This window comes from Hakea prostrata, chromosome 8, assembly GCF_041222555.1.
Source record: "Hakea prostrata isolate BN-2017 chromosome 8, UWA_Hpros_2, whole genome shotgun sequence".
Classification (NCBI taxonomy): Eukaryota; Viridiplantae; Streptophyta; class Magnoliopsida; order Proteales; family Proteaceae; genus Hakea; species Hakea prostrata.
This window is the reverse complement of record NC_142607.1, coordinates 3,962,244-4,101,904: the sequence shown is the minus strand read 5'-3', so window position 1 is coordinate 4,101,904 and position 139,661 is coordinate 3,962,244. Positions and strand designations below refer to the sequence as shown.

Sequence of the window (139,661 nt, the reverse complement as noted above, 5' to 3'; positions counted from 1 at the left end):
GGACTTCCAAATCTTGCTTTATTAATTTGATTTGGAATGCCATCTTTTTCGATGTCTCTTTTAGACTGTCAGCTATCCCCCACCCCTTTGTTGATGATACCCCAAGGAACAGGCTTATTGTTGTCTCCTGGGGTCTCAATTCTTCTTTTCGGTCTTCTGATTAAAAACCTTGGTTGTTTTCCTCTTTCTCTTTAATATAATTATTTATTCATCCAAAAAAATCTTACTGGACATCGTATTCATAAGGTAAGAGACTGTGGGTACAACCTTCATGCACCATTCATGTGCAGGACGCAGTAAAGCCTGCTTACTTTAAGGAATTTGGAATGGCGAAAACTCACACTTTTCCAGCACCTTCCTCCAACAATTTATCACTTTAGTATTGGTCAGGGACATTCATAGCAATAATAATAGAACGGACTATCTCTAATAGATGCCGGTTTTTCCTTTCGTCAATCCCATTTTGCGTAGTTGTATCAATGTAATTGGTTTGATGTATTATGCCAGAGTTAGAGAGATATCTCTAAAATTTCCCATCAATATACTTTGTGCTATTGTCATTGCGAAGGATCTTCACAGTGGCATTGAACTGAGCTTTAATCATATCATGAAAATTATGAAAACATCGAAAAACCTTTTTTTTTTTTTTTTGTTTTAAAAGATAAATCCACGTAAAATGAGAGTGACAATGAATAAAAGTAACAAAGTATCCATGGGTAGTAATAGACAAACGTTGGTAGGGGCCCTATACATTAGTATGAATTAACACAAAAAGAATAGATTTTCTACTATGAAGAGAAGCTAAATAAGTAGAATGAGTCTACTTCGCAAAAATGCAGGCTTCACAAAAAAAATTGTCCTTATAACAACAAGAAAATAAATCAGAAAATATTTTCTTAAGAGTTCTTAGAGGGGTTGACCAAGCCTACAATGCCACTGATGAAGGTTTAACATTACCGAATAGACCAAATGAGAAGATACAACCAAAACATAAGTAGATCCTCCAATGGGCTCTAGCAGATAAAGTTCATTGTCTAGTCTACCACATCCAATCTCCTTCCCCGTTACTAGATCTTGAAAGACGCAATAGGATGGAAAAAATGTCACTTTACAATTCAAGTTATGTGTAAAACTACTGATTGAAAGCAAATTAGTAAATAAGGAAGGAACATGCAAAACTTCAGACAAAGAAAGTGATGGAGAAAGCTGAATGATCCTTAGAAAGAACAAGAGCCATAAGCAATTCGAACTTTATCTTTCCCAAAATTTGGAGAATAATGTAAGAAAAAAGAGGATGAACCTGTCATATGATCTGTGACTTTTGTATCAATGATCCAAGGAGTAGAAATCGAAGAAACATGGAAGCCTATAAAAATTTTACCTGAAGTAGCAAGGTAGGAGTTGGTAGTGGAGGAGGTAGTAGTAGAGGCTGCACCAGCAGTAGAAGATTGGAGAATACGTCGCAAAGTAGCTAATTCTTCCTTTGAAACACCAATGTTTGCAGAGGGTATTGTGAGAACAGTTTCAGAAAGATTGGCCTTTGGTTTTCCCCTTCTTTGTTCCCTTTTCGGCTCAAAATCAGCAGGCTTCCCATGAAGCTTCCAACAGTTTGCCTTGGTATGATATGGTTTGTGATAGTGCTCAACTTGACAATCTCCTTGGTTGAATCAGATTTGGTACGAACAGACTGTAAGGCTGATTTCTCCAAATAGAAGCATGAAGCATGGCTAATCGACAGCTTTCCTTGCACTAAACAAGGGCATATGACTGTTCTAGTGTAGGAAAGGGAGAACGACTCAATACTTATACCTTGATATAATCATACTCCACATTCAAACCAACCAAGAAGTCATATACCCGAATCTTATCAATGTGCTTTCTATAAGTAGCCACATCATCCGGATTAGTGGGTTGATAATCCCTATAATGACCCAACTTCTGCCAAAGACATCGCAACTTAGCATAATATTAGGCCACAATCAGTTCTTTTAGGTAGTCTTATGAAGTTTCTTCCGTAGCTCATAAACTTGTGCATCATTTCCTAATTGTTCATATGTTTCTGTAGTAGCCTTTTAGATCTAGGCTGCAGTATCAAGTAATAGGTATCTACGGGCAATATTTGGATTCATGGAATTCAAAAGGAACAACATAATAAGAGAGTTATTCGAGATCCATTTATCCTGAGAAACACTTGTGGTAGTAGGCTTGATGGTGGTGCCTGTAATGTATCCAACAAGTCCTCTTTCAGCAATAGTTAGGTATGCAGATCTAGACCAGATAAAATAATTTGTTCCATTAAATCTCACCAAAAGTAAAGGAAAAGTGGGATAATGTTCGAAGTTAGTGGGAGCAGTAGTACCATCAATGGTTGCCATGTTTTCTAAAACCTGTCTGCTATTCTTCAATCTTCACCCTTTCGAAACAACTGAAACATCGCATAATTGGATAGCCAAACCACCCGAAATAAATCTAGGGATTTATAAGATTCACAAGGTAAGGATCATCATTTTTTTTTGGGTATTGGTTCAAAAGGAGAAATCAGAGGTCAATTGGGTGAATGGATTTAATGTGTTAGGTTTGATGGGGTTTAATAGATGATCGTTTTAAAGTATCGTTTCAAAGATTAAAAAAAAAAAGGGAATGCGGATGGAAGAGGAAGGCGGAAGTAGGGTCGATGGGGTTTCTCTTTCCTCCCCTTTTTTATCCTTTGGTGTTATAGTTCTGGTTGCTAGAATGGTTGCTAGATCGATGGTTCCTCGATTGATGGTTGTAGGAATGTTGGGATCGACGGTTGCCGATATCAGGTCTGGTTGCCAGTCTGGTCGCAGCGATGGGTAATAAGTGGATGGAAGGTTAGGTGATGGCGGAGATGGTGTAGTAGTAGAATAGGTGATGGCGGAGGAGGATGCTTGCAGAGATGGTGGAGGTGTAGTATGTGGCATTAGCAACAGCGAAAGAAAAGAGAGAGGGAGATCGAGAGAGAGAATTGATTTTTTTTCCTTCCCTAATCTACTTTTGGCTTTGATGCCATGTTTAGAAGGCCGATTGTGGTAGAATGGCTTGAATGGATCAATGTGATTTCAAGCCCTTTATTTATAATGAAGTGAAAAGAACAAACAACAACAACAACAACAACAACAACAACAACAACAACAACAATAAGCCTTGTCCCAACTGGCTACATGGATTCATGCCTTCTAATCAGTTCTGTTTGAGGCCGATGCTAGATACAAGGCCTAAGCTATGCATATCCTTTCTCACTACTTCTCTTAAGGATATCTTAGCTCTACCCCTAGCTCTTCTAGTCCCATCAATCTGGATCATATCACTTCTCCGTATAGGGGCATTTATAGGTCTCCGTTGAACGTGGCCGTGCCACCTCAAACGACTTTCTCGAAGGTTATCATTTATGGGAGCAACTCCCAAACCAACTCTAATATGGTCATTCCTTATCTTATCCTTCCTAGTTTTGCCACTCATCCATCTTAGCATACTCATTTCAGCTATATTGTGTCTATCTATATGATTCTTTTTAATAGCCCAACACTTTGCAGTTTGCACCATACATCATAGCTGGTCGAACAATGGTCCTATAAAATTTTCCTTTAAGCTTCAATGGAATACGTAGATCACACAAGACCCCGGACGCACCTCTCCACTTCATCCACCCTATTTTAATTCTTTGGGAGGCATCATCCTCTATATCACCTCTTTTATTTATGATTGAACCTAGGTACCTAAAACAATCATTGTGAGGAATCTTCTTATCGTCAAGGATCACCACCTCATCATCTGCCCGATCATGACGAAAGTTACAGACTAGATATTCTGTCTTCGTTCTACTTAGTTTAAAGCCTTTTGATTCCAAAGCTGCTCTCCATGATTCTAATTTGGTATTAATCCTCACTTGAGTCTCATCAGTCAACACAATATCATTAGCAAAAAACATACACCCGGGGACCTCGTCTTGAATGTCTTCGGTTAATTCATCCACACCAGGGAACCTCATCTTGAATGTCTTTGGTTAATTCATCCATTACAAGTGCAAATAGATATGGGCTTAAAGTTTTTTTTTTGGATGATTAAATAATTCGTTACCAAAAGAAGTAAATACAATAGCACAAGCGACAAGCAAGCGATAGAGTGAGAATAGTGCCTCAACTAACAAGCAACCTAAGAGGCAATGGGCCAAGCAACTAGCAACAATTACAACAAATAGATACACAAGCAAAGAGGCTCAAGGTTGAGACAATGAGCCAATCAACAATTTAAGGGCAATAACAATAGCAGACTTGTTACATAGCACAAGAGATCCATAGACATACTTTGCACATAGACCTACGCAGCAGTATCACATTTGCAAGGGTAGGTAGCAACACAAAAAAGAGATAAAGAGCGAAGAATAGATTAGACTCCAAAATAATTAATATCGAGAGCCCTCATGGCTTTTCCCCAAAGCTAGAGAATCCATCAATGGCAAGACCCTTGACAAATTGGAGCGAATCCCAAAAACAGGAAGGGAAGAGAAGGAGTAGCAAAGGGAAGAAAAGGGCTGGAATCAACACAAGAGAGATGATAAGAAGAGAATATATCAGGGTTGGAGAAGTTCGGAGAGTTCAGTAATGATGGCCCTTTTGGCTTCCCCCAAAGCTAGAGAGACCATCAGAGGCTGGTACCCTTGACGAACAGAATGAAACCATGATACAGGATGGAGAGAGGGCCAAGAGAAGGATAAACATAGGGAGGAGAAACATCTGGATCTGAGAATGAGCTCGATTCGGAGAAAATAGCTATAATGGCCCTTAGGGCTTCCCCCACGCCAGAAGAGCCATTAAGGACAAGAACCCTCGACGAGGAAGCTGAAACCAGAAGCAGAATGGGGAGGGAGAAGGAGAGAAGAGGAAGGAGATGAGACCATAACTGGGAACGAAATAGAACTTGGGAGATTGGCAACAGTGGCCCTCAAGGCTTTCCCCAAAACTAGAGAGACCACTGAAAATAGAAATCATCAACGACCATATACGGAACCCTAAAACGTCCAATCTCAAAATTTTTTTTCCCAGACAAAGGAGATGGTAGGGAGGAGAGGGGAGAAAATGGAAGCAATGGTAGGAAACAGGGAGGAGATGAGATAAAGAGGAGAAGAAGCAGAGGGAAAGAGAGGAGAATCAGGGTATAGAGGAGATGAGAAACAACATAAAATCAGGAAGTAGATGAGATTGAGAGAATGAGAAATATAGAGAGAAAGGAGAATCAGAAAGCGGGAAGGGAAGGGGGCGGAGAGATACAAGAAGTGACTTGTGTCTCTCCGCCTCCTGAGTCACTCAACGCAACAACAACAGAGAGAAGGAGGAGGAGAGATGTAGAGACGGAGGCTGTGGAGAGGTCGGAGGCAGAGTTCAGATGCCGAGATTTGACACTTTGTCACTGCTGCTTCACGGGTGACCGAGAAGATGAAGACGATGAAAGCTTCCTCGCTTCTATTTCAGTATGATAGAATCCAGCAGAAGGATGAAGACGATTAAGATATGGGAGTCAGAGACGCAGAACCAAACCTTGTGTTGCAGTCCGGAGAAGACGTAGTCGCTTATCTTGCTGCTTCACCAGGGAGGAGGACCAGATTTGGAATCGCTGATCTAGATTTGGAATTCTCTATGCCTTTCCATAAGTCTCCTGATTGGGTAAATAGCCTCCGTTTTAGATCTTCGCGGCATAAATCCAAATTGGAAAGAACACTGTTACATAAATACCCTTACATGGATAACATGAAATAGAAAATCACATGAACTAAAATTTCTAATAGAATTAAACTCCTAATAGAACTCAACCAATAGTCTTTTTTAGTGGCAACTATTGATGTTGCTAGAAAACCTTCAAAGCAGAGCCACCAGCACCAAAGGGTGTAGTGCTGCTATGGATTAAAGCGTCTGATCATTATCCGAGGGGGAGCGACCTTATTTACTTGAGGGACTACCAATGCTAAAAAAATTAAAATAAAATTGATGGTATGATTGAAAATAATAGGTAGAATTGATTCAGCCAACAGAACCATGAAATTGTTGGCATCAGGACAAAAAATCAACTTACCCTATGTAGATGATCTTATGATCCCATGAAAAGGACTTTACAGGAAGTATTTTTTGTATAGCCAAAGATCAGTAATTTGCCACTGATATGAACCATAAATCAAGATCTTGGAATTGGCTCATTTCTTTGTCAACTTTGAGGTAAGGATCACAAAACAGTTAGGGGGATTACACATACTTGGTTGAGACCTTGCAAACCAAGCAATAAAGTTGCGTTATCTAAATTGGTTTTGGTGCTTCCGGTGATGAGCTCCAGAACTGGTGAAATGTACTTCCATGCTCATTTTCTTCGACAAAGAACTCACGGGATTGCACAAATATTATTAATAACCATTTGTACTTGTCGGGATCTCGACTTAGTATTTGATATTATAAGTAGACTGTGAAAGCAAGAATTGACTCAAGTGATATGTTTTGGATGAAATAGGAGTTGATGAGGTCTAAGGTTGATGTATTTACATTTGTAATGCTAGCTTAAATGTTTTACATCAATGGTATTGGTTATAACTAAATTATATATAGAGTTCGGTTTTTTTGTGACATTGTAACATACAACCTATGTTCCAAAGAAACTCCAACTTGGACTTGGTTTTTACGAAATATGATAGTGCCATTGTGTTTTAAAGGACCAAAATATGCTTTGGACCAAGTTTCAGACCCAAACTAGGTTAAAAACCCAATGAAATCATCAATCAAATTCCAAAAAGGAAAATTGCACCAATGTGAGATCTGAGTCCAATTTGTTTTTTGGCCTACCAAGATGGGTTTGGACACCAAGTTTTTTGAACCATGATATGATCTAGGTCTTGAATTTCCCAATCAAATTCATCAAAACACTCCTGGTCTCCTATCACTGTAAAAACTTGCAGCAAAAGGTGGCTGCAGCCACATGAGAGAAATCTATGTATTCACTCAAAACAGTGTTGGAGAAGATTGCAAACAATGATCAAACCTGCCCTGATACAAGCCTTGTTTGAACTAAATGGGGTCGGCAACATGGACTCTTGCCTTCCAATCAGTTCTATTTGAGGCCATGCTAGATACAAGGCCTAAGCTATGCATATCCTTTCTCACCACTTCTCTTAAGGTTATCTTTGGTCTGTCCCTAGCTCTTCTAGTTCCTTCAATCTGGATTATATCACTTCTCAGTATAGAGACATTTATAGGTTTTTGTTGAACGTGGCCGTGCCACCTCAAACGACTTTCTCAAAGCTTATCACTTATGGGAGCAACTCCCAAGCAAAACCTGCCTTGATACCATAAAACAATTCCAGAACTAGGAAAATGACTAATAATGTAGAAAAAGAGAGGAGGAAAAGAAGTGAGGAACAAATCCTATACCCTAATGTGGATTATGGTTTCGTGTGGTTCCCATCCTTATAAGTTGTTTCTTTTACTGATAACTCTCTTGAAATGTTGCAGCCAATTTCACAGAACAAGCGGTACATTGTAAGAAATGGAAGACCGGAACTTGTGAGTTATTTGTTACATATATGTCCTGTGCCTTTTGCCTAGTGTATATTGATATTCAGTTAATACACTGTTTCCTAAGTTTTGTTCTTTTTTTCCATTTTGCTCCCCCATATCTGCATTTCCATCTTTGATTTTTAGTTCTGCTTGATTTTGCACATCAGATTCCTGCAGATCCTATTTCACTGATCAAGACCAAGTTCCTTTCTGCACAGTCAAAGGTTTGTCCCCTGAAACATATTGGAAGCAACTGTACTGCCCAGATCCTTTAAGATCCATTCACCAGAGTAGCTCCTAAACTGGAACTGATTTATTTCCTCATTTTTCTTCCTCAGATAATCAAGTCATATTAACTAGATTAGATAGTACTTGGTCATTTTGTGCATATTTTTAGGGGTTAATTTCAGTGTAACATGTGTTTATTAAGATATTTGATAGAGGAATATGACTTAATTATTACAAAATATTCTTTAAGAATCTAAAACATAAGGGGCAAACCCTGTGCTGAAGGCTTCTACTCAAGCAGATAAAGATTCCATGGGGGCAATTTTCCTACGCAACATTGCCCCAGCAATTTATGCTGAGGAACTGTTTCAATGCCTTGACCTCAGGCTACTACTGTGGTCCATTGTCCATTGTGCCAAGGCCCATGCCTTAAGAATCTAAAAGATAAAAAAAGAAAAGAAAAATGTCCTGAGTCCATGACACAACATGCATGCAACTTGCATGCTGTTCTATGTATATCCTGTATTTACACAGAGAACAAATAGTGGCATTACAATATCGTAATTATGTCTTTGATAATTCTGTCTTCATGTTTTCAGCTTCAGATAATTTTGGAGCCATTTTTATGGAAAGATTCCTCGAAGAAGAGTAACTTCTCCAAGGTCTCTGATGAAAATTCATGTGAAAGGTACCTACTCCAACCTGCCTACAATTTTTATCCTACTTCTTGTGATGTTTATTATTTTAAATGTTAAAACTTTTGCGTCATGTCTGTGCACTTACTGATGGTGTTACTTTAATCCAAACTAAATGTAGCAAAAAATTTTATATGCTTCTGGATCAAATTAACGTTAAATTTATCAACTGTTGGCACAATACATTGTGCATATACTTGGCAAATCCAACTGTACTTGTAAAAGGTAGATGAGACAAAAGGAAAAGGAAAAGGGCCAGTTTTGTCTTTTGTGATGATTGTAATTGAGTAATTTCCTATTCATTTTTTATTCCTTTGGTAATCATGGGGTTCTAAAAAAATCTCTCTGAGGGGTATCGAGTAGAGTAACCTCTGGCTCTAGAATTTAGAGCTTCCAATAATTCAATTTGTTTGGATAAGTCAATGCCTAGAAAGGCCAACCATGTATCGGTTAACTTTCCATTACATGTGAGCTTGTGTAAGTGTGCATCTATGATGGATCCTTTCGTTGATAGCCAGATTAGAATGGTGACTTCTTCCTCGGGAGTAAGAACCTAGACTTCAAGGATTCCATTTTCCTTTTAATCCTTGTGGTGATTTTAAATAGATTTTTCCACCGATGACCAGAAAAAGTGATGGATACCTGTCAACCCACAAAAATATATTGTTTATTTCTGTTTGTAAGATGGGGAGAGATCTTCCCAATTCGGGACCTGGAGATTTGATGTGACCATTCCTTTGTCTGCAGTGTGGGAGAGTTCTTTCAGCGCCATTTTGGCCAGGAGGTATTTAGTTCTTTATTGGTATTTCTTGTGACAATTTGTTTCTCTTAGGATACGGTTAATATTTCTTTGGTTCTTAATATTCTCTAAACACAGAATCTTTTTTTCTTATGTGCTTGCTGGCGTGATTATGCTTGCAGCTGGGTCCAATTTCTTGGATTTTGGTCCCCCAGATTTGGCAGTTTCAAATGCTTCTATTAACAGTTGTTCCTTTGTGTATAAGGTTGTTGACTATCTTATCGACCCTTTTGTTGCGGGGTCAAGTGCCGGGGATCCTGAGTCACTATCTGTGAGTAATTTCTTCATATTTTGTTGCCAATCTTTGCTCTATGAGGCTCGGCACCACCTTTAATTGTAATAAAGAATTTACAAAAAAGTCAGATGTGGAGCTTGTGATACTGTGCTGTTTCATCTTAATGTGTAGGTCAAGAATAAAACAAAAATAATGCTGTATAGACATTTTTATGATACAGTTCTTCTCATTTCTGTGACTTTCATCGTTTTTGTTATTTCTTCTCCCTGAATATACTGTGAAAATGTCGTCTTTCATTTATTCCTTTTTTAACATTGTCGCTTGATATTCTTTCATTAAGGGAATATTTCAAATATGGGGGATACAGGACCTGTACATAGGATTGGGGCCCCCAATAACATTACATGTGTCAGATGTTTGAAGGACCAGGACCTATTTATGATGAGATTCAAACATTTAAAAACTCAGTATGGTTTTTAACCATCTGATCCCAAGGTTACTCTTTGAAGCCTCTTGAGGGTTGAGGCTCTACTTAAATTTTCTTGAGCATCCAAACGGTTTTACTATTAATAGCCAAACATTTGGATGATCCATTCTGAATTTTTTTGCTTCATCTGATTTCCTAGATGGCACCCATCTAACCATATAACGTTTTACATGTTACAATTGTCTGGGTTCTTAGACTTGATATTTATGGTTTAATAAAGTAGTTATTTTCTCTTTTCTTTTAACAGATACGCCATGCATTTCCAGAGCTATGGAATTTAGAGAGGAAGTAAGTCCCTTGCAGGTTGACGACCTGTTTCTACAGTCAGAAATTTGAAAATTTTATTTTCACTGATCTCCTTTCATGTAATTATGGAATATTACACGCCCATGCCTTGCATCTTAGGTTGGTTTGGATTATTTTGCATTTGTTTTTTCAAAATCTTTTTGATTAAAGTTTTCTAGATTAAGTTGTTGTCAGACCCTGCTTTGTGGGGCTCCTTCTTGGGTTTTTGGCCGCCTCTATTAGACTGAGTTCCCCTTTTTTCCCATGTAATTCTCAAGGGCACTCTAATGATGCAAGTAGACATTAGATTCCTGAAATTCAGGCAGTGGCTAGATGTCGGCAACATGTGACCAAGTTTTGGGTGCTACAGTTCCACATGGTGGTTGTAGTGACGTGAAGATAGAAATTCAGGGTAATGGAACATTGGTCGTTGGAACCCTCATCTGTTTTTCTTTCCTCCAGCATTGGTATTGATTTCCTTATAATCATAGTTATTGCATTGTTCCTACAGTACATTTTTCCTCCTCTTATCCAGTTAAGGCCTGCTACTGTTTGAGGTTGTGATCATTTTGCAGAAACTTAAAAATAATTATTCACAAGTATCTTATGCGGCTAAATTTCGTTGTTGCAAGCTTTTTATATATTTTTATAGTAACGGATTTCTTATCAGGTATGGTTCAATAATAGTTGGAGCAATTTGGTCTAAATTTTCTGGTAGAAGGGAAGAAAATGGGGGAAGAAAAAATATGCCAGTGAAAAGGAAGGGTCAGCGTGGCTCATTTTCATTTAAGGGAGGGATGCAGGTATAGAGCATTAACATTTGATTAATAGATACATTTTGATGATTTTGCATGGGTTAGTGTATTCAAGGCTTTCTATAGTTGTGGAACTTCTTTAGTATTTCTTGTTTAGTTTCTGACCTCTTAGGCAGAAGATGTGGCCATCTTCTGTAGTGTTTATGTAACCTGGTTCTGGTGATTTAATTTGGAGTGAACCTTGATAATAGGGCAATGAATTATTATGTCTTTACCTTATCTTACCTCACACTAATCATCTAGTAAAGATGCTCAGTTAGGGTGCTTTCCCCCAGGAATTTATATGATATCTAATGATAAGCATTGTCATGTTGCTTTTCCAAGTGGTAGAACATCTGTGCTGACCCCCAAATTTATCTGTGGGTTGTCAATCACAAAAAGCTCATCATATATATATATATATATAGGGTGAAATACTAAAATTTTTCTGCACTGCTTCAAGTAAATAACAACACAAATTCCTGAATGATTTGTAGAGTCAGCTGAGAACAATTGAGGACGATGACATTACTCCTGTCAATCTCCCCCCCACCACCCTGCCCAAATCCTGCTCCTGCCCTGCCTCCGATAACCTCTCTTCTGCCATCTTCCACTCCTCCAACCACTTCACTCCCAGCCTCTGCTCCATCCACCTCACCACCACTGGCACCCTTGCCTACCTCAGCACCCTGGGCCTTCCTTTTCTCCTCCTCTCTCCAGCCCACTCAGGATGGAGTTGTTCATCGCCTGAATCCCCTCCCCCGTTTTGGTGGGCAGAAGGTGACCCTTCTGTTCACCAGGTACTCTGGACAATGAAGTCTCTGCAGGAATTGTTGTCAAGTTGGCCACTTCTTCAGCTCCAGACTCCCATTTCCGATTGTTAAGAGCTCCCTAATTAAACAATGGAAACTATCAGCACCTCTGGAATTCGTTTTGCTCAACAATTGCTTCTTCCTATTTAAATTTGCAGTCATGAATGACAAAAGAAGGACACTCGAAGGTAGCCCCTGGTTTGTGGGTAAGAGACCACCATTTCTTTGACAATGACATCTACATGTTAAACTCAACAAGGAGAATAATTCCTCCCTTTCCCTCTGGGTCACTCTCCGTGGTTTATGACTCCATTTTTGGTTCGCTGAAGGTTTAAGCATCATTGAATCCACCTTTGGGACTCCCCTATTCTCTGATGCTAGAACTCTGCACAAGGATAGGCTCACCTTCACCAGAATATGTGTGGAAGTACCGGTGGAGTCTCCCCTTCCTCAACAATTACCATTAAGGAGGAAGAATGTCATTGTTTCTCCCAACGAATCCAACTCTACTGCAAGCCATCTCGCTGCCTAGCCTGCAAGAAATTTCGCCACCATTACCGTGCAATCGTAAGTAACCAAAAGGAGAACACCCAGTGAGAGAGTGCTGCTCCACCACCCACTGCAACTAAAGAACTTGAAAATGAAATTGCTTCTCAAGGAAGATCTTTGTTGTGACACTGCCAGATAAACCTGAGGATAAATCAACAGAAGTCCCATTTTAGGAGGAGAAACACTGTGCATGGCATTGCTAAAAAATTGTCAAAGACAGCAAGACAAACGAGATATGCTCCTGTCTCCTGACAAAGACACTGCCATTGGACATGCTGCTGACGAAGCCCCCGCTCTCATTATCCTTCCTGATGCCACTTTTCCATCTGCTGAAACCTCCCCTTTTGGTGAAAGTACCTCAAATGTTTTTTTTTTGGATGAATAAATAATTATATTAAAAAACGGAGCTAACAAGAAGCAAAGAGACAACAGGGGGAGAGAGAGAATATAAAAGAGGGGGGGCAGCCGCCAGTCAAGAGGGCGACTGGAAAGAGGAGGCTAGATTCTAGGAACTAACAATCAACTTATTCCTCAGAGAGTCAATAACTGGGGGATGGGGGATAGATGTAATCCTAGAAGAAACATAAAAATATATGGCATTCTAAATCCCATCTTCTCATGTTCCATTCCCACCAAACATGATGAACGATAGCGGCAAAAATGAGCTTACCCACAATGTCGTAAATCAAGAAGCCAGAGAAGTTTCTCAATATCCAATTCCAATCTCGAGCAAAACCAAAGGAACGTCTCAATCTAGGCCAAATGGAAGCAAGGGCTAAGCTCCATATAGGGCGGGAGAAGGGGCAGGAGAAAAAAAGGTGGTCAAGGTCCTCGGTATCGTTCCAAAAAAGGATGCAGTTGGGGTTAGCAGGGATGTGGCGGGTAATGATAAATGATTGGGTTGGAAGGGCAAGGTTAAGAGCTCTCCAAAGGGTAAGAGAGTGGGGGGGGGGATATGGCTTTTGAACCAGACCAAGGGGGCCCAAGGGACTAGTGGTTTACCAATTTTCTGGTTTAGTGCCATGAATTGCGGGATCTAAGGCACAACAATCACAAACAGAATGTAGTAGTGGTTCGACCTTATGCCTTTGAACCCCTTGCTCCATTAGAGAAAACCCTTACATCTCTTTGCCACCCATTGAGTCACTCCAAGAGTATCCATACAATGAATTCAATCACCTGACAAATTAAAATAACCATTCACCGAAAAGTATTAGATTACCACCTCATTGCAAATGAGTAATGAATGAACCAATCAACATCTCCCCTTGCACTTTAAAACTTTGGAAACCCCCTACACATAATGCTAAAAACACCAAACTTCCCTTTTTACTAGATGGGGGGGGTCCCATTGACTTTCCCTATTTGAGCCCTTTGACCCATACCCTGCAGTCCACCCCTTTGACTCAACTGACCCATTCAGTTGAACCACTCGTGAGCCAAACCCCCTTCCCAAACATTTCCTTGCCTGGCTTAGCCCATTTTGGACCAAGTCTGCTCCAATATCCCACCCTTCCTCTTTTCTCCATGCTCCCAGTCCAGCCTGCTTAAGCCTTTCATTTGATCCTAGCCCAGTTGGGTCTTCCATACACACCACTCACCGGACCCCTTCACCCTCAACTAGCAGCAATGCCAGTTGTTCCAGGAAGTTCAAATCAGCCAATATCATATGAGTTTTGTCTTTTGCTCATACTCTAGGCAAGGGCACAACATCCCCTGTGAGCCTACCACTAGCTCCTATTGCTGTCAGCAACCTCATGCTGCCATGTCCAAAGGCATCCTTTGGAAAACCAGGGGTTTAAATTCCCCCTCAAAAAATGCTGCTGTCCATAACCTCATCAAGTTGCACCCGCTCTTTTCTCTATCCTTGGGACCAACATCAAAGAAAACAAAGCTTCCTATATTGCCATGGCTTTTGCTCCAGGCTGGCAACTCCAGGCCAACTATGGTCATCACCACATCAACAAATTTTGGATCCTCTGGGACCCAGCAAAAGTTAAGATCCAAGTCCTTTCAGCCACTGCTCAGCTCATGCATTTCTGTGTCTCTGACAGCAATGGAAGCTTCAGGTCCCCTTCACTGCTGTTTATGCCATGGACAAAGCCACTACAAGATGTCCTCTCTAGGACACTCTTTGACATTCAAGCACTTAGGCCGTGCACAATCTGTGGGGGATAGGAAGGGACTTCCATGTGGTGTGCTTTGGTCACAGAAAACACTAGACATAGATGCCATTGATGATTTCATTTCCTGCTTAGAGGACTTGGGAATTGCGAATATCAGATGGTCCAGCCTCAAATTTACCTGGAACAACAAGAGAACTGGCCCCAATCATGTCCAGTGCAAACTGGCAGTTCTGGGAAATGAAAATTGATTCTTTGCTTTTCCCTCCACCCATGCCACATTTGAGGAAGCTGGAATCTCAGACCACTCTCCCATATCCCCTCTTGTTGAACAGTATATTCCTGTTGGGCCTAAATCCTTCTAGTATTTTGGTATGTTGTCCAGACACCCCCACCTACCTCCAAAGAGTGAAAGAAGCTTGGGAAAGCTGGTGCAGTGCTTCTCTGCTTCCTGTATTGCCCTTGTTGAAAACATGAGGAATGTCTTTCAGATTTGGAATTCCAACTCCTTTGGCAACATCTCCCAGAGGGTGTTAGACTGCAAGGTGAAGCTCTCTCCCTCCCACTTTTCTTACGAACTGATCCCTCAAATATTAGCCTTGCAGAAGAAGAAAAGGCTTCCTCTCAGGATCTTTTGGTGGCCCTTGCCAAAAAGGAAAATTTTCTTAAGTAGGAATTCTTAATCAAATGGTTGGAATTGGGGGACTCTAGTTCAGCATATTTCCGTGGAATTTTGAAACTAGGCAAAATCACAGCTGGATCTAGCTCTTAAAAAGCCTGATAGCACCCTGGTGCAAGGAGCTCAAGCTATCAGAGACATGGCAGCTAACTTCTTTAAAGACTTCTTCAACTGAGACATAACAGGCCAAGGGAGGCTTCCTGACTTCTTGACTAATAAGTTCATCTCCTCAGAGTTCCTGTCCACCCTTCAATCTATCTCTACAAAGGAGTCTCAACCATCCGCTCCCTCAAGCTCTCAGGTGCTCCAGGCCCAGATGAATTCAGCCTTGGCTTCTTCTTAGCTTGCTGGGACATTTTGAAGAATGATCTGATTCATGCAGTAAAAAATTGTCCTTAACCCAAATCAAATCAAGAGCATTAATCACACCTTTCTTTCTCTCATCCTGAAGAATGGAGTTGACACTTTGCTTGACTTTAGACCGGTTGCTCTCTGCAACCTTGTTTACAAGTTCATTGCAAAGATCCTATCCAGAAGACTCTAGGCTGTGGTTGGCTTGTTGGTTAGCGCAAACCAATCAGCTTTCATGATTTCATCCCTGGTAGAAGCATCACTGATAACATTCTCTCCTATGTCATGAATTGGTTAGAGGTTTTGAAAGGAAGACCCATCCCCCCTCAGCCCTCCTGAAAATAGATCTTCACAAGGCTTTTGACTTGGTGAGGTGGGACTCGTCTGTATGGTCTTGTTTGAGATCGGATTCCCCCAAAACTTGTGCACTGGATCCGGGCCTGCATTACCACTGCTAACTTCTCAGTCCTTATTAGTGGCAGCCTTGCAGTTCACTTCCCACCTCAGTTAGCATTCGCCAAGGATGTCTGCTTTCCCCCTACATTTTCACTTTGGTCATGGAAGTGCTCTTTAGGTGGCTCCAGACCTAAACAGACCAGTAGCTCATCTCTCCATTTTCTGAATGTAGAGCAACCAAGCTCGCTTACTTAGCCTTTTCTGATCTCGTGGTACTTTCCAAAGCGTGCCCCTCCTCTCTTGGAAATATCTCAGGATGCCTTCACCACTTTGGAAGCTTTACTGGCCTAAGAATTAACCCAGCCAATTCTACCATCTTCCTAGCTGGAGTGCAGAGTGATCTCAAAGAAACCCTTCTCAACATCTCTTGTTTTACCTTGGGCAGTCTCCGTATCAAATACTTAGGGCTACTGCTCATTCCTGCCAAGCTCTCTGCTACCATTGCACCATTCTTCTTGACCAATTCATGAAAAGACTTCAGCTTTGGAAAGGCAAGATGCTTTCTTATGCAGGCAGATTGGTTCTCATCAAATCTGTTTTTAGAGCCACACAGCTCTTCTGGTCTGGGGCATTTGGGCTTCCTTCAGCAGTCACCAAAGCCTTGGAATCTATGGCAGCATTTCTCTGGAAAGGATCTGACAACCTCGGGTTTCTTCATCCCACCAGTTGGTCCCTTGTTTGTAGGTCAAAGTCTGAAGGAGGTCTGGGTATCAGAAGAATCAAGGATGCAAATACAGCCAGCATCCTAAAGCTTATCTGGAAGATTGCAAAGGAGGACAACGTTTGGTTAACCTGGCTACACCCTGGCCATTTAAAAAAGGCTCCATCTGGACCACACTTGGCCTTCAGATGCTTCTTGGGTCTTGCGCAAAATGTGATCCCTTAGACCCACAGCTCTACAAAGCATGATCTCTACGATTGGAAATGAAAGCGGAACTGACTTATGGCTTGATCGCTGGCATCTGAAAGGTGTTCTCCTCCACCAAATCAGCTCTAATACCTTCATTTGCAGTGGCCTCCACAGGCATGCCAAGGTTGCAGACATCTTAGATTCTAATGGTGATTGGAATCCTCCCCTACCTGACACCCAGCAGCGAACGACCTTTGGAACATGCTCCCCATCATCCCAAGAAATCCTCTCAACTATTGTGACTCTTACACTTAGCAAGCCTCCACTTCTGGGAAGTTCTCCAGCAAGTCTGCCTGGCAGCTTATCAGACAGAGAGGTCCATATGTCAACTGCAAGAATCTGGTTTGGTTAAAAAATCACATTCTGAAGCACAGCTTTGCTCTCTGGAGGGTCTTCTCTGTCTGCCTCCCTACACAAGCCTTCCTAAGCATTGTCATATATGGGTCCCTTTTATAGGGAAACTTGCTTTTGCTGCCACCATAAATCTGATTTGGAAGGAGAGAAATCTCAGGAAATGGACATCCACCTCAAAAACCTTTCTGTCAGACTTGGGACTCCATCTCCTTCAATGTAAAAGGAAAATGCTCCTCTATGGCTATCTCTTGTAATGATTTCCCCATGATTAGGCATATCTTAAATGCCTGGGGCTTCCCCCGTTCCTTTGATCCCTGATGAAATGCCTGCTTGTTCTCTCCTTTCTTGGAGATTTCTTTTTAATTAATTTATTCATTCACCCAAAAAAGAAAAAACTAGGTAAATTCCATTTATATGGATGAATAGTATCATCTCTTTGCTGAATGTTTGGAATGCCAATCTTATAACATGAAAGGATGTTGTGGTCCTTGTGGATACTTTGGCCTTTGACTTGGTCACTTTGGAAGGAAGAGAACAGAAGGTCTAGCAGAGGTATATAAAGTGCTTCAAGAGTATTTTACATAAATAAAACAACAAGTCCATTAATGCAAGGGTTTCTGCTCCTCGAATTGGTTTTCAGTGAATCTCTTTCCGTGATTCCAGGCTGGATCTATCCGATTGTAATACATTGGTCTATAGCTTTTTAGTTCCATACTTCCATTTACAGTACAGCGGGCCAAGGTTCCCTGAAAAATTAATTCCTTTTCTTGACTTATTCATATCAATGTCTGTATTTATTCATTTCTTTATTTCTGCAGACATTGACCGACACCTTATGCAATGTTCTTGGGGAAGATAATCTGAAGCTGAAGTCAAAAGTGCTGTCATTGTCTTACAACCATGATGTGAACTCTGCCTCAAACGACTGGTCAATTTCTTATGCTACAAAACATAGTCAGACTTCACTACGTCAGTCTTTTGATGCAGTCATTGTCACAGTGAGTAGTTCTGTTCTGCATTTAACTGTTTGCATGACAATGAAAATAACGCAACCAGAACGGAACTTTTCCTTGGATGATTGGAGGAGTTAATTGTGCTGCGAAACACAATTGAATCCTTGTGACTTTCTAATTCTGGTTGTTCTAGAGTTTTTCTGTTCATCCTTGCTAGAACCCTACCTGTGTCTCAATTCAGACCAGTTTATTTTAAGAGTTGTTTGTGTTGAATTTGATTCCTGTACCCTTCTAATTCAGTGTTCACCTTTTAATTGCTACAGTTTCTACATACTTCAAACTTAAGAAGAGTCAAGAACTTATTTTGTACTCTGAACTAGGAGGTTTCAAACCACTATTTCTGTCTGGGTTCTAAAATCCATTGTAGAGTTAGAATTCCTCTGATTATTATAAAATGAAGAATCTATGCATATTCTGAACCAATATCAAGTGAAGAGTCTTTCTTCTGGATTAGTTTCCAATCCTCATATTTCCAGTTGGGTCAAGAATTTAGTTTTATAGATGGAATTCATTTCTGGTCTCATCTTTCAACCTGATTTTGAGATTAGATCTCTTGTACTTTTTTCCTTGCAGAAATAATTGTTTCTGGAATTACTAATCATTGTGGGCCTATACTAACAGGTCTATATGTATACTTTGGGTCATAAATCCATGTTTTTTTATTTTCCCCCTTTTTTGTAGCGGTCCTAAATCCACGTCATTATGTGAGATATGCTTTCTACTCCATATTTTCATGCTTTGCCTTTTTTTCCTAAAAATATTTTAGATTCTCTCTTGCTGGCAATGCGAAAAGAGTTTTCATTGCGTTCTTATTAGAGATCATCATTTTTCAAGTGCAATCCAATGATCCATTGTAGATATTTCAGCCATCGAAACAGAATGAAGTATTTATTTCATTCTGGATTTGGTGCCACTCAGTCACTGTAAAATTTTAGACTAGAACTCGAGTACTGGAAAATTGGGAATCCCATATTTGAGTCTACCATTGTTCTTATTCATATATCATAAACAGTGGGGCAAGTGCTTTTTCTTGCTTTGGTGTTCCTCTATGTGGATGGGTGATGCCGTTTTATCCCTTGCTTTCCAGTGGGATTTCAAGAAAACATTTTCCTGTCCTACTTACTCATTTATTCTGTTTACTTCTCTTCTTGTTCCCTGTTCCATATTATTTGCTGGCAATACTCTTACCACTTTCAAATTCCTACCTGGAACTATATTTTCATACTAAACCTCCATAAGCCTCCTCTATAGCCTGTAGTAACCAGCCTTCAATTTCATATCTGGCAATGTGTTTATAGGTGGACCACCCATCTGCTTGCTGAGGTAAAAAATTAGCAGTCCAAGTGATTGTAATTAGTTACTTCTGTGTTTTTTTAGTATCATCTTGTTGCAATACCAACAATATTGACCAACCAATTACAAGCCATATATATAAAAAACAATCTCCTCTCCAAAAAGTGATTCCCACCATCACATTTTTATTGCATGCTTTAAAATTTCATTGAGTGATCCACCACCACCAGCTTATCGATGGTCCGATGTGACTGACCGACATTCCCTTACTAATCACTGTTCATAGAGATAGTCTGGTCAAGGTGATGAATAAATCACCTAAGATGATTAATGGTCCAAATGATCTGCCTGCACAGTCCATTAATCCTAAGAAACACTGTTTCCTAGCCTATTTATTTCACCTACCATGCAAATCTCCATTTGTTTTGTGTCAAACCAACCCTATTGTCCTATGCAATCTTCGCTTTTCTTGATTGCTTGTGCCACCATATTTTGGGCCATCAGTTGGTTATCTACTTCCAAGAAATGCACCATGTTTTTTTTGCTAAAGTGAGGACTTATCATTGGCAGTTTATTGCGAAGGCTTTTGTGGTCTTGCATTGTGACATTAGAATGAGGTAGAATTGTCAATGTAACAACTTGTAGGTCTTCATGATGGACATTTCCTTAGCTTTTATTGGATGGTCGATCCTTGCATTGTCATCATAGTAGAAGTAGCAATAGTATCAATGTTGAAGATGATTATTTTGGTTAGTTTCCTTCCATTGCTTTTATTTCTATTAAATTTCAGTGTTGACTAAGAAGCATAGCCAACAATTTGTGCTTTCAGGCTCCACTAGGTGATGTTAAAGAAATGAAGATCACAAGAATAGGAAATCCATTTTCACTTGATTTTCTCCCAGTGGTATGTGCTCTTGATTCTTAATTAGCAAAAAAATTTCTGCTTGCTTATTCACATTGTTAAGTGATCATGTTGTATCTAGGATTTTGACTCATGCAATAGAGAGTCAAGTAATACGGATTTTTCAGCCACTCGTTGTGCACATTAACATGTCGTCGTCATCATCGTCATCAACAAGAAGCTCATCTGTATCCCATCCTAAGGGTTTGGCTACATAGATCTGAACAAAAACAAAGCAGAGAAAATTAAGGTAAGAAAATGATTCGGAAAAGAGACGAGGAATGAAAAATTGGACGTGACAACTGAATTATGGAAAATAGGAAAAAAGATGAACAATGTAAGAGGAAATAAGCACAACCCAGTAAGTCAGGAGAATCTCGGATAAATGGGGTCTGCTACATGGATCCTTGCCCTCCAGTAGGCCTTATCTTAGGTGCACATGAACGCTTATGTGTAACCATTACAATAGTTCTGAGTGAGTAAGTGAGTTAATAGAATTAGTAGTTGGAAAAAATATGCAATTTAGCTCTAAATTTAATAGCTTTTCAAAATATCTACAGCCTGTACTTCTAGACAAGCATACGTTAGTTTCAACAAAATCCTTAACTTTATCTCTCCTCCATCTCACAAAGGCTGTCAACTTTGACAAATCTCACTGTTCAAGGAGAGCGTTTTATTGCAAGTACCTAAGTATCCTTCACTAAAAAAATTGAATATAAAATGGGTCATACCCAGTGCACAAGGCTTATACATTTAAGAGGGTCTTCACATTGGGCACTGTGTATTATCTAAATATCTCACTGATGCAAAATGACCCTTTTTAGCTTTACTAATTACATTAATCCTGCTTCATTGGGTCCAAAAGTGATGGATAGAAGGTATATTGCCACATGTCCAAATTCCCAACCATCTTTACATATCCATCTAAAAAGGATAAAAATAAAGAAAATAATAAATAAAAATGAAGTGCCAGATTCATGAACCCTGGCTTGAACCCTGGCCCTTCTAAGCTAATTGGTTGATATCTATCAAGAGTACAACCAAATCACATGACATGCTTCCGCTTCCTTTCAGCAAATTGGAAAAAAACAATTTCAGCCTGCTAAAATAAAGGTCCTTGTACTTTCCCTTGCTTATTGTCAATTGTTCTCTTAATGTTCAGTGGTTGACTCTGCCATTGATAAAATCAGTTCTACAGTTGGTGGCATTCAATGTCCATTGCACTCACAAAGTTGATTAATTTACATTGACAACTATGTAACATGTGCCCTCAAAATCAAATGTTTAAAAGTTATATTTCTCAACATGGGTAACTGTTTTCAAGAGGTGGGTCAACATACATGATTTGTGAGCAGTCTATGCAAGGTTGCACCAAGAAAAGCTCCTACCATAGCAAATTCTGTGACATTGCATTGTCCTTGCACTTGTCTGTACACTTTCATGCGTATGAGCTTTTATATCCTTTGCAATGCAGGTAAATTACTTGCCCCTGTCTGTTGTAGTTACAACATTTAAGAAGGAAAAAGTCCAGAGACCCCTAGAGGGGTTTGGAGTTCTTGTTCCATCCAAAGAGCAACAACATGGTCTGAAAACCCTTGGTGAGCCTCTTTGATGCCTGAATTTCAAAGAATTTGTGTCATTCAACCAGTAACGTAAATGTAACTTTTCTTTGCCAAGCAGGTACACTTTTTTCTTCTATGATGTTTCCAGATCGTGCCCCCAGTGACCTCTATCTCTACACTACCTTTGTTGGAGGAAGTCGGAATAGAGATCTAGCAAAAGCTTCTGTGTATGAGAAGCTAAATGCCGTTCCCCTTTTTGATAATTTTGTTCTTGTCAATTCTTTCCCTCTAGTTTGGTAACTGACTCTCCTGTTGCTGGGTATTGTAGGGATGAGTTGAAGCATGTGGTGACTTCAGACCTTAGAAAACTTCTTGGCGCTGAGGGAGAGCCTGCTTTTGTAAAGTATGTAACTTTGAAGTGCTTTTTGCTTCTTGTTGGTACTTAAAATTTGAGGTTGTACTTGTACCCACTAATATTTACAATATTTGCTACTAGTCTGTCATAGTCAACGAAGATTGAATACCATTGCCGCCAAATTGGTTTCAACCAATATGATGTACTGTGCCTAATATCATTCTGTTCTGTTAACTACAGTTGTTTTCATTGGGGTAGAGCCTTTCCCTTATACGGACATGGCTATGATTCAGTTCTCAAAGCAATAGAGAAGATGGAAGAAAGTCTTCCAGGGTTCTTCTATGCCGGTAACTGAAAGAGATGTTTCCCCACATGTCTAAGGTTTATTTTGCGTGTCCTGCATGAGAAAAATGAACTAGGTTTCTAATGGTATGCAGTTTTAACCTGGCAGGTAACCATAGGGGTGGATTATCTGTGGGCAAATCAATAGCGTCTGGATGCAAGGCTGCTGGTCTTGTAATCTCATATCTTAACTCGCTTGATGGCAGTGGGTCAACAGAGGAAAGCTCGTAACTGAAACAGTATATGTATTTCTATTACCTGGTTTGATTACATCTCTCTCTTGTTTCATTTGGTTGTTTTGAATTAAGATACATTTGCTGGAACCAATTGATTGTCAACAATAGTAACAGTACCATTGACTTTTGTCTAGAATGAAGAACGCCAAATCTGGGAGGATGGTTGATTTTAATTTTATCTTGTTTAGATTTTCTGGAATGGGTAGTTTAATATTAGGGGTGGAGACTGTTACATACGTGATATGCCACAAGCAGTGTTGAACCCATGACATTTTCACCGGTGAGGTGTTGATCATTACCAACAAAGAAACTCTTTTTTGGCATGTTTGATCTCTCTTCATCATTGTTATGAGGGTAGTAATCGAAATAGTTTGTCCATTAGCTTTGCTAATATTTTTGGATGACATTGGCATTATTATTGCAATCCAAATGGGGAAACATTCTACTGGAAAAAAAAGAGGGGGATTATGCATTTCAAGGAAAGAAATAGGTCATACTGACAATATCGACATCAATTGATAGCATTATTGATACAATCCATTTTTTCTTTCGATGTCAAGTTCATCTGGGTTACATTTATGTGCATCTGGATTTATGTTCAGGATAGCTTTCATATAAAATTTAGTATTCGAGAGGGCGTTATTTCTTGTCTCGAATGAATTGAGTGGCTGGTCATGACTTCATATAATCCTCCCCTAGTAAACTGGAAAGATGGAGCATATACGTTACAAGTGAACTAATCCTACGCTTGGAATTTTTTTATTATTATTTTTTGGGTAATTTTCATCTGGACCCCCTGAGGTTTGGTCATGCATTTAGTCCAAAAAACGAAACTGCATCTACCTCCCCTGTACTATAGAAAAAGTCAATTTAAGGACAAATTATCACTTTAATGACAAATTTACCCTTTTTTAAATTTAAACAAAAAACATAGGAAATAAAAATGAAAAAACAAAATTTAAGTTAATATTCATTTGTGATTCTCGAAATCCAGTTCTTCAGAACTGTAGCGAAACACCACAAAGCAACCGTCTAAGAACATCAAACACTTTGAATGTTTCTTCATTCAACTCATTTAACTTTGGATCCCTAGCTTAAAGCTCTCTTGTTTCACGGGGCTACTTTGGAAAACTCAGGTAAGTTGAAACAAGATTCAAGGATTTGAAAAAGGTAAATTTTCATTAAGTGACGAGAAATCCGATGAGAAATAAAAAGGGAAAAAACCCTAGTTTTGAAAAAAAAAAAATTATCAACGAATTGCAGAAAGGTTGATGGAGCGTCAATATGAGAAACCATGGCTAAAGTCAAAGATGTGTGAAGCAACATGGGGATTTGGGAGAAGCGGTTGGCATGTGCATTAACCGCATGGAACCAATAGCTGGGACTCCGTGGCTATGGAAATCCGAACAGAAACACTTCTCGTCTTCGACACCACGAACTATAAGGAAGTATCACAACCAAACACCGGTCATGGCGAAAGACGATAAGAAGACAAACTCAAACGTCCGACGATAATAGAGAGTGATTCCATGGCTCGAAGATAAGACCCGCGGAGAAGACAAATCGAAACTCCGACGATAAGAAAGATGGATTCCATGGCTCAAGGGTTAAGAAAACTTCAAGTGGCGAGCTTCGAGGCGAGGTTCAAGGGCATGATGTTTCGATCTTAAACAACTCTTTTGATTTTGAATGGCATGATGTTTCAATCTTAAACAACTCTTTTGATTTCGAATGCTAACAATCGTATTTCTCTGGTTCAAAGATTTGAATTTGAATTTGAATTTTTTTTTTCATTTTTATTTTCCATGTTTTGTTTAAATTAAAAAAAAAAGAATAAGGGCAAATTTGTCATGAAGTGATAATTTGTCCTTAAATTGACTTTTCTATAATACAAGGAGGCAGATGCAAAGTTTCAGTTTTTTTGGACTAAAAATGACATAGACCAAACCTCAGGGGGTCCAGATGAAAATTACCCTTATTTTTTTGTGGGATTAAGAACTTCTAATATACTGGGATGAGAATTGAGAATATTAATGCTTCCAATGGGTGTGAACCCAAACCTCTTCGTGGGAGGTTGGAACTTGGGCTTTAATCGCTTTACTAACTCACCATTGGCATTTCGTTTGGAATTATTCAATACCCGTCAACGTGACATAGCTTTTGAATAACATTTTTCAAATATTAGTGAAAAATAATAGGGTTTGTCATGGGTTTGATGTTTGTTGTGATATATGTAATAGTTTCCATCCTTAATATAAAAATACTAATTAAAAAAATATTATAAGTTATTCCCCTTAATATAAAGTTACGAATTCTAAAAAAAATAAATTTTTGATGTCACTTTTTGAATTATCCCCTAAAATTAATGCCACCTCTTAAATTATCTAATTTATTAATTAGATCCCTAATGAGTTTAAAAAATTATGAAAGTTATCTCTTGCGTCAGGAAATTAAGTGCTGCCATAAAGCTTAGAATGTGGGGGATATTGGCCAAATATTATTGGAAATGAATAAGTAAAATCTCATAGGGTTTAGATGATAAAATTAAATAACTTAAGGGTGACATTAACATTAAGAGGTAGCTCAGGGGGTGGCTGAAAATTTCCCCAAAAAAACAATGAAACATAATAAAACCATTGAACCAAACCGGGTGGTACTTATGTCCAAATTCTTGGACCGGTCTGGCTAACAGGGTGATTTTTTTATTATTTATTATTTTTTAGGGTTTTTAAAATATTGGTAAGCAGGAGAAAAGCGATGCCGGAAACTGCTGCGCTTTTGCATTTCTGGTAAGTTTCGCAAACAACTCTGAAGATTCGTAAGAGTATTCTTTTTGGATCAATGTTGCGTTTTTTCTGCAAAACTCTAGTTACAGCAAGAGCTAAAGATTTTACGAATTGCCATGTTCTCTTTCTTCGAACAATATCATCTACTGTATCAACTTCAGGAACCTTTAACTCCATAGACCCAAAAAATCTCACCATTTCTTACCTCGTGAGTTCATGTGGATTGCCTCCCAAATCCGCTGCTTCAACGGCACTGAAGATCTGCATCGAGAGCACAAAGGGACCGGACTCTGTCATTGAGCTCTTCCGAACTTATGGATTCACCGACACCCAAATAGCTATCCTAATAACGAATTCCCCGCGGCTGCTTTTGGCAAATCCCGTCAAAACCCTTAAACCTAAGATTGAGTTCTTTCGATCTCTGGGTTTTTCAAGACCTGATCTTACTAGATTCATCTGCCTTCACTGCAAAAACGTCCTTTTTTCAAGCTTGCAAAAGCAAATAATCCCGGCCTTAAATTTCCTTAGAACCTTCATACACACCGACGAGAATCTCATTGCTGCTCTTAAACGAAATGGCCGGGTCATTACTGTCAGCATTAAGAGATATTTGGAGCCTAACATTGCAACGTTGCGAAGTGTCGGTGTATCCGATTCCAGCATTTCGAGTATGATCATCTCCCAACCCATGGCACTGACGCTGAGTGCTTCCAAGTTGAAGGATGATGCTGCGTTGGTAAAAGATATGGGTTTTGATCCCAACCGTTGCACATTCTTTATAGCGATCTATGCTGTATCGGTGCTGAGCAAAATTAAGTGGGAAAGGAAAATGGAGGTTTTTCGGAGCTTTGGATTCTCCAATGATGAAATTATGTCGGCCTTCAAGTTACAGCCTATGGTCATGCTTAGTTCAGAGGAAAAGCTCATGAGTGTTATGAATTTCTTTTTGAACAATATGCATTTGAAACCTTCTGATGTTGCGAGATACCCTTACACTTTTTTACTGAGTTTGGAAAGGAGAATCATTCCAAGGTGTTCAGTGCTGCAAATTTTGATGTCCAAGGGCCTTGAAAAGGATGTGAACGTATTGTCAGCGGTGATTATTACTACAGAGAGTTTTAATAAGAAGTTTGTTACTAGATATGAGGAGGAAGTCCCTGAGATAATCAAGGCATACAGAGGCAAGATCGGAATTTTGGGATCTGGTAGTTGACATTGGTGTCGAAGATGATGAAAGAGTTAAATCAAAATATATTAAGGAGTCCCAAGACAAATTGATGACGATCGATCATACATTTGCCAAGTTGTTTACACTGTCATGCTAAGGCTGATCTGAAACACCCAACCAAGTATATTTCCTGATTGTCATCGCCATGAGACCAGCTGGCATCTGTGTTCAATTGAAGTTTCGTCATCCTCCTTGGAGACTGATAACTAAATATACAGGTAAAACTTCTTTTGAGTTTCAAGAATCCTTTTCTTGGGGCTTTTAGTCAGTTTTGTGGGAATCTATACTAATATGCTGGCTCTCACAAATTTTTTTTTGGGAGCTGATTGTTTTTGGGATCTGTAAACAAAATCTTGATGATTTTTGGATGTTGGTCTGTTGTATTCAGGGCCATTTCCCTTCTTTTTTGTTAAAGGGAAATAATTCCAAAAGTTTGTAGATACTGTCCATGGCATCTCTAGGTTCATTAAATCTTGAAATAAAAGCAGAGAAGGAAAGAAGGAAATAACTAAACATGCACTGATCAGTTGCTTTAATTGTCTCCCTCCACAAGACACCAGTCACCAGTGCCCACCCCTGGAAAGTAGAAGTAAAGAAAGAAAATTCGTTAGTTCACCAGAAAAATGCAGTGGGGAAAAGATAAAATCCTTTTATTGTTGTTTGTTTGTTTCTTGTATTGTATATTTCAAATGCTCTTATTCCCAATGAATTATCTTGTTATCTCTGTGCTACCAAAAGTTGAAGCAAACAAAAATTTCTTTAGCTCTCCTGTACTTGAAGATGTGGCTGTTATTGATATGCCTTCTTGTGCTTTTACAGTGGTTTAACAATTTATATGATCAGCAACTTCTCCCCTTGGTAAACAGAGTCTTTCGTATGGATATGTGATTTATGGTTCTTCCATCAGATTGCTTAGGTTAGATGAGATGTACATGTATTGCATTGGTTGTATTGAGTATAAATATGTATCGATTAATATTAATACCCAGTTGGTTGATTTGTAGTGATATCAACGTAGGCTAGTTGATACATGATCAATGCGGATCTATTAATGTGTATTCATTTTATTTCAATAATAAAAATAGAAAAATGTGTCTTGGACTGTTGGTTTGTGTTTGGAACAACACGTGTCAGTAACAATGCCAACTACGGTAGATACTGTTACTGATACAATCAAATTTTTTTCCCTGGTCTTTTTGTAAAAAAGGAGGAATCTTTGTGGCACTTCTTGTCTTGTGATCAGATCAAGCAAATTTAAGTTGCTAGTCATTTAGAGTAATACACTGAATTACTTAAGTATCTTCTGTCCTAGGTCTTTGCATTCAATTATGTTTGGAGTCCCAATCATAATTGACATAACCAAGGTATAGGATCTTTTCCATTCATAAGTGAGATAATTCTTACTGTGCAAACTTGATGCAAAATGTTATGAAATCATTTCAGATGGTTCATTTGACACAGGGTAATGAGTCTGAGTCTGGATCCTCTATCCACTCGGGTATGAAGGTTTTCCAATCCACATGGTTGGATTCTTAACATGTGTTCAATCACATAAAATGTCTTTTTTTAGAGTGGGTTTTTAATGTTATTATAGTTTCCTATTATTATATTTGGCAAATACGTAATCAAAGTATTTTACAGTAACATCAAACCTGCTCCATAAAAACTTATGAACACAATTAATTTCTGGATCAGTTAGGGTTTAGGAAATCTCTTTTTTTTTTTTTTAAAGATGAACAAAAGGAGTAAATTACATTAGATTAGAATATGTCCATACATATTGATCTTGGGAGACAAGAAGACTCAGTCCTGTTGTTCATCCAAGATCATCTTAGATGCTAAGAAACCGGTAACCTGTGGATTATAACAAAAAGAAACATTTTGCACCCTGGGCACTTTTGACAATAAAAGAGGAAGAACATAATAGGGCCAGGGCTTAGATGGGGTAGGAAGCAGTAGATCCCAATCCAAAAAGTCTGAAACCACACATTACAGTTAGAGATCTAAAGATGCAGTGTTCTATACACCCTGATAAGCATGCACCAATACTTCAACATACTGATGAGAGGCTGAGTGTCCCTGACCAACAAAAGGATTTCTTCCGTATTTACAAGACAAAATGTCCTGTGTTACAGTTGGATATTATTACTGAGGACTCTAGTGTTCCACAATAAAATGAACTCTCATTTTCTATGATTCTTGCAGGGATCCTGGCACAGGGTTGATAGTAGGGGGGGTGGTCGGCTTGTCTTGTACATTATTAGTCAATGGTGGGACTCTAGGGTGCAGCTTTTAAATAATACTGACATAGTGCCTCTTTTTGCTAGAGCATTAACAGAAGGGTTAGAGATGAGAGATGGATGGAACTTGCGAGTCCAAATTATGCTATCTAATTTTGACTGGAAAGCACGGTTGCCAGTACCAACTGCTCCTTGGCTGTTTGACTTGGTCCCCAGCTTTCCATGAACCTATGTAATGCTTGTTGAAAACTTTGTATCATAGCATCTGCTGCAAAAACTAATGACCCATTTGATAATCCACCAAGTGTTTCTGTTTTGAAAAATATAATTGCTTTGAAAGTAGAAAAACTTTCTTAGGCATTTAATAAAACTTGCTTTGGAAATGAAAACATTATTAGCAGGGTTTTAGTTGAGTTCTTATGTTTAGAATGTCAAATTCCATGAATACCTTCCTCTAAACTCTTTTAGTTAAACATGACCAGTACTTGATTTTTGCTTTGATTTGTTGTTGCGTCAAAATTGTTTCTTAAAGAAAAAGTTTTCATAAATATTAAGTTATGTAACAATTTATCAAACGATTTTTGGTCGATTTCTTGTTTCTCGAAGCAAGAAGCACCAAAAACTGTGTGAGGTGTATTTTGGTCCAAGTTTTTCAGTGAATTATCAAATGGGTCTTTAAGTAGATTTAATAAGGCACTTAATAGCTAATGCTACATTCTAATTAGTTGGGTTGCTCCTTGCATCATTGAGGAGATTCAGAAGATGAAATGTCATTTTGTTTTTGTAAATAGGGAGTTAATCTCTTTTGCTGCTTATGGAGAAAAACATCCAAGTCTTTTTTGGGTCTGGTATTAGATCCCGCTTCTATTATGATTGACACTATTTTGCTTTCCTCCAATGCACTGCATATGGACGGCTTTCAATGAAATTTTGGTTAAAAAAAAGAGAGTTTTTTTAGGACACCCACTTAAATGGGAAATATTTTAAAATGCGCACTTTAGGCTTTTTCACAAAGTACAAGTTAGTTACAGTTAAAATTTGACCATTTGATCGTTAAGTTTAATGTTGACGGACGATAATACCCTTCACCCACTAACATAACTTTAATGCCCTTTCACTCACAGGCACTATAAAAGTGAGTGAAAGGAGAATCACCCATCTTCTTTCTATTCCTCGCTAGAACCCCCACTACCCCTTTCCTTGCCGAAATGCATCACAAACCCATGACGGAGAAGCAAATACTTAGATGTGTCCGTATGATGATGATGAGCGAAGTCTTGGTGAAGAACATTGGCCAGATCATTTGATGTCCAAGCATCTTGAATCTGTTCCGAGTTTCTTTGGGGGTACTTGTAACCTACTTCTTGAATCTGTTCTGTTCTTGTTGCAAGTCTAACCTCTCAAGCTTAGTTTGCCATGTTTCTAATTTCAAACATCACTCTGATTTTCTTGAATGTTTGTAGGGGGTTTTATCCATTCTTCTCATCAACAAGGCCTCTTAGCTAGGTCGTGAATTTAATGGACCAAATGAAGGGCAATCCTTTCCAGGCGGAGGAATGGGAGTTGAAATGGGGAGAGGATGGGACGTAGAGGAAGATGAAAATGCTCTATTCGTGAGGATTAACATGCCTGGTCTGGGGAAAGTGGATGTGAAGGTAATTGTGGAGAACACTCTGATTATTAGAGGGGAAGGTCCAAAGGAATCTGAAGAAGAAGAAAGTGGAAGGAGATATGGTAGTAGGATTAATCTCCTGAAGAAGCTCTACAAGCTTGATGAGATGAAAAACGGAGTGCTAAAGGTGATTGTTCTTGAGGTGAAGGAAGAGGAGAGGAAGAACATTTCATTAGGTAAAGATTGAATGATTTAGGTTGTTGGTTGGTTGTCTAGAAGATCACAAATGGTTCGTCGTAAGTTCATTTTGTTTTGTGAGGTACTTTTGATTGAGTGATATAGTTGCTGGCTGGTAGTGTAGAATTCAGAGATTGTTTGTTGTGAGTTTCTTCATTTTGTTTACGGAGGCACTTTCTACAATTTGGGGATGGCTGATGTAAGGAGGTTTACAGCTGAAATTTAGGGAGGTTAGAGAGTGAGAAGGGGCATTAAGAAAATTTACATGGATGAGGGTATTCTTAGTCTATCAACATTTAAAATTTGAAAACCTAATGGTCAAAGATTCAAAATGGGTAACTTGCAATTCTTCAGAAAGCCAGTGGTGAGCGGTAATAATTTCTCACTTAAATAAACTTTACAAGATTTCCAGTCAACATAAGTGAGCACCAGAGCACCGTAGCACCGTGAAAAGAAGTCAATTATAAATTGAACAAATTGCACAGTGGCACCCCCATAATGGAGGCCTTAAAGCATTAACACCTCTATTTTATGTTTAAAAAATACTAGAAACTTTAAAACTGAATTTTCATTAAATATATTGGTTCATGTTGTAGTTGAAAATGGTTTAGTCACTATTTATTAAAGGGATATTTTTAAAATTGAAAGAAAAGAAATAGGAATTTAATAGTTTTCAATGACAAATTGACTAAATGTGTCCAATGAAATCCAATTTTGGGCTCAGTGGAGTCTCAGTGCTTTAAGGCTTTCATTTTGAGATGTCATTAGGCCAATGCAATTTGTTCTTATAGAAAATAGAGAAAATTACATGATTAGTTAATTTTGAGTTTTCCTTCATAAAATAATTACTCAATGTTTCACTTAATAAAACCAGTTAAGATTGAATTTGCGATTATAAAACTAACAAAAATAATTAAAATTTCTTTCTTTAGGACATTTTTAGCCCTTAAAACGAACTTTATTGAAGAGGAAAATTATTATTTTGTTCAAAAGGATTAATCACTAATTTTTCATATCCTTTGGATATTTTACCACCATATTGATATGGTAAATTTTAGAGGTAAAAAATGTGGAAAGGGATGAAAAATAATTATTTTGGGTAGTTTTGTAAATGCAAATTCGGTTAATTAGTTTTTTTTTTTTAAACTGAAGTTCATCTGGGCCAGCTTGCGTACCTTGATTAAATCTTCAAGGGAGAGACACTGTCTGCAATGATCGAACCCATAACCTGAGAAGTATGGAAAATATAAAATAGTTAATCACATAATTTTCCCTAAAAAATAATGAGTGGGCATCCACGTGACACAGTTTTGAATGGAGTTTATTCGAATAATAGTGGAACATAATAAAAACATTGAACCAAACCGGACAGTATCGGCCAGATTCTTGGACTAAACAGGGTAGATCCTTTTTCCTGGTTTTGCCCCGGTTTTCCAGATAAATTTACGATGCTCCGACCTGTAGCTGACACGACAGCTTTGACATCGGGGAGGGAATCTAGGAGCCTAACAGTGAATTGGGGGAAGGAAATGTAGGTAAGCACTAAACAGGAGAAAATTGCCGGGAACCGCTGGCGATTTTGCATTTCTGGTGAGTTTCGCACAGGTCTGAAGATTCGTAAGAGTATTCTTTTCGATCAATGTTGCGTTTTTTCTGCAAATCTCTGGTTACAATAAAAGATAAAGATTTTATGAATTGCCATGTTCTCTTTCTTCGAACAATATCTTCTACTGTATCAGCGTCACAAACCTTGGGCACCATAGACCAAAAAAATTTCACCATCTCTTATCTCGTGAGTTCATGTGGGTTGCCTCCCAAATCTGCTGCTTCAACGGCACAGAAGATCTGCATCGAGACCACGAAGGGACCGGACTCTGTCATTGAGCTCTTCCGAACTTACGGATTCACCGACACCCAAATAACTACCGTAATAAGGACATACCCGCGGCTGCTATTCTCCAATCCCGTCAAAACCCTTAAACCTAAGCTTGAGTTCTTTCAATCTGTGGGCTTTTCAAGACCTGACATTGCTAGATTCATCTGTCTTCAACCAAATGTCCTATGGGCAAGCTTGCAAAAGCGAATAATCCCGGCCTTAAATTTCCTTAGAACCTTCATCCACGCTGACAAGAATCTCATCGCTGCTCCCAAACGAAATGGCCAGAGCATTAAGAGATATTTGGAGCCTAACGTTGCAACGTTGCGAAGTTTCGATGTATTCAATTCCAGGATTTCGAGTATCATCATCTCCCAACCCAAGGTACTGATGCTGAGTGTTTCCAAGTTGAAGGATGCTGCTGAAGTGGTAAAAGATATGGGTTTTGATCCCAACCGTTCCACATTCTTTATAGCCATCTATATTATATCGGTGCTGAGAAAAATGAAGTGGGAAAGGAAAAGGGAGGTCTTTCGAAGCTTTGGATTCTCCGATGATGAAATTCTATCGGCCTTCAAGTTACAGCCTATGGTAATGCTCAGTTCAGAGGAAAAGCTCACGAATATTATGAATTTCTTTTTGAACAATATGCGTTTGAAGCCTTCAGTTGTTGCGAGATACCCTAACACTTTTCTACTGAGTTTGGAAAAGAGAATCATTCCGAGGTGTACAGTGCTGCAAATTTTGATGTCCAGGGGCCTTGAGAAGGATGTGAATGTATTGGCAGCCGTACTTACTGCTACAAAGAATTTTGACAAGAGGTTTGTTACTAGATATAAGGAGGAAGTCCCTGAGGTAATCAAGGCATACAAAGGTGAGATGGGAATTTTGGGATTTGACAGTTGACATTGGTGCTGAAAATGATGAAAGAGTATAGTAAATGTATCAAATCAAGGAGCCACAGGACAGATTGATGACAATCATACATTTGCCAACTTGTTTATGTTGTCATTGTTAAGGCTGATCTGAAACACCCACCCAGTATATTTCCCGTTTGTTATCGCCATGAGACCAGCTGGCATATTTGATCAATTGAAGTGTCATCCTCCTCCATTGATGACCAAATAGACAAGTAAAACTTCTTGTGAGTTTTCAAGAATTCTGTTCTTGGGGCTTTCACAATTTTTTGTTTTTTGAAGTAGGGGCTGATAATTGACTTAATTTTCATCTCCAAATAAAAGCTTGATGATTTTTGGATGTTGGTATGTTGGATTCTGCGCCATTTCCCTTTTTTAAAGATCTTCAGAATTTGTAGATATTTTCCTTTAAAGGCATCTGTAGATTCATTGATACTTCACCATATCGAGATATGATTCAAAACGTAGTTGAAATAAAAGAAGAAAAGGAAAGAATTAAATGACTAAACGTCTAATGATCAATTGCTTTTAAGAAGTTGTTACATGGTAGATTCCCTGTGGGGTATGTCCTGAGAAAGAAAGGCTGCTCTTTGTATGATTGCTGTCCACTTTTGCTCTCAAGTTTGAATTGAGCTAGAACATGTCTTCCTCAATTGTGCATTCTCAAAAAATTCCTTGGAAACCAATCCAAGGAGTTCAGTGGAACTCGTCCCAATCAATTCAACAGCAGACTGAAGACATCACTTTTGAAATGACTCGTAAGGGTAATTCCCTCTTATCTGCTGCTATTACAATTGATGTTACTGTGGGTTCTATAGATTAACTTTACAAGTACCTTATTTGGTAAGCCAAGCAAAGATCCAAGGCTACTGATTCACTGGGCTGGTTAACTTACTGTGGAATTCAAAAGGAGAAGACAAAGCACAATCCTCCAATGTTGAGAAAAGATTGATCAAGTGGCAGCCAACCCCTCACGGATGGATAAAAACCAATGTAGATGGATCACACTTTTCAGAGCTGAATTCATCTGGATTTGGTGGCTTAGGAAGTGATGAAAAAGGCCACATGATTCTTTCTTAATGAATACAGTGGACAGCAAAATTCTCTAATAGCAGAATGTTTAGCAGTTAGAAGGGGACTCTCAATGGGTGTTGATCTGCATATACCTAAGTTGATTCTTGAGGGAGATAATTTGGGGATTGTTCAATGTAATCAACAAGGCTTGGTCAGCTATTTCCATGGAGCATTTTTCACATCACCAAGGATATTTGGGTCTCAAAACAACATTTTGATCATACATACTTTAATCTAGTTTGTAAACTTTTGCATGGTTTAAATTTAAAGGAGCAAGTTACAATTTTTAGGTATTGCTTGTTTGAAAGAATTTGAAGTGAGGTGAGAACAAAGGGGTGAAGAGAGTTTTTCTACAAAATTCTAAAACATGGTTGTATGATTTAATGGGGGTGAAAAAGTAAACTGAATAGTTTTTTTTAAGGAATCTTGTCTTTTGACATGATAGAAAAGGGTAAAATTGGTATTATAAAAAGACTTGAAAGGAAGGATAATTTTGATATTTAAAATATTTATTTAGTGATGATTTCTTCATCTAACTGCAATACTTAACAATAAGTGTGCATCTAATTTCAGGATTTGGATCATCTACTTCTCCTACATCCAACTTTATTGTTTCACAACTCATCTTTAAGACAATTTTTTAAGTGTAGAGGAGCAGTGGGAGCAGGGGATCGAGTCTTTTTTACTTTTCATGCTAATAGATGCAATTGATTGGAGGCTTAGGTCTATATATAGTAATAGTATGTTAATTTCAATTGTTTTAGGGCCTGTTTGGTTACATGAGTCTAGAGATTTCAAATCTATAGATTTCAAATTTATGGAGTTATAATTTATAAAATTAGATGTTTGGTTGTAGAATGAAATCTATGGATTTATCCTAAAAACCTATTTGATCAACGTGATTTTTGTGAATGTGCAAATGTATAGCTTTTTTGACATAAATCTACAGATTCATGTTTTTAGTGTAAAAATGTGAATCTCTAGATTTCATGAATATAAAGATTTTTACAATCAAACAGGTATAATTCTTAGATTTATGAATCTAGAGATTTGAAATCTGTATAACCAAACTGGCCCTTATAGTTTACCAAAAAAAAATGCAACATAATAGAAACATTGAACCAAACCGGGCGGTACTTATGTCCAGATTATTGGACCGGTCTGGCCAATAGGGTCGATTTTTTTTTTCTCCTGGTTTTGCCCCGGTTTATTAAATAAATTTACTGTGCTTCGACCTGTTTCTGATACGGTGAAGAAATCTTGGAAAGCTGGAGAAAATTGACGCCGGTAACTACTTGCGATTTTGCATTTCTGGTAAGTTTCGCACAAGTCTGAAGATTCGTAAGAGTATTCTTTTCGAGCAATGTTTCGTTTTTTCTGCAAATCTCTGGTTTCAACAAAAGCTAAAGATTTTACGAATTGTCATATTCTCTTTCTTCGAACAATATCATCTACTGAATCAACGTCAGGAACCTTGGGCTCCATTGACCAAAAAAATCTCACCATTTCTTACCTCGTGAGTTCATGTGGATTGCCTCCCAAATCTGCTGCTTCAACAGCACAGAAGATCTGCATCGAGACCACAAAGGGACCGGACTCTGTCATTGAGCTCTTCCGAAGTTATGGATTCACCAAGACCCAAATAGCTACCCTAATAACGAAATACCCTAAGCTGCTTTTCGCCGATCCCGTCAAAACCCTTAAACCTAAGATTGAGTTCTTTCAATCTCTGGGGTTTTCAAGAACTGACCTAGTTAAGTTTCTCTCGTCAAACCAAACTATCCTGTTCAGAAGCTTACAAAATCGGATAATCCCAACCTTAAATTTCCTCAAAACCTTCGTCCATACCAAGGAGAACCTAATCTGTGCTCTCAAGCATTGTAGCCAGATCGTTGCTTGTAACATCAAGAAAACTTTGGAGCCCAAAATTGCAACTTTGCGAAGTTATGGTGTACCAGATTCCAATATCTCGAAGATGATCATCATCCAACCCAAGCCACTGACTCTGAGTGCTTGGCGTTTTGAGGAGGTTGTTGCAATGGTGAACAAAATGGGTTTTGATTCCAATAGTCGTTCATTTGTCCTAGCAATTTGTTCTGCGTCTGTGATGACAAAACAGAACTGGGAAAGGAAAAAGGAGGTATTAATGAGCTTTGGTTGGTCTGAGGATGAGTTTCTTTCAGCTTTTAAGGTACAGCCAATGGTCATGCTCACATCAGAGAAGAAGCTTAGAAAATTAATGGATTTCTTTGTGAATATCTTGCATTTGAAGCCATCAGATGTCGCAAAATGCCCAAACCTCTTCTTACTTAGTTTAGAAAAGAGAATCATTCTGAGGTGTTCAGTTCTGCAAGTTCTGATATCCAAGGGTCTTATTAAGAAGGACATGAACTTGAGTTCAGTGCTATCTTGTAATAAGAAGCGTTTTGATAGAAAGTTTGTTACTAGATATGAGGGGAAAGTCCCTGAGGTGGTCAAGGCATATGTAGGTGAGATGGGATTTGTCGGGTTTGACCATTGACACTTGAGATTTGGAATAGTTAAGTAAATGAACTGAAGGAGTCCAAAAACAGGTTGATCCCTTCCGTGAATTTGTCTAATGGTTGAGAGCTTATGGTGTGGAGCAAAGGTTTGGATGGAAGGGGGCTTATTATTTATGCCTTAGCAGTGGTAGTTTCAGTATTTCATGGTGCTTTCTACTATGGTAGAATGGTTCTACAGCAGCAAATGATGATGTTTATGCCTGTAATTTTTTGACAGTTTAACGGAACCTGCAATCCTAAGGCTGACATGAAACCCACCATTTGCCTAGTTTGTCATTGCTAGGGGGAAAGATAGCATCTTTATATCGAATGAAATTTCCTCAGGTTTCAAAGTGGACAACTACCTTCTTGTAAGTATCAAGAATTCATTGCTTGAGGCATGCAGGCGGTTGAGGAAAGTTTATACTGTGGCATAGTTGATTATCTATTTTAGGATATGCATAATATAATATTTCAGATTTGTCTATTTTAAACGTTGCAAGGGAAGCACAAAGTTCCAACAGAACTCAGCTGTGTCCACTATGGAGGCTCGAACAAAACCATAAACCATTTGCTTCTTAGTGCCAGTTTGTGAGAGCAGTATGGTTCGGTTACTCCTCTTTCTGATACCTTTTACTGCATTGAATTCTCCCTCACTTCATGGTTGCATGACTTGTCTTTTATGGTAAAAATGGTTGCAGGACTGTCGTCTATTTGGCGCCCTTTCTGTTGGTACATTTGGAGAGCTTGAAATGAGCAGATTTTCAAGACTATTAATGTGGATACCAGCGTATGTGATTCTGCAGCTGAGTGTGCTTTTAATGAATTTTATTCCACATTGGGGCTCTGTAGTGCAAGTTACACACCTTCACAACCTTCAATGGAGTGGCAACCACCGATAATGGGCATTTTTACAGTCAACCGTGACACTTCCTCACCCTGAGGGAAAAAACATGGTGGATTTGGAATGGTTTTGAGAGACCCCAGAGGCTGGCTCTTGAAAGCTTTGTCATGCCCTGGGGCGATGTGTTCACCTATTCAAGGTGTGAAGCAGCAGTGCTCAGAATGGCTCTTCTCCCTGCATCAAATTGTAGTTAGATCTGACTGCAAAGAGCATCGGTGATCTGAAGAGCTTGGTTCAATGTTCCAGTGCACTTTAGAAATTGGTTAATATACATTGATTGTCTATGCAACATGTGCCCTCAAAATCAAATGTGATGAAGTTATATTTCTCAACATGGATAACTGTTTTACTTATTTACCATCAGAGGTGGGTCAACATACACGAATCGTATGCTGTCTATGCAGGGTTGAACCAGGAAAAGCTCTTACCTGTGCAAATTTTGTGTTATTGCTTTGTGCTGGCTTTTATGTTTGTACACTTTCATGCATATGGGCTATTATGGCCTTTGCAATTTAACCGAAAAAAGGGCCTTTTCCTTTGAGCACTTGCAACTTAATGACCTCCATTCCACCATTTCCCTTCCCCTCTTACAGATTTCTTTGAAGAAGATAACAAAATAGTACAGCTCGAGGAAACAAGAAGCAGGAGCGAGCTAGGTTCTCTTGAATGCCAGTAAAGTTAGCTAAAGAAGGAGGGATTCTTGAAGGATTACTTACAATCTTGAATTCTACCCCCAACCTTTTTAAGAGCTGCTTGTATCTACAGCTATTGAGGGAGATCTATAATCCCTTGAAAAGGGTTAGCGTGTGGTTGAAATTTCTGTTGAGGTTTGTTCCTTTACAATTTGACTTTTGCCTTTTGTGGGATTCAATTTTAAGTTGTTTGTCCTTCATCCTCATGCCACCCGATCATGGCATTCATCCATCTCCAACAGCAAAATGTGAGACAACAACTCCTGCAAAACCAGTAAAATCATTTCCAGAACTTCTGAAATATGAATTTAAGAATTGGCTGCTCCATTTGAAAACCAAGGTTGACTTCTAACCTTTTATTAATCGCTTGGATAGAAAGCCCTAATCCGTGGATGAAAAACCCTAATATGGAGAACCAGTTCATGCCTGAACAGTTTCCAATAATTCACCAGTCTCATACTCCTTTGTAAATTCTCATCTATAACTTAGTAGCAACTTTTGATTGAGTTCCACATAAGATCTATAGATTTTTTTTATTTCATTTTCAATCTGATGCTTTCACCCACCACAGTGTTTATGATTGACTTCGAAAATAGGATCATTTGTAAGTGGAATTCATTTGATCAAGGTAAATTTGAATTCCAGTCATTGACTCAACAGAGTGGACCTATCTGTAATTTTGAGACAGAGTAAGGGGGTCATGAGTTTCGTGAGTACAAAACTTGTATGCTAATTAACAAGGAGAAAATCCAGAATCCCTTGAAGGGGTTTGCAGTTGTTCAACCAAAGAGCAACAACATGGTCTGAAACGAAAAACTTTGGTAAGCCTTTGTGTTGCTTTAATTTCGGAGATTTGTGTTATTAACCCTTGCTTTCCCGCTTTCCGAGTGTGACTTCGCCTTTAGGGTTACGAAACAAAATCTTGTTCGGAAGGAGAAATTGACGCCGGAAACCACCGCGAATGCGATCTGCACCTGGGTGTCTGGTTGTCTGGTAAGTTTTCTTATCGAGTTCGAAGATTCTCAGAAGATTATCCTTTCCTTCTTTTCGGATCCTTTTCGGATCAATGTTTCGTTTTCTGTGCAAAGCTCTGCTAATAACAAAACCTAAGGATTCTACGCGTGGCCATGCTCTTGTTCTTCGTACAATATCATCATCTTCAGAATCAATATCTGGAAACTTGGTCAACATAGACCAAAATAATCTCACTGTAACTTACCTCATGAATTCATGTGGATTGCCTTTCAAAACTGCCACTTCACTAGCACAGAAGATCCGCATCGAGACCACGGGGAGATCGGATTCTGTCATAGAGTTGTTTCGAACAAATGGATTCAGCAACGCCCACATCGCAAATATGATAACAAAGCATCCACTGCTGTTGTTCGCCGATCCAGTCAAAACCCTTAAACCCAAGATCCAGTTCTTTCAATCTCTGGGATTTTCAAGTTCTGACCTTGTTAAGTTCCTCACCACAAACCATTCCATCCTGTTAAGAAGCTTGCAAAATCAGATAATCCCAATCTTAAATTTCCTCAAAACCTTCGTCCATACCAACGAGAACCTTATCTGTGCTCTCAAGCATTGCAGCCAGATCATTTCTTGTAACATCAAGAAAAGTTTGGAACCCAAAATTGTGACTTTGCGAGGTTACGGTGTACCAGAATCCAACATTTCGAAGCTGATTATCACCCAATCCAAACCACTGACTCTGAGAGTTCCGCATTTTGAGGAGGTTGTTGCAATGGTGACCAAAATGGGTTTTGATCCCAGCAGTCGTTCATTCATCCTAGCTATTTGCACTGCGTCTGTCATGAGTAAACAGAACTGGGAAAAGAAGAGGGAGGCATTAATGAGCTTTGGTTGGTCTGAGGATGAATTTCTTTCAGCTTTTAAGGTACAGCCAATGGTCATGCTCACTTCAGAGAAGAAGATAAGAAAATTAATGGATTTCTTTGTGAACGTCCTGCATTTGAAGTCATCAGATGTCGCAAAATGCCCAAACCTTTTTTTGCTTAGTCTAGAAAGGAGAATAATTCCGAGGTGTTCCGTTCTGCAAGTTTTGATTAACAAGGGTCTTATTAAGAAGGACTTGAATATGACTTCAGTGCTATCTTGTAATAAGAAGCTTTTTGATAGAAGGTTTGTTACTAGATATGAGGAGAAAGCTCCTGAGGTGGTCAAGGCATATCGAGGTGAGATGGGATTTGTAGGATTTGACCATTGACACTGGTGTTGAAGATTTAGAGGAACTGAAGGAGTGGAAAAACAAATAGATCTTTTATGGTGGTAGGAACAAATGGATCACTATCTCGTATTTGTCTAGTGATTGTGAGCTTATAGTGTGGAGCAAAGGGTTGGATTGGGTGGGGGCTTATCATTTACGCCTTAAAAGTAGTGGTTTCAGTATTTCATGGTCCAATGATCAGATTATGCACTTCAGCTTCACCATTTCCTTATCATCAAGCAATTAAATTTGTCAGTTCAATTTTCTCGAGGCACAACTAAGTGTAAAGTTCAGGTGTGGGGAGGCAGAGGAGTTCAACGTCCATCGAACATTTGCTGTTGGATTGTACTTTGGCTAGAGCCCTATGGTTTTCCCCCCCTTGGGTTTTAATGTTTCACATTCTGATATCTCTCTCTTGTTTTATGGAAACTTGGGGATAAATTAGAAGTACAGCAGCATTCATATGTTGGGAGATTTGGCAATCTCGGAACCAACTTATCTTTGAAAGTGTGGATCTCTCTCCAATGGATATATACTTCAGAAGGCTCTCAAGAATTCATCAACTTCCTCTGAAGCCTTCCAAGTTACTCTCTTAATGTCATCCAAGAGCCTGCGGTTGAGAGATCAAATATGGGATGGTCAGCACCACCAAAGGAATGTTAAAATTGAACTCAGATGCTGCCAGTCGTGGAAGAAATGGAGGCCTGGGTTTTGTGTTTTGAAAGGATACATGGGATCCTATCTTTGGTGTCTCAGTGTCTTTCCAGTTCAATACAGCTGCTGAAGGGGTGGACCATATCATAGTTGAGAGTGACTCAACAGGTTATAACAATGCTGAATAATCACTCTCAGCCTTTGGTGTGCTTTTGCTGCCCAATCTCCCATTTATCTTCTTATTTCTTGTCTTGTTCTTTTGCTTCTTGTCTTAGAGAGTGTAATCAATTAGCACTCTTTAGCCAGGAAGGCTGCTCCCTCTACAGGGAGAACCAGCTTGCCATTAACTTCCTCTTGGCTTTCAGATGCTTGTAATTCTGAAGCCTTGTTTCCTTCCGCTGCTTTTGAATGTAAAATGATAAAATCCCAAAAGACACAATATTGATTTATGTGTTTACTTCTCCCTTCAAACTCAACTCCTTTAATTTCTTGGCTTCCAGAGAAAAAGCCTAGGAAATGCTCTCGGGTAAATCTATCACTTGACAAACTCGAATTTTGATATGCAATTTAGTATATGAATGAAAAATCTTAAATATTCATTTCTTCGCAAAATTTCATCTATGCATATTGCACATGGCAGGCTCTTTAACTTGAATGGCTGTTTGTAAGAAAACTAGTTCCTTGAAGCAATGAAGCTTTACCCAAAAAATTTGAAAAGAAAATTTTCAGTCTCAGTCTCAGTCTCACCTTTGAGTTATCTTCTAAAATTAATTTTAGTCCTAAAGTTACTCAATTTATCTCTAAATCCCTTATAAAAATATATCAATGACGTTTCCTATTACTAAGAAATCATCTTTTAAGTGATGATGTAAGCAAGTTAATTTTTACAAAGTAACAAGAATACCCCTGAACGATTATTGTTTGTTCAATTCATTTCAATCTTCTTTTATCGTTCATTATAACCTTTTTTTCTTTCATTTATGCATCTTTTACATGATTTTGATTCTTCAACCAGTAAGTATTTTTTCTTTTTCTCTCCTCCATCTTTCTTTAGGATGTGGGGTAAGATTGAAAATGAATAATAAAAACTACCTGAGCCTTGGGGGAGGGGGGGTTGATTTGATTAGTTGGGCACTTCAGGGGTAGGAATGTCAATGGAAGTCCTGAGGGATCTGGGAGAAACACAGAGTTGGGGCGGACCGGAAAATGGCGGTTCCTTTTTCGGGTTGGACCTCTTGTTCTCCGTTGGTGTTACAAAATTCCCCCGCTAGACACAAAGGGTTTTTTATTTTCAGGGTTTCATACAGGCTACGAAAGAACGAATTTTTATGCTGAAGAGGGAGCATTGACGCAAGAACCCACTGCCAATCCGAATTGCTTCTGGGTTTTGGTAAGCTTCGTTAAGTTTCTATCGATTTTCATACTTTTCGATCGATGTTGCGTGTTTTCTGCAATTCTCTGCTTAGGACAAAAGCTGTAGATTCAACTAGCAGACTTGTTTTTATTGGAACAATATCATCATCAGCAGAATCAAACTCTGGACCCTTGGACTCTATAGACGATAAAACCCTCACCATCTCTTACCTTGCACATTCATGTGGATTGCCCTTGAAAACCGCCACTTCAATTGCAGAGGAGATTCGCATCTTGACCGTAGAGAGACCGGACTCTGTCATTGAGCTCTTACGAGCAAATGGGTTCACCAACACCCACATTGCTAATCTATTAAAGAAGAATCCACGGCTGCTTCTCGCAGATCCCGTCAAAACCCTTAAACCTAAGTTCGACTTCTTCAAATCTCTGGGCTTTACAAAACCTGACCTTGCTAACTTCGTCTCCTCAAACAGATTCATCCTACTTAGAAGCTTGCAGAAGAAAATAATCCCAACCTTTGATTTCTTCAAGACCTTCATACACACCAACGAGAACCTTGTCAGTGCTCTTAAGCAATGCAGTAGCATCGTTGATTGTAACATTAAGAAAAATTTGGAACCCAACATTGCCACCTTGCGAAGTTATGGTGTACCTGATTCGAATATCTCAAAGATGATTCTTATCCATTCCAAGCCACTTACTCTGAGTGCTTCACGGTTTAAGGATGTTGCTGCAATGGTGCACGAGATGGGTTTAAATCCCAACCGTCGTTCTTTTATCCTAGCCATTTGCTCTATCTCGGCGATGAGTAAACATAAGTGGGAAAAGAAAAGGGAGGTGTGTATGAGCTTTGGTTGGTCTGAGATTGAGTTTCTTTCGGCTTTTAAGGTACAGCCAGCACTCATGCTCACTTCAGAGGAGAAGCTCAGGAAACTAATGGATTTTTTTCTGAATGTCCTACATTTAAAGCCGTCCGATGTCGCAAAGTGTCCAAACCTTTTCATGCTAAGTTTGGAAAGGAGAATCATTCCAAGGTGTTCGGTGTTGCAAGTTCTTATGTCCAAGGGCCTCGTAAAGAAGAATTTGTATGTAATTCCAGTGCTAAACTGTAGTAAACCCATTTTTGAGAAGAGGTATGTCACTAAATATGAGCAGAAAGCCCCTGAGGTAATCAAGGCATATGAAGGCGAGCTGGGATTTGTAGGATTTCACTGCTGATCCTGGCCTTGAAGATGATGGAAGAAGTAAGGATATGAACTGGAGTCCCATCTCCTAAGAGGGATAATCACAATTGTGTATTAATCAATTGGTTGGGGAGGTTCTGGTGCTGAGCAAAGGGATTGGATAAAGGTGGCTTGCCATCTAGTGCCCAGTGTTCGTGGTTTTGGTACTCTCATGGTGGTCGCACCATGGTAGTGTGTTTGTAGAGCTGCAAAAGGTGTTGTTTCATGCCTGAAATTATGACACATTTAGTGAAACTTTGCAATGCTGAGGCTGATATGAAACTTAGTATTTATCCAGTTTCTCATCTCCTACCAAAAACAAAATGTCATCGTTGGAGAACAACTGGCATGTCTGATCAACCTGTACCTCCGATGATCTGCGAAAGGACACCAGTATTTTGTAAGTATCAACAAATCTATGTAGCTTATTGAAGTCTTTGCTCTATGCGCTGCCCCACAACATTTGGTTTAATTAAATGAATTGACTTCATGAACATCTACTTGCATTCACTTTCTCTTGCTCTGAATACGTGAATTTTCCCAGACAATTGTTCTGGGGACAAAGAAGTGTTTCAGAGTCACAAGTTTTACATGGACATAGACACAGATTTGGAATCATGGCCTGGTTGATTTAATGTTCCAAACTATATAGCTTACTGACATTAGATGTTAGTATGTTGCAATGTTCTTTCTTTTCTCCCTATAAAAAGAGAACAAGTCCCAAATGTTGTGTATATGTTGTCTACAACACCTCAAGTTTTAGCCAAATTTGACTTACTGCATGTCCATGAGGTTTTGAGAAGTGGCTAAAATATTGAGTTGGTCTACCAACTTTTGCCCGTCATCCACCTGAAACACTTGAGAGACTGTTTGTTGAAAGAGAAGTGGGAAGGAAGAGCTATTATTTGAGAGTTCCTTGCAATGAAACTCCCAAAATTATTTTTTCAGAAAAATATATTTCACTCCTAGTGAAAATATTTGCACCCCTTTGCAACCAAACAGAGCCATGTGTTTTTGCATACTTGATTGTAAATACTGTTTCGATAATGTGTTTGAAGGAAGAGATGCAACTTGATAGCATCTGTGGAAAATACAGCTCCTTGTCTATGATTTGTAGCACTTAGCAAGCAGACTGGCATTCAAGAGTCTTGACAAGTACAAGATGCTGTGGGCACTAGGGGTTCAAGCCACCAGCCTTAACAGTGGAATTTGACCACCCATAACAAACTGTTGAGATGTGCTAAAGATACAGGTCTGAATTCTTGCATCTAGTGCCTAAATACTGGAGAAGATTGTTCCAGCTTCCATTTCTGCGCACCTGCTGACACCTTTCTAAGACTTTTCTTTTTCATAATGAAAGATTATTTGACAATTCTCTGTTTAATGTCTGGGTAGGGAACCAGCTCGGCTCCATTTTTATTGGTCGTGGCTTATAAACAGCTAAGAAAGCTTCTAAAGCTTTTTGTTGGGAGTAAGTAAACCACACTGACTTTTAAAGCAGTGGTGCCGATAGATTCATTACTTCAGCGCCGTTGTCGGACATTGCAGGCTGTGTTCTTGGACTATCGGGCGAGCAAAGAGATTGCCTCCAAAAGCCTCGCTGAATAAATCCCTGGATCTCCTTCGGATAATGTTTAATGAACAACTTTGATGTTAAATGACATTCATACATTCTTTACCCTGTTTTGGCACATTCCCTAAACACTGAATATGTTTTCTCATCTGTAGTAGTGTTGTACCCATAAATTTGTGTATTTGATATACATTCTCAGAATAAGCTTTGGGTTTGCAAAGCATTCTCAAATCTTCATGTTATCTCCTGAAATCCTGATCAGCATTTACAGGGATGACCAAAGGACAAGCAAAACCAAGGTGAGCCAGCTTGTAGAAAACGGTTCAGACCATGGACCATGTCAGATCCATAAAAGCCATTATTGTACATACACTATTTAATGAGTGTCGGTTTACATTATTTTGAGTCTTTGAATGCAAAAGGCCAAAAGAGGTGTAAACCAAAAAACAGAGAGAATGGAAAATGTGAAAGAAGGATGGCATTTGAAACAGGGGTGCATGGTGGGCCCATCGCAAAGACATTCTAAATTTCTAATTGCTTAATTAACTGCCCTTCAGATACCCATGCTCACAAACCAAGGCCCACTCGAATTTTTTTTTAATTAAATTAAATTTAAAAATAAAATGATTCTGTTTATTGTTCAGTTATTGGAATCAGAGCTTACCTTACCAGGCTTACATCAAAGTAAGTTCCCATTTTCTTCTTTTTGAGCTTATAATCATTGTTTATTTGTGGCACATATAAGATAAGCCACAATGTGAAAGACAAAGCGAATCCAAGGAGATTAGATTTGATTGCTCTATAAAGTTATATGTACTATGTAATCATCTCACGAATAATTAAAGGCCCATGCTTTATGGTATAAAATTCACGGTTTGTTTTATTGAAGGGAAAAAAAAGTTGGTAGAAAAAAAAAAAAAAAATTCATGGATTGTTAATATTGTCTCTTAAGTTCAAAAATTTAGTAATTGCTTTTTTCTTCTCATTTGAGGTTGCCAGACCAGCTTTGGCATAATCTTGACTAATCCTGAGGGAAGGGGGTGATGCCACCGCGGGGGGAGGGTGGAGAGGGGAGCAGGGCTTTGTTTTTTGTCTTCAAGAAGATTCGTATTTTTTATCTCATATTGTTTTATAATATTTTCGTCTTATGCCAACTAAGCAATCCTTACTTTTTCACCAATTGTCAATTTCACTTAATTTATCATGGGATGATTATTGATGTTCTTTTGTACTATAGTTTAATTATTAATCGAAACCTACTATTTATGAAACTTCTATTGCCCCTTCACTTATAATGGTGTTAGGAAGTTGTTAAGGTTCGATATGTAATAATATTCTTTTTGCCCTTTGTCAAAATTAAAAAGCCAAATGATAATATTAACTCATTTAGAAAAGTCATATTTAAAAGCAATTTTGCCATTATATTTTTGTCATGTTGGACTTCAAAGAGTTGGATCTTAATGAGATGAATAAGTAATGACAAACTTCAAGACATCCACTATTCACACTCAACATTTCTAACTTAGATGGGATGTTTCTACAACAAGAAAAAGATAAAGGTGAGGATGCCTTTCCTTTTCCTTCCATCTTCCCTTTATTCTGAGCATAAGGTAATATTTCTCTGCAATTTTTTCACTCAACAGCAATGGCAGGAGAAAAAAATTAAAAAACCTTCCTTGACCATAGAGGGAGAAAAACCCATCATTCATGAATTGTGCATAGCTTTTAAAGTAACTGGTGCAATTCTGGGGTCATATCCAAAGCACACTGATTTTAATGCACTTTGACATGTATTTGACTGATCTCAATTTATAATGAGAAGAGTCACAAATGGCTAAAGCTTTGAAGCCTGGAGCTTGGAGGGTCCAATGGGATGCCAAATCCAATCTAATGAAATTTCAAGGGACTACTCTTGTCTGCATGTTTCCTGTTACTTTCCTTCTTTATCCCTACCCATCCATTGGGATTCTCAACATAATGTAGACTCTCTCAGCCTTGAGACAGCCTGTAATGTTGTGGGCCCCACTTATAAAAGATTCTCAATTTTGAATGACATCAAATGGGTTACTATATAGCCCTCCCATTTGGATTGGATTTCATTTTAATATTGTCAGGTCTGTGAGGCTTGGAGGGCCAAAGGAGTTTTTGTATTCTATTTGTTTCTTAATGCTTAGCTTATTAAGGAGAGTATGTAACAGGAACTCAATTGAAAGTTTCAAACCCAAGAACCTATAGTGTCTTATATACCTTTTTTCAAATTCAAACTCTAACTTGATGGTACTTATGTCTTTCATTAAAGGAGATATCTCTCATTGGATAAAAGATAAACACATATATGCTCTTTGGGTTAGAGTATGCATCTTAGAAGTATCATAAAAAAGTAACAAAATCATATAGGATCAAAACTAAATTTGACCGAGAAATAAAGATAAAAACTGATTGAGAATGAATTTTTAACATAATAGTTTGATTTCGGCTAGTGCTCGAGGACAAAGATAAAAAAATTTAATCTGAAGATCTGATCACCATAATCCAAGGTCTAGATGTAGGAAGAAGCCTCTCGAAATCCACTAGGTATGGTGAGAGACCAAGCTCTAGCCCTATGGAGGGGAGAAAAGAAAGACAATAAACACATGGTGTTGTCCATTTGTGGGCATCTCCATATGGTCTTGTCTCTATTTTGATTAACTAAAGATGAGAAAAAGTTTTAAAAGTAAAATAAGAATTCCATCCAAACCCATACCTTTTTTGTCTCAAAATTTCTCTACTTCGCCTCGGTCCAATTAGATGAGGCCTAGGGGACCTAGCCAATCACGAGCCAATTTAGAACTTCAAAAATGCTGAGAGAAAGGGAACCTGGTGGTATTTCTGTGATTTAAACCATGAACAAAGGGTATCTGTGTCTCGAAACTCCTCTGAATCAACAACACAACGGACTCAATTTCTGGTTTGGGTTTTCCGTTAATGATCATACTGTCCACTGGTACTGTGGGCTCTCTCAGTTTCAGTCTCACCTCATCCTCTTTCTGTCTCAGAGTCTCCCATCTTGTTCTATTCTTCATTGTTGTCTCTTCAGATCTCAAAGTAAGAAAGAAGTCAGGAACAGAACAACTGGGAGTTTTGAGATTTGAGAGTGAGTAGCATTCTCCTGCATTTACTCTCCTTGATGATGGTCTTCTCTGTTAATCTGCATTTATTGTTGAATTGCTGAACAGGGTCATGTGGTTTGTTAGCTGGGCAGCATTAAATGACTTAAAACCGTCGGTTACTACTTTTATGAACTGAATTTTTCTCTTTCCCTTTCATGGTCAGCTCTCTGCTCTTTCCTGCTGAAAAGGATAGATTTCTTATTAAAAGGGCAAACTGAAGTGCATTGTTGGGGTTGTTTCTTCTCTCTCTCGCTGCCTCCTCTCTTATCCTTAATGGGTTTTCCCATAACTTGCTAACAGCACCATAGATTCCCTGTTCATTCATAATTTCTGAAAATCCAACATGGAGAATCCCTTTTCATGTCTTAATGTCTTTCACATTGTTCCTCTACTTTGAGCTATCTTAATGTGTTGTTCCTCAAGTGTTAAAACAACCCCTAAGCTGTTGTCGTGCTGCTGCCTTCTCTTCTTCTTCAATGGGATCTTCAGGCCTGTTTCTTCTGCTTTTTGTTTCATTGTTATTCTTCATACCCATTTCCCATCAATTACAATCCTCTCAAACCCAAGTCATTTTGCAACTAAGAAAACAACTGGAATACCCAAAATCGATGGAAATTTTGGACCACTACATTGATGACATTTGCTTCTTACCTTCTTCTCCGCAGCTAACCATTTCATGTCAAGACAACTCCCTCACGGTGCTGAAAATTATAGGTGACAAGACTGCTAAGGTCAGGAAATTCAACGGAGTTGCAATTCCCAGTCAGACTCTATCAACAGCTTTCTCGATTGATTCTTTCATCACGACCATGCCAAGGTTAACCAACCTGAGAGTACTCAGTTTGGTGTCTTTGGGGATTTGGGGTCCTCTACCTGACAAAATCCACCGGTTAAACTCGCTTGAAGTTCTGGACTTGAGCTCGAATTTTCTGTTTGGTTCGATTCCTCCAAAGATTGCTGCCATGGAAGGGCTTCAGTCATTGACACTGGACGGGAATTTCTTTAATGATACTGTCCCTGATTGGTTCAATTCCTTACCAAACCTGACATTTTTGAGTTTGAAGAGGAACATGTTGAAGGGTACGTTTCCTCCTTCAATTTGCGGACTAAAGGCACTGACTTTTCTTGCTTTATCTCAGAATAAAATTTCTGGTAATTTACCTGATATGAAGACCTTAGCCAACCTACATGTTTTGGATTTGCGAGACAACCAGTTAGATTCAGAGCTACCTGTTTTGCCAAAATCATTGGTTATGATTCTTCTCAGCAATAACTCTTTCTCCGGTGAAATTTCCTCACAGTTTCACGAACTAGTTCACCTTCATTACCTTGATCTATCATTCAATTTGCTAGAAGGTACACCTCCTACTGTACTGTTCTCATTGCCAAATATCAGTTATTTGAATCTGGCATCTAACAGGCTAAGCGGTTCACTTCCCTACCACATTATCTGCGGCAGTGCTCTTGAGTTTGTTGACATTTCTACTAATAGATTAACAGGTGGATTGCCTTCTTGCCTTAACTCTTCATCTAATAGCAGAGTTGTCAAGTTTGGTGGGAATTGCTTATCTGTTGATCCACAACATCAACACCAAGAGTCCTACTGCAAAGATACTGAGAAAAAGAGTAGGCAGTCTGGTAGTAAAGACATTGGAATATTAATTGGTGTTATTGGAGTAGTAGTTATTGTCATGATACTTCTGGCCTATGGCTTCCTTGCTTTCTGTAGAAGATATTGCCGGCGAGAGACATCAGAGCAGCATTTATTGCCGAAGGCATTACAAAATAACTCGGCTTCAGGGTTCCCATCTGAGATGCTTGCAAATGCAAGTAAGCAGCCCATTTGTGCATCTTGTTAATCTTCTGTTTTAGCACTTGAAAGTAAGCTTCATTTGGAATTCTTCGCATCATTCTTAAGATTTCATTCAGCTATGCTGAGTATTCTTTTCTGCTCTTTTTCTTGAGGGTATATTTCTCAGGCTACCAAGCTTGCGACTCAGGGCCTTTCAAGTCGGTTGTTTTCTACAGAAGAGTTAAAGGAAGCCACAAACAACTTTGATCAATCAATGTTTATGGGTGAAGGCTCGATGGGAAAGGTATTAACTAGAACTTAAAAGAGCATCATCTAGAGCATGATCTTATTTTTATTTTTGCAGATAAACAAGCATTAGACTAAATATTTGATTATTGTTTGAGAAGATGTGTTAGTTGGGATGAGGCTTATTTGAGTTGTAAATAGATAATATACTGTACTGATGCTGATACTGCCTTGGCAAGTTTAACTTGGGAAGTTAAATAAATGATAATACAAATGGTAAACAGAAGAGCAAAGAAATAAAATGACATTATGGAATCAAATGGAATCAAATGCATTTTCCTTTACTTTCAACTTTTGGATTATCTTGTGGCACTGTCTTGCTTTGGACTTTCATGTATTTTGTTTTATAATATGATGTAGCTTGTTGGAGTTATCTAGGCAAGTAATTCATTTAATTGTAACTCCCATTCATAGTTTACTGTCTTCATTCTTCTACCATGAAACTTGTGAAGCTTGTTATTGAGTGATCTAGGATTTTGAAGTCCCCATTCCTCATCTTGGGGGGTTTCTAGGGGGACTGCCTATCATGTAATTCCCCTCTTACTAATACAAAGCTTACTTATCTATAAAAAGAAGGTTATTCCTAAAAATGGGTGAAACCATCTACTTTTGGGGAAATTTGTATAATATAAGCTTGAGAATGCATCTCCAGCTGGCAACAAGGAAAGTGAAGTTCAGAAGTGATTCCAAAAAGCTGTTATTGTGCTCAGATCAATACGATGCATCTCCAGGTTATCCACCTTTTTCTTTGATGATGGGGCTACTTAGTAGTAGTGTATTATCTAAATTTGGCACAGATGTCAAGACAGATACCAGGAAGTAGACTGAATTGTAAACTCTGCCTTTAAACTGAATTTTGGTAGCTTATTTTCAGGTTATCTTCCCACTGAACTTGTGTGGTCACTGCTAATCATGTAGTCTCCCCTACCCCATTTGTATCCCAGATTCTTAGTTATATTCTTCCTTCAGAGAAGAAATGATAAGAATTTATAATTGCATCTCAAAAATACTTCCCTACTGCAACAATTACTGTGTGATGTGGCTTTTTTCTAAGTTAAGTTCTCAAGTCTACCCCCACAGTAATTGTATTTCTGTTCTTTCTTTTCCAGCTCTACAAAGGAAAATTGGAGAATGGGAACTGTGTTGCTGTACGCTGTTTGGCTCTGTTCAAGAAATATTCAATTCGAAACCTTAAACTTCGTCTAGATTTACTTTCAAAGCTTCGGGACCCACATTTAGTTTGCCTTTTGGGATACTGCATAGATACTGGTGGACAAAATGATTCAAACGTTCACAGAGTCTTTCTTGTTTATGAGTACGTGCCTAATGGAAATTTCCGTGCTCATCTCTCAGGTCAGTTTTATATTGGAGAGAACATTTAATTGACTATTCCCTTTTGGGTCAGTTGAGAATCTGGATCTCATGGATGGTTTGGTTCAATCTAAAAGTGTGTTATAATATCACTGGTTTAAATAAAAGGGAAGCATTCATTATATTGGTTTGTGGTCAGATATCAACTACGTTAATTGGTTATGCAGTTATAAATGCTCTATGGTTGCCTTATGTTGTATGATCAGAAAACCATGATAGTTTGCTAGAAGCTCTGCAGGTCAGACGGTCATGATCATCTCTGTGTCGTGGGTGATACTTCTGACACTCATTTGTTTTCGTGTGTGTTTTGGGGGGGTGTTTGACCAGTAAGGCATGTAGAGATGTTAGATTTATAAATGAAAATGAGAATATAGTTACTGCTCTTTTATTTTTTTGGGAAAATTTTAGTTACTGCTTGGAGAATGGATGGACCTGACTGTTAACTGTTTGGGCTGTGAACAGCTACAGTTACGAGCATATCAATGTCAAGTAACATGATCCTTTTCTCCATCAAAACAATTCACTGGTTTATGAAGCATTGACACCAGATAGTCAAATTGTCTGTGCCATCAAAACCAAATACTCTGAATAAAGGGTAGGAGAAATTTGTCTTTTGTACAGACTGTGGATGGGGTCATATCAGACTATTGACTCAGGAACAGATTGATTGCCTTGTAATAATATTTCTCCCAATTTTGGTTTCTTAAACACCAAGCCAAGTGAATCAATCAATGGATTCCCTCATCTTCTTTCCATATAGTTTTGTTTAATATATTGGCTATATCTGAAACATAGCTGCATTCTCTCATGCAGAGGAAAGCCCAGATAAGGGTCTTAAGTGGTCAGAGAGATTGGCAGTTCTTATTGGTGTCGCCAAGGCTGTGCACTTCCTACATAGTGGCATGATCCCGGGCTTCCTTAACAACCAACTGAAGACAAATAATATCTTGCTAGATGAGCATCAAATTGCAAAACTGAGTGATTATGGATTGTCCATAATCACAGATGAAATAGAAAAAACTGAGGTAGAATTAATCTGTTGGAGTTATAGATTAACTGATTTATTGTTTGTATTTCCTAAAGAGGCTCTTTGACACAATTTCCATTTTATCTGTAGGCAAAGGGAGAAGACAAAAAACGGTAAGGTTTCTTGTTAGTCACTATACCTTTTTTATGAATGTATCCCCTCATTAGATGTTTAGAACCCATTCAATCATTGGTCAGTTTCTTGCTTGGGTTAGTTAAAAGAACTGCTGTCAATGATATGAGGGTATTTTTATAAAGTCTATCTCGCTTATAATAGTGACTTAGACAACTGCTGTATGATACAGCTGAACCCAGTAGTCTGTAGGCCCAACTAACGCTTCATTTGGAGCTGACCTACATGAACAAATCTAATCCCATTCTGAATTGTTCTTATTATTTTAGTGCCATTGTCATATGTTATTTAACCATTTTTTAAATAATCTTTTTAAACAATCTTTTTAAACTATGACTAGAGTATGTTTATAGATACTGATGCTGCTAAGATAATTTTAATTTATTATGAATTATCCTTCTGCTATATGTCTGCAACTATTTCTTTAGCAAAGCAAAAGCTCTTGATTGTTTATACCGACTAAGTGAGTTGGCTGCATAAATCCCGTTTACCATTCATCCACATCCTGTTAAATTTCCATTCTCATCACATGTTCATCCATTTTAGATTTGGAGTAGGGAAAGACAGAACACAAGTTCGGACATATTAACTGATTAAGTGAAATCTTTTGCAGAATTGCATTTTTCCGAAGTGTAATGTTCTTTCAAGGAAAGTCTGATGAATCAAAACTGCCATTGAGATTTTAATATTGGACCGAGTATTCTAGCTCAATGATACATGTTTAGATGGTAGGGGGTGTTTTAGTATTAGTCCGCTAGGAAGGGTGTTTTTGGTTATTTATTATTTGTTAATTAGTAAGTAGGTCAGCCAACTTGGGAGGGAAGTCTTTGTCCTTTTGTTATTTAAACTCTACATTATAAATATACGTGGTGCCTGTGATCTGATATTAAGTTTTCCCAGCTTGCATTTTTTCGTCTCTTATTATTTTCTTTTCTTATTCTTCTTAAGTCTGGTTACAGTGTTCTGGTTTCTAGCAATACATGTCTTATTCTCAAAGGTTAGTTACGTTGGTTTGAAAAGGTTTTCAAAATATGTTGAAAGTTACTTATCATTATGTCGTTTCAAAAGCTATAATTGCTTCTGTAAAGTGACAGGATATACCCAAATGGAAAAAAGAAGTATGATGTATTAAAAGCACAAAAAGTAAGGCTACAATTTATTTTTCACCAACCTTGGTTCCAACTTACAACAAGCTTTTCTCTTGCTCTGTGTGTATGTGTAATGAAATTCCAATTTGGTAGCTCGCTGAGATTTTTTTGGTGCCAAGACAAGTCTTCACTTTTCATAAATTTCCTCTTTCTATAATCACTAAAATGAAAAACAAACTTTTTCTTTGGACCAGTTATTGATTAGCAAATTTAACTTGTAACTGCTGTAGGTTTGATACCATAATAGTTACCAGCAATTGAAATTAGTTGAGGCTATATATATATTCGTTCTGTATGTGATATATGAAGGCAAGGAGACACCTTTCTGTCCCCTTCTCCACCTCTTCATAGTATTTATATTCATGCTTCTTGTTGTTCCCCACCCATCTCTTCCCCGCCTGCCCACTCCAAGTATTTTCATTGCATTTGGAGTAGGATTCCATGGCTTATCAATTAAATCTGTGAATGAATCAATGTGATCTTCTTTTCTTTTAGAATTTGTGAATGATGCAATTACAAGATCTGGGATGGTTTTAACAAATTTTGGCGTTTTGCCATGAATCCCTGAATTCAATTTTATTTGGAACATTGAACCATAGTCTGCTATATATTTTTGAATGCTATGAGCATATATATTGAGTAGTGGTGAGTGATGTTTTCCATTAGTTGACCTGATGAAATTATTATCGCTAGATCACACTTGCCACTTTTATGATCATCCAGTTGAGCATGCATTTTGTAGATCATGTAATGGGGATAGATTTCTTGTTTTCCATTCTATAAGTGCATATCAGGTGAATCCTTTTTTTTTTTTTTTTTTTTTTTTTTGGGGGGGGGGGGGGGGGGGGGGGGAGGGGGATATACATACCAGATGAACTTTAGTGGACGTAATTTAAGATGTCCATCTTTGCAGGGAGATCGCAAAATCACAGGATGATGTCTATTCCTTTGGTTTAATATTACTTGAAGCACTTGTTGGACCTTCAGTATCTGGAAGAGGCGAAGCATTCTTGCTGAATGAAATGGTATGATTTAAGTTAACACTCTGATATTGATACACCATTTGATGAGTTTCATCTATAAGCATCACTTCTCCATTCATTCATTACTTCAAAGTTTTTAACCAGTAATGTCCCCAGTTGGAAAAAGCACAATATTTTACATGCTGACAATTGAGATGATACCGACAGAGCTACGGCACCTCTGTAGGAAAAATAGTAGATCCAATAACCAGATACTTTTCTTTCTTCTGATAATTTTGTGGATGGAGGAAGAATTAGTGCTGCAGCAATGTCTTAACATAGAATGATATATCATATACTGGCTTCAATGTTCACAGTTCCTCCAAATATTTACAATAGAACCTGAAAGCTATATCAAAGACCAAAAACTTTGAATAATTTTATTGAGATCAAGTTGCCCTTCACTCACTCTCACAGTAAGAGAACATCCTAAGCCACAGCAGCTAACCATTGGATTGGACTGGTGGGAGTTGTTGATGAAACTCACCTGCCTGAGAGAGTCCAAGCAGAGCACATCATGAGTTTCCATTCTGGGCAATGAAAAATTCTGTGTTTCCTTATAATCCTGAGTTGGGGCCTTTGATTTTGCAGGCATCATTTGGCAGCCAAGATGGTCGAAGACGAATTGTGGATCCTTTTGTACTCACAACAAGCTCCCAAGAATCATTGTCGATTGTTATCTCCATAACCAACAAATGCATATCTCCTGAATCGTCTCGGCCATCATTTGAAGATGTCCTTTGGAATTTGCAGTACGCTGCTCAGGTTCAAGCAACAGCAGATGGGGAACAAAAATGAGCTGTTTCATGGCAACCATACATGAATCTGGCAAACGTGAAGATTTATCCTCATCTTCAGAACCCCTACCACGAGGAGAAAGTGAATGCAACATGGTCAATGTCTGCACGTAGTCATTATAGTTTGCTTTTGTTTGTAATTGTATCATAATTGAAGAGGAAATATAAGATGGCTGCTGTCAAGAAATTTGTGGTTTAAATGATGAATTATGATCTCATGTGTTATTCATCAATACAATGGTGTCTCTGCATTATATTTTTCCCCATTGCCTCCTTTCTCAGCTGGTGTGATAGCTATTTTAAGTTTGAACAATTTAAGCTCCCATGATGTAGAATCTTTTAATCTTCTTATTTCAAAAATCCTGCAACCACTGCTCTATCCAAGTCCAGCTATTACTCACTCCAAGTCTTCACTCAGTGGTTCCAAAGTATAACTTAGATTCTATAATTTCCAGAACAATGCCTCTCGCAAGTCCAGATCCTTTCCACTCACAGTTGGTAAGATAAAGGCTTGCCAGAGGTGCATAAACAAACCTATGTGCGAGTGGGTGGATGGGAGAATAGGCAGTTGGGTGGAGATTATCTGCACCATCAGGTGGAAGTTGACACTTCTTTTTATATTTCTCTATCACATAATAGCAGTAGAACTTACATTTAAATGCTAACAAGATGAATTGATTGAAAGTTTTATGGTAGATCCCACCCATGGAGATGCGTGAGGGTTTCATTGTTTCCACCGTTTTGATTAAAACTCACAGATGACTAGGAATCACTGCATCCACGTATTATGTGAATAAGCTCTGTACGTGGACCTATATGCACCAAATACAAAGAAAATAAGAAATTAGGCGCTACCCATCAAACTAAAAATGAATTTCATTCTGGAACAGGGATGTAATAGTCATTGCCGCTCAATTGTCTACTGTAGTACCGTAAGTCAAAATTCCTTTTAGAATACAAAAAGAATAGGATCCTACAGAATATTAAACAACTTTACCATCCTGTCCCTACTGAATTAAGAAAATCCTTATCCTGCGCCGCGGTCTCATTTGGCCGGATAAATAAAATGAGAAAGAATTATAATTCTCACGGTTGTATTGTTGTCTGCTCGATTTGGTGTCCGTCACCGTGGGAGCCTTCACGCTCTCGGGAAATCCATGCTCTTGTCTATTCTGTCTCGCTAAACACACTGCTTGAGCAGTTTACAAGGTGTAATCCTTCAGATCGCAAGAGAAGAGCTCGCGATTCATGGTATGTATTTGCTTTCCCAAATTTTCTCCATTTTTTATGTCAAAACTTCTTTTGCCCTAGGGTATCGCTTGTCTTCCTACGCATCTGGTTTTTTTTCCTTTTTTTTTCTTTCGATATACAAACAATCAAACGATATTTTAGTGCGTAGGTAAGAGTTGATTTTAGTTTTGGAGATCTACTTGGGTGGTGCTTTGGGTTCTGTCATTTGATTCTCATTAGTTTCCATCTTTGATAACTATTTCCCCACTTTGTTATTCACGGATGAAGATCTGGATCGGTACGGTAGTTGTTAAAGCAGAATTTTGAGTTGAAAATCCTAGAAATGAAGGGTGAAAATTATTTTCCAATGCAAATTCGGCTTGGTGTCGCTTCCGTTTTTGGCACTTCGTCACATTTATACGAGTTTGAAAATCAGAGTCCCACATGATGATATTTGGAGCCTTTCTGACTGGTCAGATAGGCGTCATAGGGACTGCATATTAATTCGTAGTATCGTAAATCTTTATTCAACTTCGTTCAAGCTGCACAGTGATATTGAAGTAGAACCTTTTCCTCCTACCTTTATGCTGGTGTAGTCTCTGCCAAGGAGGCCCGGCAAAAAACCAAGGGGGGGAGAGGGGGGGGGGGGGGGAAAAACACACACACTAACCGGGGGGGGGGGGGGAGGAATAATTTTAAGGGGGGAAGATAAACACATATATCAACAATGGAGGCCTTTAAGTGTCCCAGTGCAGAGAAGCGAGTTAATCCAGATTGAAGGAATTAGACTAACTAGGGGCAAAACTAAGATAACGTTAAGAGCAATGTTGAGAAAGGATATGCATAGCTTAGGCCTTGTATCTAGTATTACCTCAAACAAAGGTGAGTGGAAGGCAAGGATCCATGTAACCAACCCCATTAGTTGGGAAAAGGCTTCTTGTTGCTGTATTGAAACCTTACTTATAGTCTTGGTGTCAGCTACATTAAGCAGATCTAGATCTTTAATTATTTTCTCTAACTTGGTATGCATGGTGCTTCTTGGCAGGCACCCATCAAGAACATTCTCTCTCTCTCAAGGACAGCAAAAGTATGTCGGAACAGTGAGAAGTGGGACTCTGTTTGCAGATCATTCAGTACTCAGGGTGCTACTACCTCAGCTACTCCTCCGCCTCCTCCACCTCCTGAGAAAACCCATTTTGGTGGCCTGAAGGATGAGGACCGCATTTTCACCAACCTCTACGGATTGCATGACCCTTTCCTCAAAGGTGCCATGAAGCGGGGAGATTGGCATAGGACCAAAGACTTGGTACTTAAGGGTACTGACTGGATCGTCAACGAAATGAAGAAATCTGGACTTCGTGGCCGTGGCGGAGCTGGTTTTCCATCTGGTCTCAAGTGGTCCTTTATGCCAAAGGTCTCTGATGGTCGTCCTTCTTATCTTGTTGTTAATGCCGATGAGAGTGAACCTGGGACTTGCAAGGATAGAGAGATCATGCGGCATGACCCACACAAGCTACTAGAGGGTTGCTTGATTGCTGGGGTTGGCATGCGAGCCTCTGCTGCTTACATCTACATAAGGGGAGAGTATGTTAATGAGCGTTTAAACCTTGAGAAGGCCAGGAAAGAGGCTTATCAAGCTGGACTTTTGGGAAAGAATGCGTGTGGGTCTGGCTATGATTTTGATGTTCATATCCACTATGGAGCTGGTGCATACATTTGTGGTGAAGAGACAGCACTCTTAGAGAGCCTTGAAGGGAAACAAGGGAAGCCCAGGCTAAAGCCTCCTTTCCCAGCTAATGCAGGGTTATATGGCTGCCCAACAACTGTCACGAATGTTGAAACTGTGGCTGTTTCCCCAACCATTCTTAGGCGGGGACCTGAGTGGTTTGCTAGTTTTGGTAGGAAAAACAACTCGGGTACAAAATTATATTGTGTTTCAGGTCATGTGAACAAACCCTGCACAGTGGAAGAGGAAATGAGTATTCCTTTGAAGGAGCTGATTGAGAGGCATTGTGGTGGAGTTAGGGGTGGATGGGACAATTTGCTTGCAATAATACCTGGAGGTTCATCTGTTCCACTGATTCCCAAGGATATATGTGATGATGTCTTGATGGATTATGATGCACTTAAGGCTGTCCAGACAGGTTTGGGTACAGCAGCTGTGATTGTGATGGACAAGTCAACTGACGTTGTGGATGCAATTGCTAGGTTGTCTTACTTCTACAAGCATGAAAGCTGTGGGCAGTGCACACCATGCAGAGAAGGGACTGGATGGCTGTGGATGATTATGGAGAGGATGAAGGTTGGGAATGCAAAACTTGAGGAAATAGACATGCTGCAGGAGGTTACAAAACAGATTGAGGGGCACACAATTTGCGCCCTGGGAGATGCTGCCGCTTGGCCAGTACAGGGCCTCATAAGGCATTTCAGGCCGGAGCTGGAGAGGAGGATCAAGGAGCACGCAGAGAGGGAGTTGCTTCAGGCTGCAGCTGCTTGAATAATTCCTCCCAGGTTGGCTGTTGACATCTTTCTTCCGTATTCAGTGATGGTAATTAGTCGTTCTCCTCTGGATAGATCTTGTATCCCCTTTCTAATGCGAATCTTGATCCCTAAGTTGGTTGTGTGTTATATATTGGAAACTTTCTAACTTTTGAACCCTGTTGTTCCCTTCTAGTTTATATAAGGCAACCCTTAGCCCTCTATCCCCCCCCCCCACCCCATAGTTGATTGTGTGTTATATATTGGAAACTTTCTAACTTTTGAACCCTGTTGTTCCCTTCTATTTTATATAAGGCAACCCTTAGCCCTCTATATATATATATATATATATATATGCTGCTTGCGTGCATGCTCAGATAAGAGTTTCCTTACTGTTTGATCTAAGATGGAAGAGGCTGGTGTTTGATCCAGGTAACTTCTTATGGTGGGAAACCACTAATCTGATTCATGTTTGTGTTCTTCATCCAACCATTTTTCCAAGGCTGTTTGAAGGCTCTTCTCTTGAACCGATCCTTCAGTAAGCTCAGATGGTCTAACCCTCTAGTTTCAAATTTATATTCTTACTTTTTAATTGTCAGCTAACTTATCTGCCCCAACCACCCATCAGATCAGCCGCTTCTTTTCCATTCTGAGAGGAACACTTATTCCAAACTTCAGCTCCTTAAGGCCTATGGATCTGCTGTTCTTTCCCCTTTACCATCCCAGCTGGTCCCTAGGTTGATTCTGTAGTCTCTACCTAGTTTTGGAAATTGACAAAACTTTACTCTGCTGATTACATCGTACTCTCTTCTTTAATATTCTAACCTATTTCAGACCTATACCACTACATCCCTGTCCTACCCCCAATCCCTATACTGTTATGTAATACCTGACTTTCCCCTATTTTGTTTCACACCGTTTCCCATCTATCTTGCTACAGTTTGAATATTCTAAAAGTGTGATCTGTTCCCTGATTCAAGATTCTGTTCGGGGACTGATTGAAGATTTCAATTTTGTCTGACATTATTGCATGCTTGAGTTCGTGATCAGCTGGTTCCTACTTTGCTGCGTTTGGTTTCCCCATACATGCGGCATAAACCTTAGGTAGAAGCATCTCGGTGACCTGAGTTGAGCTGTTTGATACTCCTTGCTACCCTGACCTAGGAGGTTAATCCATGTCCATGTCATAAAACCCATATGATTGCATGGTGACTCAATTGAACAAGATTTGGACATTAATCAGATCCAAGACAAGAGCTTCCCTAGATAAAAATCTATTGTGACCACACTCTGTTCTTTAGGGTGGGTTGTCAGGCAAAAAGTTAAGGAAGTTCCTCAACAGAACACCTTACCCCCCCCCCCAGCCCCCCACACTCAATCATTTCAGATGACATCTGATCATTCTAATTTTTTGGTCCAGAGTTTGTTGCTATCATAACAGGTAAGAGCTTAGAATTGATAGATGTTATGAGGAAAAGAAGGATTATTATAGCTTGCATTCAAGAGACTAGATGGAAGGGTAAAAAAAGATAAAGAGTTAGATGACTTTAAACTTTGGTATACTGGGGATAAAACTAATAAAAATGGAATAAGTATAATAGTGGATAAAGATTTTAAGCATGATGTGGTGGATGTTAAAAGAGTGGGTGATAGGATTATTGCTATCAAGCTTGCAATGGAGAAAGAGATTGTAAATATAATTTGTGTATATGCACCTCAAGTAGGATTAGATAAAAGTCTAAAGTTAGAATTTCGGATGAATTAATGCAAGAAATTCATCAAGGAGAAAAGATCATCATAGGAGGTGATCTAAATGGATATATTGGAAAAATCATAGAGGCTATGAGAGTGTACATAGAGGATATGGTTTTGGAGAGAGGAATGAGGAAGGGATTTCAATTTTAGATTTTGCTATTGCTTTTGATCTATCTATTGTAAATACTTACTTAAAAAAGTGAGAGGAACATTTAACTACCTTCAAAAGTGGACATCATAGAAACCAAATAGATTTCTTCCTAACTAGAAGGACTATTAGATTGTTGTGCAAGGTGATACCAGGGAAAAACTTAATTGCACAACACAGACTTGTGGTCCTGAATATGTGACTAACCCCAAAAAATCATAAAAGGTGCAAGGTTAACTATCCCAGGATAAGATGATGGAACTTGAAATGAGAGTGCTTGAAATCCTTCGCTAATGAAGTAGTCAAACAAGGAAAGTGGGATTTTGAGGGGGACACTAATGCGATATAGAATGAGATGGCTATGTGTATCAAGAAGGTGGCTAAAGATGTCTTAGGTGAATCAAAAGGAAAACTCCATTTTATAAAGAGACTTGAATGGTGGGATAGTGAGGTTCAAGTTGCCATTAGGAATAAGAAAACTAGTTTTAAGACATGACAAAGAACTAAGGATATTGAGGATCTTCAAAGGTATAGGTTGGCTAGAAATGAAGCTAATAAAATTGCGGGAAAAGTAAGGGATCGGAAGTATAAAGAGTTATATAATAAGTTGGGCAGGAAAGAAGAGGGAAAATCTATTTATAAGATAGTTAAAATAAGTGATAGGAAGAGTAGAGATCTTGACTATGTTAGATGTATTAAAAATGGAGATGGTAAAGTACTAGTATGTGATGAAGACATTAAGAAAATATGGAAAATCGATTTCTTTAGTCTACTAAATGAGCATGCTTTAAGCACATGTGATTCAGACGATTATACCATTCACCAAGGCACCAATTTTCAAATATATATGCGGAGAATTTCAATGCCCAAAGTAAAAGAAACACTAAGGAGGATGAAACTAGGCAAAACACAAAGTCCTGATGAAATCCCAATAGAAGTATGGAAGAGCTTAAGAACTCATGGGCTAGTTTGGTTGATTAAGTTGTTTAATAAGATTAATTTATGAGCACAGGAAAAATGCCAGATGAATGGAGGAAAAGCATCGTGATTCCAATTTACAAAAATAAAGGAGATATTCAAAACTGTAATAACTATAGGGAAATGGTGTGGAGGATCTAGAGCACATGTTCTTTATTAGCCCTTTCTCTAGTTCTCTTTGGAGAAAAGCCCTTGCAATCATATGGCCTTGCTCCCAACGTTCCTTTGGTTTTGATCGTGACTGGTCTTGGGTTTTGAGGAACTTTTCGGGTACGACTATTTGTGGTCGGATCGGTAAGCTACTTTTTTGTCCCACAATTCACCATCTTTAGTGGGAGCGTAATCTTAGGCGATAAACTTCCAAATCCCATTCTCTTGATATGATTTGGAATGTCATCCAGTTTGATGTTTCTGTTAGGCTCCTCTCTATTCCCCATCCCCCGGGTGCTGGCACTCTAATGAACAGGATCATTGTTGTCTTCTGGGGTCCTAGCTCCGCTTTCAGCCCCCTATTTAGGGGTTGTTTCTCCCCCCCCCCCATCTCTCTTGTACCATTTGTTTCTTCTTGCTTTGCTTTAATATATTATTTAATCATAAAAATAAAAAATAAAAATAAAAATAAAAATAAAACTATAGGGGTATTAAACTAATGAGCCATACTATGAAAATATGGGAGAGAGTAATTGAAACTCGTTTGAGACACTTAACCACAATTACGGAGAACTAGTTTGGGTCTATGCTAGGAAGGTCTACAACAGAGGTTATTTACCTAATTAGGAGACTTATGAAAAGGTATAAAGAGTGTAGGAAAGACCTTCATATAGTATTTATTGACCTTGAAAAAGCTTATGATAGAATTCCTAAAGCGTTAATTTGACAAGTACTAAAGAAACAAAGTGTTGCAAGTAAATATGTAGATATAGTTAAGGATATGTGTGATGGTTCAATGACAAGTGTAAGCATAGTGAGGGGACAAAGTAATGAATTCCCAATTACAGTTGGGCTGCATCAATAGTCAACTTTAAGCCCATATTTATTTGCACTTGTAATGGATGAATTAACCAAAGACATTCAAGATGAGGTCCCTTGGTGTATGTTTTTTGCTGATGATATTGTGTTGATTGATTAGACTTAAGTGGGGATTAATACCAAGTTAAAATCATGGAGAACAACTTTGGAATCAAGAGGCTTTAAATTAAGTAAAACAAAGACATAATATCTAGTTTGTAACTTTAGTCATGATTGGGTAGACAATAAGGTGGTGAAACTTGACAATAAAGAGATTCCTCAGAGTGATTGTTTTATGTACCTATATTCAATCATAAATAAAAGAAGCAATATAGAGGATGATGTTTTTCAAAGAATTAAAATAGGGTGGATGAAGTGGAGAGGTGTGTCCAGGGTCTTGTGTGATCGATGTATTATGTTAAAGCTTAAAGGAAAATTCTATAAAACTGTCGTTCAACTAGCTATGATAATTCTATAAGACTGTTGTTCCAACTAGCTATGATGTACGGTGCATAATGTTGGGTTGTTAAAAAAAATCATATAGATAAACTCAGTGTAGCAGAAATGAGGATTCTAAGATGGATGAGTTGCAAAATTAGAAATGATCTTATTAGATTTGGTCTGGGAATTGCTCCCATAAGTGATTAGCTTTGGGAAAGTCATTTGAGGTGGTACAACCATGTTCAACAGAGACTTATAAATGCCCTTCTACGGAGAAGTGATATAATTCAGATTGAAGGAACTAGAAGAGGTAGGGATAGACCTAAGATAATCTTAAGAGAAGTGGTGAGAAAGGATATGCATAACTTAGAGCTTGTATCTAGCATGACCTCAAACAAAATTGATTGGAAGGCAAGAATCCATGTAGCCGATTTAGTTGGGACAAGGCTTATTGTTGTATTTTGTTGCTATCAGTATAACATATTTTGTTTGTTCCCGAACTCTCTTTCTCTCACACATGCACGCTACACGCCTTATTTTTTGGTGGTGTGATCCTGGGGTTGGAAATTTCTATTTTGGTTCTGTATGGATCCACACAATCCGGAGAACACTCCAGTGAAAGGCTTTGAGGCAGAGATCAGCAGTAAATTGAAGTTTGTAGTGATGGGTGCAGAATTGTCAATAAAGGAGAAACAAAAAGTTTTAACTGTGTAGATAAGCATATAGAGGGAATTAATGCCTATTTAACAGGGTTATACTTGGAGGCAAAGCAAAAAAAAGGATAACAAGAAAAGAAGAGAAGGGAAGGGCAATACTGCAAATTAAATTAGTAAATTATGGAAATAAGAGGAATCATGAATGTCTACGAATATCCTCTAGACCTAAATCCCAATTCAGGCCCTGTGCCTGGTACCCCACCTCTCAAAGAAAATTTGAATAAATATATAAAAGATTTTTGAAGAAAGAGAGGGTGGTTATTTCAGGTTTAGGACATAATGGTTTTGTTGAGAAGTGCCATTGAATTAAGTATATTCTAGCAACAGTCTATTCTATGGAGAATTTGTTGCTCCTACAATTCTTGGATTGCATGGGAATAAAATAAATCCTGGATTTTTTTATTTTTTTATTTTTTTTTGGGGGGGGCGCGGGGGGCGCAGGAGTACGCTTGGATAACTTGTTGGCAATTTCTTCTGACTTGTGACACTGACCTTAGTGTTGGTTGCAGGCTTGCAGCCCATTTGTAAATCAAAAAACTTGGGCTCCTGGGATTTGATTCCATTTACTGGCACTGGAAATATCTAGTTTTTCCTGTAATGCCCCAGGTCACATGTATGCCTTTGGAAGGGCACAGCTGTTTCACCACCCCCACCCCATCCCAGCTTCAAGTCCAGCTGCACTTATTGGCTGGCGGCGGGGATTTTTTTTGGGTTTTTTTTTTAATTTTGGGGGGGGGGGGGGTGAAGTGAGATCCTTGGAAAAAGATAATTGGAACTCTACCTTGTATGTCTCATTTTTAAGTGGTCATGATTCATGTGCATGGTGCTGAATGATTCAAAGATATCTTCTAAAGATCTTTAGTTTCTTCTTGCCTTGATCTGACTTTCATTCTGCTGCCAATTTTTGTGATGCAGGTAAACACTCAATGTGGTGAGTATTGTTGAATAAACAGGTTGAAGGGACTCCATATCTTGAGAGAAGTAATTTTATTCTGATGTATTACAGCTTCTTTTTGCATGTTTATAATACTGCAAGATTCATGTCAGAATCCTGTGACGATTTGTTTAATCCACCCCTTTTCCTGAGCCCTGTGTGTAGTTCCTTGTAAGCTTATGCTGAGGAGGACCATTAACCTTAGGAATGTTTTTCTGTTAATTTAGACCATTTGGACATGGTAAACAGGTTAAGTATGGCTTTCTTGGATTTTCTTTCGAGAAAGCCTGATTATCTTTTGTTTTCTTGGTATTATATGAATAATTGGATCATTTCATGGTTCCTGCATGGGCTTTCTTCTCTCTCCATCTTAGTTGAATGTGGTAGATGGATAGCATGGAAGGGGCAGTGAACACAGCATAATGGAAATGTAATCTACTCTAGGAAACCTTGCATTTAAGGGCCAAAGTTCCTCTTCCCTAATGTAACACAGTCGTATGGAAGTAATACGGTTTTTGAGATACGAACCTCCGGTATTGGATGAGTTGATTAGCAGGAATAGGAGACACGAAGGTTCTGTTTGGGGTGGAAGGGGAGACCAGCTAAGCCATGATGGTTCTGTTTGTGATGGAACAGTAGACCAGTAGAAAGTTAAGATGGTGTTGTTTGTAATTCAACTCGAGCCGAAGAGTGCCTGGGGGTTTTGAACGAAAAATCTGATAAGGAATTTGTTGGTGTTAATTTGGATTTTGAAAGGAATGGAAATGATGGGATCGATCTGCAAGAGCCCCAAAATTATTTCTTAAAGCAACAGCTAAGTGTGCATTCAGTAATGGTTTTTTCTCAGAACGGGATTTTTTATGAGAATTGTTTTTTAGCGTTTTTATTAAAGAACAGTGGTTTGAGAATAATTTTGACTGTTCGTTAGAATTTACGTTGAGAATACCTATGGAACAAATTGGTGTTTAGTAATTTTTATTTTTAAGAACAATTTTAGCTGTGTTTTTTTTTGTTTATGTCATGATTTATAAGAAGAGAAATTCACCCATGAACACAGAAAGGAGTTAGAAGTTAGGTGTGAATGAAAATTGGGTGGGGTGTCCATTTTTGTGCATGACTTTGAGACATGTGTATTTTTTTTAAGAACAAAGAAACAAGTTAAAATTGTTTTGTAAAATATTTTACGAGAACAAAATTGGATCTGTACGTTTCAAAAAACGAAAAAATGATTCATTTTATCGGACATATTTTGGCATTTTTTGACATTATAAAAGCAAAACAACACCAAAAAATGTTTCTTGCCGATTCAGTGTTTCGAGCAAAGAAGGTGGTTTAGCGTTGATTTAAAATCTTCATGGAAGGCAGCGGGGTTGAGGGAAAGATCTATCTTTTCATGGGATCAGGCACCTGCGGCTTAATTCGGGTATTAAAAGCCCACTACAAAAAAAAAAAAAAAATCTTCATGAAAGTGAGCCGCGAGATTGAGCTCTGAAACCTGGGGCTCAGATTTCAGGAGATTTCCCTGTCGAATTAATTGGGCCAGTTGCAACGCAAAAGATACACGAAAAAGGGTGTCTGCTTTTGCAGGACCCCCTCTTAGTAGCTTCCAAAGTGGTCTATTCTTTGAGCTTGTGGCAGGTGATGTGGATTTTTATGATTGCTTGGGTAAGTTTTCAATGTGTTTTCTCAGAAAAAACCTTAAAAGCAGTGGGGTTTTAATTTACTACATGGTATTGCAATGATTATTTACACAACATGGAAATCCAATATGGTATTGGATCTGTCTCAACTGGGTTTCATGACTTTGTTCATGCATGTCATGCAAGTAATATGACATTGAGAACTGAGAAGGTACAAAACCAATAGGTATCACTTACATCAATACGGAAAAGAAGCAATCATTCATTCATCTTGTGCAAGCAAACTAAGAATGGTTGACAGAGATGGTTATTGGGTGAAATTAGCCTTGAATTTCAAGCTAACTAGATAAAGTCCCTTTTGGTTACATGAATTCAGATATTTTAAATATTTGGATTCATGAATCTGAAAATTATACCCGTTTGGTTGTAAAAATCTTTAGATTCATGAAACCTAGAGATTCACATTTTTACACTAAAAATTTGAATCTATAGATTTATGGGTAAAGGGTAAAATTCATAAATTTTAAAAAAACTATACATTTGCACATTCACAAAAATTACATGATCAAATAGTTTTTTAGGATGAATCCACAGATTCCATTCCACAACCAAACATTTAATTTTATAAATTATGACTTCATATATTTGAAATCTTTAGATATTTAAAGTTTTCAGACTCATGTAACCAAATAGGCCCTAAAGCAATCCTTCCCTTAAAGCATACCTACCTACTTGACTACCGAAATTGCTTCAGTCATGTACATTTACACGATCAAGCGAGATTTTGGTCCGTTGGATCCAAAATCTCGACCAATCCCGATCATTGAATTTCAATGGTTAAAATCGAATTCTCAACCTGAGGGATCAAAGTGATTGATTTGACGTTAGACTGAAGCAAAATCTCCTGAGTACTGTTTGGTGAACCCCCAACTGCTGGCACCAATGATGGATACGAAGACTCTCCAAAAAATCGTTTCTCATATGATATTAATCTTTTTGAGGCATGATGCTATATTAAATTGTAAAGTAAAGCAAAGATTCTTTGAAAATCAGCATATATAAGGAACAATCCCAATAAAATAAGACTTGAATGACTGACCGATGTGTCATGGGCCCATGCCAACCCACCAAGGCACCAACCACCGCCAAGCATCAGCCGTACGTCCCTTGCCATTATGACTATGTGGCCTGGCCGTCTTTGTTGAGTTTTGGGGTCACCTCTTGACTTAACTGGACGTGGATGCCTCAACCCCTGCTTTTCTCTATTATTCTTCTTCTCTGAAGTAAAATGCCAAATTGCCTATCATCATCATCAATAATAAATGTTCCATCCGCAAAGAGTGAAAGAGTAGAGGATGATTTCACTGCTCTTGTACTTTTTCTAAGCAAGAATAAGAAGGACTACTGATAACTAGTAAGTCTATGGTAGAGAGACCCAAGTTGAACATTTCCAGTTTTTTCACTTTTGCTACATGTCAAACACTCTCTTCTATTAGGAGGTCAGTCAGCAAAAAGTGTGGAGATTTTTGCCACCCAACCTGCCTATGCCTCCATCTTCTCGTGCTTACATAAGGCATGACATTCGGCCAATCTTACCACGGGAGGTGGTGGTCTAGTGGTCCCAAGCTCACTCTTAAGTGGTTTTGTAAATCTCATGTCCCATATTTGAATTCTATCTATTCCTCTGTTTCTTGCATTGAACATTGTGTGCTCTTTGGCTTGGGCATGAGCATTACTAGTTTATGTGGACTATACTAGACCTTCGGTGGGACTCCGCCGATGGGGTTAGTGCTTGCACTGATAGTGCACAGGGCTAATGTTTGCATAGGTCGCACTCGATAAAAAATCCCCATATTACGTAGCAAGGCGACTCTACGTCGCCGCTATTGCATCCCCTATTTTATTTACCCAAAAAAAGAAAAAGACATAGGACCAATCCTCTCTACCTAACCTGCCCATGTCCCATCCATCTACACTCATATAAGGCTTGACATGGGCAGGCCTTATGTGAGTATAAAAGAATGGGAGCTTAGACATGTTGGGTGGAGAGAATTCAAATTTTAGTAAAAGATGCGTTGATATTTATTGTATTTAATTATTTTTTTTAAGAAATAGAAGACCGGTGCAAGCATGAAGCAATACTAGAGCAATTTGTTTTTCCGTTATTGAAGAGAGACCCATTGGGAAAATGATCTTAAAAAACAAGTTTTGTAGAACAAAAGCCTGATAGAGTGGTCTTAACTATTAAGGTCTATAAAAAACCACTCACAATCCTGCTCATGAAACTCTTTTATCTTGTTCTTCCACTTACTCCATTGCTCACAAACTAGATTTTTCAGATTGTATAACCAATTTAATTGGAAATGTTTTTAGAACGAATTTGGCAAGCCATTTCCATATAAAGATGATCTATTATTATAAAAACATGTAAAAATGATTTGACACGAAAAGTGATCTTCTCATAATGGAAACTACACAAGAGGCATAAGCACATTAACAATAACAAAATTTGGATATAGTGTGTCCTCTACGGACTCTAAATATTTGATTTGGATATTTTAACCACCAAAACGCTTCAGTTCTTGAATTGGACATTTTAACAAAGCCACAACATCTAACTTCCAATCACAAAAAACAAAACATTAGATATGGCTTAAACTTCAAGTAAGAAAAGTATTGTGGAAACTCAAAAGAGTGGTTGAAAACTGTTTTTTTAATTTTTTTTTTCAAGCTAGTGGTGTGAGAGAAGCTTAAATTTGTAGGGGAAGAGTGCATTACAGATGAGATAAGTAGAACGAGAAGGACGGATTGCTAGCATTAATGGTGGGGATTATACAGTGGATAGGTGTGGATGTTGATTGGTTTATGGTGAGTGACACCACAGAAGATAAATGATTTTTAATTTCCTTTCTTAGGTAATCATTTCTTCGCTCGTTTAACATTTCCACATTCTAAGTCTCAAGTTTTAATCCGCAAGTATCTGAGAGGTCTCTCTGGCTTCAGCAAATCTAATAAGTTTATGCTAATTAATCAAATTAATTACTAATTATATAAATAATAAAGAAGAATCTGACCTTGTCTTCTCTGTTCCGTTCTTATTCATTTGGTCGTTCCACTTTTCTACAGTGACTGATGCTCAAACGAAACTTTCTCCAGAGCCTCAGATTTCTCTCAGTCATGGCGTTTCTGGGTATCTAGACACTGTTACTCTTACTGCATTTCACTGGCTGCCACTTTCTCTTTGGTAAGTTCACTAAAACTATCTATTTTTCATATTTTTCCATTTTTGAATCTCCTTTCTCCCCTTCTTTCTTTCCCTTCACAAGTTGCTGATTAGATGCTCTTTTGCTGATTTCTTTGATCTAGGGAGGTGCATCTGTTAGTTTCCTTCTTCATTGTCGTAAGTTTTTCTGTATTAATCGTTTGAGCTTTTCATTCCCATTTTTTTCACTTCCACTGTACGGTGGTGGCTTTCTGGATCTGACTTTGTGTAAGGTAGGGAACAAAAAATAGAATTTGGAGAGGGAAATGGTTGTGGAGATTTTGGTTACATTATTTTATATTTCGTCACTAGGGCTCAACTTTGGAGGAAAAAGTATCGTCTTTGTGTTCTCCTGTTATCAGCATCTTAAAATTTTGAAGACGGGTATGTACTGGTCTTCAATAGAAGTGCTTTTGTTTGCTCGTAAATGGGCTGTAATGCAACTCTTAAGTGTTACCCTATTTTAGTTATCTATGATTGTATCGTTCATAGATCTGCTGCGATGGTTGGATTGGGACATAGTTGTTTTCCCTCTTAACCACTAACGTTGTAGAATGCTTTGGCTTGTTACTGAACGCATGCTTTTGGCATTTACCTGCTGAAAATTTTCTTCCAGCACTTCCTTAAAATAATGTAAATGTGTTATTTTTGTTCTAATCTTTGGATGGAGTTTCTAGCCCCTCTATGCTTTTAAACTATCTGAATGTTTCTCATCATTTCCCTGTACCTATGTCTTCCTTTCTGTTATTTTTATTTTACTTTTTTCATTAACTTCACCCATTTCCTCTGCTGTTTACTTAAATGTTGATTATTTCTGAATTTAATTTCCCCTTTTTTACATTATTCCTCATTATGGTTTTTTCTTTGTGAACCTTAGAGGCTTCATTGAACATATTTAGACATATCAGCACTGTATTGCGACTTTGAGCAGCGACAGCGCTTCTTCAACCATGGTCTTAGGATTGAGGACAAAGAATAGGAAAGGTCCTTCCATTCAGGTCAATTACCTTGTACATGTTCAGGAGATTAAACCATGGCCCCCATCACAGTCTCTCAAATCCCTTCGGTCTGTTCTTCTTCAATGGGAAAATGGTGACAGGAATTCTGGATCTACTGACCCTGTAGTCCCCTCCGTTGGGTCTGGTGTCGGGGATGGAAGAATTGAATTCAATGAGTCATTTAGACTTACTGTTACTTTATCAAGGGAAGCTCCTGCAAAGGGTGGGGATGCTGAGACATTCCAGAGGAACTGTTTAGAGTTCAGCTTGTATGAGCCTAGAAGGGATAAGACAGTGAGAGGTCAACTCTTGGGAACTGTCATAATAGACCTAGCAGAGTATGGTATTGTCAAAGAATCTGTAGATATAGGTGCTCCAATGAATTGCAAGAGAAGCTTTCGAAACACAGCCCAGCCAGTCTTGTATGTTAGAATTCAGCCATTTGGGAAGGATAATTCAAGTTCATTACCAAAGGAAAACCTGTCAAAAGAATCATCACTGGACCGGGATGGAAACGAATCAATTTCTGCATCAGTGGATGAAGAATATGCAGAGGAGGCTGAAATTGCTTCTTTTACTGATGATGACGTTTCATCTCATTCATCCTTGAGCGTTCTTTCATCTTCTGTTGACACTGCTGGAAGTTCTTTGCCTCAAAATGGAAAGGTATCTTACTTTTTGGCTTTACCAGGGATCTGCATAAGTTTCTATTTCTAAATGCCTGCTGTTCAGTTTGTGTCATTTGATGACTTTTGGTTTGTTAAATGTTGAGGTAATTCTTGCACCGGTTAAAACCTTGGTTGGCAACCTCAAATTACTGGTATCCAAACACACCCTCACCAACTTTCATGCTAATTAATGCACATGTTGTCTGTATATTCCTTTTATATTTCTCTGTGCCTGCATATGCATGTGCGATTGCGGATTTATGGAGGAGATTCATGTAATTTTTATGAACTTGAACGCTGTTGGTTACTTTCCTAGGCTAGCCATTGGGGCATTTAAGTATCTGGCTTTCTGTTGTTTAGTGATCCTAGCAAAATAGATGGGAATATCATACCACTGTTTGACATGTCCACATGAATTGGTGTAGATGATCATATCTTTTGGTAGTTGGGGTAAATATGCTGAATTGTTGGAACATCCTCGTTATCCTGGTGGACCCTAAGCATTTTCCATATACTTTTATTTGTTATAAGTTGCCCTTATGGTGAACCCAGTTGGGAATGGATGCAATCAATTGGTTTTAGTTTGGATTGCCCATTAATCAACTATATTCAAATATAAATATTCCAGAGAAATAAAAAATGGACAGGATTGTGTAATATGATGTTGCTGGATTATCCATTGAGCAGGTACCAGAAAAATCCAAAGACAAGCCGGTGACTGCTGGACACAAACATCTGAATGGAAGTTCTTCTTGCTCATCATCAGTTGACACATCCTCTGATCCAGTGAGCTCAGAAAATGTCCATGTTTTTTTCCCCCAACTCTCCTGGGAAAACCTATACATCAACACCTATTCCCGAAAAATATGTTACCCATAATGTTCAATCTTCATCCATAGCGTATGAAGGTAATCCAGAGGTTACATCTAGCAATGGCACAAGAAATGATGGCAATGATTTGGCCCAGGAGGGAGTAAATGGAAAATCTAGTAATTGCAGTTTCATTTTTAAAGAAAACCAAGACTTGGAGAATGTTCTTAATACCAATGGTTCTGCTGCCAAAGCATCTGCCGGTCTAATGGAGAATGGAGATGGGGATGAACAGGGAGAATATGGTCAGGAACAGCAAATAAGAAAGGAAAAATATCTTGTAGCAGAAGATGAGTTGTATAAAAAAATTTCACTGGATGTTAACAAAAAGGAAGCTCTATATGGGGATGATACACTTCCCTTTAGCAGGAGAGCTGTTGGAGTGAAAACCAGTGCCACGTCCGATGATAGGCTAAAGCATTTAAAATCTGTCAGATCATCATTAGATTCACCCATGATCAATGGATTATTAATTGATAATAAGTCAACCAGTAAAGTAAAGGAGGCTGATACTTTGAGAGATGTTGATAATGGTGGCAGAAGCTTCATGACAGACAAAGCAAAAGATATCAAACTTGCTTCTAGAGACACAAGAAATAACTTTTCTGATGGCAAAGTCCAGCAATTGGAGCGTAGAATAGAGAGGCTGGAGGGAGAGTTGAGAGAAACTGCTGCAATCGAGATTGGGATGTATTCTGTTGTGGCTGAGCATGGCAGTTCTGCAAATAAAGTCCATGCCCCAGCTCGACGCCTTTCTAGGCTGTACTTTTATGCTCGTAGAAAATGGTCTCCTACAAGGATTGCTGGTGTTGCTAGAAGTGTTGTTTCAGGGTTAGTTTTGGTGGCAAAAGCATGTGGAAACGATGTTCCCAGGTACGGATAAATTGTATTTGCTGCATAACCCTTGGATTTTCTTGATCATCCAATTAAGCTGTTGTTAAAAATATAGCGCAGTGCTAAACCTGTCAAATCCTTGATCTAGAGATCTATTGAGGAGGTGAAAGCTTCCAATTAAATTCTTTGAATCATCCAGCTTTAATATTATTTTTACATTGTAGAAAGATGCTGGGCATCTTCCTAAATGATCTAATGCATGCATTTTAGGAGAACTTCAAGTGCCTTACATCAGGTTCAATGCCAAAGAATGCTCTTATTTTCTGCCTGTTGTATATCTTTGTTTTTCTCAAAATAAATAACTAGGAATGTCCTCTAATGGATAACTTGCTTCATTATTTTCTACAGGTTAACTTTCTGGCTCTCAAATTCTATTGTACTGAGAGTAGTCATTTCCCAAACCATTGATCCACAGATGTCCATTCCTGATGGAACCAATCTTGAAAATAATGGAGGTGGTAAGGGAAATAACAGGAGATCTTCAACATTGAAGTGGAAGGAATCGTCTCCCAACTCAAGAGAAAGGAAGTTTAGCTTGTCTGGCAGTTCTGATGACTGGGAAAATCCTCACACATTTACAGCAGCACTGGAAAAATTTGAAGCTTGGATCTTCTCCAGAATCATCGAATCTATATGGTGGCAGGTCAAATTTTAGTATCTCATTCCTAATAAAGAAAATAATGAAAAAAAAAATCAACACATTTATAAAAGCAAGCTTCTCACTTAATATACCCCCACTGCTGGTAGCCATCTGACTGCTCTCCCTTTTTTTCTGTAGACTTTGACTCCACATATGCAGTCTTCTGCCGCGAAAGCAAGTGACACAAATCTCACTGCCAAATCGAGGAAGAGCTATGGCCGGAGGTCTAGTTTAGGTGATCAAGACCAGGGAAGCTTTTCACTAGAACTTTGGAAAAAGGCTTTTAAGGATGCATGTGAAAGGCTGTGTCCTGTTCGAGCTGGAGGGCATCAGTGTGGCTGCTTGCCTATTCTAGGTAGATTGGTAAGCTTCTGTATACAAATTGTCTCTTCATGGTACATAGCATATGGTCATTGGACATATTCTCCACCTGTCTATCTCAATGAACATATAAGCAAATTTTCTCTGAAGTAGATTATATGGTGGAAAGACCGATAAAGCTGATGATATTCACTTCTTGCAAAATGATAGTGAAATGAGTACAGTTTTGAAGTAAAATATTCCTTCCCTCTAATCTATGTCAAAGATTTAGGTTGCTTATATGTCATTATACCTATGATAGTATGGATGCACCATACAGAGAATTAAATATGAACCATCTTGTGAATAGACTCCCAGAAAATTTTGAACAATCCAAATAAATGTATCCAATCAGATTTTGTTACCTGGATTTGGTCAGACTGAGGCTGTAAAATATGTGATACAATACAGATATATCTGTTCAAGTATCCATCAATTTATAGCAGCCAATAGCTACCAGTGTAATATAGTTCATTAAAAGACAAGATAACTGTCTGTTAGTGCATTTGCTTTCTATTGTACAATAGTTTGTGGCCAACCATTATTTCATGTTCTTCTTGCATATGGAAGATTTGCATTTGGCAAATGGACCCTTTTCTTGATACTTGAAGATTAACCTCTTGTAATGCTATGAAGTTTAGTTGAACTGGTTCTCTTTCTTGTGTTCAGGTAATGGAGCAGTGCGTGGCTAGGCTGGATGTGGCTATGTTCAATGCTATTCTTCGTGAATCAGGGGATGAGATTCCAACAGATCCTGTCTCTGACCCCATTAGTGATTCCAAGGTTCTCCCAATTCCGGCTGGAAAAGCTAGCTTTGGTGCTGGTGCACTACTGAAAAATACTGTAAGTGATATTTTTTACATGGTATTTTGCTTATGGATGTCATCATGGTTGCTGTTAATGATCTACTCTGTGTATCAGTATGTCTTCCTTGTGAACACCGAACAAAATACATATTTTTATTTTCTTTTTTCCCTGTTAACTGGATTCACTGGAAATGATGGGTTTTTCCATTTCATTTTCTTTCACTTACCAAGACCTTTGTTGACTGTTGTGTTGTGCAAACAGAAAAATGTGAACTGTCAGCTGTACGTGCAAAATCTGGTCATTACCTAAGAGATGCCCTTGAATAAAATGAATAATATATCATAACTTATGGAACCTGCTGTACGGTCCAATTAAACTAAAGTCTCTGAGAAATTAGGATTCTATAACCATTAGATTCCACTGCACTTTCTTATCAGAGTTTCAGAAGACAGAAATCAATTTTGTGTCCCAAACCATTGGATCAGCTACATGTTTCCTTTTGATGTCCCTATTCCAGCATTTCCCTTAAGATCATTGTTATCTAATCATAAAATTATATCGTAATGAGAAATTGTTGCTTGGTTCTGATTTGATGCAAAAGCGTGGTTGCTGATGTTAGCTGACTCTTTATAAACTCAACTTTGCATTGTTTTGGATTCCAGATTGGTAATTGGTCCAGGTGGCTTACCGACTTGTTTGGTATAGATGATGATGACTTACCCGAGGGAGAGAGTGAGCTTGATGATGATGACAGACAGGAATGCAAGACATCCGTCAAGTCTTTCAATCTACTTTATGCATTGAGTGATCTCATGATGCTCCCAAAGGACATGCTTTTGAATAGTACCATCAGAAAAGAGGTTCACAGCCAAACAAACCCCAATCAGTTGGCTTACCTCTCTGAGTTGTATATTTTTTTATTAACCACATGAGACTAATATTTTTGGCAGTTATATCCTACGCTTGGTGCACCATTGATCAGGAGGGCTCTTAACAATTTTGTCCCTGATGAGTTTTGTCCAGATCCAATTCCAGAGGCTTTGTTTGAGACACTGGATTCTGAGGTTAGTCCGCATACAAATTTTCTATTATTATGAGTTTACCTGCCCTCAACATTTTAAAAGAGTATGACCACATAAATCTATATAGATGACACCGTCATGTTTTGTCATTTCAACTGGTGTTGGATTGTTAAGTAGCAATACATGCATCGCTGTGATAGGCTGCAATATACGTATCTCACTATTCAATTTTCAGTCCCAGACAAGCAATAGAAGTGCATTGTGAGTGCAAAATTACAAAAATATACAATTAGTATACCCTTTGATGAATTGGAATTCTTGGAATCTTGGGAAACTTTAGTCGCTTTAACCACTTTAGTGTTTTTTTTTTTAAATTGGACTTTGACCAGCTGGTGGGGTGAGGTCCACCGTAACATGGACTGATGGACCCGCCTCCATGTCTATCACCGTGCAAGAAATTGTGTTATAGAGGCTAGATAAATAAATACCAATGTTGGTGTCAATAAGATTTTCTCAGTAACACATTGTAAAAATAAGCATCTGAAACATTTTGAGATTGTTTATTAAAAGGTAGCACTCCACTTCCCACGTTTCCTCAATTTAACCTGAAACAGGCATGGAAGATGGTTATAAGTGTCTTTAAACTTCGATTATGATCATAAGAAAAGAATGCCATTTCATTATAGTAAATCTAGTTGGATTCTTATTAGATATCCTATTAGTCTTCACTTGGAAGAAATTTTATCAGCTTTTTGGGTTGAAATTGGATCATTGGGATGATTGGACGAGTTTGAGACATTATGATCTGTAAATTAGTACATGGAACTATGGAAGTACCCAGTGCACGAGGGTCCAACATTTGATGTGTGCAGCCTTTGGACTGTTTTCAAAGAAAGCTGTTTCTAGGACTTGAACGCTGACCAAGCATTCAGCTAGTGAACACTTGACCAACATGCAAAGCATGACCTTCCTTTATAAATGACTCAAATATAGTTTTGTTGTTATCATGCCCCATGACTCTAGAATTTCATGCATGACCAATACAGACCATATGTTCTCTTTCCAACAATTGGAATGGAGATATCATTTGTCATATGGCAGAATAAATGATTTGTGACATTTGAAAAAAATAAAAATAATGATTTGCCTTCAAGAATTAAATTAATTAGAGTGTAGCAAGAGAACATATTACAGTTTTATGAACTTGTGGATGTTGTGCATACCTAGTGTCTCTGGATCTTACTGTGATTTTGCACTCATGGATTGTGGATATATGTTCCATTACAATCAACAGGCAAGAACTTGAATGAAGCTCATGATAGACAGAACAACCCTGAAAGTGCAATCGTTCAATCGGTCCCTTTTGTGATGGATATTTATAGCCTGATCAGCAGTCATGGATATAATAGTTGTCACATAACAGTGAATTTGTACATCTGCATGCATATGTTTCTTTGAACCTGTTGGGACTGTAAAGGGTGAAATGAATGGGGCAAGCATGTATAGCTGATAGGTGCATGTTTCTGTCTCAGAAACTGGGGTATTTTTGCTTATTTAAGTGATAGATCCTGTCTAGAGTGTGCAACACTTTTACTTTTCCAGTATTATATCTTTTAGTTTTCTTTTCAGGATGCTGTTGATGCTGAAGAGCAGTCTCTCAGAAGCTTTCCATGCACTGCAGCTCCAGTAGTGTATTTGCCGCCATCTGCAGCTTCACTTGCAGGTCTTGTAGGTGGGTTTGAAAGCGAATCTCAGTTGCGTAGGAGTAGTTCCTCAGTGCTCAGGAAATCATACACCAGTGATGATGAGCTTGATGAATTAGATTCTCCTCTAGCTTCGATCATAAGTGACAGCAACCGTGGATCTCCTAGTTCAACTTTGACCAGCTGGAAACAGAACAAGAATTGTGGTCACAATGTTATTAGATATCAACTCCTCCGTGAGGTTTGGAGGGATGCTGAATAGTTATTCCTACACCCCTTGCAACCTTGTGTTCCATGAAGAATATTCTTTGCCACGGCTGCATCTGGTGTGTAAATATGCATGTAGATTATGTCTCACTTGAGTTTAGTGTATATGTTTCTATTTTCAGAACCAATGACCTGTATGTCAATGAGATAAATTTTGAGCTTCTTAGTTGATCCTTCATTCCTCAGTAGGTGTGACTATATTCATCCTTTACCAGCGAAGAAAAGTGATATGCATCATCTGCACTCTTTTTTCTTTGGCAACGTTCACTCTTTTACTGGCAAAATGTCTCTGTATAGATTAGAGAAGCTCAAGATAGAACGACCCTGAGAGACCAATTGCATGTTCCCTGGGATGCGCCATGTTTACTAGCCCCTTCCTGACCTCAGCACCAGGCCTCGAGCATCAAGGTGTCAGGCTCGGCATCAGCTAACCTGTGCATGTGTCTGGGCATCTGGGTCTACTCAACACCTCCTCGGCATGGAGCGGATTGGCCAGTGAGGGTCATTCTTGAGCTGCAAGCTGCTCACTACCCAGGTGGGACTTCAGGATCAAACCACCCAAGACTCGAGCCTGGTCTCCAGTTAAGCGAGTAGTCGGTCATGTTTGGTATAAAGCTACCAAAATTTGAGAGAACTCCGCTGCATAGACGAGAGTAAATCTTATGGCCGGATCCATGGAATCACAAGGACTGCATGAAAAAGACTGCGGTAAACTTGCCCCCGTGGTCACATGCGACTGCCCAAAACCTGCACCTAAATATGCTCTTTGATTAATGCTGCATCACAGACGATTCAAACCTACCATAATGTCGCTGAGTTAAGACTTTTATCTAAACAAAACAAAAAAAATGTGGAGCCTGCCCAATAGTTGCATAAACCTCAATTGCTACTGCCAAAGACCATCAGTACCTAAATGCAAAGATTGTCACAATGTAGCCACTATACAGTTAGTACTTGTGGAGAAGAAAGTTGCACCAAAAAGTGAGTAGGAAAAACGTTGTAATGAGCTAAAGTTACTAGAAGATTTACAGTCAAAACTAGCTGAAACCTGGAGTGTTGCATTTCTGGAACTGAAATGATAAAAAAGAATGAAACAGGATCCGCTTTAAGTTCTTATTGTTAACCCATGACTCGTATAGAGAAAAAGTGGCATGATATTAGGGAACAGAAAAATACAAGAAATTTCATTTCAATCCAAAAATAAGCGAGCAAGCCTTCAGGTTGCCCTACTTTAAGCTCACAGGAGCCAATGTCTCTTCGTTTTGTTTCCTCACCAAATATTACAAACTCACATCCTCAAGAACGCTTACACTAAGAAAAGAAAAACATTGATCCCCAGGATCCTCAATACAAGTTTGAGGGCTATTCGTTTTACATATACTCCTGAGGAAGATACAACAAACTACTGCATCGCCGGTCTCCATTGCAGTGTGAAAAGCAAAAACCACAATGCAACAAAAGCTAATTGTAGTGGTCAAAAACCAATATTGATCTTCTGTGATGAATTGATTGCATTAATGTGCTGCAGGTGTAGAGCGGCCAAGAGCCCCTGCCAGGTTTCTCCAGGGCCACCATTCACTTGAAAGTCAAGAAGCTTCCTCTGTTTCCGATAGTAATCCTCCACGGGCTTGCTCTGCATGAAGCTTTACTCAATCAGCAACATTTCACAACTGTTAATATCTACTTATCACTATATAATGAAAAAGATACTACATTGCTTGGTGTAGGACCAGAACAAGATTATTCAGCAATAAGAAATGGGATTAATCATCACTTGGGGATGGTTCTTATGTCCTGGTCCTAGAATAACTAAGTCACAGAGGTTTACAGACATCAGGTCATCTGTTTCATTTGATGAGTTAATTCCCAGACAGTATTAAGAATTCCAGAGAACAGGGCATGTAGTGAGACCATTGTTGATGATGACAGACTTTTTACCTCAAAATATAATTTTTAATTTCATGAAGGTGGAAGCCATCTGTCCATAGAATTTGAGAAACCAACTAGCATAATCTAGGGAAATAAACTAGTTTTTATAGAGTCATTAGCAAAATGCTTAATGATTGTCTACACAATTTCAGACCCTTGGAAAGAAAACTGGAAACAATTTGATCCAAAAATTCATAATCGCGCCTTCACCATAAATAAACTAGACCCAACAGTTGTTGCTGTAAGCTGCAAGCTAACACAAATTAAGAAAATACCTGTTCCTCATAGATCTGAGGCTTCACTTTCTGGGCATCTTCAGCATCAGGAGACGTGGTAGTCCCAAGTGTTGGCACTGGATTTCTTACAGAGTTGCTTTCATGACAGTGAGCACAGATCCTACTTCCAAGGTGTTTTTCCAACAAGCAGCCCTCTGAGCATCTGAAATTCACTACTAGATCGATATCAGCAATTTGGTCCAGTATCTCCTGCAATTCAGATTCCCACAAGAAAAAAAGATCGTGAGTCCCAACTTCCTATCTTGCTTCTTGGAAGACAAACATGATCCGTCAAACATTTCTTATAAACATCAGTTGGTTGAACAATCTGCTTGGGTTGATGCCAAACACATCACTTAGATTAGACAGATATCATGGACTGTAATACAGGAGTAAACACCTTATAAAGAGCATGGAGGACTTACAGCTTGGATTCGAGTTCGGGGAATGCCATCCAAGATGAACCCAGTTTCACCTCTGTAATAGCCTTCTTGCAGTCTCTTTGATAGAAGTCCAAAGATTATATCTTCAGGTACAAGCTTCCCTTCATTCACTGCCTTTGCAATCTGCTAGTATGCCACGACCACCCAACAAAGAAATTGCCATATAAGATATTATTATAAGATAGTTCCAAAGCTATGCTGAAAACAGGCAAAAGCAAAAATAAGTAACACCACCACTGAACAATAAACCAAACCCGTGAGTCTGAACTCTAAAGATGGTCCAATATAGCAGCTCCTCTCTCCTCCCCAACCCACACCCAGGGGGCATTCGGTCTTTTCAAAAATCAATGCAATAGACAATGCTCATGTCAATGGAATAAGAAAGCAACTACAGCGCTCATCAAGATGCTAAGGTTGACCACCAACAGTTGACCATAACCAGGCTCCCGGTTAGGAGCCAAGGTTTCTACTACCAAGTAAGCCTCCCATTTTATTCCAAAGTAAAAGTGCCCCCAAATACCCTTATCCCTCGAATGATCAATCGAGGGTTCAGATTTTCTACCAAGAAAAAATAAATAAAATAAAATTCAGGGTTTCTTTTTTCTTGGTAAGGAAAATTCAGGGTTCAGGAGCAAGGTAGCCATGGGAGGACCTAGTTGAGTTATATCCAACAAAGGGAACACCTACCCATTACTTAGTTGAGTGATATCCAACAAAAAGAAGAAGGAAATTTACAGAAGGATCAAATGACATAAAAATGATGAATCAAATCAAAGAATAAATGAAAATGAATGGATTTCGAGAAAGAGAAACAGTGGTTTAGTGAGATACCCCCCGCTTGTAAAGGGAAGAACGAGGGCTGAGCTCTTGACGAACAAGGGCACCCATGGAAATGTGAGGGACTTGCAGAAGCTTCGACAGCTTCTCCGCGTAGACGTGTTTCTTAGCAGCAGGGCTACCTATAAACACCCACTGTACACCTCTACCACTGATCGACCCGTCAGAATCTTCAATGGTAGCCACACGAGACCGATCGCGGTGGAGCTCGTGATCGTCTTCATCATAATAGTCGTAATCATCTTGGAGCTGAACTGCGGCGGCTCCAAAGGATCGTCGGTTCACAGGAAATCCAATTCGCGGTGCCAGATGGGTCGCCGCTCTTCCCATGCGGCAGATTCCGGCCATGGCGTTGGAATCTTGATCTCCGAATTCCTCTTGTTTCGGCGAGCAGGAGAAAGAGAGAGGGAGAGGGTTTTGGTCTCGCAGACCTCTTATAGATACGCGAAAGTTGGAAAGGAGTGGTCGGGGTTTTTGGAGAAAGGGAAACGAGGGTTTTGAAAACAAGAGGATTTTTTAGAATTAAACCCTGGATTTGGGAATTAATTACGTTCCATGCCATTCCTGAAAAGATGCCAATCACTATCACTACAGCGGTTAAGAAGGTAAGAGACTTATTGAAGTCTCACAAGTAAGCAACCTGCGCATCTTAGCACTGCTCAACTTATCAACGGGAAGGAGGGAGACACTAACGACGCAAAAAAGCTTGGAGGCGCGTGCCGCACAGACGCCAGCCGACAAAGCGAAAAAGTGGGAACGTCTCTTCATCAGCTGTGTCGTACGGCCCACTCTAACGGGTTGCCGGGTTGGAGTCCGGATACTCCACCTTTGAGGGCAAAGGTGTAGAGAAACTTTTAACACCGAACTCGATCGGCCCCTTATGTTCTGCAATTCGCAGGTAAGTAACCCAAGATTATCAATGGAAGATTAGTGGAATGGTTAAGAACTTCCGGTCGGAGGTTCAAACACAGTATATATAAGTAATATTCCTCCATTAAAAAAAAATTTAATAAGCCTTGCTTTTCTTTTTTTTCTTCTTCTTTTGAGTAAACGAACCGGTACGACTAGGGGTCAAAACCAAACAGTTTCGGTTTGGTCTGAGTCCAACCCATTAGTGGCCAATTAGGCCAAACGAAATTGACCAAATTATAATTGTGCTGGATTATTAACTGTATTAAAATGAGAGTTTTTTATATTTCTATATTGCTATCTCATGTGTCTTTTTTTAATAAGATTTTGAATTTATTTGAGTCTCCAAAGTGATTCAAGATGTTTAAGAGATTGGTTCGTTGAGACCTTTAAGCCCAAGAGGCAACATCCAAGACTTACATAATTTTTAATTTGAAATGAGTCACGGTCTCAAAATGATCCAACAGATCCAAACCATCGGTCGCGACCACTGAACTCAACCCCAGTTTTATATCCTTGCACATATGCTCAATTAACAAAGACCAACACCTAGCGGCATGAAAACAAGAGTTCAAATCTCTTCCGGATTGAGCCAAGCGTCGTATATACAAGGAAGTTATCCCCCACCCTGGTCATACAAAGCTATCAGTTTCAAAAAGAAAATGGTTAAGACTCTGTATATATCTAAGAAGATTAGTCAAAAGTGTGCCTAAACTGATCGAGACCCTCAGCTTTTTGGACCTAATATCCTAAAACCATGGTGCTCGTGATTCCTGGAATTTATCTTGTTAAGCTCAACCACGGGATCGGCTGCAAATTTACTACTACCAGGCGAGCTAAGGTGTACATTACACTGACCAATTTGGCACATCCATTATCAGCCAACCACGCCTGTACATGCATAAACATTACAGTTCACCAACAATCACATAAATGGGCTCAATTGGGACACAATAGAATAGAATCTTCAAACAGAAATTAAAAAATCACACTACGATGCAACTGGCAACACTAACAGCACAAAAACAAAAATTTGCTACCAAAAAGACTCGCTAATGACACTTTTCTAAAATGAACACAGGTTCCAGTTCAGGGTCGGCATCTAATTATCTCGCAACAACGAGACTACAGAACAACTGAACTCCCTCTGCTTCCTTGGTTTGGGTTCAACAAACACCTACTGAATAAACAAACCTTACCTACATTATAAAGAGAGAGAGAGAGAGATCTTCAGATACCCTTCTCCAGCATTGCTCGAACTCTCATTGGGAGACCATACAGCCGTATGAAACCAGCAGCGTCAGCCTGATTGTATATCTGGCTATTCTCAAATGATGATATATCTTGCCTATACAGGCTGTGTGGACTTTTCCGACCTGCCACCATGATGGATCCTTTATACAGTTTCAGGGTCACTGACCCTGTTGTAGTCTCTGTTATCTTCTCCATGAAAGCATCCATGGACTCCCGAAGTGGATCAAACCACCTACCAGCATATACTAACTCAGCATATTTTAGAGCCAGTGAATCTTTAACCTGCATAGTCTCCCGATCAAGTGTCAACGACTCAAGTTCTCTGGCAGCAGTGAAGAGGATTGTTCCCCCAGGTGTTTCATAAACCCCACGGCTTTTCATTCCAACAAGACGATTTTCAACCATGTCTATACGGCCAATCCCATGTCTACCACCAATTTCATTAAGCTCAGTGAGAAGAGATGCTGGAGAGAGCTCTCTTCCGTTCAATGAGACGGGAAGTCCTGAAACAATTCCAATCTCCAGATACCTGGCATGCAACAAGCACACATGTGAGGGGGAAATCAGGAAAAACATGAAACTCTGTAACAGGAAACAGCCCCGTGCCTCCCTATGAGAGCTGCCAACTTACTCAGGTTCATTGGGTGCAGCTTCTGGGTCAACAGTCATCATGTACATATCCTTCATTGGCTCATTTGCAGGGTCTTCTAGAATGTCTCCCTTCAATCACACATATCAACAATAAGCAAATATTAGATTATTTCCATCTGAAACCTATAAAAATATACTGGATCCAGTGAACGTGATGAATAGATTTCACTTTTCATAGTAGATTTTACCAAGGACAAAATGTTTACAAAATAAAATCAAGGGATCAAAAATACAAATGACTATTAAAGTCTGATAACAGGTATTTAAAAGCCAGGAGACAATCGTCAAGAGAGATTTATTTATTTTTAAAGTTATTAGTACCATTAGGAGGCGTGCAGGGTTAACTCTGGACCTTCGAAGAATCCTCTGGTCAAAAACTATACGCCCAATTTTGAGGATTCTTTATTTACTGCATGAATGGTTTATAAAACAAATTTCTGTAACGAATTCACTGACCTCTGTTGTATGACATTCGCAGATGATAAACATGCTGCGTTTTCTGCATATATTTTTAAAATAAATGACAATAAAGTTGATTTTTTTATAATGGATTTATCATATCCACCCTCAATTTCACATCCCAAGAGGAATCTTATTGGATCATAACCTGTTACATGCACAGATATTTCAAATAGAATAAAAAAAAAAGAACAGAAAGAGATATTGGAGAGAAATAAGAATCAGGAGATAAAATAGGTGTTTTAGCTTTACAGACGAAGTTTTACGTCCGGTTTACAAAGGGAGCCTAACTTTCACTACTAATTTTAATTGCCAAGATAAATGTTCCTTATAATTCTCCTCTTACATAGAGGTCACAAATAAACCAACTTCAACCCATGTATCTAACTAATTAAAGGATAATAATTGCTTGATAATAATAATTACATACATCTTGTTTTTTAATTACTAAAAGTTGAATAATTAACCATTATTCTACCGTAGCATAAACTTTATGAATAACTAAGTTTGCTGAATGTACTAAAACACCAGAAAAACAAAATAAGCAGGTAAATCTACCTCATGACTGAGGTGCCATAAGTTCCGGTCTCTGCTATAGATAGATTTCTTAGTAACTGGTACAGGTACATTGTGTTTCTTTGCATATTCAATAGCATCTTCTCGCCCTTGTATTTCCCATTCTCTCCATGGAGCCACGACATTTAGTTCAGGATTCAAAGCAAGAAAAGTCAGTTCAAATCGGACCTACAATCACATCAGCTTTCACAATGTTAGAGAACAGTATAGGTTTTAAAATACCCTGTCGAGACTCACAAGATCAATCAGACCTACAAACACATTAGATTCACGACATTAGGAAGCAGTACGGGTTTCAGGAAAGCCAGTTGAGAGACTCACTTGATCATTTCCCTTCCCAGTGCATCCATGTGAAACAGCATCCGCCCCAACTTCCCTGGCAACATCAACCATGGCCTGATGGCAAAAAAATTGCAATAGCACATCAATTTTTTATTTATTTTGGGTGGGGTAAGGGATCGTGATCATCACTCTACAGACAATGAAAAGAGAGAATACATCAAAACAGCAATACCACAAAGATAGCAAAAAAGAAGAGCCTTCCACCTGAAACCAAATCCATTTAGTGATTTATCGGAGAAGCCACAAAGAACAATATCTTATCTGAAAGCACAACGCACACACATGAACACAAAAAAGCAACCTCACAACGACCACTACTTCAAAGGATTTGGGTCCCTCTGCTGCCTGGCATCCCCTGCTGCTCTGCTGACCATCGCTCAACTGGTGCCATGTATTCAAAAAACCAAGATCCTTGCTTTAAAGCAGACCCCACCCCACCCAAAAGAAAAGAAGGCACATCCTTTTGAGGGCATGATGCAATCTATGCCTGAACATTAAACTGCTAGATTCAAACAACTTAATTACTTATTTCTACATAACCATCATACATGTACCTGTGATCTTAATCTATGTAGTTCAATGATGGATAGCACAGGCCCCACATTCTTAGCTAACTGCTATGCATATAAAAGCAATGGTTCCCAACATTTATTTAACAAAAATAAAAATAGTAATAATAAGATATTTGAAAAAAAGATAGATGAGATGAGATCCACTGAATATTTCATGTGATTGCAGTGGGGACTCTGTTCTCCAACATCCATACAAAGAAAGCAATACAATCCTTATCTAACCCATGAGTTATTCGTGAACATCATGCGTTTTATTTTTATAATGAACATCTCAAGGAGTTACTCGTGAACATCATGTGTTCTATTTTTATAATGAACATCTCAAGGAGTTACTCATGAACGTCATGTGTTCTATTTTTATAATGAACATCTCAAGGAGTTACTCGGGAACATCATGTGTTCTATTTCTATAATGAACATCCCAAGGACCCAAGTTCAAAGTCAAGTGGTGCATGCAGAATCAAAGCATTTGTTCATTGTACAGGACATCAGAAACCAGTTACTTAGGTGATTTTGTTCTTCACCTTAGCAATAACAGGACGAGCCATAGAGGTTCCCAGCAAATACTTCCTTTCATATATTGCACCAGCACGCAAACAAGGAAATATATAATCTCTCACAAATTCCTCCTTCAAATCCTTTACAACTAATTGACAAGCTCCACTTGCTTTGGCCTTTGCTTCCAACCCCTCCATTTCCTTAAGTCCCTATAAAGAGGCATTCAAAGCTGGTACTTAATACAGAGGTATAAAAATACTAACTCTTGATACATCACACTCATAATAAATATACCAACAACTGAAGAAAACTGTTCTAGAGGAAAAACTTAATCCTCCATAAATGTATAACTCAATGTCAAAGTATACAATTGTGCTTGTGACATACTTGACCAACATCTGCAGTGAAGCAAACAACATCACACCCATAATTCTCCCTGCAATACACAAAGAATAATGGTAATAAAAGAATTAAGAAACCAAAATATTTAACAGGGAACATTAGAAGCTTATGCACCAATTGAAACAAAACAAGATATAATGATAATTCATAATAGTTAAATATATAAAGAGAAACAATGCTTCTTAATATAGAAAGATTAAAGAGGTCATGTGAAGTAATATTATAAAGGTTGTAGAGAAAACAATAAGCCATGACAATCCTATATTATCAAATACATAATACACCCAAACATACATTGTGCTCCTATAGGCTCCAAGTTTAACTACCTTATCTGCTTCTAGATTGTGAAAGCCCCAGCCCCAGCCCCAACCTGGTGCAAACTTCACTGGAGATCTATCAAAATGAAATATTCTACGGCAGGTATCTCTCCTTATTAAAAACAATGCAAGAGACACTAAAAACTCTTTGATATTTGTTTCAAATATCTAAGAGGATTTGTAAGTGAAAGGAGAGATTCTATTTTCGTTCAGGAAACAAAAAGAAATACAGAAAACATATTGGGCTGAATTTATGAAGCCAGGAAGCCCAAAACACCAATTAAGTAAGAAATACAGGACACTTACCTCAACCATGGCACAATTACTGAGGTGTCCAGGCCACCACTGTAGGCCAAAACCACTTTATTCAATTTTCCACGCAACCCTCCAGCCTTTGGAGATGCAGAAACATCACTCTCCTTTTCATTAGTCAATACAGCCTGAATAGCTGTAAGTAAAAACCAACGAATTACGTCACAAAACATGGTAGCACAAGATCAATCCAGACTTATGTTCTTCCACATTCAAATAATATATTGCATCTTCTTCTTTTTAATCAGATTATGTTGTTAAACTAATTAACATGGAGGCTGTGCTTCAAAAAACTCAAACTCGATGGTTCCAATAAGCAACTATCATAAATGACAAACATACCTCGCCCACCAGAAACCTGAATAAGGTTTCTCTTTTGATGAACAATTGTGTTCCCATGGAGCCCACTAGACTTTGCCCCTAACTAATAACAAAAAGAAAGGAACAAATTCAACTCATCAATCCATTATAACGTAAGTCAGAGCAGTACCTGTATTGTCGGACAAGAAGGGAGTTAATGAAAACAGTACCTCTTGATTTGAAGACAACCTCCCCAAGCAGCATAACTTATCACGAATTTGAGTCGACTCTGGAACAAGAACTGAGCTTATTGAGCTTATTCAAAATACAACGCATAAGAATACTAGCCCAATAAAGCAAAAAATGAGTTTTTCTTTTAACCAGCATAGTTTCATATAGTTTCATTTCGCCCATTTAAACTATTTTCGTCCCACAAGTCCACAACATAATTTTTAAAGGTAGGGAAACATCGCCAAGGAGCTAGGCAGAACTTGTTCAATCAGTAACTTTAATAAACGAAATTCCCAAAACAGATGGAACTAAGAATAACGTAATCCATGAATTTAACCACAAGATTAGAACTTTACATAATAATATGCAGTTAAACCTCGCAGAAGAACTTCAGAAATTCCCGAAACAGATGGAACTAAGAATAACGTAATCCATGAATTTAACCACAAGATTAAAACTTTACATAATAATATGCAGTTAAACCTCGCAGAAGAACTTCAGAAATTCCCGAAACAGATGGAACTAAGAATAACGTAATCCATGAATTCAACCACAAGATTAGGACTTTACACAATAATATTCAGTTAAACCTCATAAAATAACTCATTCACACCCTTGAGCAGATGAAATCATGAAATGCAGACGAAGAAGAAGCAAGACAACATTAGGGATCAAAGCAAAACAAGATTTTTACCATATCTCTTGTTGCCATGGGAAACGAGATCGCAGGATGGAAGGGAAGAAAGGGCTTGTAGCTGAGCCATGCAGATGGAGTTGTCAGAATTCGGCAGTGAAACCGAGAAGATCGAAGTTAGCAAATGAGATGGGATTTTTCCGTTTAAGCCCGCCCTTCCCTACTTTCTCTCCCTCCGTCCCCTCTCTCTCTCTCTATTCTATAGTATCGTCGTCTCTCCACAGTCTGCAGTTTCTGAACCAATGCGGTTCGCGCGGATTCCTACGTGTCATCTAGGGTTTAAGCAATAGAACACTACTCAGCTTACAATTACACTCAACCCGGCCGAGTAGGCCGGATCGGATCTTCACTTAAACTTTCTATGTTTGCCTGTCAAGAAATAAAATTTAAAAATTCTGGAGAGAGGAAGAAAATGTGACATGATAATTAATATTTAAAAATTCTGGAGAGAGGAAGAAAATGTGACATGATAATTAATTTAAGCATCTTTTACTTGTTAGGGTGGAGGTATATGTGCTTTATTACACTTCTTCATCATACAATAGGAGAGATTCATTAGGCACTTGAGTCTGATCATTTCCCGTCAAGGAAACACTATGTGCTCCAGCTTACGCGCACCATGACTACATCCTCAAGGCGTTTTTTATATAATTAATATAGGCGGGGCTTTCGCCCCGGCCCCGAAGGGATTCAAACTCTGACCTCCTACGTGGAAGTTTGTGAAAATATCTGAAACTGATAGTGGGATCTCCAATGAGTTTCACAGGAGTGTAGATAATCTCCCCTTATCCTGTGGGGCCTACAAGTAAAATAATAAATATTTTAAAAAATAAATAAACCCCATCCATCACCTTTATCCTGTGGGCACCATTGTAATTTGTGGTCAACAGCCGTTGCAAGAGCACAGAATGCTTTCCGAAAACGATCCGAACTCTACCACGGGGCTATACAAAATTGGTGATAAAAAAAATGTCATGATCCGACGGAAAAGTGATTCGCATTTATTTTATCAACATTTATTCTATTGTTTGATAGCAAACCCCTATCATGACACGGAGAAGATTCAAACCCTAATCATTATATCTTGTTTTTCTTTTATCCTTATATAGCCTCTCCTTTTCTTTTTTTCTTTTTTTTTATTTTTTTTATGAGATATTTATCCGTATAGAGTTATATCCATACTATGATAATTTTACTGGTGCACGCCATTAAATCGGAAAAAAAAAAATTTGTTATAATTTCTTTTTCACGTAAGTTCAAAATATTGCTCAAGCAAATAATGAAATTAGTTTTGAAATACTACCAGTGAGTTGTCAGATCACGGGCCAAAGATTTCAAATGGATACAAATTGGTTTCCCAGGCCAACTGAAAGACGGGTAGACAACGAGGACTGGATGGCGTGTGTGTCGGTATTGATAATGGAATGTTGCCTGTTGCTAGTCAGATTCTACCAGTGCTACCCATAATGAAGAACCCCACAAAAGAAGAACAAAAAGAGTTTCAGAGGGTTAAGACTTAAAGAGAGATTTATCAGGGCCGGTTTCTCTTAATTGATGGTGAAAAAGATACCTTTATCAAGCCTGGCTGAGAGAGTTATAGATGATAATCAATCTTCCCAAAGTCCAAACACAGCTGAAGAAACTCTAACCTGGGAAATATTGCTAGATGAGGAGTTGTTTCCAAGTCATATGGTAAAAAAAAATCATAAATGAAAACTCCTGAGGAGGGTGAATGTTGACGAGCTGAACAAATCTTATTGCAAAAAGACAAAGATTATTCTCCAGTGCAAATTACTCAGTGTAGTTGAAAATATCAGCAATTAACTGATAAGCTAACTGAAACAGAGAGGTTTCATGTGGAGAATCAAGTTTCAGCACAGTATAGTTATGCATGTCGTCGCTTTCTGTTACTGTCCAACAATAACATGCCAAGAGCAGGAAATTCCAAAATCAACCTGGTCTAAATGGTAACTGGCATGTAGAAGATCCTCAACACATTGTGCAACAGACCAGGTTCCCTGAGCATAGAAAATCTGAATTGCCAGATGAATCATGAATCACATCTCTCACTTGGATTCATCAAGTATAATCTTGTACAAATAGGATTTTGTAACAATGTGCTCGATATAGAGTATATAGGATGTTTGCCAAATCCAGCAGTTCTTACCTAAACAACGACCATCTTTTCTTGCACCTGCCATTCCAAAACAACTTTGTAAGACCAAAATTCTTGTTGCTGTGGGCAAATATCAGTATGACTATTAGCTTCCTACCTGAAATAAATCATACTGCTTTCATACAAATGAATTGTCCATGAGTTTCAAGCATAGTTGTCAAGCCATCTAGGCATCAGAGGACCACCTAAGTGCTTAGGTGACAAGGCATTGCCTAAGTGTCGCTAGGCTCACTAGGCACCCGTTTGTTTTTATTTTTGTAGGTTTTCATTACATCTAGCATCGCAATAATATAATTATGCTTACAACATCACAAGAAGTAGACAAGCCTTGGCACAGAAGTTAAAAGTTCTGCTGAAGTTAAAAGTTGTGCTATTGTAACCTATCGATTGTGGGTTCAGATCTTGAAAACAGCAGTCCTGCAAACCAGGGAGTATCACCAGGTACACTTGCTCCTCTTAGGCCCTGCATTAGTGGGAGCCTTGTGCACTTGGATGCTTTTTTAGAGCATCACCAACAAGAGAAGTGAATTACTGAAGTTTAATTTCTTTCTTAATCGTTTTTTTTTTGGGGTACTAATTGATCCCATGTCTCTCATCTATGCACAAGTTTGTACACAAAGCACTAAGAATGTAAAAATTACTTAAGCAACAAAATAATGACCACCCAAAGTCCTGCGCATCCCAAGGCTCCCCGGCATTGCTTAGTTAGAATAACATAGGCAACTGACTGGCCCTTGGAGATGCACCCAGCTGCCTAAGTAACAGCTTGAAAACTATGGTCTAAAATGCCCTAGCTAAAAGACATACTGGCAGGGTTACCGAAAATCTCACATGTTGTCTTGTGGTCCACAGTTAGGGTTTTGCAATGCATCATAGTGTCCACAGCCATCATACAGCACACAGATTGGGTTGTCCCTGCCATACTCTTTACCATATTCGGCTATGATTCTGAGGTTACCAGAATTCTTATCCTTCAAATAGACAGTGATAGGCATCCTGCAGTCAAAAGTTAATATGTAAGAACCCTCATGAGTGATATGGCGTATGGAAGCAAAGAAATGGACTGGGCTGTCAATTGTCATGCACTTCATAGATCATACAGCCATTCCAAGTCAACTCACAAATTGTTCTAAATAGAAACAGGTGTACCCAATGCACTAGGCTCTCAGTACGATGGGGCCTGGGGAGGGCCATCATGTACACTGCCTTACCCTACTTTCACTTGGTCACGATGAAGCAACCTTAAATTTTGCACCAAGGCTTGCCCTTGTTTTAGAGAATAATACAATTCCTAATTAACAAAGGAGGGAAAATCAAATGCTTAATCATTTAGCTCTTGATTGGATGGTGATAACCTGAAACAGTATGTCTCTAGGTAAAAGAATATACAAGGTGATGTAGCTCCAAAGAACATCTCAGTCAGCCACATGGGACACCAACTCTTCCGTAAGCTAAGCTGAACACAAAGTCCTTTCCAGCTCACTAGAATAATGAGGGATACAATTAAGAAAGTTTTTTTTGCATTTGAAAATAAAGACTTACTTTAGCACATGTGAGGACATTAAGAGCTCAGGTTCTCCTCCCCAGATATGAGGCTGTCTCATCTGTTTAACATATGAATCAAAATCACCTTCAAGAAACCTGCAAATTCCGTAGATGGATCATCACAGTATTATTCAAACTTCATCGTCCAAGATAGGCAATCAAATATGTTTGGAAGGTGGATCCATTAACTCATCAGCCTTCTAATAACCTGGACCTATGATCTAGTAATAAATTACACAGCAAGTACCACCTGGTACAAACATCTGAACTCATTGAAGAGACACTACTTCCTATCCATGAAATAAGGAGACATCGGCAATTGGTATCAACATTCATGCTGTATGAGATATTGAACCAACGATAATTGAAGAAACTCACCACTCAGTGTCTTCACGCCGCTTTATGAATTCATCCACAACCTGAACAAATCATTTGCGTTTTGTAATAAAGATGAGAAAAATGAGATTCGAAGATTGATAACAGCAATCAACATTAAGGACAGAGACATAGCCAATTTTTCAAGTAAATAAACTTAAAGAATTCAAGAATTATACTTATATATTATTTATTCATCCAAAAAAAACTTAAAGAATTCAATTAATAATTGAGGAGACCCGGCTATTCACAAGAAATGTCAGGATTATATGAATGTTTCCTACTCCTTTGATGGAAAAGAAACTTGCAGATCTTTCATCATTTGCACAACTTAAAAGTAAAATTATACTTCTGGACTTCATGGAAAAAAATTGCAGGTTCAATCAAAACAGTCTCCATGTAGGTCTGCATTAACTGACAGGGTTATCCATAAATCATGGGAAGCACCAAATGAGCTATAGTGGAAGATACATTGACGCAAGTATAAAAAGGAGTGTACCCCGTGCATGAGTCTCCTGCCACCATGGCCACGGTCATGATGTATGCAGTGTTATGCCCCCTTTGCAGGGACCTGGGGAAGGTCATATGTCAACTAAGCATCCAGATACAGAAAGTGAAAATATTATTCCATGGCATACCTTAGCTCTGAGCTCATCCGCTAATTCCTTTTGAACGCTCTCACTTGGAGATAATTTTCCTTCTCTCAAGCAAGCTCCATGAACCACAGAACGAAACAAACATCTACCATCTCCAGGTATGTCTGCAAAAGAATAAAAGCAGAGCATGTCAATCCAATGTTACAAAGTTCCCCTCACATGATAGCAATAAAACACAACACCATGTGGGGAAAAAATGGAAGGTCAGAACTGTGACAACAGCTTGTCATTGCCTTCAGTAACTATCCATAAAAGAAACAGTCATCTGTTCAGAAAGTCAAGTGAACCTTTGTTTCATATATCTTTTACCACATGATACTGTTTCTACTGAAAATACTTCTGCCAGATGGCAAGGTAATTCCACTAGTTCTAACTTCTCACCATAAGAAACAACAGTTGCAATGCACATCAGTGGACGAAGTTAAGCCCAATGGCAGCTGGAAGCCCCGTTATAGTAGCAAAAAGGGGATATCCCTTCACAAGTTGCTGGCAGAGCACTAGTCTAATGGGCAAACTGCAGATTTGCAGTATAGGTTCCCTGGGAGAGGAATTTTTTGCTTGGACCAACCACATTTAGGATTTGAATATGAACTATAGACCCATTTTGCACTATAAGCATCTCTCTTTGTTTTCCTTTATGTAGATAAGAGGACTAAATTATTTCAGAAGCCCATTTTGTTTCGACAAAATATGAAAAAAAGTATGGCAATTCAAACTGAAGGGTCTTTACTCTGAGCACCTACGAGGTCTGCATATTTTGTTGCTCATTCCTTAGCTGAAAACATAAAAAATCAGGATTCATCCACATATCAGGTAGCTATGCGAGTTTGCTCCGTCGAGGAGTCAACTGAAGAATTGAATCAATTTACAAGAATCACACTAGGCAGCAGGTGAAACCAGCCAAAGACCAAAAGATTGTCAATAGATAGTAACATACAGGAGACACTCGGATGGCTCTTTTGTGTACTACTAGTTGTATTGGGCAAAGAAACAACTTATTAGCCTGAGACGTATGACATTATTCCCATAAAATTGCAGAATATCTGCTGAAGCAGTTCAGTAGGGGAACATTACCGGCTCGTAAAGAACCCATGACACCCCAAGTTAAGGTGTACATGTTTATGTTTTTGTAGCACGTCAAGGAAACCACAGACATTCATTGGAATACAAAAACGAGGATTCTGTTTTCTTACATCCAATTCCAGTTTCTTCATATAGGTTACAGACAGAAAAAAGATTCAAACTCATTAAAAAAATTTACGCTATCAAATGGGAAATTATTACAATTCCATAGAGGAGGATGCATGCAAACCTTCAGATGGAAATAAAAACGGGAGATTTATCGATAAATAATTTTTAAATTTTACGACAAGAACAAGCAACATATGTCCTTAATAAACACGAGCGGCGCAAGAAACGAATCACACCAGCAACCAATTCAGAATCGAATTCATACAAAACACAAAGTGAAGAAGGAAACAGATCTCAATCCTGATGAAGAGAAAGGGAAGAAGAAAAAAAACCGACAGTATGAAATTGAAGATAGTTACCGTACGAAGAATCCAAGATCGACATAAGATTTGGGCAGCAGTTTTAGGATTGAAGCTCGCAATAGATCGGAGGCAAGAGACTCCATGGAATCCTTTTGAGTTGCTGAGGAAAAGTGATAAAAACAAGAATCCAATTCCATTCGATTTTCGGCGCGAAATTGTAATGCTAATGAGAGATGCTGGGTACATGAGAGTTGAGATTTGAAAGTGGGTTAGTTGACGTTGACGAACATCAAATTAGCAGGATTCCTTTCTTTCTTTCTTTTTTTTCCTTTTTTTTATGCTAAATGATAAAAACTTGTGACCTTTTTGTTAACAGTTTCTGATCTTTCTTCACAGTATTTGGCATGATTTTCAATTTTTTTTTTTTAACCCAGACAAATAGAAATAGTAGCCTTTGGTACACTTTATATAGCGCCTGTCTATTTAAAAAAAAGGTTGAACAAACTCAAAAGCTAAGAAACAGGCCTCAACCTGTTTTCAATTTTCCCAAGAAAATAATTCTATCTGTTTTTTGCGATGGTTCTTAAAACAAACTGATTCTAATAACAAGTGAGGTTAAAATAGTAATTTTTGATCAACATTATAATGGTTTGCATTCCACACGTTGCTCTCTTACTTGGTTCCTCAAGTCGTAATTTCTCTCTTGCTCAATTCTTCAAGACTTTCTTTTTCATCTCTTGTATTCTTCTTCAATATATTATTCTTAGTGCGCTTGTAAGGTAAAGGTTTGATTTCACTTATCTTCTTTATTTTATCTGTCTCTATGATGAAATCGTCTTTGTGGATTCTACTGGTTTCTGTAAAATATTAAGACTGATATTTCAATTATAACGATGGGACAAGAGATTTGAAATTTGATGAGCATCAAAATAATGGCAGGATTCTACCTTTTTCCTTTTCTTAATTTTTTCTTGTCTCCTTTTCATGAGAAATAAAAGGTACAAGACCAATAAATCACATCTTTAAACTCAAACCATTGATTCACCTGATAAAATGCCTAGGAACATTTGTTAAGTCATCAAAAACCCAGCTTCTCATATTTCTTAATTCGAGGAAAAAAAATCAGTTGAAAAGTATTTGATAAAACCCATTTGTTTACCATGACTTTTGCAATATACATCAAAATTTATGAAAATTTATGCTTTAGGAAGTACTTTTGACCTAATAACCAGTTTCCTGAAGAAAAAAATTAAGCATGGGTTAAATTTATGCAAACTAGTTTTAGAAATGATATTTGTAGAATCTACCACTTTAAAGTCTACATCTAAATTTGATTACAAATTTTATGAAATGCCTACGGATTGTTTCAACTTTTAGAGTCAAATTTTATCAGATGCCAAAAAGAATTTTAGCATTTCTCAAAAGCAAATACACTAGATCGATTGTCAAACTGAGTTTTCCAATGTTTTTTGAGGCAAAAACACTTGTTAGATTATCAAACTGGTCCTCCATCATCGACCGGTGAACCAACTTAATTAAATCCTATCATTTCTCTAAACTGGTTTTAGTTCCATTTGCACCTGATATGATGAGGGCCCAAAAATAAACAGAATATATATATATATATTAAATATTAAAAGAACTAAAAGAACAAAAACAAAACAAAGAAGAAGATGCTCGAACCCTATTATACATGATTAGCAATACATATGGTTGCAATGGGAAGCTATTTGACAAATGGCCCATCAAGAAAATTCTCCTTCCATCCATCCAATGATTACGAACTAATCTCAGCTTGACAGCAAAATGCTGACCTGCTGCAAATTGTCCAACACAACAGTGGAGAAGATAAATCTCTTCCAACAAATAAAACCCATTGGAAGGAAGGAAGGAAAAGAAAAGGGGGAGGGGGGGGGGGGGAAGGCAGAAAGAAGATACAACAGAAATATACATGGCTATCTAGAACCAAAAGCTCTAATACTATGACACCGATGAATAGGTCTTGTGCTTCCATATAGAAGTCCAAGCCTTACCCACCCTTTTAGATGTGGACTTAAACAATGTCTGTGGCTCTGGAGCCGGAGGCGGAGAGGGAACTCCAACACTTGGTTCTGAAGTGGGAAGGGGAACTTCAATAGTCGGTTCCGGCTGCATCTGAGTATTTTTCTGAACAGGTAATGGATCCCTGTGACGCTGCACCCTGAAGAGCATCAAAAGCTTCTGTGCCCTCTCTTTCCCTCTTGCTGTTCCATTCACTGATATTGAGACCAATGCAGGTATCACACCTTCTTCTAGGACCAGTTCACAGCAATGTTCATCGCCGTTACACAATATCAAAAGACATGATACAGCTTGCTCCTGTTCAATGGGCTCTCCACTATCCAATATGGTAGACAGTGCACTAAAGAGGCCTCGAATGGATGCTATCTCTTTCTTTCCTGAATTATTTGATGCTAAATTTATAAGGACAGCAATTGATTTCTCAGTCCAAGTGTGATCAGCAGGTTCCACAAGGAGAGCATGAAGCCCTTCAACAATGCCAGCTGAGAGGAGGATGGGAATGTTTGAGGGGTAAATTGAGAGATTGTAGAGGCAGTGAAGGGCATCAAGCTTGCACTGCCGTCCAGATTCATTTTGCAGGAGACGGACCAAAAATGGGAGTGCCTGGCTTGAACCAATGACCGGCTTCGCTTCATCAAGGCAGGAGAGGTTGAGGTAGAGAGCAGTAGCAGCCTGGTATGACTTCGACTTCAGGATCATTTCTTCCAGCAAAGTAGTTACTCCAGCAGATAACATCATTTTTTTGTTCCTGAAAACAAACGAATAAGTAAATAAATAACGACTCTATACATTAATTTGTGAGTAGATAAAAAGAAGAAGAAGAAGCACCATTTCAATTAGAATAATGGGAAAGGGTTCTCTGAGCAAGCAGGGGACTCTGCACCCTCTCACATTTATTTACTTATTTAATCATTTTTTCTCTCATTTAAAGAAAAATTACTACCACAGGTACGGCATAATGCATGCATAAGGCTGGCTCAAAGAACCTTTCCTGAAAAGAATATATTAACATTTTATAACAAGCAGTGTCCTAGGATGATGGCCATTTTTTATTTAGATCCAGTAGCCGACATGTAAAGAGCAAGACCGACTTCGCAGAAATGCTCTCATCTATAAACACCAAGGTAGTCAAATTCTGCATTGTCATTATAGCATGACTACTCGTCAATTACCTAGGAAGAAAAATTTTCTTCTCAGTTCAATACTGAATACATAAATTACTAGTTCAAACAGGAGAGTAAAGAACAGAACTAGATAATTTTCAGAAAAAACATAAAAACCCAATGCTACAAGAAAACCGTCATGATATTAGCATCATGTTCATGTACTGGTAAATAGAAATAACCGTTATCCAGAGAACCTTACAGAAAAAAAGCTGAACTAACCTGTCATTGTTAACAGCAAGATTGAAAAGGGCCATAGCTCCAATCTCCTGTGCCTTTTGACTACCCTCATGGACGGCTGCCTCTAGAAACCTTACCAGAGCCTCAAGAAAACCATTGGCTCCCATATAAATCCTGGCTTCTTCATCATCCTTTAACAGTAGTCGTATCTGTTCCACTGCCTTGCATTGTTTTTCTGCATCCCCAGGTCTGTCCAATATGGCTAGTAAGTTATCATATCCTTGATTCAAGCCTAGGTCGACATGGTCACCATCTTCCTCTGGGGAAGATATATTATCCACTTCATTTACTTCAAGTTCGACAGCAAGTGTACTCTCCTCCACAGGTACAACCTTAACAGCTTTCAACTTGCAAGAGCTAACACGCTCCATGGATCTTGAATCTGTAGACTCTGATTCAGTTAACGCCAACCTCCAGTAGTTTAGATCAAGAGACTCAGGAGGCCCACAAGGAACAGGGACCCCATTATACTCACACCAACTAGAAACAAGACCCTTGACACAATAATTTGGAATTAAAGTCTGATGGGAAAGCTGTTGTTGAGTTTTTGGGCAAGTTCTGTGCCCATCACTAAACCATTTCTCAATGCATATCCGCTCATAAGTCTGTCCAGAAGATATTATGACTGGGTCATACATGAGTTGCAACGATATAGGACACCTCAACTCCTCAGGCGGTACTGCCATTTGCCCTGATCTACGACCACAAGACTTGAAACTAAAGGAACATAATTTTGAGAACTGTCGATCAAAGACCTGACCATTAACCACAGGACCACTGCCATCTTCTACAGAGCCCTGAACAGTTGGGGAACATGGCGCTGATCCCTGAGAATCATTGTCATCTGCAACCTCATTTCTAAATAACTTGGAGTATTTTCTCATAAGATATAAAAGGTAAGCCACGATGGATTCCTTCCGCCTGTCATCCTCAAGTCGGGCTCTTTCAATCAGCTTCTTGAGAGCTCTTCTCTCTGTCAGCGCTGCCTTTGAAGAAGTAATGCCAAGCTTCAATGCAGCCTGATGGAAAATTTCTAACTCATTGTTGTCATTGCAATTGCTGTCAAATTTTCTATCCTGCTGAAGCAATGTAATCACTTCATCACCAACTTGCTTCTCTGGTAAACCAATGGAGAAAACAGTCCCTTCAAGTTCAGTGACAATCTCCAAAATCTACAAAGATATTGTCAAAAAGAAAATTGAAGTTAAAAAATTGATGCCATCTTGCATTCTAAATATAATTACGAAAACAATGAAAATCAGCTTTAAAAAGCAACTGACTCTAATTTGCAAAAGAGAAAAACACACTGAAAAACAACATCCAACGGGAAAATGAATGAAGAATGAGAATGATTTGCATAAAAATAGCAAAATTAACGAGAGGAGGAATCTGCATCACTGCAGTGGAACTTCAGATAGTTTACTTTCCACAACCAGGTGCTTCAATTGTCCTGAATCTTAGTGTCATATCTTAAAGAAGGTCCATCATCATGAGGCACAAAAAAGAAAATGCAACCTAACCAACTAAGTCATCATATACTCATAGTATAAAATTGAGCGACCGAATACTTTAACTGTGGCATCAGGTAGGGATGCAACCCAGGGCAACTTCTTGCTCAATTTTTGACAGAATCATGCCTGGTCTCAGGTTATACAAGGCTCATCACACAACTCACACAGCCTGAGCTGTAGCCCAAGCATCAGATGGAAACATGAAATCAGGAGTTTCAAATCATTTGGGGAAAAAGAACAATGCATGAATTGATGCATTTTTTTAAAAAACTACAACAATACCTGCAAACCAATTGCTTGAGGGACAATGTCTTCAACACGCCTAAGACTATCTGCAAGAGCAGCACTTGCTTTCTCAAACTTTAAGCGAACAGAGTCCCCTGTTATAGCCTACACAGGAAAACAGTCGCAATAAATGAACAATTTACAAGGTAGTCGCCACACAGGAATAGCAAGCACTATTTTCCCCCTCGAAGTGGAACTTGAAGAAGATATATTATGTTTTAATGTACATCCAGATAAGTTTAATCACACAAAGAACTAGATTCATTTCACTTCAGCAATGTACATGTCTCAAATACCATACCAACCAACTCTGTGAGGAAGTCACAAAAATTCAAATAAATAACTCACATACACAAATCCTTAGTTTAGAAGACAGAGAACTAGTAACATAAGATCTCAAGTGATGAAATAGATGTCAGCCATCAAAAGCAGTCATGAAAGTGTAACAAGTGATTAATGCTACAATGTCACAGTATTGGATAAATAAATGTAGGGATAAAGATATCCATGTGAAAGTGAAGAAATTTTACCAGGTAAAGTTTACTACATTCTGAACAATGCTGAAGAAGATTCTTGGCCTTCTCAAGTGCAATATGTAACGAACATAAAGCCTGGATGCCTGACTTGCTTCTGGGCCTCGCTGCCTCTATGACTGGAAAAATGTCCAAAATCTTGCAAAGGATTGCAGAGAGTTTACTACACATTCCTCCATGTAACTGCATGTGCATTGACAAACAATAATCACCAGCCAATTAAGTGGAACTGAAAATTCTGTATGTCTCTATAAGCTGTTATATATTCCGATAAGAGAACCTGTTTAATTAATCTGATGATAATTCTTCAACCCAAAAATTCAAAAAAAAAAAAAAGTCTGGTGATGATTCCAAGTTCTAACCCTTAAAACATTTATACAAGGCTTCAAATGGTATGTATAGTTGTTATTGTTATGATCATCATAGTCGTCATAATACATTGAATTAATAGTAATTTATTACCTTTTACAATTTTATCAATATATCTATTATTAAAAAAAAAGTAAGAGAAGTTTGGAGTGGGGGTGCTGAAGGAAAAACACCTATCTATCTAACATAATTCCAAAATATCCAGAGAATAAAATATATGGACAGTTATTGTATCAATTGAATCCAAAAGCTTTTATCAAGTAAAAGGCCTACAGATGAACATAGATATATATTTTTTTTTTCCCAAAATCCTTGGTTGAAGGTTCAACAATAGAGTCGTGTGGGATACCTTGGCATCGCTAGCAGCAAAAAGACTCTCTTCGACCTCGGCAATATCCATAATCCCAATCAACCCTTTCACACGTTTATCTCTGCTCAATAAGGAGGAGAATAATCTAGATGAGTGATTCGGAGAAAGATAGAGAACAGCTTCTTCAATTCGATCTACAAAACCAAATCCTTAGCAAAATATTCGATAAACCAATGAAAACTCATGCTCTACTAATTGAATGACCAATTCACATCGTTTTCATGGATATATCCAACCAAAATCATCAAATACACGAACCAAAATCAAATGTACAATCACATCTGAAATCCCTTACAGAACAAGCCCAGAAAAAACACTCAATAATAAAATACAATACAAAGAAAGCCAACCTTTCAAAACCAAAACCAGTTAATTATGAACACCACCCGAACAGCTGCAGTAATGCAGCCTCAATCAGATCGAGAAAGGAGAAAAAGGAATTTATCAAGGAAAAGAAAACAGACTTAAGATGATTTAAGATTTAAACACATTAATGAAGAAGAGGCAATGGGGGTGCTTATTTGGGAAGCCAGCCTACCAGGAAAAAGGCAGAAATTCTCCAAGGTGGTTTCATCTCTTCAAGATTGGTTAAGGCTTGAATTTATCTGTAACCATTTCAGTCCATCTGTAATCCTGTATTTTGGGAAGTATGCTTTTGAAATTCGGCAGTTTCGGTAGGAGAAACAGATTTTTGCTTTTTTCTGTATGAAAAACAACTAAACATCTAGGGTTAGTGAAATCCAAAGTTCAACTTCCATGTTTTTTCACTCTGAACAACCTAGGTTTTCAAAATTCGTTACCGCGAATAGTTATCTTCTTATCTTCTTGATTCGCATTAAACAAAAAAATTGATACCGCACGGATTGGGATTGGGATTGGAATTAGGGATTGGAGTTGTCTCCGTTTATGCCTCCTGGTTTCTCGGCCGACAATTGCCGACTTCATCGTTTCTCCACTTGCAGCTACTTCAAAATCGCATATGCGCGTGCAAAGTCAATTATATCCCTATTGAACTAAAGTGACTCGGTTTTGACGGTCCAACTCGGTGACCAAGAGGTTTGTCGGTAAAAGTGAATGAATGCTCAGGGGCATTTTCGTCATACTAGATTATCCACCGCAGCAAATATCTCCACCAGGGAATCTGTGACTATGATCAAGGAGAATCAGAATCTTATAACTTATCATTGCCTGACACGTGTCAACCTCTTTTAAGTCCTACCTTGCATCTAGCCTCTTGACTTTTAAATCCAAGATCCGTCGCTTACGGACATTATTTCCCTCCAATAATTTCAACTTCAAACGTACTTTTCCCGACAAACAGAGAGGATAAGAAGAAGGGCACATCACCAAAAAAAAAAAAAAAGAAGAAGAAGAGAAGGAGAAAAAAATTCAATGGAAAAGCAGTGGCTTGACAACAATAACAATATTGGTGGAATAGTTGTTGATAAGTATTTGTTGTTTGATTGTATTTTAGGTTGGAAGTGATGATCATGGTGTCGCAAATAGGAGTATAAATTGATGTTTGCATATGATAGTTTCATTTGCTAGGACGTGTGATTTTGGTCATAACAATAAGCGTTTGATTAGCGAGTTTGTCATCAATCAAGAGAAATAATAATACCAGTCACCGTGCGTTTGAGTTGTATGAGTAACACAAGTTTTTTTACAATCTTCACCATTAGCTATGTCATAGTCTTAAGTCTTCACAAGCATGGCTTGGGTGTTATATATACAGTATTTTATACGACTCGAGAAATCCCCATAATTGGGGTTTTTTACAATCACAATGCAAGCCAAGTGATGTTCGTGTTGTCTTCCCTACCTACAGCCAGCAATGTGCTATTTATGTAGTATGTTTGTCTTGGGCAATGTAATTGAACTAAAACTGAGATTTATAGCTTTTTTTTAATTTTTATTCTGAAGACAACAATAAGATCGTAGATTCCTAATGGCTAACATGCGCAACATATTAATCCATCTATGCTAGACAATTACAACTTCTCTTGAATAAGTAGTCATAAGTGTTGCGTATATTGTCTAGTAAAATTCAGTATTTACTATAAAAAATAAAAATAAAAATTTACGAGTGTAAATTTAAATCCTTGGTTTCTAAATAAAAAATGAAAATAGGACCTTATCTGTAACACAGATTTAGTGGGTTTTTTTTTTTTCTCTCTCTTTTTTTTTATTAGGATGTCTCTCATTCTTTTGCTTAATGGATACATTTCTGTTTTTAATTCAAGATTTTTCTTTTCTTTTCCGTTGTTTGTTTATCCTTGTACTTCACCTGTCGGGTAACATACTTTCTGACATGGTTTTTGGCATAAAAAACAGTTTAAGCATTTAATTCAGTTGGAGCTTGTGCAAATCTGATCTAATTGAGCATGTAAAACATTTCTTTGACACTGCTTCTTTCCCAGCACAAATCAATCAAACATTCATTTCTCTTATCCCCAAAGTTGATGTCCCAACTTCTGTCAATGAATTCAGGCCCATTAGCTTATGTAATGTTACATACAAAATCATTTCTAAGCTAATGGTGAGCAGAATCAAATTGATCTTGCCCCATCTCATTTCTTTCAATCAAAATGGTTTCATAAAAGGCCGACATATTCAAGACAACATTTTGATTGGCCATGAAATCATGCACAAGATAAATCAAAGGAAAAAAGGGAAGAAAGGCATAATGGCTATCAAGCTTGATATGAGTAAAGCTTTTGACAAAATGGAATGGTCATTTGTGGAGAGAGTTCTTAAAGCTTATGGATTTCCTTTAAATTGGATTAAGTGGATCATGTTCGCATAACCACTCCTCAATTCTCCATCCTTATCAATGGTAAACCCTCTAGATTCTTTCACCCCTTTAGAGGTCTAAGACAAGGAGACCCTCTATCTTCTTATCTTTTGTTCTATGTGCGGAGCTACTCTCAAGTCACTTAGAAAAGGCCGATTAAGCAAGAAGATTAGAGGTATTAAACTCTGCAAGGGAGGAGAAAGCATTTCACACTTAGCTTTTGTTGATGACCTCATTCTATTTGGTCAAGCAACTATCTCTGAAGCTAACCAATTTCGAAGGTCATAAATAAATATTGTCTAGCTTCCGTCAACAACTAAATAGACAGAAAAGCGAGCTCATTACGGCAAGAGCACTCCAAACCAAACTAGAAATCTTCTTGCTGAAAAGTTCAATATCATTCCTACCCGATCTTGACATCTATCTCGGCATCCCATTGTTTAGTGGAAAGATCAAGCAACATCATTGTCAAAATCTTATTCAAAGAGTGAATCTTAGACTTCGGGGATGGAAAGCAAAACTCTTAAGCTCAGGTGGAAAGCAGTTCTTATTCAATCAGTCACACAAGCTCTTCCCTCTCACTACATGTCATGTTTCATCTTACCAAAGAAAATCCTCAATGAGTTGGACTCTTCCAATAGAAATTTCTTTTGGTCAAATGGAGAAAAATCTCACTTTCACTCCATTAACTGGAACACAATTTGTAAACCTAAGAGATTGGGAGGTCTTAACATCAAAAATATGGAAATGTGGAATCTTGCTCTTATTGCTAAAAGAGCTTGGGAACTTATAATTGGTAAGCAATCACTTTGGTACAAATTAATGAAGGAAAAATACTTCGAAATTGTAACTTTCTGCAAGCCACAGCTCCTATTAATGCATCATGGGGATGGAGATCCATTATCAAAGTTAAAGACTTGATGCTACCCGGCATTATGCATATGGTTGGCAATGGCAATAACATCAATCCATGGATGGATAGATGGATCCCAGATACTCCAGCTCTTCAAGCTCCCCTGCCACTTCCGGTGAGTCCCCTAACCTAGTATCTTCCTTTATAGATATCCTGAAACAACTAAATGGAATGAGGACAAAGTCGGAGATTGGTGGCCGAATGATTTGGCGAGAGAAAATTCTTAGCATTCCATTATCATTATTGAGTTGTCAAGACAAAATTATGTGGGAGAAAACATCAAGCGGCATTTTAAGACATAGATGGAAAATCATAATCAAAGTCCTCAATACCATGGCTTGTCTTATGGCACCTCCAGCCTCCCAAAGTAATTCATTTTGTTTGGAAACCGTACATGGAAAGCTCCCCACACCCGCCTTATCCGAAAGAGGGTGTAGAATCAATGATATTGCTCACCGCACAAGAAAGGGCCACTACTAATCATATCTCTTCATTGTCACGCCAAACAGGTATGGTCAAAACTCGAATTTGTTGGTGGAATCAATCCACAAATCTTATAGATCAGATTTCTCGGTGGTTAAATTTAGCAAGAAGAAACAATTCAGCATTGGAGGAACTCATACAACACACTCATCGTGGCACATTTGGATGGCTTCAATAAGACCTAGACCAGTGAGTAATCCATATCATATATGGAGATCTGCCGATCAACACGCAGAGCATCTAGCCCTTCATCAGCATAGCAAATCAAGAAAAGAGTTCAAAAGCATAAATGGAGTGCACCTCCTTGCATTACATCAAAATCAATGTTGATGGATCCGCAATCAGAAGGGTTCCAACACCCACAGATTTGGTGGTATTGCCGTGATCACTGGGTCACACCCTCACCCTTCCGAAAGGAGGAAACCACAAGCCATTCAAATGGAAGGCGAATGAGAAGGTCAAAGGGCATCTCTCAATCTAAAGCAAGTAATTATTGAAAGTGACAATGAAGCGTGAATCGAAACAAGAAGTGGAGACTCCACCTGGAAGATCATCATTATATACAGATACAGCCTTCCTCTCGTGATGTTTTAATGAAATCAACTCAAGAGAAGGCAATAGGATAGATTAGCTCTATTGGGCATCTTATTTCGCCCCCCCTCGCTTGGCTGCACTTGATGAATTGGTACTTTGTATCCCAGGGGCTTCTCTTTTAAATGAATAAAGCTCTTCACCAAAAAAAAAAAAAAAGGCTGGGGGAACTCAGGTTTAAAATATTTTAAAAATAAATGCCATTGATGAATACTAAAGAAAAAAAAATTATATGCTATTTAGCCATTTGGACCCAAAAAACCAGGACCCATATGATCGACAGGTCTAAATTTATTTTATTTTTAGAGGTAGAAGGTTGTAATTTTTTTTCACACATTTCTATCACTAATTTAGGAGAGAGTTGTATATGGAGTCTATCTTGTCAGTGCTCAAAAATGATCCCCTCTCCTCTTTTTTCTTTTAACAAGATTGAGTCCATATATTTAAGCATGACCCATGCATGGCATCGTGATTATATAATTCAAGAAATCTCGAATCTAAAATATGCCAAAGATTCTAGTACGATATGAAGGCATCTTTATAAGCAAGAGAGTTAGATACAGCATTCCGCCCCCAATTAACATTGTAGAAATAAACATTATGCAGCTGAGAGAAAAAAAAAAAAAAAAAAAAGAAGAAGAAACAGCCCACATAATATTTTGAATGTCCATTGGAATAAGGTTTAGCTTGTTCACAAACTTGATCACTTTTGCATAATCTAATTCCATCAGGACTTTCCTAAGATCCTCATTAAGTCAGTAAAATCCCTTCCTTCAAAAGCAGTGCTTCCCCATGAACACAAAGTCGAATTGAGCTGGCACATATTCCCTTAATGGGATTGCTTATGATTTTTTGCCAACAATACCAAGCCCACCACCCTCCCTCATAAGTATATAGTGAAACGAGAAACACAACATTCTACTTACAAAAATATAGGATTCCAAGCTGTATTTGGAGGCCATTACTCTTTGATTCTAGCTTTTTGAAACACTGTGAAAACAAAAAGATCATATTTTAGTCAAATTATACTTAGTTTGTTGAGCAAGGTGCCTGGATCATCGAAGGGAGTAGGCTGGTGAACATATATATTAAAGTGGTGGGCATGTAGGCAGGGGCGGAGCCAGGATTGAACATGGAGGGGGCCGAATGTATATGGGCTAATGTGGGACCCACTGTAGGTCCATCTGATCAGAATATATTATTATATTTTAATGTAGAGTCTACATTAAAAATTAGATAAATTAATAGAAAATTCGTGAGTGTGAGAGAGATAAAGGAATAATTTGAGAAAGAGAGAATGAATACCTGATGTGGAGAAGATTTAGGAAAATTTCAAAGTTTGCTAACTACTTCAATATTTTGTGAGATGTGTGAAAAAAAAAAAAAGAAGAGAAAAAATAGGAATAAAAGAGGAGATTCATAAGAGAACAAATATAAATGAAAATAGGAGAGAATATATAAGGAGAAATTCAAGGATCGTGAGTTAGTTTTTAAATAGTTTTTAATTAGAATTTAACCTTTTATTCCTTAAAACTAGGGATTTAATGACAACCATTAGATAGAGATTATGAATGACATTTGTACCCATCATCTTTATCATAAAATTTTAATTTTAATTTTTGGAGGGGGCCAAATAGTGGTATTTCACATTTAAAGATAGAGAAATAAGGAAAAAAAAAGGATATTTACAATTTAAAAAAATCCGGGGGGTCATGGCCCCCTCCGGTTCCAACGTGGCTCCGCCACTGCATGTAGGTCACTTTGATTTAGGAGATCGAATTGTAGTATCTTCTTCTTTTTTTTTTAACCGAATTTAGGAGAGTTGCCTGTAGCTTATTATTAAATATACTAAACGGTATTCTCTTTTTAGTTGAAAAATGTGATAAAATATTTTTTTTTTCTAGAAAATAATAACTTTATATTAAGGGGTGGAGACTATTATACATACCACTAGGGATAGTAAAACATATAACCTCTTTGATGGAAAATGTAATTGATGTTTTATCTACCAAATGTGAGTAGAAATAGAATGAGAATAAAATTTCTCCCTTTTATATTGGGGTAATATGGTTATTTTGCCCCCCAATCCTAATGACAGTTTGCATTTATCTCACCTATGATATTCTCATAAAAAAATTAAAAAAAAAAGAAGAAAAGAAGAAGAAGAACAAAAGAAAAGAAAGAAAAAGAAGATTGCCATTTTTACCCGTAAAAAGACGTATGGTCATCTTTAGGAGCAAACTATAATTTTTTTTTCAATTGGTAGCATATTTAGATGGAAGCCTACTATAATACCCAATCTGGATCCTCACCCTGTCGGGGTAGCACAGAGTGCTCCCCGACGAGTTCCTAACCACACAAAACGTGGGGCCCACGGGTAAAATTAAAATTTTCTTTTTGTGTTTTTTCAAAAAGTGTTTTTTTTTTTATACCATATGATCGAACCGTCGGGGAGCTGATCCGGACTCCCCAATTAGGCCCCTCTATTAACTATATGGGTAAGTTGAAGAAAATAAATTGAAAGGATATTGTGTGATAAAAAGATGCGAGGAAAACACAAATCTTTATCGAAACGGCTATGAGGACCAAGAGTCACACGCCACCGGCATCTGAGTATGATGGTCGAGGATGTCGCAACACGTGCAAGGGTGTCGTCCCAGCAAAGGCGATAAGAAAAGATATTTTCACTCCCAACTCCTCTCGATATCTTTCAGTCCAGAGTCTCGTTTCCCGCTTGAAGCTCGCGCCTTCAAAGTACTAGCACACTTTTATTCTGATGAACGCCTAAATCTAAAAATGGTGTTCTGTATTTATACCGATTCGAGAACAAACTACGAAGAAGGGGAATTTGGGGCTTCCGAGTTTGGAAAACTGTTGGTCTCGTAAGCTTGTAAAGGAGTTTCTGTCAGGGCAAAGGAGATGGCCGCTTTGAATGCACTTTCGCTCTGCCCCTCCAAGCTTCCAACTCGAGCGCCCCTTAACAGACCTTCTGTTTCTTCCTCTTTAGGTGCTCCTACTCACTATCTTTTTGATGAACTTTTGCTTTAGTTAACAAATTTCGATAATGGTATTCATTATTTATCAGACAAAGAAAAAAAAAAAAGAGTTACAAAGTTTCTTGGAATGTGATCATGGGAACTAATTTGAAACACCATTATATCCATAGAACATGGTAAACAAATTTTCTTTTGATGATTTAGTTGCTTGAACTCAATCTATACGTGGAATGTAAAATTTCTAATGTCACCACTAAGCTACAGCGGTCATCGTCTTCGATTTAAACTTGATTTCTTCTATCATGACTTTATCTGGCAACTTTGGTCATCTGTGCATTTGTAGGTTTGAAGAACTATGTGCTTTTACTTTTTAGTCAAAATTTAACGTATGGGTTGTTGTTAATGATAGGTACTCGTGAATATAAAGTCATAAAACAGAAGTTGAATAGAAGAAGGGAAGGAGTGGGGAAAAGTATGGATGATTCTGTTCAGCGCAAAATGGAACAGTTTTATGAAGGTTCTGATGGTCCACCACTTCGTGTTCTTCCCATTGGTGGCCTGGGCGAAATTGGGATGAATTGCATGCTTGTGGGGAATTATGACCGTTATATTTTGATTGATGCTGGCATTATGTTTCCAGAGTATGTTATAGAAGCTCAATAGTACAGTTTGCATGCTTGGTTTTGAAAATCTCTCTCCACTTGGAACTAGAACTCTTACTGTTGTATGGGTAACTCTTTCATATCGTGTCACTTGGTAAACACAATGATTTACCTTCAATCGGTAGCCATTACTCGTAAGATACTGGTTGTTGCATAGCACTGGCAAGTTGCAAATTTCAATTTACAGATTTTGTTTTCCTCTAGAACTAGAAGGTTAAATTGCATCTGCTGCTAGAATCCTATCTTATTGCTTTTTTTTTTTTGTTTGAATAAATTATCCATTTTTTCCTATTTCTCATTTGTGTTTTGGATCAACTTTTTTCTGTGGGTATCAGTTATGATGAGCTGGGTGTCCAGAGGATTATACCTGACACAATGTTCATAAAAAAATGGAGCCATAAAATTGAAGCAGTTGTCATAACTCATGGCCATGAAGACCACATTGGTGCATTGCCTTGGGTAAAGTTTCCTCTCCACTTTAATAACTGTGATCGTAGTGTAATGCTCATCATAACATCTCTTTCTGTAAAAGAGTTGGGATCCTTTTTTGTCTCTGATCTTGCTGTGGCCTAATTCACATAACCACACTTGTTCTCGAGAGTTAGAAGAAAAAGGAAAAAAGTAGAAAAAAAAAAAAAAGGCAAGGGGTCTTGAGCAAGTTGTATTGCTTGGAATTTTTAGGTTCCTTCAAAAAGTGAACCACTACCTGTTTCCTTGCAAGCTATATGTACATCAGATAGGGAACACGGGCAGTTGAATGAGCAAGTGTCTTGTAAGTTGTAACCTGACCCGAGTATTCGTTTGTGTTAAATTTAAAAGACCAAGTTTTATTATGGACTTGGTTATGTAGTCCTAGATTGTTTGGAGCTCAAGTGCTCAACTAGAGCAAGTATACCAGGATGTTGTATGAACCATCCATGTTTGAGTAGGGCAAAAGTGGGTGTGGCATCCCACTCGAAGGCTAGGATTAGACTCAGAGCTAGGGTTTGATGACACAGTTATGACTAGTCAATGATTGGGAGTCTATCAATAAAGGTTTGGGGATTCAGAGATAAGATTTGAATGCTGAATCTGGGGTTTCAGAAAAATTTGAGTTTCCTAGGCTTTGAGAAAAGTGATAAAGATGAAATTCAAGCATTTTGGTTTGTTGGAATGCAACCAAACTCTAATGTTTTAGTTAGGAGGATATGGGGGTGTGTGATAGGAATTACAGAGGATGTGGATCCGTCTGATAGTCTGAGTCCAAAAAGCATCCATTAGGGATTTTCAATTTTTTTAAATTCAAAAGTTGAAACTGAAAAGTCAAATTTTGAAAACCCTACATTATCTTAACTGTATGTAATCGTAGTAAAGAGTCCTACCTTTGTAAACTACCTGAATTGCATCTATAAATAAGATACTTACCCCATTGGTAAGTAACATGGTTTAAACCCAAACACTCATCTTTTATCATGTGATCAAAATATGCTGATGTTTGAAATGATGGATGTACTTCAGATTTTATGGGATTAGCAGATTAGTGCTGGATTTAGAAGTTTAGGTTTATGCTGGTCAGATGTGGACCAGCTTTGGATTGAAGGCCAAGGGGATAGAGTGGTTGTATGTTAAGGATATGGAAGGTCAATGGGCTAGAAAAGTAGTTTTTATGGGGGCAGTTGTGTGGATTGAATGTTGCCGTTGCTTTGGGTTTGCTGTGGACAGGTTATGGAAGGATTTTTGTGGTTGAATTGCACCATGGAGGTGTTAGAATGAGCTGGGATTTGTGGTAAACGAAAATTGATAAGGAGGATGGTAGGGTTTGGGGAATTAGAGGTTAGAAGAAGAACTGGGGATGTAGATTGATTCAACTCACTGATGTTAGGAGACTAGCAACTTGAATGGGAAGAAATCATGTAAGAAGTCGTGGGGAGAGGAGAAGATGGTCACACAACAATGCTGTCATTGTACAATAAACACAAGTCAAATTTGTACTCATCAATTCGTTTTCAATACTTGGCCCCTCTTACAACCTTATATAAAATATTTAAAATAGATTCCTATACAAAAAAGGAAGGCCTAACCTAATCCTTAACCCACTAGGTAACTTAAATTGACCAATTATAGTCAGTTACAACTTAAAAAGAGAACATTCCAAAATAACGTGGACAACTGGTTCAAACCAGTAAAACCAGTTTAATTTAAAAAATAATTAACCATAGTTTAGGTCCATGACATAGCAAACACATGAGATCAAAGGCTCAACATGTTTGAACCCAACGCTAGACTTATTCCCAAGAAAAGAAGCCCAATTGGTGTTGAATCTGCATCGCTGCATTGCAACATTACCTGCTGGCATTTTACAAGTTCCTAGAATAAGTGAGATTTTTGTTGAACACTCACTTAATTTTTTATTCATGCAACATTACGTGCTGGGTGGTTTACAAGCTTCTTTAATAAATGAGATTTTGTTGAACACTCACTTGATGTTCTATTCAGCTACACTGAACCCAAGAAGCTATCCTTGTGCATGCTTCTTTTAATTCTCAGTTTTTGCATAAAATTATTTTTATAAATTTAATTTTCAACTTTTCATAGATGAAGAAAATATATGTGACAGTGAACTTGAAATGTTTGGCTCATGGGCTTAGGAAAAATGTTTATATGCGACTACAATTTATGCCATTTCACCCATATAGCATCAGTCTCTTTAATCTGTTTGATCTGACTCTTTAAGACAGGTGTGATTGGTATGAAAATGCTAATTCTGATTTCTGATAGACACTGCATGTTTGTGTATATTATTAGCTCAAGGGGAGTTCTAATGCAAAGAATCTTGACATCTTTTATCTATTCATTTACTTATCTTTTGATATTGGCAATTCTGATTGTGTTAATTAGGTAATCCCAGCATTGGATTTGCGTACACCAATATTTGCTTCATCATTTACAATGCAGGTAATTGGATAGGTTACCAGAAATGTCTTAATTTCCTAATTTATATAGTTTTTTTTTTGCTGTCCTTTATTTCTACCAAATAACTAAATTTGAATAAAAAGAGAGGTAAAACTGTAAAAAGCTTTGGAAACAAAAATTCAGAACAACAAAATCCAACTATAGAGATCATGCACCTGGTGGGACTACACTGCGAAACAGGTACTGATTCCTTGGCAGTACAGTTGCCAAAATGCACTCCACTGATGGAGAAGTTTACTCAAAGCAACTGTCACTTCTTATCAGATGCAGATACCTCCTCCATGTGTTTCAGAAAGCAGTAGGAGGCACAGCTGATCATCAGTTTAGATTCCCCTTCTACTGTGCCTTGATTCCCTGTCTTCCAATAGGGGGACAGAAAGCAAGGATGTTCAGCTCCTACTTCCTAGATAGTATTTCAATCCAGGCGGACCTGGATTACCAATAGAGCTGCCATCAATATTAAATTTGATTGAATTCTTTGCCACCTTTAGTGGGAGATAACTGCATTCATGAATTAAAAACTAGCTCAAGATATGAGGTTTTCTGGATCAGATGGTTTAGAGGTGCTGATAAACAGTTTGTTGTCCATATGATTCTGTATAAATTGTAACAATTACAGCAAGAAGGTGTTTTTCTTGTCTGCAGCCTGCAAGTGTCCAATTGGTAATGCTGTTGCAGTTTTACCAATTATTCAGACTTTCTTTGTTCTTGGGAAACAAAACATGTTGTAGTTTCACCTGAAGCCAAGATTTAAGTCTAAACTGTACTGCATGATCATTGATGATTGGTTTGGCAATTGTTTGTGGTTTTTATAGCCATACAAGATGTTGTTGCCTACTTCTTGAGCTTTTCTGAGAGAAGATGTAATTTTATGAAATTCAGGGTTCTGATATCAACTGCTTGTGGCACTTACGAATAAAGATATAAAAGAAGAATCTGAAAGGAACTTTGCCTTCTACCTGAATTCATATTTCGGGATAAGGCTTTCTGAACCTAAGAAGTACACTGTCCCTCATATAATATACATTATAGCTTCAGATGATCTGGGATTAAAAGTTGCGAAACCCAGAATAAAGTTGCAGGTACTCCTAGAATGAGCGCATCATACTTGAATGTAAAGACTATAGATAGTAGCAGCAAAACTTGAGTCACTGCTGAACCACTGAAGAACTCCTTAATAATGTGAAATCTTTTTGAAAACGGTAACTCAAAATTTGCATAGACTGTTTTGTCAATTATTTGGTCATTGCTTTTTGAAAATGCAATCTGGAGTATCTTGGGCTTCTTAGATAAACTGGAAAACCTTTCTGCCAAAGTTTTGGTTTTCTGACAAACTAAAACTTTGGCCAAATTGGTATGTTTTTACTCTTGAAAGTTGTAACTTCACTTTATCAGCTTTGGAAGCCAAATAATAAAGGAACTTAGGGCAGAGGAATTCTTTAGGCCGAAGACACAATTCCTGATGGCACTGTAGGGCGATGTGGGCCAGTGTGAAACTTCTCTTGGTATAGGATCTCCTTTAATTGAAAAGCTTCCAATGTGGTTATGGTTAAATAATTTGGGTAATGTAAGTTCTGGTTTTTGTTCACTTAAAATTTTTATTGCTTTAGCTAGAAGGGTACTTTTAGAGTAACTGGATATATATGATTGGTATTAGGTTGAGTCTAGTTTTATTTTCTGTGTTTAGAGTAGAGTTGGGTGGGTTATGGCAATCTTAATCTTGCGATGGAGTTGTTATTAGAAGTAGGAGGCATCCAGTGTTTCATATTTAAGGCTAGCTAATGCTGTTTTTCAAAGTTAACATACTAGCCTGCTGTTATATGAGTCATGAGTGAATTATCTCCAGCCCTAGAAAGTTTGGTCCTTTCTAAACCTTGGTTGATTCTTCGTTTTCTTCTGATCGTAACAATCATTTCAAGCAGTGGAAAATTGAAACGACAAAAATGATCTGCATGTCCTTGGGCTGTAGAACAGAATACATTCACACTGGGATGGACGATCCAGAGATATCACAACCTTAGCATGATTCTCTAAGTTAATTTCTCTGTCTTCTTTATCAAACCTTTGTGTCTTGCCTGTAACCTGTGACATTTTGCAGGTAGCCCCAAATATTCCATCAGGTCCTGCTCTTGAATTTTAGTAGTTCTTAACATATCACTGTTTGGTTGCTAAGGTGGCTCTAGGCATCCAGTCTCCTTTTGCTCGAAGGGCACCTTTGTCGCTTACTGTCTTTTCTGGTGTTGCCTTGTTCTTCCCTTCCTCCAATACCTTGGGTCACCTAGCTGCCTTGACAACTATGATCACCATATTGCAGCCAATTTCCATAAGATTCCTCTTGTTCTCTTGCAGGTTGATTTTATTTGTTCCTGAAACCTTAATTTTTCAATACACCGGTCCCCAAGAAGAGACACCACTGTAGAAGATTAACAGATCCTTCATAAAATTGACCTATTTTAAACTTATTAATGAAATACTTTCTATTATCTGTTGACTATTAATACCAATTGATATGTCAACTGTGCACCCCTTCTCATGTTTGTGTGTCGGTGTCTTGGCCTTTTAAGGTTTTGAGGCTTTGCAATTGTTGTCATAGCTTCCAAATTGGGAGGGTAAATAGTCTTCATTAACTTGCCTCTTGGTATCATTGAATGTCTTAATACTGGCATGCAAATTTTAGTAGGCTGCATATTTTCTTTTCATGCTGCTATTAAACCCTTTTTTTTCCCTTACATTAAGATCAATTCTCCATGCATTTGTCAACAGCTAATTAAAAAGCGTTTGAAAGAGTTTGGGCTCTTAGTTCCATCCAGGCTTAAGGTTTTCAGTATGAGGAAGAAGTTCGTTGCTGGGCCTTTTGAAGTAGAACCTGTCAGGGTTACCCACTCGATTCCGGATTGTTGTGGATTGGTGCTCCGCTGTGCTGATGGAACAATTCTTCATACTGGTGACTGGAAGGTGACTTCTGCATTTTCTTTTTAATTTTTGGTGTTCATTATCATAGATGCATGTTACTTCTTACAGATTGATGAATCACCATTGGATGGGAAAGTTTTTGATCGTGAAACTCTGGAGGAACTCTCAAAGGAAGGAGTTACATTAGTAAGTTTCTTGGAACCACATATTTTGATTGCCTGTTTTTCTGTGGTTATTTTCTGTTATCATTTGTAGGACACTTTCCCCTACTTGTTTTCTTGTATTTCTGTCAGTGTCATGTTGGGCATCCATTTGAGTGGCCTTTTATCTCATGTGACAAAATGGAAGTTCCCTATCTCTCTCTGATTGCTATGTTTAGTGCGGTCTGAGTTGGGGAACTTGTTTAGATGTTTTCTTTTGACTTCCTTACTAATATGTATTACAGCATACATAAAAAAAAAAAAGGGCATACCCAGTGCCGAAGCTCCCACACTGTGGGGTCTGGGGAAGGGACTTTCTAGGCAGCCTTACCCCTGCCTTGCAGAGAGGCTGATTCGAACCTGCGACCTCCAGCGCACAATGCAGAGACTCCACCATTGCGCCAGACCCGCCCTTCTATTACAGCATAGTAGCATACATGAATATCTATATTTCTAAGCAATTTACTCAGTTGCATTTCTAGGTATGTAATGAATATATTTAGAATGACAAGGCATTAGCAAATAAAAGCACATCCTGATAATCTGGGCCTTAACAGATTGAAAAGACACAGCTCTTTTCACCCATAATAAGGAACTTGAAATGTTCTTGACATGTGTTTCAAGTGTGGGTATATGTGCTAGCCAAGGGGTTTGATATTGAGAATTTGTCAGAATGTATGGTATTTTTATTGGAATGGATGACTTCCTCGCTTCGATTTATTTTTTCCGTTGTAGTTTTGTAATGCCCAATCTCAATATTGATAAATTTTATGGCCTGCTGGTTCCTATCATCAAGCTGAAGATGTTACCTTAAGTATGCTGCATAAACTACTATTTTTGGATCAAAATTGTAATGAAGTCTGCTTCTGGAGTTAATTGTCTGTTTCCCTTTCCAGATGATGAGTGACTCAACCAATGTGCTCTCACCTGGAAGAAGCGTTAGTGAGACAGTTGTAGCAGATGCACTGCTGAGACAGGTTTCAGCTGCTAAAGGAAGAGTTATTACCACACAGTTTGCATCTAATATACATCGTCTTGGAAGTATGAAAGCTGCAGCTGATTTGACTGGTCGGAAGCTGGTATATTCACAATGGTTTACCGAAAAGAATCAATATTTTCGTCCATTTTTCCTTTTGTTTCTTCCTTGCTGTGGGTTATTCAGCTTGAATGTTGTGAAAATACCAAATATATTTCTGTAGAGTATGGATTAATTATTTGTCAATGTCACAGGTGTTTGTGGGCATGTCATTAAGGACATACTTGGATGCTGCTTGGAGGGATGGAAAAGCACCAATTGATCCATCAACTTTGGTAAGGAAAACATGTTTTCATTAACCTTTCTATTTTTGGTGGGATGAAGCTCTGTTCTTTAATTATTAATAGGAAGATAGGGAAAAAGAAAGATTTTTGTTTTGTGTCATTATAGGAACAGTTATAATGTATGGGCAGAAAGTTGGGTAGTTAAGAAGCATCTTGTAGATAAATTTTTTTTTCTTTCTTTTTTCGTGTGAAAATTATATGGATAAACTTAGTGTAGCAAAAATGACAATGTTGAGATAGATAAAACTAGGAAGCATAAAGTAAGAATGCTTATGTTAGAGCTGGTTTGGGAGTAGCTCCACTACATAATAAACTTTGAATAAGTCATTTGAGGTGGCATGGCTATGTTTAATAGAGGCCTTTGAATGCTCTAGACTCCAGTGCGGAGGAGTGATTTTTCAATCCAAATTGAAGGAAACAAAATAGCTAACCTTAGGAGAAGTTAGAAAAGATGTGTATGACTTAGGCCTTGTATTTAGCATGACCTCGAGAGGAGCTGATTGGAGGAAAAGGATCCATGTAGCACTTGATCGGAATAAGGCTGAGTTGTTATTTTATTCATTCTTGTGGGGATTTATTTTTTATCTTTTTTTTTTTATGACGTCACCAACGTTTTCCTCTTGAATTCATGTCTACTTTTGGTGTGCCATTTTGATTTTCTAAGATCCCAAAAATATGCCAAAATTTGTATTTTTTGTATGAAGCAAAATGGTCATTTTGGAGTGTAAAATGCAGAAATGACCAAAATATCAAAATGATTGTCCGATATAACCAAAATTTCATCTCTGAAATTTCGGAATGAGATGTGACCAAAATCCAAAATACTCAAAATATTGCACTTCTTCACTTCAACATAATGTATTGTTTTGCCTAGCCAAAATATCTGGAATTCTCAAATTTTGATGAGATGTTGAACTACATCAACGTTGGATATGTTGCTTGGAGCTGTAGAAGTGGAGATAGTCCATTTTTCTATCCTTATTTGAAAATATCCTGAATCTCTAATGTCTGCTTACCGTTCTTTATTAGCTTCTTATTATGAAATTCTCTTTATACTAGAAGTTGAAAAATGTTCAACACGAACCTTAATTCTTTAAACATGGTATGTTTTCTTCATGATGCTTTGTTCCTCTGTCTCTCTCTAATGAGTACGTTGCACAGGGGAAAGTGGAAGATATTAATGCTTATGCTCCAAAGGATTTGCTTATTGTTACAACAGGATCTCAAGTAAGATAATCTAAATGAGTTCAGATCACATCTACCAGACATTTAAACAATTACATAAATTTTTTTGGAGTGTTTTAGCTTGCATATATGACTAATATTGTCAGGCAGAACCACGTGCCGCTTTGAACCTTGCATCATATGGAAGCAGTCACTCTCTCAAGTTGAACAAGGATGATGTAATCTTATATTCAGCTAAGGTAAATGGTTGTGCAGATACACCAAATCCCATAGTTTTAACTCAATTAAGCCTTTTCCCAGTAAATGGTGTCAGCTTCATGAAAACTGTTTCATCATGCAAGTCTATATAAAATCATATTTACTTTATATGGACAAATAGTGTTAGTTATGATGGACAATTTTATGCCAATCAAAAGATTTTCCAACTATTTCAGTTCATAGGGCTGGCCGCTGGCCTACCGGCATAAAGTAGTAGTAGTGGGATACTTTTCTCTGTGGTGAGTGTTATTGCTTATGCATCACTATATGACTGGTGTATTTGGGAAACAGAAGCATTTTACTCCCAAATTCAAGTATGATTATTGGTATTCCTTTTCCCTCTGTGTTTGATAATGGTAATCAACACATCTGATTTATAAGTGAACGTATCTTACTAGTGTGTCTTCTGTTATAAATGGTAGAGAGTGTCTTCTGGTAAAATGCAGTTTGAATTTACTGAGCTAGTGTGTTGTAGAGTTCACTTATTTGATTTTAATTTCTAGGTAATTCCCGGAAATGAGAATCGAGTGATGGATATGCTGAACCGGATAGCAGAAATTGGTTCAACAATTGTAATGGGAAAAAATAAGAACTTGCATACATCTGGCCATGGATATCGTGATGAACTGGTGGGTTTGTTTGTACATTCTTGGTAGAATCCTGTGTTGCTGCAATTCTCTTTTGTGATTTCTAGCTTTTCATTCCAAACTGATTTTCTGGTTACTAATGATGACAAAAAATGAGCTGTCGTTGGTCACATTTTAGTTATAAGCCTCTTCTTTAATTGTCTTATTCATGGGCTACTCTAGTTTCTGATCTTCCATTATTGTTGGTTTACAGTTTATTTGTGGTGGGAAATTTTCTGAAAATAATGTTTACTTTTGAAGGAGGAAGTACTTAAAATTGTGAAGCCGCAGCATTTTCTGCCTATACATGGAGAACTTTTGTTCTTGAAAGAGCATGAATTGCTTGGGAAATCAATTGGCATCCAGCATACTACTGTGAGTTTTATCTTTTGGTTGCATTTTCCAGATTTGGTTTGGGATAGTTTAGTTCTGTTTGTGGATTAAGTTTTTTAGGTTCATAATGTGAATTGCTATGTCCATTTGCTCGATCTTCCTTAGGATCTGCCAAAAGGGAGGGAGAACATTTTCTTTACTATAGAGGAATATAGTTTCTCATTGAATCTTTATGGATGGAGATCCACAGCGAGTGGCTCGTGAATCTTGGTCGACTCAAGATTTGGTTATCTATTGCAATCCTACTTTCGAGTCATTAAATTGTCAAATTAATTGGAGGATTTCAGCTGGGTAACTTGCATCTATGTGGGATAAGTTTAATGCAATCATATCTTAAAAAGTCTAGGATCAGATTGAAGTTTTTGTAGAATATTAAAAAGCCAGGGGAATCTGTAAACTATAGAGCAGATGATGAAGAAAGACAGAATGGTGAGAGCAAGAAGAAGAAGAACAGAGAGGAGGCTAGGACGCGTTACTTATCGTGTAAGCCTCCTTTGTGCCGTTGATTGTGCCTTATTTTAATTGGGCTTGGCTGTTAGTATGCTAGCGTATCTTCTCCCCTCCCCCTTTCTGTCCTTTTGGTTAATGAATTAATTTATCCGTCTGCCCTCCCCCCCTCCCAAAAAAAAAAAAAAACCCACATAAAGAAAAAAGAAAAAAGAAAAAAGAAAAAAAGAAAAAAGTTGTGACACTTGTAGTGCTTGATTTTTAACCTAAACCGTAGTGCTTGATTTTTAACCTAAACCTCCAACGTAATGTGGTGTAATGTGTATGGTTGAGTAGGGTTTCTATAAATAGAAAACAATTGAGAAATACTGAGCAAAGGATACTATTATGGGACTGTGAACTTTAAGCTTGAAGAAGTAAGAGGGAGAACTGAAATGCAAAGGAAATGTGGTGGTAGAATGTATGGTTGAATAGGTTTAAAAAGTTAGGAGAGAATAGAGACATAATAAGAAGAATATAATATTGTAGTGAAAGTTCGCTTGACTAGTAAAGCCTGGAAGAAAGTTTTGATTTCCCATGGACTATAGGATCATTTGAGGATTTTGATGTATAGGTTTAAGATTTTAAGACTGCCTAAACCGACAGTTAAGCTGAAACCGGACAGAGAATCAACCTATTTGGCAGAATACCTGAGTCAATTAAGGAAAACTGTTTCTCTTTTTTCAACTATTCCTACTCAACTTCGGTGATTAAACTCAAAGAATAGAACTCAACTCATTGAAATAAATAATTAAAAAAACAAAAAGTATGATTAATGAAGATCCCAAGCATTCAATTAGGGGATGCTTCCATGTCAGTTAGTTGATGAAACGATAAAATCAGAAGAGAAGTAAGGTAGAATATATTGTAATGACTTTGTACTCAATCTATAGTTATTAAAGCGGCGAAGCAACCACGGCGTTTACTCCCCTAAGTGCCACGACGATTAGGTGGTTGCATGGTGTCACCTTGGCGAACAAAGCATCTAGCGTACATTTGTTCATATGACCATTTTATGTGTGTCACAACTAGCATATTAAAACTTATATAATTCTATTAATAAGCTAAGAAACTATTAAAGGATCATAATAATGCAAGATTATCTCTAAAGAAAAGAGCAAACATAAGTTGATCTTATTGTAGTACAATAGCAACATAGCATTATAACATATGATTATAATTTTTATAAATATGAAAGTAATAATTGTATTACCTCTCGATTGTCAAATAAGTGCCTTGTGCCTAGGTCCTTTAGTCATTCTACAGATAACCTCAGCCCTCATCTGGCCCCTTTTTTTCAATCTTAAAATGATCTCATGTTTCTCATTTCATGATAAGAAAGTGGACCACCGACAGCAAGTATTGTTTTGGAATAAATTGGGGTCATTTAAAAAGCCAAAGAAGAAAACACCAAATCTATGTGCAAAATGTTAAAACAGTGATTGCTTGCAAATAAGGTTTCAGATGGCATAGAAGGCGTTGGCTTTGGCATCATCTAGACACACAAAGGGTACACTTTTTGTATACAAAAAAAGTGGGCCATCGCCTTGGGCATCCTAAAACGCCAACTCTTTCATAACTATGACTTGATCACATTTAGGATTGGTAGCAAGAACCATGACTCAAGGATACATGGATGGAGCACAAACCAGCAGCAAAGTGACTTATTATGATTGAACTTCAGATTTGCATCTCATTCAGGAAGCATCGCAGCTTTGGACTCTTATGTTATTCAAACGCTGAAGTTGGCATCCCTATTTTAAATCCCTCTGATTCAGACAATGGATCCCATGAGTCAGAGTAATTAGTGCCTTCGTTATCCCTGTATGCCACTTTCTGTTGAACTGGAATTGCCTGTGCCTTGTGCTGGCAAAGCATTTGGAGTGTCATCTCCAGGCTCTGGGATTGAAGCCTGCCTTCGCCCTTCATTTTATTTCTCCCACTCCACCCCCATTCCCCCTTCTTTCCAAAAGAAAAAAAGACGGGTTATGTTATGAAATAACCTGTGCTATGTGGCAACTGGCAACTAAGTGGTGCTTGTGTTTTGGAAATTCTTACTCCACAAAATTAGTATATGTGAATCTCTGTCTGTGAAAATCTTATGTAGTATCCTGACATCTTACAGGTCATAAAGAATGGTGAGATGGTTGGAGTTTCTCATCTTAGGAACAGAAGAGTAATGTCTAATGGTTTTATTTCCTTGGGGAAAGAGAACTTGCAGGTTGGTGATTATTGATCCTTGGATTCTTCTTCGATTATTGCCCACCCCTGTTGCAGCTCCCTTAAACCTGGGTTTGTATTTTTTTTTGGGGGGGGGGTTGAATGTGAAAGGGGGGAAATTATGTTAAATGATCCTATTATTGATTTAAATTTGAGTTGTTCTTATCTCCTCACAGTTGATGTATAATGATGGTGATAAAGCATTTGGCACATCAACAGAACTTTGCATTGATGAGAGACTGAGGATAGCGTCAGATGGTATCATAATTGTCAGGTAGATGCTTAATTCTTGATGGATCAGACATGCTTCTTATGCTGGATATATTAAGTAGATTTGACATTAGATGTAATCTCATGTCTAGTAATATCTTTGCATATTGCAGCATGGAAATTTTGCGCCCAGAAAAATTAGATGATCTACATCAACGGAGCCTCAAGGGAAAAGTCAGGATTTTCACACGTTGCTTATGGATCGACAAAGGGAGGCTTCTAGATGCTCTTTATAAAGCTGCTCATGCTGCAGTATCAAGTTTTCCTGTGAACTCTCCGCTGGTTCACATGGAACGAACTGTGTCTGAGGTACTGAGGAAGACAGTAAGGAAGTATAGTAGTAAAAGGCCTGATGTCATTGCAATAGCTATTGAGACAGATGGAGTTCTGGCTGATGAGCTAACTGCAAGATTATCAAGCGAGTTGCATGCTGGCTTGGGGCCATCATCATTGAATGAAGTTTTGAGTCCCCATCCCATGAAGAGTAGGCCAAGCAGGAAGTTTGAGGAAGCAAGCAGCGGTGACATCTGCTCAGAGGAGACTGCAGGTTGTAAAAGTATTTTGTTTGAAGCTTCTGATTTCCTAACTGATAATAACATTCACACGTGCACACTGAGGGGAAAACACATTATATACCCCCAGGATTTAAGCCACATACATATTGTGGTAGAACCAATGGTTGGGGGATATCATACCATATAAAGTGGCTACTTGTAGAACATTTTGGCATCATTCAATCCACATGGCCCATCATGTATTTTCATATATGTATTCTTTGCTACTTGTTAGAATTTCTTGTTTTAAGATCATCTGAAAAAGCTGTTTCCAAATGCATTTCTTTTAAATAACTAATATAGTTTTTAAATGACATTGACACCTAGATGGAAGTAATTAGAAAATGATAATTCGAGTGTATATGCTTAAATTATGAACATAAGTGGATTAACTTTTGGAAAGAGATGCATTACAATGAAGATAGAAAATCTGATTTTAAATAAAAATTCAAGCAATATTCAAGATCAGAAGAAAATTAAAATGATGATAACATGTTTGTCACATAATCTGTGTAGTATCCCATTGATATTTGGGCATAGCAGTTCAGATAAATCCCACAAATTAATACATTGTTGATACAAGCTGAGGGTTTCTCCATCTGATGGCCGATTTGACAAGAGGTGTCTTCCATGTTTGCCCTGATAGCTGGATTTTTGAGGAAAGGCTTCCTTGATGACGGCATGAAGAGTTTTGGATCAAATGATGTATCAAGTCTAGAGTGTTGTTTTTAGAACACTTATTTTTGAAAGTTCTAGCAAGCATTTTTCTAGGTTTTGAAGCATATCCATCATGTGTTTCACATTTGTGGTAACAGATTTTAAGACTGAAGCCCTGCCTTCTTTTTAAAACTAATTGTTCATCAGATAAAAGTGCTGAATTGGAACATTTATCATCTGAGGAAGTTGCAACTGCATCAAGTTCTGACAAAGAAGATTCGTCTGCACTACTTACAAGAAGCTCAGATGCTTTGTTGAAGTCATTTGCTGCACTAACATCACCTGCTGAGGGCCAAGTATGGGATGGCAGTGGTTCCATTCCAGTTGAAAGACCGAATTTCGAGAAAGGTGGAACAGAAAGCTTTGGGGAGGATTCTGTTCATCTGTCAAATCCTCAATTGAAGTCTGCCAGACCTTTAAAACGGAACAAATGGGAGCCTGAGGAAATTATCAAACTAATCAGAATGCGGGGAGAATTGGACAGCAGATTTAAAGCTGTGAAGGGGCGAATGGTCCTCTGGGGAGAGATCTCTACCAATTTGCAAACTGATGGAATAACTCGATCTCCAGCACAGTGCAAGTCTTTCTGGGCATCTCTTGTTCTGAAATATGAGGTTTGTCCTGTGTGTTGCTAACCTGGTTTTCTTCTGGTAGAATTACAGGGTATTTAATTAGTCCTGCATTCAATGATTGATGGCCTTGTATTTTGGGGGACATAAGAATAAGAAGTAACCTGCTTTTTTATGTGTGCCTTGGTGGGTTATGTTTTTCTATTCGCTCACCAAGAAACTGCTTTGACCAGAAGATTGTTGCTATACTCTTTCTCATCTGGCTGGAATGCTGAATTAGATATAAAGTAAGAAAATGATGGTTAAGATCTTATTTGTGGCCTAAATAATGCTATCAAGTATGGTGCACCAGCGGCAGAGGCAGGGACAGTGGCACATTTCATCCAGTTGTCTTGATGCTAGTAGTTGTTGACCCAAAAAAAAAATGCTGGTAGTTGTTCTAATGATACTGCCTAACATCTACTCTTTCTGTCACAGGAAACCAAGAGTGGGAAGAAAAGCAAGGAGGATTGGCCCTACTTCGCTGAAATGGACAGGATTTTATCTGATGAAGAGACAACGGCGACATAAATGATCGCAGGTAGGAATAATGGTTATGTTCTCCAAATTTTGGTGTTCTTGGCCTTCTTTCATCACTAGATTGAATATATGTGATAAAGTAGAGCTGGAACGAACTTATTCTTAAGACAAAGAGCTTTCAGTAAAGTGGTCGAATACACATTCCCTGTTGAGAGGAATGTTGAATACCACGATGGAAGGTGGCTTTTGTTCTGGTTTTGAGCAGCACTGCAGGTTCTGACATTGTCTTCTGTTATACTGTTCAAAATTGTGAGGGAAGATAAAGAAAGCAAGATGATATATGTGGAACTAGGAATTGCCATAATTGGCTTGATATCCTATGGTGACCCTGCATGGAATGGCAATTTTGCTGTTATGAACTGTACATGTTACCCTTCTAAAAGATCGAACCACGAATACACATTGTCTTATGCCTCTTATATCTGATTACCTTAAGAAGCTCACTATGTTTCACAGCTCCTTTGTTGCAAGAATGAAAATCAAATTTGAGGAATTCTTTGGATTTCATATAAAGTAGAACCAGATGACATTGCTAAACTCACTCAATGAACATGTAACGAGGGATCTGTTTTTGGCATTGGGAACTCTTTATGATTGAGAGTTTTAGGGAAAGACAAATATTTTCCCAGCAGCTATTGACCATGTGACAGATCTGTGAGGCAAGCAATTTATCATGGTAAGTTTTGAGGTACATTCTATGGAATGTTTTATTCTTTTAGGTGATTTATGCCACTAGCTATATGCAAGTTGTTATTGCTGTTTTTGCTGCAGGGTTTCAAGAATGGTGATCAAATCGGCTGATTGAGATTGGAATCGGCCGAGGCCAATCTAGCCAACCTTGCTCATCTGATCTTTGTACTGAAGCTAGGGTTAGCATATCAAGACACCGATTCCAACCCAACTCAGGCGCTTTTGCTCTTCCATAAACTAGGTTTAGGGCATTAACACATCAATTCTTAGGATCTAGAAAAAACCCAGTGGAATTGAACTGATCCGAGTTCTGATTCTCTGTTTTGAAGCTGTCTCTCGTATGTGCACAAGTGCTCGGGTGCGTGGACATGCCATGACACGTTTAGGTAAGAATCGAGAAAAAGTAAGTAAAGATTTCAGATTTATGGCTTTGTATTTCCTCTTTTGGCTTCGCATCTGCTTAATTTTTTTATGCTTTAAGCATACCTGAAACTTCAAGTCATTGTTGGTGTCGTCTTCTATTAGAGTAAGATCCCATCAATTCCCAAGTTCTGGTCTTTTTCACAAAAATCAGGAAACAATACCCATCACCCCTAAAGTTTCTGAAATTTGAAGCCGGTTTTTTTGGGTTTTTGGTTTGGACCGGTCAGTTTTGCGTCTAAATTTAACTGAAAATTAGTTCTATTTCGATCTTTACCCTGGTCGGTTCCGTTGGATCGGTTTATCCGGTCCATTGAACCGTGTTAATATGAACTCGCTTAGTATAAGGTGTTGGGTTGCCACTTGAGAATATTATGCTTAGCTCACACGTGTTAGGTGTAAAGTTAATGAAATTTTTATTAAAGTCTAAAGCACTAATCTTCTCATGTACGAATACCAACAGATCCAATCCACCAAGAAAGTTGTAGGCTTTTTAGCAAAGGTTATTTGATCACTACCCTCTTTCTTCTGCTTTCTTATTATAACTGGCAATGATTGGTTCCAGATTTGATGATAGAAATGTTACAAGAAAGAAGATGAAGTAGAAGAATATGGAGGTTATTGTAGCTTCAAAGAACGTCTTTCATCATTCTTCTCTAACTACAATAAATTAAACCACCACCACCCCCACTTCTTCTCAAGTCATCAATTATTTGTTATTCCACTAAGAACATGGTCAGGGTTTTAGTGCAAGATATCGGTACTGGCATTGATTGAATGCTAATGAATCTGGATCCTCTACCCATCAGGGTAGAGTTCTATATTTCATTCACGTCTTTTTACGACACAGTAATGGTGTGGTCTATACGAAGTAGGTCTCATTCCTCTTGTGTGATGGAAAAGTGTGAGAGAAGTAAATCTTGAATATCTGACAATTAAAGTTTTGTTAATTCCAACCCACTAGTTACTTGATACAATTAATCAAATTTAAATGAAATCCTTATGAATGGTAGGTTTAAGTAGAGAGCCAAAACAGGTGTTTAATCTGAAAAGTACCAAACGTGGGGTTGTAATGATATGAAGCTTAGAAACATTATATGAGACAGAGGAGTTGGTTAGTTGAAAATATAATGCCATTACTGTGTGTGTCCACTTCCCTACTTAGCCTTTCTTGTCTCTTCCTAAATTTTCTCTCCATAGCATAATTTTATCTATGATTTTATCATGTCTAAACTTATTCTCCCTCCTTTCTTTAGTGACTTGTTTATTAATGTGTTCTACTTTCATCAATTCTTTTGGTGAGTCCAACTTTCCAGCTTGATGCCATCTTATCATTGATTGATTAACTTCTACTTTGTCCCTCCAAATTCAATTTTGAAACTTTGCTTTGATTACCTCTTATTGAGCTATCATCAAATTATGTAAAGATCTGGTTTTTTCTTTTATGGGTTTTGTTTCAGTTTGGTCAGGTTTTCGGTTGGTTCGTTGACACGGTCCAATTTTCAACCGGTGTTTCAATCTCCCGAACTGAAACCAACCTGATAGTTAGTTTGGTTCAGGTTGGTCGGTTAGTTTCTAAATCTGACCGGTTCAGTTTTACCGGACACCATTTTGCTTCAGTATTTTTTTTTCCTTTATAAAGATTGCTTTTCTTCTACTCCCTTTCCTTGGAAGTCATTTTGGCGGGAAGCGGGTCCCATTGAATCAAAACACACATACAAACTCTCTCTCTCTTTCTCTCTCTACATGTCTCCTTAAGAGTCAAGTAGACTAGCAGTTAGTAGTAATAGTGGTAAGTGGCGTGTAATAAATACAGGCCAGCAATGGCAGATGGAATACACTCATCGGAGAGGACCCTTTGGCTCTCTCTTTCAATCTCTCTCCAATTACCTTCCCTGATGGGACTGAGAAGATAAATTTTCATTAAGTTTTATGGTCAATTCAACTCCACAGTTGTAGATGCAGAGCAGAAAACAGAGTGTGATCTCTGCAAGAATTGATGAATTCTTCTTTAAACTGTAGAAGAAGAAGTAGAAGAAGTAGTAGGAGAGTTTAAATTCTTCAAGAAGCCATTATGGTTACTGATGTCTTCTTTCTCTGGTTCCTCATCTTGGTTAGCATCCCCAAGCTTAGTCTCTCCCTTACCCCAGATGGGCTTTCCCTCTTAGCCTTGAAATCTGCTGCTGACCAATCCTCAGATTCAGACACCTCTGTCTTCTCCGACTGGGATGAGAACGATTCTGATCCATGCCGGTGGACTGGAGTTTCCTGCATGAATACGTCCAAATTTACCGATCCCCGAGTCGTTGGAATCGCCCTCGCCGGTCGGAATCTTCGTGCTTACATCCCCTCCGAGCTGGGCTCTCTGATCTACCTTCGCCGTCTCAACCTTCATGGCAACCGCTTCTACGGCTCCATTCCTGACGAGCTCTTTAACGCTTCTTCTCTCCACAGCATCTTCCTCTACGGCAACAACCTTTCTGGTGGCCTTCCTCCTTCCCTCTGCAACCTCCCTCGCCTCCAGAACCTCGACCTCTCCCAGAATTCTCTCTCCGGCTCTCTGTCCAAGGATCTCGGCAATTGCCGCCAGTTGCAGCGTCTGATTATCGCACAGAACAAGTTCTCCGGCCATATTCCCACCGGAATTTGGCCCAAATTGTTGAGCTTGGTTCAGCTCGACCTTTCGTCGAACAACTTCAGCGGATCGATCCCTTCTGACCTCGGTGAATTGCAGTCTCTCTCTGGTACGCTCAACCTCTCCTTCAATCAATTCTCTGGTCACATTCCTTCCTCTCTGGGGAAATTGCCCTCGGTCGTGAGTTTCGATCTCCGACATAACAATCTCAGCGGCGAAATCCCTCAAGATGGGACCTTTGCTAACCAAAGCCCCACTGCGTTCCTCAACAACCCTTCCTTGTGTGGGTTCCCACTTCAGGATCCATGCCGTTCTACCAAATCTCCACAGACGGCACAGAACACTCCAGGTAGTCGGAATTCAGCGCCGGCGTCGGAATCCAGCTCGAAGAAAGGATTGAAAGCAGGTTTCATCATCCTAATCTCAGTTGCAGACGCCGCGGGAGTGGCATTTATCGGTTTAATCATCGTTTACATATACTGGAAGAGAAAAGACTCCAACAATGGCTGCAGCTGCACAGGAAAAAGCAGATTTGGAGGTAACGATAAAGGCATGAAGAAATTTTGTCCTTGCTCTTGCTTGAAGGGAATTTCGAGTAACGACTCTGAAATTGAATCTGAGAAGGACAATGGGAGTAACGGAGGAGAAGGTCAGCTAGTTGCGATCGATAAAGGATTCACATTCGAACTAGACGAGCTACTCAGAGCCTCTGCGTATGTGTTGGGGAAGAGTGGATTGGGAATCGTGTACAAGGTGGTTCTGGGTAATGGAATTCCGGTGGCCGTAAGGAGATTAGGTGAAGGTGGAGGTCAGAGGTATAAAGAATTCGCGGCGGAGATACAGGCGATAGGGAGGGTGAAGCATCCAAACGTTGTGAAATTAAGAGCTTACTACTGGGCTTCTGATGAAAAGCTTCTCATCTCTGATTTCATCTCTAATGGTAGCTTAGCTTCTTCTCTTCGCGGTGAGTCTTCTTCCATTTTCTTTCTTTGAAGCTCTGCAACCAATGCTGTGAATCGGTTCGGTTTTGGTTTACCAGTTAAATTTCAGTTTGCTTTTATCGAAATTCAAACCAAACCAATTATTTGATCGATTTCGATTAGTAATTTGTTCGGCTCAATCGATTTTCTCTAAATTTGAAAAAAACACTCCACAAATCCCTGATCCCCTCGAGCCCGACCCAAATGGAGAGGAATTTTAATTTATGTGGGTAAGGAATTTTAATTTATATGGTTGATTCTTGAATTTCAAAACATTATTTTTTTTTTCTTTCTTCGATAAATTAGTAAAACAGTGTTAAGTTTTATTTTAGTTAATTTATTGGAGAAAATAAAATCATGCTTTCGAATTTGAACAAGTGTCAAGAATTCAACTAGGTGGGGTTGAAATGTTTTTTTCTCTAGGAGAAGATCTAATTTCAATTCCCTTCCCCATATAAACATGAATTAATGCGGGAAAATCTAGAAATTGTCTTAATTACTGCTACTAATTTTTTTCAGGGAGAAATGGGCAACCATCACCGAGTTTGACATGGGCAACTCGGCTGAGAATCGCTAAGGAGGCAGCGAGGGGGTTGGCCTACCTACACGAATGTAGCCCAAGAAAATTCATCCATGCAGACGTGAAGCCATCCAACATTCTCCTGGATAACGAATTCCACGCTTACATCTCCGATTTCGGCCTAAACCGTTTAATCAGCATCACGGGTAGCGATCCATCTTCTTCTGGAGGACTGATAGGTGGGGCCCTTCCGTACATCAAGTCGACCCAACCCGAGAGGCCCAACAACTATCGGGCCCCCGAGGCCCGGGTCCCTGGAGCAAAGCCCACACAAAAATGGGATGTCTATTCCTTGGGGGTAGTACTTATGGAACTGTTGACTGGAAAATCTCCAGATACGTCGTCGGCATCGTCGGTAGCACCCCCATCTCCGACAACGTCATCATCATCAACGGCGGCGGTGGCGGAAGTACCAGATTTGGTGAGGTGGGTGGGGAAGGGGTTCGAGGAGCAGAAGCCATTGTCGGAGCTAGTGGACCCGATGCTGCTAAAGGAAGCCCATGCTAAGAAGGAGGTGTTAGCCGTTTTCCATGTGGCCCTGGCATGTACCGAGACGGACCCTGAGGTCCGTCCCAGGATGAAAACTGTTTCCGAAAATCTTGACAGGATCGGCAGTTGAGTTGAGTTGAGGCCCACAGGCTCAATCGGATCCGTAAAGCCCATAAAATCAGTTTTTCTTTGTGTTATTTATTTTTTGGGCCACACCATGCCAGGCCCAAGTGTTATCAGCCGCCAGCGCAGCAAAGGTCGTTCTCTTCTATTTGTTTTGTTAGGATATTCCATTAATTTCTTGAAGCCACATCGATTGAAGAATTTTAGTTTTTTATTTTATTTTATTTTATTTGTTTTCACCTTAACTGATGATGAGAGAAAAATGAAAATGAAGGAGAATAATAAGAATATGGACCCGAATCTTTTTCAGAACCTTTCTTCCTGAGCTGCGTTGAATCCAATGCTTGAAGTGACGAGAGTGGACCCCTGTCAGGATAATCAATCATCAAAGTTGTTGGCTGTATAGGCCGATACGTATCAATACTGTTGAAAATTTCTTTTTAAGTGTCGGCAACAAAGGAGTGGTTATTGGATAGCTACACAAGCAGGCCTTGGACGCTTGCACGAGCCCAATCCAATTAGGAAATATGTTGGAGAAGTGGAGAGGAACTAGACAAGATCTCCTACTGCGTAGTTAATGATGGCTGTCAACTTGCTGGGCTAGCTCACCCGTTGGGCCCATTTTGAAACCCAAGACCCTTCTCTTCTTGGGTGTGATGGCCCAAGCCCATTAGACCAAGGAGCTTTAGACACATCCCTATCTTCCTGTTCATGGCACTTGTATCCGTTGACTCAGCAGCTACGGCCTACAGGTTGTGTATACGTTGAGAACATCAAATTGGTGTTTTGAAAAAGCAGAGGGGTATTCTTGTCTTTTTCATATCAAAACATAACCTTTATTATTATTATTTTTTTGTTAGAAAACATAAACTCTTATTTTGAAACCCTTGAAAACCCAATTTTTTTTTCCTTTCTTTCAATTTTTTTTTCTTTTTCTTGAAAATTTCCATAATGGCTTAAATAAAGAAGAGACAAGAGCACAAACCTACGACTCTGTAGCCTCTTCTTTTGCCTTTGCCTTCGAAACAGAGTTCTCAAGCAAAGTTTACCAGACACATTTTATAGCTTAAAACCCCTTTTAACAAATAATTGAAAAAAATGCTTTGGGCGGGGAAAATGTGTTCTTCAGCAAAAGCATTGCCAAATGGGTCTTACACAACCAAACTTTTCCCCCCTCAATGCATAGGGAAATAGGAATTCTCTCTGCCATTACCATCAATTCCATGTGATTGGATGATGAAGGGGTGTTTTGCACAACAAGGCATGGAAGTATATGATGGTAGATGAATTATCAAATGGTGACGACTGACGAGGGTTTCTTTACTCCCCCATAAGTCAACAAAGCTTCAACCTTTTTCTATTTTATGTGATTATTTTGTCTTATAAAAAGGATCTCTTTTTGGCAGAACTTGTAAAGAAGATCATAAATCATAACTACAAACATAGGTATCTATTACCCAAAAAAGGAAAAAAAACTACTGAGATAGGTATCAACAATGACATTATAAAACTTAAAAGGATGGATAAGGGAAACAATTTTTCTGGGTGAATGGACAAATGAGAAACATTCATGATTCATGCTCAAGTACCCTGAATTTTTCTCTTTTATATAAAACTTAAGAGGATGGATAAGGGAAACATTTTTTCTTAGTGAATGGACAAATGAGAAACATTCATCCCCAAGTACCCTGAAATTTTCTCTTTTAGATAGTTATTTTGTAATAATATGTTGAGGTATCCCTAACCCTAACATAATAAATGGTCAGTTTCTGTTAAGTCATCTGGTATTTGAATTATTATTATCTGTACTTCTTGCTTACAGGATTAGTGACAATTCATTCGACGAAATGCCCCAACCAAATCTCAATTCCTATCAAACCTGAAACTTGGAACCTTAAACTAGTCCATATACAATATCTCACTACACACATATTCAGAGATTCAATACTGCAAAATAATTCAGTAGTCTATATTCCTCCACGATTCATGGATTTATATTCAAACTGCATATTTACAGGTCGCTTGAAGTTACCTTAACTAGAGGTTTTGAAGAACTTTCGCAGGTCGTGGAGACTTGTTCACTGTCCCTTAGTTCATCCACCAATCTGGATAACTTGTCAACGATCTCCCCAGCACTTGGCCTTGAAGATGGGTCTTCTTCCACACACGATCTTGCTAGATTAGCTAATGTCACAGCTGCATCGAATGAATAATTCTCTCCCAATGCACGGTCCATCCAGTCTCTGAGTTCATGCGGATCTTCCGACATTAATATGGATTTGATCTTATCTGAAAGCCGAACAATTTCTTCTCCCTTGTCATCAGCCCTGGTTAATGGAGTTTGACCTGATAAGACCTCGAGCAAGACCACCCCATAGGCAAATATATCAGTGCTCACAGAAACAATACCTTCTCGAAGATACTCAGGAGCTAAATACCCTTTATCCCAAGTGGTTGGATCTGATGAAATTGTTTGAGAATCCTCTGTACTGTACTCAACACATTTTGCCATTCTAAAATTTCCAATCTTGGCACTGAATTCTTCATCTAAAAGGATGTTTCGGCTCTTGATATTCCTATGGATGTAGCTGGGGTTCATAATTTGGTGCATGTACTGTAAGGCATTAGCCACATCCAAGCATATACGCAGCCTCTGGTTCCAAGTTAGGAAACAGTAACAAGATGCAATGAATTGGCTTTTCACTGCTAACCCACCATGAAGCCAATCCTTCAAGGAACCATTCTTGGCATATTCAAACACCAGGAATGAATCAGGGTTGTCGATCAAACAGGTACCCAGGAGTCGAATTATGTTAGGCTGGTTGTAGTGGAAGGTGTCATGGAAAAGTTCAAAATCCATCCTGGAGATTGTTTCTGGAGGTACCCTCTTAATGGCCAGATTCTTCCCATTTAGGCGGCCATGAAACGTGGATCCCTCGATCAAGTTGCTCGAATTGAAGTCCTCTGTGGCTCTCATTATCTCCTCAATGGTGTAAGTCTCCAACACCATCTTGTGGGGTGTGGTCGTCTCAAGGGCCTGACTGTCAAAAGGATCTTGCTGACCTTCGAACGATGATTTCTTCTCACTGGTTGTTCTGATACTTAGTTGTTGCAGCTCCAGATCCCCATTCTCGATTATATTTGGCTTCTTCTTCCTCCACTGCATCACCAAGACCACTGCTGCAACAGCCACAAAAGAGATTAGTGCTACTCCACTGAGTGCAACATAGAGTACTATTTTCCACATTGTTGATTTTTTCTTTCGATGTTGCTTGCCACGATTAATGACAGGGCCAGTCGCAGGGTTAACCGAATTGGATTGAGGATGTTTAGAAAGAAGATCAAGGATGGGTTTTTGCTGTAGTGGGATCAGAATACTTGAAAATATTTCTGGGCTTTCAAACTTGAAGCTTCCTGATTTGTTATTTGCAGAGATTATGGCTTCTGCACTGACATTAAACTTGGAGGCCAGGTTTGGAATTGTGTCACCTACACTAATAGGATAAGTGAGAAGAAGTCTTGTTCCTTGTGTGATCTGTAACTGGGATGGGCAGGCACATCTCAGTGGGATCAGTAACCGGGCTTTGTCTTTGAGATCCCATGGAGGGATATAGGGGTTCTCTTCTCTGATTGCTTTGCAGGTAGTCAAGCCTTCCAGTGATTTTGCAATTCCATCAAAGCTTTCTCCTTTGAGAGTAGTCTTTGTAATTATAGCACTGAAGAAGCCATGATTACATCTACAATCAACTGGGATTAGCAAAGGCTGATTTTGGAGAAGATTTTTGGTATTCGCAGAGAACCCACTAGCTTCTGTAATGGTTGCAACATTGAGGCCCAAGTAGAAGCTCAGATTATAAAGGGAAGAGTAGTATGAATTGGTGTAGAACATGACATAACTGTTGCAGTGGTCCTGCAAGCCAACACCATCACAGCGGTAGCCCAAAGCGCCGGGCGAGTTGGTTTCACAGCTTACCAAACTGTGGGCTTGAGCAGAAAATAATATGAAAATCAAGAGGAGCATAGCTATCAAACAGAGCTTACTGACAATAGTGGCCATGACCACTTGCTCAACATACAAAACCTTCAGAGTACTAATAAAAAATGGAGAGAGTCGAGGAGAATGCTCTTTCCTTTGAGAATCCTCCAATTACATACTTGTCCTTGTTGGGTGAATATTTTGGATCAATACAAAGTATTACAAACTACAGATTTCGAAGTTGGTGTTGAAAAGTTTAAAGACTGGGAAAAGAATACACTTGAGAGTTGATGATGAACAGGATTCTTGGGTATATGACAGATATCTGAATATTTTAAGAAGGTATTTTAGAGGGATTTTGCTTGGCAGCAGTGCTTTACGTGTTCTTTGGTACACTTGAGCCTCAGGTTTGTGGATTTTTATTTGCGGCTGCCAAGAAAATCTGACGGTCTAAAATTAAAGATAAATTTCTTAATTTTACATTAAAGGATTAATAGTTATCAAATTTACAAATAAAAATCTACTCTTATTTCCTTTTCTGTCTATTTTCTTCTTCAATAGTTCGTCTGGTTTTTTTGCCATCTGAGTTTGGAACTGCTCTGATTTCTCTGCAAAAACTTGTCTTCTCTTTCAATAGAAACCCCTCACTCAACCGACACTTAGAGTGGTGTGAAATTGGATCACGGTGGTTGTTATATTGATCAAGGACTATACGGGCGAAGTAGCTATGATTTGTACGATAAGAGACCCGAAAGCTTCTGCCCGAAGGTAGAGGCACAGTTGGATGTCAAGAATGGAGTGCAAAAATACTGGGTTAAGCTTCTGCCTGAAGGTTCTAGCCAGGGAACCATGGATGTTTCCATGCCAGGTTTGTGAGCAAAAACCGACCTGTAATAGACTTAATCCTGTATTTTTCCATGAATCGATTTTCCCTGGAGAAGAACTACAAGTGGGAACGAGCGTGCAGAGGTGTTGAAAAGACGAACTAGTGGGGGAGAGAACCGACAGAAAAGGAAAGAAGAGTAGGGTTCTTATTTGTAAATTTGATAACTATTAATCCTTTAATGTAAAATTAAGAAATTTATCTTCAATTTTAAACCGTTAGATTTTACTTGGAAACAGGTTTGAGGTATGAATGATTCCATTGGGTCTTAAGTTAAGGGATGTTTCCTTCTCAGGTTCTTCATCAACTCTGCATCAATTTCTTGGGCTTCAAACCTGTTTCACCACGTTTTTTTGTATATAAAATTCATTCAAAAAAAGGGAGTTTTCAAGACACCAAGACAAATATGACTGTTGCAGAGACCTATACATACATTCATGCATAGGAGGCCACTTATAGTTGGAATAAGGTTGATGCATGAAGAATATTTTGAAAGCAAATCAGCAATATTGGCGTGGAAACTATGGAGGAAGATAAGATCTGAAACCCCAGAATCGGCGTTGTTTGTACGCTAAAGATGAGGCAGAAGAAAGGTTTATGGGGAGAGTCAAACTGGCCATGAATGGCTCAAGTTGACAAACACCAATACCTAGTAACAGAGAATGATATAAACAGCTTAAAGTGAATGTACATCATTCCTCAATTTTATCGATTACAGTAAAGAGTGAAATTAAAGGAACTCCTTTCGGCCTCAAAAAAGAACTTCTTTCTCAGGTGTTGTCAAACAATGGAGACGTCAGCTATCCTTTTTCTATCAATATTTGTAATCTGTCTGCAGATTTGAAATGGATATGGTCTGGATGGAGAGTGCAACTAGAGGTGTAAATCGATCGGATTCAGAGAATATGCTATCGGTTTTTGGACGGATTCAGTTGGATTCAGATGATAGTCCGACAATAATTTTCTTAATTAGATTCTTTTAAATGATTATGAATATAGATTGAATACAAGTTTTCAACTGACTGTTGACATTTTTACTATTTTATTTGTGAATGTTAGGTTTGAAGTATAAGAATTTGACAGTTTTCGTAGTTATTTTAGTAGAGAACCTAGAAAAATAGTCACATATCTAAGTAAAAGATCTGTAAAAATAAGGAAAAAAATCCAATTAAGTAACTAATCGAATAATTTTATCCATGAACAAGAAACACACGAATGAGATAATGAAACCATGATAATCCATAAGGGACAAAAAGCAAGGATTTGGGCAATAAAAAAAGGAGAGCCAAACAATTTAAAAAGAAATTTCCAAAGGCCAAAAGCCAAAAGATCTAAAAGGAAAAATAGTAACTAACGAATATTTTATCGGACGAATACCATAATACAAAAAAAAGGGGAAAAAAAAAAATGATCATATTAGTAATTAGATGGATTCAGATATCCCTAAACTAAACTAACGCAAATTCATAAGTAGATTTCGGTTATCCATTTACATCCCTAAGTGCAACTCATGTTTACATAGGAGACTCATTCTCGGCCTTCCAATGCTGAGTTGATGCTTTTGATGAAACACAATCTTTTACCTTATCCCCTCCACCACATATTCAAGAAAGAATTCACTTCCAAGCATTGACAAGGTATGCCTCTTCCTCCTCTAAATGTCTAACGGGAGGAGGTGAAAACATTGATATCTCAAGAGTAGATCAACTTAA

General features: G+C 38.4%; 17 protein-coding genes across 22 annotated transcripts in view; 12 read left to right on the top strand and 5 right to left on the bottom strand.

Annotated features, from left to right (window-relative positions):
* The window catches only part of HEMG2 (Flavin containing amine oxidoreductase family), a 31,758-nt gene extending 8,301 nt beyond the window's left edge, over positions 1 to 23,457 (top strand). Inside the window, exons 5-18 of the mRNA XM_089164522.1 lie at positions 7,509 to 7,559; positions 7,721 to 7,777; positions 8,381 to 8,469; positions 9,224 to 9,260; positions 9,481 to 9,546; positions 10,245 to 10,285; positions 10,953 to 11,085; positions 18,129 to 18,308; positions 20,446 to 20,520; positions 21,992 to 22,115; positions 22,198 to 22,306; positions 22,408 to 22,482; positions 22,675 to 22,781; positions 22,886 to 23,457. Coding sequence (XP_089020648.1) covers positions 7,509 to 7,559; positions 7,721 to 7,777; positions 8,381 to 8,469; positions 9,224 to 9,260; positions 9,481 to 9,546; positions 10,245 to 10,285; positions 10,953 to 11,085; positions 18,129 to 18,308; positions 20,446 to 20,520; positions 21,992 to 22,115; positions 22,198 to 22,306; positions 22,408 to 22,482; positions 22,675 to 22,781; positions 22,886 to 23,007 — 1,266 coding nt within the window. The 3' untranslated portion in view covers positions 23,008 to 23,457. The remainder of the gene's footprint in view (positions 1 to 7,508; positions 7,560 to 7,720; positions 7,778 to 8,380; positions 8,470 to 9,223; positions 9,261 to 9,480; positions 9,547 to 10,244; positions 10,286 to 10,952; positions 11,086 to 18,128; positions 18,309 to 20,445; positions 20,521 to 21,991; positions 22,116 to 22,197; positions 22,307 to 22,407; positions 22,483 to 22,674; positions 22,782 to 22,885) is intronic.
* Positions 23,458 to 25,766: 2,309 nt separating this feature from the next.
* Positions 25,767 to 31,304, top strand: LOC149006369 (transcription termination factor MTERF8, chloroplastic-like). 2 transcript variants are annotated; one of them, XM_089166772.1, is made up of 2 exons: positions 25,767 to 27,244; positions 30,730 to 31,304. In XM_089166772.1, exon 1 carries the CDS (start codon positions 25,854 to 25,856, stop codon positions 27,009 to 27,011), a length of 1,158 nt encoding a protein of 385 aa, XP_089022898.1. In that variant the 5' UTR covers positions 25,767 to 25,853; the 3' UTR covers positions 27,012 to 27,244; positions 30,730 to 31,304. The 2 variants fall into 2 exon arrangements, with proteins under 2 accessions (XP_089022898.1, XP_089022899.1); XM_089166773.1 differs by lacking the exon at positions 30,730 to 31,304 and adding an exon at positions 27,846 to 30,723.
* LOC149006370 (heat shock 22 kDa protein, mitochondrial-like) lies at positions 30,823 to 31,125 on the top strand. Its single transcript, XM_089165403.1, has one exon. It carries the CDS (start codon positions 30,823 to 30,825, stop codon positions 31,123 to 31,125), a length of 303 nt encoding a protein of 100 aa, XP_089021529.1.
* Positions 31,305 to 32,635: 1,331 nt separating the features above from the next.
* On the top strand, positions 32,636 to 35,458 carry LOC149006368 (uncharacterized). Its single transcript, XM_089166006.1, has one exon. The coding sequence runs from the start codon at positions 32,755 to 32,757 to the stop codon at positions 33,895 to 33,897; it is 1,143 nt and encodes a 380-aa protein (XP_089022132.1). The 5' UTR covers positions 32,636 to 32,754; the 3' UTR covers positions 33,898 to 35,458.
* A 780-nt stretch (positions 35,459 to 36,238) lies between these two features.
* Positions 36,239 to 43,034, top strand: LOC149006366 (uncharacterized). Its single transcript, XM_089166314.1, has 2 exons — positions 36,239 to 36,296; positions 38,206 to 43,034. Exon 2 carries the CDS (start codon positions 40,167 to 40,169, stop codon positions 41,325 to 41,327), a length of 1,161 nt encoding a protein of 386 aa, XP_089022440.1. The 5' UTR covers positions 36,239 to 36,296; positions 38,206 to 40,166; the 3' UTR covers positions 41,328 to 43,034.
* On the top strand, positions 36,346 to 37,503 carry LOC149006367 (uncharacterized). The gene has a single exon (XM_089165402.1). It carries the CDS (start codon positions 36,346 to 36,348, stop codon positions 37,501 to 37,503), a length of 1,158 nt encoding a protein of 385 aa, XP_089021528.1.
* Positions 43,035 to 43,415: 381 nt separating the features above from the next.
* LOC149006365 (uncharacterized) lies at positions 43,416 to 44,573 on the top strand. Its single transcript, XM_089165400.1, has one exon. The coding sequence runs from the start codon at positions 43,416 to 43,418 to the stop codon at positions 44,571 to 44,573; it is 1,158 nt and encodes a 385-aa protein (XP_089021526.1).
* A 4,393-nt stretch (positions 44,574 to 48,966) lies between these two features.
* LOC149006364 (Leucine-rich repeat protein kinase family protein) lies at positions 48,967 to 57,212 on the top strand. Its single transcript, XM_089165826.1, has 7 exons — positions 48,967 to 51,130; positions 51,266 to 51,396; positions 52,508 to 52,751; positions 53,583 to 53,794; positions 53,887 to 53,909; positions 55,990 to 56,101; positions 56,690 to 57,212. The coding sequence occupies exons 1-7, from the start codon at positions 49,777 to 49,779 to the stop codon at positions 56,894 to 56,896; spliced, it is 2,283 nt and encodes a 760-aa protein (XP_089021952.1). The 5' UTR covers positions 48,967 to 49,776; the 3' UTR covers positions 56,897 to 57,212.
* A 776-nt stretch (positions 57,213 to 57,988) lies between these two features.
* CI51 (51 kDa subunit of complex I) lies at positions 57,989 to 66,931 on the top strand. Of its 2 annotated transcripts, none has more exons than XR_016175212.1 (3): positions 57,989 to 58,146; positions 59,171 to 60,673; positions 66,565 to 66,931. XR_016175212.1 is itself a non-coding variant. In XM_089166635.1 (3 exons), the coding sequence occupies exons 1-2, from the start codon at positions 58,144 to 58,146 to the stop codon at positions 60,620 to 60,622; spliced, it is 1,455 nt and encodes a 484-aa protein (XP_089022761.1). In that variant the 5' UTR covers positions 57,989 to 58,143; the 3' UTR covers positions 60,623 to 60,636; positions 66,565 to 66,931. The 2 variants fall into 2 exon arrangements, 1 of the variants encoding a protein (XP_089022761.1); XM_089166635.1 differs by having other exon boundaries at positions 59,171 to 60,636.
* Positions 66,932 to 71,264: 4,333 nt separating this feature from the next.
* Positions 71,265 to 79,973, top strand: LOC149006362 (EEIG1/EHBP1 protein amino-terminal domain protein). Its single transcript, XM_089164912.1, is given in 10 exon segments — positions 71,265 to 71,467; positions 72,363 to 73,149; positions 73,839 to 73,997; positions 73,999 to 74,894; positions 75,264 to 75,558; positions 75,694 to 75,918; positions 76,585 to 76,758; positions 77,385 to 77,582; positions 77,673 to 77,786; positions 79,374 to 79,973. Coding segments are annotated over 9 exon segments (3,111 nt in total). The 5' UTR covers positions 71,265 to 71,467; positions 72,363 to 72,435; the 3' UTR covers positions 79,710 to 79,973.
* Positions 79,974 to 80,782: 809 nt separating this feature from the next.
* LOC149006361 (P-loop containing nucleoside triphosphate hydrolases superfamily protein) lies at positions 80,783 to 83,657 on the bottom strand. Of its 2 annotated transcripts, none has more exons than XM_089164910.1 (4): positions 83,193 to 83,657; positions 82,344 to 82,487; positions 81,919 to 82,128; positions 80,783 to 81,347 (listed from the first exon to the last, which is right to left on the bottom strand). In XM_089164910.1, the coding sequence occupies exons 1-4, from the start codon at positions 83,544 to 83,546 to the stop codon at positions 81,189 to 81,191; spliced, it is 867 nt and encodes a 288-aa protein (XP_089021036.1). In that variant the 5' UTR covers positions 83,547 to 83,657; the 3' UTR covers positions 80,783 to 81,188. The 2 variants fall into 2 exon arrangements, with proteins under 2 accessions (XP_089021036.1, XP_089021037.1); XM_089164911.1 differs by having other exon boundaries at positions 80,792 to 81,347; positions 82,344 to 82,484.
* Positions 83,658 to 84,953: 1,296 nt separating this feature from the next.
* Positions 84,954 to 90,972, bottom strand: LOC149006360 (arginosuccinate synthase family). The gene is made up of 10 exons (XM_089166323.1): positions 90,716 to 90,972; positions 90,021 to 90,079; positions 89,833 to 89,914; positions 89,485 to 89,626; positions 88,847 to 88,895; positions 88,486 to 88,668; positions 87,369 to 87,443; positions 87,030 to 87,215; positions 85,993 to 86,081; positions 84,954 to 85,890 (listed from the first exon to the last, which is right to left on the bottom strand). Exons 1-10 carry the CDS (start codon positions 90,783 to 90,785, stop codon positions 85,338 to 85,340), a joined length of 1,488 nt encoding a protein of 495 aa, XP_089022449.1. The 5' UTR covers positions 90,786 to 90,972; the 3' UTR covers positions 84,954 to 85,337.
* Positions 90,973 to 91,916: 944 nt separating this feature from the next.
* LOC149006359 (OVARIAN TUMOR DOMAIN-containing deubiquitinating enzyme 4-like) lies at positions 91,917 to 97,132 on the bottom strand. Its single transcript, XM_089165989.1, has 7 exons — positions 97,018 to 97,132; positions 95,450 to 95,571; positions 94,815 to 94,855; positions 94,434 to 94,532; positions 93,723 to 93,887; positions 92,883 to 92,909; positions 91,917 to 92,359 (listed from the first exon to the last, which is right to left on the bottom strand). The coding sequence occupies exons 1-7, from the start codon at positions 97,040 to 97,042 to the stop codon at positions 92,323 to 92,325; spliced, it is 516 nt and encodes a 171-aa protein (XP_089022115.1). The 5' UTR covers positions 97,043 to 97,132; the 3' UTR covers positions 91,917 to 92,322.
* Positions 97,133 to 98,873: 1,741 nt separating this feature from the next.
* On the bottom strand, positions 98,874 to 104,437 carry LOC149006358 (U-box domain-containing protein 6-like). 3 transcript variants are annotated; one of them, XM_089165987.1, is made up of 7 exons: positions 104,031 to 104,437; positions 103,843 to 103,886; positions 103,472 to 103,553; positions 102,751 to 102,936; positions 102,218 to 102,325; positions 100,407 to 101,596; positions 98,874 to 99,769 (listed from the first exon to the last, which is right to left on the bottom strand). In XM_089165987.1, the coding sequence occupies exons 3-7, from the start codon at positions 103,520 to 103,522 to the stop codon at positions 98,941 to 98,943; spliced, it is 2,364 nt and encodes a 787-aa protein (XP_089022113.1). In that variant the 5' UTR covers positions 103,523 to 103,553; positions 103,843 to 103,886; positions 104,031 to 104,437; the 3' UTR covers positions 98,874 to 98,940. The 3 variants fall into 3 exon arrangements, with proteins under 3 accessions (XP_089022113.1, XP_089022114.1, XP_089022112.1); XM_089165988.1 differs by lacking the exon at positions 103,843 to 103,886 and having other exon boundaries at positions 104,031 to 104,193; positions 104,293 to 104,437; XM_089165986.1 differs by lacking the exon at positions 103,843 to 103,886.
* A 6,475-nt stretch (positions 104,438 to 110,912) lies between these two features.
* Positions 110,913 to 127,244, top strand: LOC149006357 (ribonuclease J-like). The gene is made up of 17 exons (XM_089164539.1): positions 110,913 to 111,280; positions 111,679 to 111,910; positions 112,267 to 112,390; positions 114,809 to 114,865; positions 117,647 to 117,838; positions 117,905 to 117,982; positions 118,893 to 119,075; positions 119,227 to 119,307; positions 120,478 to 120,543; positions 120,648 to 120,740; positions 121,263 to 121,388; positions 121,647 to 121,760; positions 124,390 to 124,485; positions 124,661 to 124,758; positions 124,868 to 125,301; positions 126,173 to 126,639; positions 127,072 to 127,244. The coding sequence occupies exons 1-17, from the start codon at positions 111,193 to 111,195 to the stop codon at positions 127,162 to 127,164; spliced, it is 2,622 nt and encodes an 873-aa protein (XP_089020665.1). The 5' UTR covers positions 110,913 to 111,192; the 3' UTR covers positions 127,165 to 127,244.
* A 2,778-nt stretch (positions 127,245 to 130,022) lies between these two features.
* LOC149006356 (Leucine-rich repeat protein kinase family protein) lies at positions 130,023 to 133,570 on the top strand. Its single transcript, XM_089164540.1, has 2 exons — positions 130,023 to 131,882; positions 132,418 to 133,570. Exons 1-2 carry the CDS (start codon positions 130,358 to 130,360, stop codon positions 133,095 to 133,097), a joined length of 2,205 nt encoding a protein of 734 aa, XP_089020666.1. The 5' UTR covers positions 130,023 to 130,357; the 3' UTR covers positions 133,098 to 133,570.
* A 1,240-nt stretch (positions 133,571 to 134,810) lies between these two features.
* LYK2 (Protein kinase superfamily protein) lies at positions 134,811 to 137,352 on the bottom strand. The gene has a single exon (XM_089166136.1). The coding sequence runs from the start codon at positions 137,145 to 137,147 to the stop codon at positions 135,102 to 135,104; it is 2,046 nt and encodes a 681-aa protein (XP_089022262.1). The 5' UTR covers positions 137,148 to 137,352; the 3' UTR covers positions 134,811 to 135,101.
* Between the last annotated feature and the right edge of the window lie 2,309 nt (positions 137,353 to 139,661).

What these genes read in the sequence shown, in the direction of transcription:
- LOC149006369 (XM_089166772.1), top strand. Translation starts at nt 25,854, where the DNA reads ATGTTGCGTTTTTTCTGCAAAACTCTAGTTACAGCAAGAGCTAAAGAT.
- LOC149006370 (XM_089165403.1), top strand. Translation starts at nt 30,823, where the DNA reads ATGGGAGTTGAAATGGGGAGAGGATGGGACGTAGAGGAAGATGAAAAT.
- LOC149006368 (XM_089166006.1), top strand. Translation starts at nt 32,755, where the DNA reads ATGTTGCGTTTTTTCTGCAAATCTCTGGTTACAATAAAAGATAAAGAT.
- LOC149006367 (XM_089165402.1), top strand. Translation starts at nt 36,346, where the DNA reads ATGTTTCGTTTTTTCTGCAAATCTCTGGTTTCAACAAAAGCTAAAGAT.
- LOC149006366 (XM_089166314.1), top strand. Translation starts at nt 40,167, where the DNA reads ATGTTTCGTTTTCTGTGCAAAGCTCTGCTAATAACAAAACCTAAGGAT.
- LOC149006365 (XM_089165400.1), top strand. Translation starts at nt 43,416, where the DNA reads ATGTTGCGTGTTTTCTGCAATTCTCTGCTTAGGACAAAAGCTGTAGAT.
- LOC149006364 (XM_089165826.1), top strand. Translation starts at nt 49,777, where the DNA reads ATGGGATCTTCAGGCCTGTTTCTTCTGCTTTTTGTTTCATTGTTATTC. An exon ending in GTGAAGGCTCGATGGGAAAG is followed by an intron (nt 51,397 to 52,507) that starts GTATTAACTAGA and finishes TTTCTTTTCCAG; the next exon opens with CTCTACAAAGGAAAATTGGA. An exon ending in AAGGGAGAAGACAAAAAACG is followed by an intron (nt 53,910 to 55,989) that starts GTAAGGTTTCTT and finishes CCATCTTTGCAG; the next exon opens with GGAGATCGCAAAATCACAGG.
- LOC149006361 (XM_089164910.1), bottom strand. Translation starts at nt 83,546, where the DNA reads ATGGCCGGAATCTGCCGCATGGGAAGAGCGGCGACCCATCTGGCACCG. An exon ending in CCCGAACTCGAATCCAAGCT is followed by an intron (nt 82,129 to 82,343) that starts GTAAGTCCTCCA and finishes TCTGAATTGCAG; the next exon opens with GAGATACTGGACCAAATTGC. An exon ending in CTCAGATCTATGAGGAACAG is followed by an intron (nt 81,348 to 81,918) that starts GTATTTTCTTAA and finishes AGCTTCATGCAG; the next exon opens with AGCAAGCCCGTGGAGGATTA.
- LOC149006360 (XM_089166323.1), bottom strand. Translation starts at nt 90,785, where the DNA reads ATGGCTCAGCTACAAGCCCTTTCTTCCCTTCCATCCTGCGATCTCGTT. An exon ending in GTAATTGTGCCATGGTTGAG is followed by an intron (nt 88,896 to 89,484) that starts GTAAGTGTCCTG and finishes TGTGTATTGCAG; the next exon opens with GGAGAATTATGGGTGTGATG. An exon ending in TATGGCACCTCAGTCATGAG is followed by an intron (nt 86,082 to 87,029) that starts GTAGATTTACCT and finishes GTGTGATTGAAG; the next exon opens with GGAGACATTCTAGAAGACCC.
- LOC149006359 (XM_089165989.1), bottom strand. Translation starts at nt 97,042, where the DNA reads ATGTCGATCTTGGATTCTTCGTACG. An exon ending in CGGCGTGAAGACACTGAGTG is followed by an intron (nt 94,533 to 94,814) that starts GTGAGTTTCTTC and finishes CGGAATTTGCAG; the next exon opens with GTTTCTTGAAGGTGATTTTG. An exon ending in AAAAGATGGTCGTTGTTTAG is followed by an intron (nt 92,360 to 92,882) that starts GTAAGAACTGCT and finishes TTCCCAGGTTAG; the next exon opens with AGTTTCTTCAGCTGTGTTTG.
- LOC149006358 (XM_089165987.1), bottom strand. Translation starts at nt 103,522, where the DNA reads ATGGATATTGCCGAGGTCGAAGAGAGTCTTTTTGCTGCTAGCGATGCC. An exon ending in TTGCTGCTAGCGATGCCAAG is followed by an intron (nt 102,937 to 103,471) that starts GTATCCCACACG and finishes ATGCACATGCAG; the next exon opens with TTACATGGAGGAATGTGTAG. An exon ending in AATGTAGTAAACTTTACCTG is followed by an intron (nt 102,326 to 102,750) that starts GTAAAATTTCTT and finishes TTTCCTGTGTAG; the next exon opens with GCTATAACAGGGGACTCTGT.
- LOC149006357 (XM_089164539.1), top strand. Translation starts at nt 111,193, where the DNA reads ATGGCCGCTTTGAATGCACTTTCGCTCTGCCCCTCCAAGCTTCCAACT. An exon ending in TTCTGTTTCTTCCTCTTTAG is followed by an intron (nt 111,281 to 111,678) that starts GTGCTCCTACTC and finishes TGTTAATGATAG; the next exon opens with GTACTCGTGAATATAAAGTC. An exon ending in CTGCTCAGAGGAGACTGCAG is followed by an intron (nt 125,302 to 126,172) that starts GTTGTAAAAGTA and finishes ATTGTTCATCAG; the next exon opens with ATAAAAGTGCTGAATTGGAA.
- LOC149006356 (XM_089164540.1), top strand. Translation starts at nt 130,358, where the DNA reads ATGGTTACTGATGTCTTCTTTCTCTGGTTCCTCATCTTGGTTAGCATC. An exon ending in CTTAGCTTCTTCTCTTCGCG is followed by an intron (nt 131,883 to 132,417) that starts GTGAGTCTTCTT and finishes AATTTTTTTCAG; the next exon opens with GGAGAAATGGGCAACCATCA.
- LYK2 (XM_089166136.1), bottom strand. Translation starts at nt 137,147, where the DNA reads ATGGCCACTATTGTCAGTAAGCTCTGTTTGATAGCTATGCTCCTCTTG.